This window comes from Cervus elaphus, chromosome 1 (assembly GCF_910594005.1).
Source record: "Cervus elaphus chromosome 1, mCerEla1.1, whole genome shotgun sequence".
Taxonomy (NCBI): Eukaryota; Metazoa; Chordata; class Mammalia; order Artiodactyla; family Cervidae; genus Cervus; species Cervus elaphus.
Window position 1 is genome coordinate 48,510,362 of NC_057815.1, and position 127,255 is coordinate 48,637,616.

Consider the following 127,255-nt stretch of genomic DNA (forward strand, 5'->3'; position numbering starts at 1 on the left):
TGAGGCACCAAGGATAGAGCTTAGGGGGACATTATCTTTCCATCTCTCTCGGCTGCCTTCCATTGCCTTCACTGGATACAGTGAGGCCTAGGGTCAGTCATGTAGACTCCCTGAGCCTCAGTTTCCTCACCAGAAAAATGGGAGAGATTATAGCCTGTGTTTAGCAGGAGTATTGGGAGATGCCCTTTGTGAAAGAGTGGGATAGGCTATGAGGCACCTGTGAACATCCAGCCCCTGGAAGGACTTTAGAAAACAATCGAACTGTCCCCCTAGATACTGTTTTTCAATGCTTTTCCTATTCACATGGGGTGGGATTTGTCCCACTCTGCCTCCAGCAGGACCCTCAGATCTGACTTCACCCACCAGCACCAGGCCAGGTGAGCCCACATTTCAGACCCAGGGCAGTGAGACTCCTATTGCACTCACTCCGGACACACGAGGCCCCTCCTCTCTTCTGCACCCCTCAGCCTCCCACCCAGAATCAAGCGGGCCCACCCAGCCAGCCTGCCTTCTCCCATGCCCCCGCGTGCGCGCGCAGCGGGGCACCCACCAGGCGGCCCCCCGCACAGCACCTCGCTTGGGCGCCGCAGCTGAAACTCCCGGTCCCAGCGCGGCCGGGCGGGTCTGGCTCCCCGCCGCCCCCCGGGGCCCCGCAGGTAGCGGAGCAGGGAGGTGGGGGGTGGGGGCGCGGGAGCGCCGGCGGGGCGGGGCCCGCGGGGTGGGGGCGGGGGCCTGGCGGCCAGGCCGGGCCGCGGAGCTACAGGGGACAGAGCGCGCGAGGCGCGTGGAGCCAGCTGCAGCCGCAGCCCGAGCCGGAGCCCGCGCCGGCGCCGCCATGCCCCTGGCCTTCTGCGGCAGCGAGAACCACTCGGCCGCCTACCGGGTGGACCAGGGCGTCCTCAACAACGGTTGCTTCGTGGACGCGCTCAACGTGGTGCCGCACGTCTTCCTGCTCTTCATCACCTTCCCCATCCTCTTCATCGGTGAGCGCTCGGGGCGAGCGGCGGAGGAGGGGAGGGCGAGGCCGGGAGGGAGGAGGAGGCGCTGCGTCCTGCCGCTCTTGGTGTCCCCTTGCGGGCGGGCGATCGCCGCTCGCCTCCCTCCGGGGTTCCCCTGCTCTGTGTGATGCCCCTCGGTCCCTCCGCTCGCACCTCCGCGCAGCCCTCACCACTGGGATGTCCCTGAAACCTCACCAACCACAACGGAAGCTCCTGACCCAGAGGACCCCCAAGTTTTGCCACCGCAGGGCTAGAGCCGGAATGGAGACAGGGGAAGGCAGGGGGTCTCTGTCCGCGCTGGAAAGGTCGGGAGGGGGTCGGGCTGTACTCTCAGAGGCGCTAGGTAGGGAGCCGGGTCACCCCTCCCCCAGGGCACCCTCCTCGTCAGCCGCCACTGGGGCCCGGAGGAGAGCAGCCTGCGCCTCGGAAGCTGGGATGGAGGCCCTGCGAGCCCTCGGCTGAGCCGGACAGTGGTGGTCAGCAGCCTCCGGAGATCCTGGGATCCCACTCGCCCTGAGCGAGAAGAGGCTCCGCTTCCCCAGCCAACCCCATCCGGGCGCGCGTGTGCCTAGAGTGCAACTTCTCAGGCTCCATCAGTGCAGAGCCCATCCGACTTAGCAGCGACCCCGGAGGCCCCCAGAGTCCTGTTTGAAAACCCTCTGCAGAGCTGGGCGGAACCGCCCGGGAGGTTTTCAGTGCCTCTTTCCTGGGGTCCCCTGTATGTCTCTCCAAGACCTCGAATTTCACAAGCTGGCTAGTTCTGTCAACTCACAGGGTGTCCCCTGCTTCCCCCAAAACCTGTTAATTCCCTCTAATTAAGAAAAAAAAGCAAATCTTAACATTCATACACAGCTTTTGGGAAGAAAGGAAAAATTCTCATCTCACAGAATTAAAAAGAGGAGGATGCTGCAGAAGCAAAAAGTTGCTAGTTACTGACAAAGACAATTAGAAATAGGAAGGAAGCTATGCTCACAGATACATCAAAAATTGTACCAGCATTTACACTGTTGCTGTCAACCAGATGGTTTATTTACGCTGTAGTTTGTCACATGAAAAGCCAGATATAAAATGGGTACCTACATATGTGGGCCTCTGTGGGTCTGGGCTTCATGCAAAGACATTTAGTTCAAGTGGACAGACTGGGGCACTGTCCTGGGTACACTCCTCATCCCCACCATGGGCCCAGTGTCTAAGCACCTTCCTGGGGTTCAGGAAACCTCCTCCAGGTGAGCCAGGCTCCCCGCCTCTTCCTGTGTCTCCTTGCAGGATGGGGCAGTCAGAGCTCCAAGGTGCACATTCACCACAGCACATGGCTCCACTTCCCGGGGCACAACCTGCGCTGGATCCTGACCTTCATGTTGCTCTTCGTCCTGGTGTGTGAGATCGCGGAGGGCATCCTGTCTGATGGGTGAGTAGCTCTCAGAGGGCCGAAGAGAGTGGGTCTCTTCCAGGGTGCCTCCTGAAAGGCCCAAGGAGACCCCAGCTCACCTTTACTCCATGAGCCGATATGGTTTCACTTGCTAATAAATTCAGCAACTGTTTACCTAACATCTGTATGCTAGGCTCTCTGTGCCAGGCACTGGACACTGAGAATCATACCCTACCCAGATCTGCACATCAAGACCCAGTGAAATAATCCTAGAATTTATTAGAGTACCGTAGCTTCTGTGGATATACTCAGCCTCCCTCACAGGCTGTTGGAGTTACCTTCTCAGGGTAAAAAATCAGTCTTGCTTGAGACCTTTCCTTGGCTCCCAGTTGTTTTCAAGGTCCCAAGTACTTAGCCTGGCATCCAGGTTCCTCACAGTTGGCCTTCCCTGTCTCGAGCCTCATTCCCAAAGGCCTTCTCCCCATGCCCACCTTTCCCAGGGCCTCACAGCATACTCTCCACACCTCTGCCACTGCACAGGTCATACTGTATGTTCTCATCTGTATCTATTTGCAAACTCTTTCCCCCTAAGCCAGAAAGGCCTCAGAACTGGAAGCTCCATTTTCTTTATCTTTGTATTTACCGTGCAAGGCACATGAGAAAGTTCCGTAGACCCTTAGTGACTCCTTAAGAGGATAAATGAAATAATCTTGCAAGTAAGTATTCTGGGAGGATAAAGGAAGGCAGATTGGGCAAGCTTCATGGTTGAGGGGGCTTCTGAGCCGAATCTGGAAGGATGACTAGGGTTCCGAGGAGCAGAGGAGTTCCGGAGAGGGTGGGAGCGGTGCGGCGGGGCTAGTGTGAAACACACCAGAGCTGTGAAGGCTGAGACTTGGACACTGAGGGCCTCTCCAGGAAGGTTTCCAACACCAGGCTGAGGGTTTGAGTTGAAATTTGCAGGCAGTTTAGAAGCGATGTAATCAGCACAGCACTTGGAGGTGAGAACTTGAGGGCAGGGTGGCAGCCGTGAGTAGCTGGAGGTAGAAACAGCACCTAGGAGGTGACCGCGGTAGTCTAGGTGAGAGATGACTGCAGCTGAAAGTTGTATGTCAGTAGCCGGGGGTGCAGACAGGGAGGAGGTGAGCAGCCATCGCGTTAAGGAAGAATGACTCCCTGGGTGAAGGGGTGGTGGAAGGTGGTGGGCATTTGGCTTAAATAGCTGAGGTCCAACCCCTGTAAGTGGGGATTAGACTATGCTCAGATTCCACTCCTGCCAACCCTGGCTCCTGGAGTTGGACAACCGGGGGAGGGGATCGGGGGTCCCCACCCCCATTGATACACATACTCCCTCACCCTCCATTCCCACTGCATCCTGGCTTCAGAAATAATCTCTGTGATAACTGCTTGCCTTGGGCTTCCTCCAAAGCCCAAGAGATGAGTAGGACAAGAATGCATACTGCCACATAACTAGCAGGTGAGAAGTCTGCCTCCCGCCTTCCATCCCAGCACCCTTTCCAAAGCAGCGCAAATGCCAGAGAGGGGAGGGCTGCCTTGTGAGCCCTGGGGCCAGAAGATACTCACTGGGCTATAAGGAACAAAGCAATGGAGAGGAAGACATCCTATCTGTAGAAAAGGTAGACCTCGGTCTTCACCAGCGTTTCTGCTATGCCGCGTATCAGCTGCAGGACTTTGGACAAGTCACCCAGCCTTCCTGGGCCTCACTTTCTCTACCTGTGAAATGAGCTTCATAATCCTTGCCTGGCCTGCTTCATAGGAGAGTCCAGGATGATTTTAGAGCATGGAGAGAATGCAGAGTGCAGAGTGGCAGAGCCCTGGGCAGATAATACACTCCCAGGATGTGGCAGACTAGAAAAAATCTGGCTGGGGACTCCTTCCTGCTGGCTGTTCAGCAGACCCCCCTGTGTGGGCAGCACCTGTATCCCAAACCTCTCTACGCTCAGTGCAAATCACTATCAGCTCCCCAGAGGGTGAGTCAGCTCCTCAGTTGGGCACTTGTCACCTAGTGTCTGCTGGTTTCCATCTGTAGCCTACACCCCTGGGCAGGCGAGCATGAAAGAGGGACATGGGCAGGGAATCAGACTGGAGGAGAAGCCGTAGGGGCCTTCAGAAGGCAGGGGCCTTCTGACACCCCCAATCCACCTACCCTGGGTTTACAGACTTGCTGAGAAGTCTACAGGGCAGATAAGAGAGGGGGTGTTAAAGCAGTGGTCTTCAAGTATAAGCCTCATTTGGGCTTCCCAGGTGGTGTTAGTGGTAAAGAACCTGCCTGCTAATGCAGGAGACACAGGAAACATGGGTTCGATCCCTGGGTAGGGAAGATCCCCTGGAGGAGGGCATGGCAACCTATTCCATTATTTTTGCCTGGAAAATCTCATGGACAGAGGAGCCTGGCAAACCACAGTCCATGGGGACACAAAGAGCCAGACACAGATGAAGTGACTTAGCACACATGCAAACTTCTTACAGTGATTAATTAAGGTATCTAACCTATAGGGCTTCTTATCTTCCTTTAAGAATTATTTCTCTGTGGTGCTCTGAATTTAGAACAACCAAATGTTTTTAGGTTATTTAGAAATTTTTTTTCTTAACATAGAATGTTTTCCCAGACCAGCATAAACTGGAAAAAGCCCTGTAGAAACTTTTACCTAATTTGTTATCTAAGTCAGTATGTATTATTCAATAAAGCAGCCAAATCTGTTTAAGTCGTGTCATAAAATTCTTATTTCAATTATGGTTATTCATTGTCATTTTATCTTATAGAATATTTATTATTTCTACCTTCTACTGCAAACAAAAGACTGTATTTAAACTTATGAAATAACATTTTAGATGTCACTTAAAATCTATGCAGGGGTACAGAGTTTCTCAAAATTCTTTCTTTTTAAAAAATGTTCTATGTATTTCTTTTAAAAATGTTTATTTATTATTTTTTTGTCTGTGCCAGTCTTAGTTGCAGCATGTGGGCTCTAGTTCCCTGATCAGGGATCGAGCCCACGCTCCCTGCCCTGAGAATGTGGTGTTTAGCCACTGAACTGCCAAGGAAGTCACTTCAAAGTTATTTCAAGGAACACAGAGGCGAGAGTTTTGAAGGACCCCTGGGCAGGGTGTTGGCTGTTCCCAGTGTCCCCACTAGTGACTGCCTTGTACCTCCTGTAACAGTGTGAAGGCCTTGTGCTGAGACTATCCACTAATCAAGGCTTGAAGAATATCAACATTTACAGTCTCATTTAACAAGAAATCTGGAGGCCACCGTTTTTAGTTGGTGTGGTGGCTTAGTGATGGCATCAGGACCCCAGCTTCTCTGCATTCTGGTTGCAGGCTAGAAGCTTTGCAGCTGTGACTGCCAAGGCCAGCTTCCCTCTGCCAGATCCTGTAAGTGTGAACCCAGGGAGAGAAGACCATGAATTTCAAAGCCTGAACACCAAACCCTCGTAGCATCTCCGTGTGGACGCCTGGGCCCCTTAGTTAACAGACGTGTTTGGGGTACTGCCAAGCAGAGCTGCCAACATATAGCCGCCACGCGTGTGTTGTGGAGGCCGCACTGCATGCTGCGCCCTAAACACAAGGCCTGGGCTACTCTGTTGGGGTATGGCACAGCTCACCCACATCTTCTCTCTCCTTCTCTCTTGCCCTCCTCTCAGGGTGACCGAGTCCCGCCATCTCCACCTGTACATGCCGGCCGGGATGGCGTTCATGGCCGCTGTCACCTCTGTGGTCTACTATCACAACATTGAGACCTCCAACTTCCCCAAGCTGCTGATCGGTAGGGAAGCGGGAGGGGTGAGAGGGGGAGGGAATAGGGACTTCGATTTGTTCCTGTGCCAGGCGCTGTTCTAGGCGCTGGAGGTTCAGAAGTGGAGAAAAATCCCTGCCATTGTGGAGCCTCCAGTCTGGTGGAGGAGACGTACAGACAAAGACAGTAGACAAACAAGTAGTGATGATGCTAAGAACACAGAGTAAGGAAAGTGGTAGAGAGGAAAAGCTGTGTTGCTGTCTGTATAGCATGCCCGGAGGAGGCCTCTGGTAAGAGTGAGCATGCAGACTTTGGGGGGTAGATGTTGCATGCAAATGGTAAAGCAAGTGCAAAGACCTTCTGATAGGCGCAAACTTGGCAAAGAAGCTGGTGTGGGCCAAGGCAAATGTGGGAAGAATGGTTGAAGGTTAGGTCAGGGGCCAGGAGAGGACCAGAAGACTCCTAGGCTTTGGGCCTGGGCACCTGCGTGAACAGTGTGTTAGTGACTGATGTGGCAAAGAGCAGGAGTTGGGGTGTTTAAGCCACACTGAGTTGAAACAGCCAGCTCAAGTATCAGGCAGGCAGATAAACAAGTTGGGCACTCAGGGGAGGTCCGGGGCAGTCATGGCTTTGTAGGTGGCATGTAAAACTTGAGCCCAGATGCGGTAACCTTTAGAAAAGAGAAGGGCCCCAGGACCAGAGCCTGCGGTTTGCCAACGCTTAGGAGTGCCCGCTCAGACCTTCTGACACCATGTGACTGGGGTCCCAGGCAGAGACAACGGTGATGACTGTTGACCTTTATTGAAACTGTACTGTGTGCCAGCCTCAATGCTAAGCTTCCTCCATGCATTATCTCACTTAACCCTGACACTCTCCCTCTGTACTGTTGCTATCCCCATTCTACAGACGTGAACACTGAACTCAGGTTACACATAATGACAGCAAACACTCATTTAGCACCTCCTATGTGTCAGGCACAATCCTAAGCATTTTACATGTATTAACTCCATGTAATCCTTACAACAACTCTATGAGGGAGGTACCATCATTACCCTTTTGCAGATCAGGAGACCAAGGCTCAGAAGTTAAGTGGTTTGCACTAGTCTTCCCAGCTAGTCAAGGGGTAAAATCTGGTTTAGAACCCAGGAGTCTGGGACCCAAGCAGGCTCTTAAAAAGAATGAAGCTGTGTGTCTAAAAGTCCTCAGACTGTGTTGGACCCGAGGTATAAATCCACAGACCTTCCTCTGTGTGGGGCTCGGTCTGTGTGCCTAAGGCCAGGCTGTACATCTGACTGTTAGCTGTGGTCAGACTGTGTGTCATTAAGTCAGACCATGATTTTTAGAAGTCACAGCATTAATTGACAACTGGAGTCTGGAACTCTCTGGGCTAAGCCAGAGATAGCCTGGTGTCATGAGTGGGAAGGGGGTGCTTCCCAAGCTAGTCTCAGGTCTACCTTCCTGGTAAGGTGGGAGCTGCACTCCTTCAGGATCGTCCAAGAGATGCCCTCTCCCCAGGAGCCCCATGTGAATATGGTTGGGGGACTGAGGGGCAGCAGGTGGAGAGATGTTAAATACAGGCTTCAGAGAGCCTCCCGCACCAGTGTCTGAAGCAGGTTCTCATGCATAGAGACCCTTCCTTATTTGCCAGGCTCGGCTGACCAGTGCCCCTGGAAACACCCTATCTGCACATCTGGCAAGTTCATTTTGTCATTCTCCAGAAAGCATACAATATTCTCTTCCTAAAGCACCAATTGGGCTTCCCCTAGCTCAGCAATAAAGAATCTGCCTGCCAATGCAGGAGACACACAGTTTTGATCCCTGGGTTGGGAAGATCCCCTGGAGAAGGGACTGGCAACCCACTCCAGTGTTCTTGCCTGGGAAATTCCATGGACAGAGGAGCCTGGCAGGCTACAGTCCAGGGGGTCGAAAGAGTTGAATACGACTTAGTGACTCAACAACAACAATGAAGCACAAATTACCACCCTTGGACAGACCAGTCTTTCTCCAAGGAACAAGGACTAACTCCCTCCATTCCCCTTAGGTAGAGTTTTACTCTCTGTGGAGCCAGAAGTTCTAGAACAGGGAAAAGTGAAAAGGATGCACCCCATGGGCTGCAGGGCAGTGAGTATTAGAGAAAGAACTGTCCTTCTGTGGAGGCTACTGCCTGGTCACAGGTCTGGAGTCGTACAGAAAGGTGAACCGTGATGCAGCTTACAGTGTCCTGAGAAGTAACCTTGTTCGTGGACCTGGGTGAGATCAGGAGGTATTCTATGAGAAGGTCATGTTTGAGTTGAAAACGGAAGGATAGGTAGGAACTAGTTGGGGAAAGGGACAGGGAAATGCTTCCGACAGAAGGAGCAGCATATGCAAAGGCCCAGAGGCAGAAGAAGGAAAGCACATTAGGAAATCGGGTGGGGGAGGGAGGTGGTGCTAGAGTGCAGCGGGCAGAAGGGAGCTGAGCTGTGAAGGCTGGAGTGGCAGGTGTGGCAGGACCTTGAAGGCCACACCACAGGCGTTGGTCTTTATCCCAAGGACAATGGGAAGCCACTGAGGGTATGTAACATAAAACTTATTTTAATCACTTTTAAATGTACACTTCAGTGGCATTCAATGCTTTCACCTTGTTGGATAAATATCACCACCATCCATCTCCAAAACTCTTTCATTTTCCCATTTAACAATAACTGTACACATTAAGCAATAACTACCCTCAACCTTTTAAAGCTGGCATTCTACTTTCTGTCTCTGTGAATTTGACTACTTTAGGCACCTCATTTATGTTAAATCGTGCACTATTTTGTCCACTTAAAGTTCATTTAACTTTGTTTTATAGTCTCAAGATTCACCCATTTGTAGCACGTGTCAGAAAGTTCTTCCTTTTTAAGGCTGAATGACTTTCCATTGTGTATGTCTCTGTGTGTATATATATATTCTATCGTGTATATACACATTCCATTGTATATATACATATATTTTATATGTATACCATATTTTGTTTATACATTCATCCATCAATAAGCAGTTGAGTTGCTTCCACCTTTTGGCTATTATAAATGATGCTGTTATGAACATGGGTGCATTGAGATCTTATTTCATTAAATGTATTGGTCTCTGGAGGGCGGGAGGGGAAGTAGGGAAACCATGAGAAATCTCTAACAGTAGTCCAGAGGAGACATGATGGTGGCAACCCAGGTGGCCACCCAGATGGACAGAAGTGGATGGATTCAAGATAATTAGGAAGTAAAATAGAATTTGGTAATAGGTAGGATGTGGGGGTGAGGGAGAGGAGAGCGAGGGAAGAAGCAGAGGTAATGAGAATTCAGAGGGTTTTTTTTTATCACTTTACTTTTTTAACTTTTTATTTTCTATTGGAGTATAGCTGACCAACAATGTTGTGGTAGGTTCAGGGGAATTCAGAGTTTAAAGCTCAGCAGCAGCCTCTGTGCTGTTCTTTCCCCTCTCCTGTTCTCTCAGACAAGCCCTAAGCTTTTACCGAGCACTGCTCTATCTGGCCACAGGCTGAGGGCGCAGCACTGTAGGGTAAGGTTGTGGAAATTACCCCTGGGCTTAGTCCTGGGTCCACCACTAACTCTCTGTGTGACCTTGGACAAGACGCTCAGGCTCTCTGAGCCTCAGTCTCCCCATCTGGACAGGAATAGTAAGGCCCTGGCTAAGTCATAGGGTTCTTATAAAGATCAAACCAGATCCTGTCTGTTAAGCATTAGAGGCAAGACCAATCTGAGACGTATTTACAAGTCTTGGTCCCAGTAGGAAATACTCACGAAGGCCTCCAGAGCTTCTGGTGGCTGGGATAGTGTCTACTGGGAGAATATAGGTGTGGAGGCAGGGGTATGGCCTCCAGCTAGGGGATTCCTTGTGACCCAGAGACCAGACTCAGCTGAGAGCATCCAGACTTGAGGGCTGGGGCCAAAAGCAGACACGCCTGCCTTCTATCCTGATGCTCTCACTCGAGGACCTGAGATAGTGGCATTCGCCCCTCCCCAATTCAGTGTCTCAACCTAGTTCCCAGCCCAGAGCCAGGCTGAGACAGACCGCAGCTCTTGTCCCCAAGAGATGCCCTGGCATTCATGTCCAGGCCCACCCGGGGAGGGAAGGCAGGGTGACGGTCTTCTTCCCTCTCTGTGATTCCTCTAGAGAAGAACTCTAGGCATTTGGGCTGACTTTATATCATATATAAGATCCCATATGTCATATATCGTAAACCATATGACTCTAGGGAGTAAGGGGGAAGGACCGCCTATGCTAAAGCTCTCCCTAAAGGGGGACTTAATTACTGCTCTCTTTTGTCATCACCAGTAAGCCAAAACCGGCTGGCTTATTGGTGGATTTGAATGGGGTAGATAGGAATTTACAGGATAGAATCCACCAATGGCCTCTGACATTTATGGTCCCAGGTCTGAAATCTGGAGATGATAAATATATTAACACCTGATATCCAAAGAGCACCCAGTGTGTGCCAGGGTCACTGTGCTAAATGCTTTCCATACATTGCTCACAACAACCTTTGAGGTAGTAATATTATTATTCCCATTTATGGATGAGGAAACTGAAACCTAGATGCGTTAGGTGACTTTCTCAGGATCATGTCGAATCTGAGCCCAGGCGTATCTGGCTGCAGGCCCAGCTCTAACCACAATACGCACTGCCTCACAGGAATGTGACTCGCTTTTTTGTATCCCCCACTCCCCAGGCTCCCTGAAGAGCATCATCGTGCCATAGTGGGCTCTGGGCCAGGTGGGCCAGGGACCTAGGCCCTCACCCTCCCTCTGGCATTAGCTTGCAGTGAGCTTGGGCAGGTCCCCTCCTCTCTCTGGGTCTCAGCTTCCTCATCTGTAAAATTAAAGGACTAGATTGAAGGACCTTTAAGATATTCCCAGACTGGGGATTCCACAAGGAAGCCATTATAAGGTGGAGCCTACATGTATTAGGCATTAGGCTAGCCCGGTTATGCCACTTAATGGCTGTGTGACCTTGTATCAGCTACTAAACCTTTCTGATTCCTTTATCTGTTTAATACAGGGTGATGGCAGGACTTTGCTCACAAAGCTTTTGTAAGAAATAAATGAGATAAATATGTTTAAAGTGCTTATTTGACACAGTGCCTATAACTTAGCTAAATTCAAGAAATAATTCCACCATTTTTCTTCTTATTTATTATAAAGGAAAATTTGGCTGACCACCTTGACTTAGGAGATTATTATTGTCTCCGAACATGCCTGTCATGAATGTTTTAATGTATGCACATTGCTTCTCTGGTAGCTCAGACAGTAAAGAATCTACCTGCAATGCAAGAGACCCGGGTTCAATCCCTGGGTGAGGATGATCCCCTGGAGAAGGGCATGGCAATCCGCTCCAGTATTCTTGCCTGGAGAATTCCATGGACAGAGGAGCCTGGTGGGCCACAGTCCATAGGGTTGCAAAGAGTCAGACGTGAATGAATGACTAACACCTTTACTTTCACTGTCTCAAAATCATATATTCTTATATTCACACACACAGACATCTCTCACTCTGAGTGTGCTTGCCCACAGGCACACCTCCTCCCTGACACACTTTTCTCTCCTCTTGCACACACTTGTGCACATGTGAGTGCACACACATACACATACGTGCGTGCACGTCCTCCCTGCTCTCTCGCCTCTCCCCGGCAGCCCTGCTAGTCTACTGGACCCTGGCCTTCATCACCAAGACCATCAAGTTTGTCAAGTTCTACGACCACGCCATCGGCTTCTCGCAGCTGCGCTTCTGCCTCACGGGGCTGCTGGTGATCCTCTATGGGATGCTTCTCCTCGTGGAGATCAACGTCATCAGGGTGAGGGTAAGCAGGCCCCCTGGGCTGCACCCACCTGCGGACACACCTGGGCCAGGGCAGGGCTGCTGACCAGGGTCCTGCCCCTGGATGTGGGCTGCCACTCTGCTTCTTAGCCAAGTCCTGGAAGGAGTCTGCTTCTTTCACCTGTCCTCAAAAGGAGAGTTGAGGCCAGTGAGGGATGTTTCAGGAGGAACGTTCCATCCAGCCCAGCAGCCCTCTACCCCAGGCTCCCAGGGGGAGAGGAGGTGACAGCTGAGGCCATAGGATCTGGGTTTGATAGGAAATAAAACTTCAGGTTCTGGCTTCTCTGAGTTTGATTTTTTTTTTCTCTTTGAGGTGGGGGGGCTTGTTTTATTTTAATGTATTCATATAATTACACATGAGTTAGTAAATGTGGTAAGTGTGGCTACATACATATCTTTTGAGTTTGGGTTTTTTTTTAATCATTTCTGCTTGCTCCCTTTTCCTCTCTGAGATTCATACCTTCCCCTCCCTCAACCAGTCCCTCCCCAGGTAACCCAGATTAACGTTCTAGTATGTATCCTTCCATTCTTTTTATTAATATATTGTGCTTACATACTTGCATCTGTTAAGGATATCTCCTTAACATAAATATGTATTGTTTCTTTCAGTGTTTGTTTTGTAAAAATGGGATCATATTACATATAGTTTTTTGCATCTTGTTTTTCTCATCCATCAGATATCTCTTAGGACTTCCTCCAAGTCTAGTATGGTTAATTTAGTTTTCTTAATGGCTGCATAATATTCCATTGTGTAACTGAGCCATTGCCCTATTGACAGGCATTCACTTTGTTGCCAATTTTTTTTTGTTGTTGTTGCCAATTTTTTGCCATCACAAATAATGGCGTGTTAAACATACTTGTATCTATGTAAAGCTGCTTCTATTTCTATGGGAGGGAATCCAAGGAGCAGAGTTGCTGGCTCAAAGGGCCTGTGTATTTGAAATGTTAATTGATGTTGCAGATTGCCTTTCAGAAATGCTGTAATCTACCAGCAATGAATTAGAAAGCCCTTTCCCTTCCTCCAGCCAGCAATGTGGGCTATAGCCTTCTCTAATTTGGGCCAGTCTGATGAGCGTGAAGTGCTACTTTAATTTGCATTTCTCTGACTCCTCTGCTTTTAGTTGGTGATGTGCAGCGTACAGAGGCTTTCATATTCTCTGCCTCCACTGACCCTTGCAGCATTGCTGTGATACAAGTTAAATCCCCTTTTTAGACGAGACGTTTTAAGATGAGGTTTGTCCAAAGATACCTTGCTAGTAAGTGGAGGGGGCAGAATTCGAACCCAGGTCTGCATGGGTCCACGTTCTGCAAACCCTATATGAACATGGTAGTTTCTTCAGATTTATAGGAGAGAGAAGATGGCATATGGGAGACTCCTGCTCTTGCCCAACCCAACCCAGCCCAGGGGATTCAAAGTAGGACCTCGATGAAGAGTTATGAGTCAGGAGGCCCTGGCACTGGTGGTCAAGAGGAGTTGGGAGGGTCTTTTTCCTGGGAAGAGGCAAATGATGGCCCGACCTGTTAGAAATCAAGGGTGGGGTGCCACAACCCCAGATCTCTGCTGAGACAAAGCAGAGGTGATGAGAAGTTGCACTTACCCTCCCCCGTGTCCCGTGCGCCCACAGAGGTACATCTTCTTCAAGACGCCAAGGGAGGTGAAGCCCCCAGAGGACCTGCAGGACCTGGGGGTGCGCTTCCTGCAGCCCTTTGTGAACCTGCTGTCCAAAGGCACCTACTGGTGGATGAACGCCTTCATCAAGACGGCCCACAAGAAGCCCATCGACCTCCGAGCCATTGGGAAGCTGCCCATTGCCATGCGGGCCCTCACCAACTACCAGCGGCTCTGCGAGGCCTTCGATGCCCAGGCGGTCAGTGGGGGCGTGATCACACTGTCCGTTCCTTGTGCTCTGGTTTAGCGTCACAGACGGGGAGCTCAGAAAGCATCAGGTCAAACCCCTGATGGGACAGTGGGGAAACTGAGTCCCATGAGGGAAAGAGGCTTGCCCTAAGTCACACAGTGAACCAGGGAGAAGTCCAAGACCAAAGACCCATAGGACAGTCACAGCTGGAATGGTCCTCATGGTTTAGGTCACCTAGCCTAACACTTTCATTGTCCATGTGGGGAAACTGAGGCTCTAAAGGGAGGTAACCCTACTGGATTTCCGGTGTCTTATGGTCTTTCTTTTGGAGCTCAGTGACTTTACAGGTGGGGATTGTCAGCCATTTGGAGAGCAAGGGCATTAGTGGCCTAATCCTTGCAATAACTCTATGAGTTAGGCCAGAAGGCATCTCCTCAAATCACTGATGAGGAAACTGAGGCCCTGAGAAAGGCCATGACCTCCCCAGAGCTAGCCTACCTCTGGCAGGTGGCAGAGCCAGTCACCTGACTCCCTATCCAGTGCTCATTCACTGCCCCTGCCCTAGCATTTCAGAGGAAAACACCAAGACAGACACAGTGGCATTGGACTGACATATGTCAGGTCCTTGTTACAGCACTATGCTCACCACACAGTCCCTGCCCAGCTGTGTGACCTTGATCCATCACCTGGCCTCGGTTTCCCTATCTGGACCACGTTAGGTCTCTATATGGACCCATACAACCATGCACTTGGTGGCTCTATAATTTCTTCCCTGACTCCACCTTTTTGCAGCAGACGTGGCCACTGGGTTTCTCTAGGCAGCAGGAGCCAGGGGTTCCCTGGGAGGCTGGGCCCTCAGCCACTCTGACTCTGTCTCTCTGGGCAGCGGAAGGACATGCCAAGCACACAAGGTGCCCGGGCCATCTGGCAGGCCCTCTGCTGTGCCTTCGGGAGGCGCCTGGTCCTCAGCAGCACGTTCCGCATCTTGGCCGACCTGCTGGGCTTCGCCGGGCCACTGTGCATCTTTGGAATCGTGGACCACCTTGGGAAGGAGAATGGCGTCTTCCAGCCCAAGGTAGGCCCCCAGGGGTAGAGCAGGGCACCCTCTGCAAGGTTTTCATTCACTTGTGAGAACAGGCAGGAGGTTGATGTGTGTGAGAGTGGATGCACAGGGCAGTTTCTCACCATGCAGAGCCCTTAGCAGTATCTGTCTCTAGGAGATGTCTGCATCTGGTCAGCAGAAATGCTAGAAGGCAAGCTTGTGCCCCTAGAGAATTTATGGTGCCCTACGCTTTTGACTTAGCAACTAAACAGCGGCATACCGTAATCACCATAATACCTCTCTCGGTTATATCATCATTCGGAAAGTTGCAGGAAGTGTCTAAAGCTTTTATTTATTAGTTTTTAATTCATGCTATCTTAACAGACTCTTGATAACTTTTATGGGATCTCTGTTCTTCAGTTTTGTATGCTCATAGCTCTTGAGGCTCTGCAGGGCCACTTTGGTGGCTGCTGTTGTGGGGAGGAGAGTGGGATACCTCCGTCTGGGAGGCTTTTTCTCTCTCCACTCCAAATTTTGTTAAAAGCTGCCCCAGTTTTATTAACATGTTAGAACTTCCCATTAAAATTTGTTTTAAAAAAAAGAGTTCTGTGTCTTAAAAGTATTTGAAACCCATTGGACTAGATGATACACAATGGCCTTTCCATCTTTAAAGATGCTACAAACTGAAATTTGTCAGACAACAGAGACAGAAAATCTTTCTGGGGTTCGTTTTCCTTCCTTGGGGCAATGGCATTCACTCTGGGGGTGAGGGTGGAGTACTTAATTCTTTGATCTGTTTCTGTGCTGCTGCTTAGGTTTCTTGTTGTTCAGTCGCTCAGTCACATCCGACTCTTTGTGACCCCCACAGACAGCAGCACGCTAGTACGTCCCTGTCCCTCACTATCTCCCAGAGTTTGCTCAAACTCATGTCCATTGAGTCGATGATGCCAGGTTTAGATGACCACAAAATGGAAAACTTTTCACCTCTAATAAGATTCAGAGTCTTATTTCCCCAGCAGGAACATCATTATAACCTTTTAACCACAAATAGACTGTCCAAAAAAGATGCAGGTAATCACTAATTAGGGATCTGATTACTAATTTACGACTTCTCCTTGTGTAGTATTATCCATCTCGTGGGTTCCATAACTGCAGATACCATTTAATTCCCAGGAGGTGCATATGAATTTTTTCCCAGAGACATAATTAATCAGCTGAGCACTTTTGGCCAGGAATATGAGACACTCTAAGTCTGTCTGATTTACTCAGCAAACAATTATTGAGCTGTATTATGTGCCAGACCTGGGTAAGACTGAGAGAGTATAGAGACAATGATTATAATGAGGAAGATTAATAATAACAACCACTGATTGACTGCTTAATACATGCCTGGCTATGTGCAGAAGTTATCCATGTGTTATCTCATTGAATCCCTAAAACAGCCTTTTAGGGTAAGTTTTTTTTTTTTTTGTAACAACCTTTTGAGATATAATTGACAAAACCATACAACTTATAAGGTAGGTATCTTTAATCCCCATTTTATAGATGAAGAATTTGGGGCTCAAAGAGATTAAGTAACTTTCCCTAGGGTCTCTCAGCTAGTTAGTGACAGAGTCAGGATTTGAAATCAAGTCTCTTTTACTCCATAGTCTGGGCACTTACAATCATGATGTTAAATTGATTATTACTATCAAGTCTTCATCTCTGGCCTCGAGGAATATGAAACCAAATGGAAGAGAGAGAAATCTAAATAAAATATTTTATGTGTGCTGAGTCACTTCAGTCATGTCCAACTCTTTGTGACCCTATGGACTGTAGACCGCCAAGCTCCTCTGTCCATGGGATTCTCCAGGCCAAGAATACTGGAGTGGGTTGCCATGCCCTCCTCCAGGGGATCTTCCCAACCCAGGATCTAACCTGTGCCTCTTCTGTCTCCTGCACTGGCAGGCAAGTTCTTTACCACTAGTGCCACTCATGTGTTAAATACTGCTACTTGGAAGTAGATACAAGGAACTATAGGAAAAGGAGTAATTAACTCAGCCAGTGATCATGATAGCTTCAAAAAGGAGAAGGTATTTGAATGGGGCTTTGACAGATGAGTAGGAGTTACCTAGGCTAAGATGGGTAGATTTCTTGTTCATTTAAAAATGTGAGAACTATTAACTTGGAAATAAATTTCATGAAAACTTTACAGTACTTCACAATTTTTTCACTTTTAAAAATGTTTATATAATGCATCGATTTCTTTAAAAAACTAACATGAGGAAGCCTTTTTAAAAAAAAAAGGAAAAGAAAAAATGATTAGGACTCTTTTTGCTTATTTAGACTTCAGTGGCTCTTGAGACCTCCTCTGGCATTTGAGCTGCTGAACTTTATTTGGCCCAAAAAGCGGGGAAGAGACTGTTTCTTTTGTAAAAGGGTCACTTCAGCTTCAGTCTAACCATAAATGAAAAACAAAAGGAAATGTTAGTTACTCATTCGTGTCTGACTCTTTGTAATCCCATGGATTGTAGCCCGCCAGGCTCCTCTGTCCGTGGTATTCTCCAGGCAAGAATACTGGAGTGGGCAGCCACGTCCTTCTCCAGGTGATCTTCCTGACCCAGGGATCAAACCCAGGTCTCCTGCACTGCAGGCAGACTCTTTATGTCTGAGCCACCAGGGAAGCCATAGGGGATTCCCAAATACTCCACACTGATAAGCCTGCAGCAGTATGGAGCCGACTGTTAACAGTGAAAAGTGTCACCAGCCAGAGCCCTTATCAGCTTGTCCACATCATCGTCTTCATCCTGTTTCCCTAAACTCTTACACTAGTCTCCTAAGAACTCTGGGGCCAGATGTATCAAAGAAATGGCAAGAACAACACTTAGAATACTAGTTCATTTGAATGTTAGCTTTGCCTTCTCTTTTCTCTTTGTTGGTACACAAACCCTGGGATTTGCTGCCCTCTCATTGGAATGCTCTTGTCTTAGTTACTTGTCAGCACATAAATCGCCGAGACAGATGGCCCTGCCTCAGTGGCAGCAGGCCTTATGAAATCTAATATTTGTTCCCAGCAGCCCAAATGCAATCAGCAAATTACAGACATAGAAACGAGAGTTGAAAGTAAATATCGTCTCCAATGTCAGCAGCAGAAAGTCCTCAGTCGTGTGGTTGCCTGGGATATGCCTTAATTCTCATGTAGTGGGGGAAAGTGAAGTGAAGTTGCTCAGTCGTGTCCAACTCTTTGCGATGCCATGGACTGTAGCCTATCATGTTCCTCCATCCATGGGATTTTCCAGGCAAGAATACTGGAGTGGGTTGCCATTTCCTTCTCCAGGAGGTCTTTCCAACCCAGGAATTGAACCTGGGTCTCCCGCATTGTAGGCAGACACTTTACCGTCTGAGCCACCAGGGAAGGTCTAGTGGGGGAAACGGGTCATTTATTGAAGTTATTTGGTTCACCCCCGCCCCACCCCACCTCCCAGTGGCTCCCACCCAGAGAGACAGGTGCTATCCTGGTCTTCATGAACAGGGAAGGAAGCTCTCTAGCTGTGTTTAACAACCCTCTCCGTGAGAGAGCCCTTCTTCCAGCTCAACCTGGATCCATCCTGCAGCAGTCGGCGCAGCGGGCACCCACTGTTTACTCTGTTATCAGTGGCTGCCCTGTCGTCCCTTCCCTTGCCAGGATACTCACAGTTGGCAAGAAATCACGCTGCCCTTGGCATCCTCAAGGACAGGCATTTCTTGTTTCTTCTTTTATTACTGGAAGTGTCATATGGCCTGCTGGATCCTCAACACTCCTGTCCCCGCTGTCACTCCCCAGGGAACACTGGGACCCAGGCCCTGCAAAACCCCTGATAGATCTCTTTCCAGCCCCCTCCCTCACCCAACCCCCACCCACAATCTGTCACCTGCCATGGATGCCTCTGATCTGGCTGGAGGGCAAGGGAATTGGATTTATAAAGAACTGCTGGCATCTGAAACCGGCCAGCACTGCCATAGGCTGTCAGCTGAGCAGAGGAAGAAAGAACAGTTTGGGTTTGATCTCAGGGCCAAACAAAGCTTCACACGGCCTCTAAACCTCCATGGGGATCGTGTGTAGGTTAGTGTGTGTTTCTGAATGAGTTCTCCTGGGTCCTGCTTATGAGTCTTTGTGTGTGTCTTTCTGTTGTCCCTGTGTCTCTTGGTATGTCTGTTTCTGTGTATATCTGTGTCCCCATCTGGACACCCATATTTGTGGCTGTCACTCTGGGTACTTTGAGAACTTATACACATTTCTGTGACTGTGATGTCAATGTGCAGGTTGGTCTCTTTATGACGGTGTCCATGTGGGTGCTCTGGTCTGGCATGCCTCACTAACTCCCTCTGAACTGCAAAGACGTGTTTTTGATGTCACGTCCTCCAGGAAGCCTTCCTCTGATTGAATTAGATGCTCCTCTTATGTGCTCTGTAATATCCTATGTTTGCACCATCAAAACACCCATTTTCTTGTTCTTCAACTTGACCCTGAGTCCCCTAAGACAGGATCTGCATTGGCTGTCCTCTGTGTGCCCAGCTCCATGCCTGACACCCCAAAAGCACAAGAGAACTGATTTTTCAATGAAAAATGCAGACATTACCATATACTGAGTGCTTATACTTACTACAAATCTTTATTTCTCCATACCATGTAACATGTGGGATCTTAGTTCCCCAACCAAGGATCAAGGCAATGCTCCCTGCGTCGGGAATGTGGAGTGTTAACACTGGACCACTGGGGAAGTCCTAAGAAAACTTTTTACTTACATTGTTACGCTAAATTGTCATAACAGCTCTCTGAAGTAGAAACCCTTAATAGCTTCATCTTCCATGTAAAGAAACTGAAGCTCAGAGATGTTGAGGAACTTACAAAAACACAGTCACTAACATAATGAATCAGAACTTGAACTCAGATATGGGCTAACCTCAAACTCTAAACCACCATGTCAAATGGCTGTGGATGGATGGGTGGGTTCCTTGGTCTATAAGCGGTCAAAGACAGTTATCAATGTTTTTACCATGGCCTTCCAGTGCTGGGACCTTACATTCTGCATGCCTTGATTGGCTCAACTGTAAAATAGGGAAATGGATAGCTTCTATAAAAAGTATATGGGAGATGAAGATCGTATGCATTGATTACTTTAAAAGATATTTATTGAGCGCTACTATGCAAACCCCTGGAAACAAACACAATTTCTTCCCTGAGAGTTTGTGAAAATGTGAGACAAGGGCATCTGATCTTCCAAAGCATTTTCCACCCACCAAATGTCAAGTTGTAAGTCCTTGGCCTTTCTCTCCAGCTGTCAAGGTGCTGGGCAATGCCAGTGCCCTGACAGCCATTTGAAGCTTCCCAAGGCTTGCCGTCCATGAGCAGTATCCCTGGCCTCTTTGGCTGGTCTAGTACCTACTTCTTAATCAAAAGGTAGCTACTCTGGCCCCTATCTCTTTTATGCTGTCTCTTTGAAGAGAGATAAAAAAAAATGACCCAATGACTTACACTGCAAGCAGAATTTCATTTTAACAGGTCACAAAACTCTTGACCCAAATAAATATTATTTCTGACCCTAGGGTGTGTGCGTTTTGGGGAAGGGGAGCAAGGCTTTTCCTTTAGACCAAAAATTCCAACAAATTCTAAAAAGAGAATTTGTTGCTTTGTGGAAAATGTACAGATATTGATGAGGGCATTTAACAAAGAACACACACGCACCCGTAACCTGAACAATGAGATCGGTTGATTTTTTTAGCCCTCATTCTGCAGCCTATGGGCTTTCTGATCATTGTGACATAGTGAATGTGAGCCATTCCATGCTACTTAAGAGCTTTCATGATGATTGATGTTCTTGGGTACATAGTGTTTCCCATGAGTATCATAATATACTTAACCATCCCTTGTGGTTACACATTTACATGGATTTTTGCCTGCTCTAACCCAGAGAAAGTACATCTTTGCACATACAGCTGTTTCATTATGTTAAATTATTTCCTTTGGGATAAATCCCCACCATGTCCTTTGTGGCTTTAAAATAATAGACTCCATTCTCCAGAGCTGAGTCTCTACAGAGGCTGGTAGAACAGAAGAATTCCAAGGCATGTTAAACATGACCAGGTTTTTCCCTAGACCAGATGCCTTCATTTTGGACCCAGAACTCGCCAACTGGGCAGGTTTCAGTCCCTGCAAGGTCACAAGCTTGCAGCTGACAGTAGGAGACTCAATGTTAAAAGGTTGGATGAGGCTCAGGTAGTGGATCTATGGTAGCGTTTTTGGCATCACATGGTTTCACGTTCACATCTTTTCCTTTATCAGCATGTGACCCTGGGCCAGCCACTTAACCACGATGAAACTCCATTTCCTCATGTATAAAATTGGTCTAATAATGGTATGCTTCTCATTGGGTATTGTGAGCATTGCACCTGGTAAACACTGGGCCCTGCCCCTTGCTTCCCTGTAAGATTGGGTCTCAAACTCAGCAGCCTAATTTTAAGGTCCATTTTGCTGCTTCCAGCAACCCCCACTCTCTTCCTTCTCCCTTCCCCCCTCTGCCTTTCCCCCTTGTACTTTAACAAGTGAGACAGAATCAGGGGCTTCAGGTTTCAGTAGGACCCTCTTTCTAAGAGACCTCAGTTTTCCCTGTGACTGTTTCCTGCTGTCCCCAAAAGGGAGCAACCCTGTCCTACAGAGGAAGGGCGATATAGCTGTAACCAGAACCAGCTCCATGGACCTGTGAGAGCTGGTTGAAGGCCTCTATTGAACCAAGAGGCAAAATCTTTCCTACCATCAGAAAGGTCTATATCCAGGATGTAGGAATTTCTGACTCTAGAAAAGGCCTCCACTTAGAATCCTGACCCTTTCAGCCTGATCCTCGTGTGGACACTCCCTCAGGCTCCTTCTCATCATTTTGTTCCCACCACTCTTTACCCTGCAGCAGCAGCTCCCACAACCTTCCAAACCACTTGCAGAGTTCAGGGCAGAGTCTCAGAAAGGGGTGAGCTGTGTCTTTATGGAAACATTGATGTGGAGCAATGGACTTAATCAAGATCAAAGTTTTCCTGGGAGCTGTTGATGCTGAATTTAGAAACAGACATGCTGTTGTTCCCTGGTATCTTTAGCAACAAAATCAAACCATTTGGTTTATTTCTCCCACTGCTTATCATCTAAGATCTTGCTGGAGGTTCAGAAAGCCTTCCATTTGAAAGGAGGTCCCAGGAGCCCACAAGACTGGGGTGCTTGGGTCTGAAATAGTCCATTACAGGCGATGCGGTCCCATCCCTCCCTGGGAGCAGTACTGCCTTGTTTTCTTCTGGTCTTTCTTCCCAGGAATTTCTACAGTGCAGGCTGTTGGTGAGTGTGAGACAAAACCTCAGCTGATTCCACTTTTGTAGCAGAGAATACATGTAGTATGATCTGTTTTAGTGGTTCTAGTTTTGACTGCTTTGTGATTTGCTCTATTTATTCTTGCCCCATTCAGAGTGAAATCCCCTGGCCTCATGTCCACAAAGCTGAGAATCATATTTATGGACATAAGGTTAGAACTGGGTCACGTTCTGTTTACCTAAGTGGGTTGATGGAGAGAGTATAGGCAACCCTCTCTATAGTTACAAGAATGTTTAGCCTGATTTTTCCACTCATAAACAGTTGCACAAGGCTTGCAAGTATGGAGAGACCTATAACAATGGCCTCTGTGGCCCATAACAGGTATTAATGGTGGTCATTTTACTGGCAATGACAGCTACCTCTGAATTTCTCTTTCCAACAGACACAGTTTCTCGGAGTTTACTTTGTCTCATCCCAAGAGTTCCTTGCTAATGCCTATGTCTTAGCCGTGCTTCTGTTTCTTGCCCTCCTACTGCAAAGGACATTTCTGCAAGCATCTTACTATGTCGCCATTGAAACTGGAATTAACTTGAGAGGAGCAATACAGGTACTTGAATGATTATCTTTTCACTTTGCAATAAGGACCACATTATGTGTCCTCATGAACACTCAAGAATGATTCCGCTGTGAATTTATTGTTTTGTTGCCCTTTGACAGTGTTTTGAAACTAACCATTGACAAGGCAGTTGACACGGTGGAAAATGCCTTGGGCTGGCCTTGGAACTGTAGTAGTTCCAGCCCTAATTCTGCCTTGGACTAGATCTGAGATGTCAGCTGCTTAGCCTAAAGTGGGACAGACATCACTAATCAATCACAGAACTTTTTCCTGCTGAATGCAAGTGCAGCCTCATAATCCTTCTACAAATACTGTTCCAGGGCTCTGCTACTGGACAGTCTTCTTTGGTTACAAAAAAGCATCTTTGACATACCAGGATTAGATAGACTGAGTAGCTCAGATGGTAAAGAATCTGCCTGCAATGCAGGAGACCCAGGTTCAATCCCTGGATTGGGAAGATCCCCTGGAGAAGGGAGTGACAATCCACTCCAGTATTCTTGCCTGGAGAATTCCATGGACATAAGAGTCTGGTGGACTACAGTCCATGGGATTGCAAAGAGTCAGACACGACTGAGCAATTTCAGACCAGACCAAGATCAGTTTGAGCTCTTAAGTCTCAGGCCATGATGAGAGGGATATATCTGGCCTGGTAGGTCCCTGGGTCTAGGTTCTTGCTACTGCCTGCTGTGACTTCCTCCTCAGAGTCTGTTGGAAGGCTGATCAAAGTCAGGAAGGATTCAGGGACCCTTTAGGCAAGGTAGTGATGAAGCCCTCTGTTTTCATTAGAATTTTGGTTCCACTGTTAGAACGGAGAGACCCAGTGTGATCGTGGCTTAAACAGGATGGAAGTTTGTCTTTCACGTTTGGTCACGGCTGATACAGTCATCAGAGATCTTGGCTCCTTCTGTACTGTTGCGCTGCCAGCCTTCTCACATGACTTTGTCTCATGGTTTAATGTGACTATGGATATCACCACTATTGTGTCTGCATTTAAACCAACAAGAATAAAGGTGGGACAGTAGGAGGGAAAGCTGCCTTCTTTTCAAATCATGATGCAGAAGTTGCAGAGATCCTCTTCCATCCCGTTGGAGAGCAATTGGCCACATGGATGCACCTAGAGAGGCTAGAAAGTGTGGCTTTATTCTTGACAGGCTTTTATGTCCTGCTACAAATTCTTCTTATGAAAAGAAGAGAATGGATAATGGGGGACAACAGCTAGCAGATTCTGCCGTACCCAGCAATGCCCATGAAGTCAGCAGAACACTAAGAGGTTGTGACTAAATCCCAAAGCTGCCTCATTCTTCAGAAATGTTCCTTAAAATCATTTACATTGACTGGTCCTCTAGGAGCCAGGATCAGAAGCACTGCAGAAAAGGGACTAAAGAGAAGGGTATAGCCTAGGCTGGAGACAGTGTCAAGGTCCAAACTCTGGTTATCTTGGTATAGTCCATGTGAATGGTGCCCCCTGGAGTTGTGTAGTACACAACTTGTGAAGCTGTGCATGACAACACTCCATCTCCAGTGCTTTTTTGTTGAAAAGCAGAGCCATTTCCTCACAAAGGTCATCATGTGATAATGATGGAAAGATCCCAGAAAAGGCTAAGACACTTAAGACTCATAGGGGTTCAGATCTAGGAGAACCAAGCTGTTGCAAGTTCAGAAAACCTTTCTAAAATCCCAACCTCTGTTCAGAGCCTTCCAGTGATAGGCAGGAATATACCACTACAAACAAAAGCCAGTTTTGTAGCCAAGCAGTTTTGTAATTAAATCTACTTTCTATTTCTGTCATAAATCACACTGTAACCTAATATTTTCCAATTATGTTAAAAGAGGCAAATATGGCTTTTTAATGTATTAGCATGTAATTGTTTTTATTAAACTGTCTGAATATTTTGCATGAATAAGAAAGATTAATTTATTATGCCCCCAAAAGAAAATGCTGGCATTAATTATGGGAACAAATTAGAAAAAAATTCTTCCTTTCAAAGATTTACGGAAATCTATAGATAAAGATTTATGTCTTCATGAGTTTGAGAACAACCACAGTTCTTTCACAAAAGGTTATGAAGCAAAATTCCTATATTGTATATAATTTTTGACATATACCAGATTTTAGTTGTGTAATTTTGTGAATGCTTGTCTTTACTTAATAATGCTTTCTTTGTTAGTTTACCTTTGTTCCTACTTCACTGAAACTAGATTTATTATTATTCTTTAAAAATCGATTGTATATAACTTAGGATAAGCCTAGATCTATCAAAAAAAACGTCACTGCCATTGTTTTAAACCTCAACTACGGTGTACATAAACTCAAAAAAGACAGAAGGTCATGCTTCAAGCAGACCTGCCCCACGAAAAAGCCTGGCCTTACACAAAAGATGGATTAAGGGCTGGGAATCCACCTTACAACATAACGCACAATAGAATTTCCTTCAAGAGCAGGCATCCCCAGGTCATTAAGACAGAAATGCATTTTTTCTTGTTTCAGGACACATAGCCTGAAAATTGCCATCTTTCTGGGAGGCACAATCGCTCTGCACATAGAGCTTTTAGGTTCAGAGCTCATGGAAAGCCATTACCATGGCTGTTCCTCATGTGCCCTGGAGAGACAGAACAAGGTCCTTGGGGGTGGCTGGACTCGGGATAGTACTAGAGCCGATCAACATACGCATTGTCTCACGTAAGACCTTCCCAGGCTGAACCCTTGTATTTATTTCAAGGCTCAATTAAGACAGGATTTAGCCCCAGAGCAAACCCCTTTCCCCATTAGAGAAGCCACATTAAAACAGATGGCTGCCACCTTTCATCATTTTTATGGCTCTCAAGTGTGTTCTCCACTGGCCTCCAGTAAATCAAGAATACAACTGGGCATGGCAATCTGCTTTTTTTTTTTTTTTTTCTTCTCTTTTTATTTATTTGAAAGTTGACTTTATATAAATTCTACAGTCCTGTAAAGACATATGATAGACTGTTCTTTGTCTAGCTTTATTTCTCTGAATAAATGATTATTTTTGGAGTCATTTAGCAATTTTTCCTGAAGTCAATACTGTCAATGCAGTCATCTAAATAGCAACACAAACAGTAATTACTGTGGTTACTTGTAAGATTTAAAAGCCAATTAAGTCCTGTCTCCAAGGGAAAGGTCCTGCTTGCTGGGGAAGTAGCTTGTCATGCTGGTGTAGATTCCTCGTGGGAGTGCTGCCTCTCTGACTTGCTTGGACTGTGGTCAAAGCCCTTTACCTCTCTGAGCCTTAGCTGCTCCATTTATAAAACTGGAACAGTCACACAGTGCCCTTTACAGGGCTGCTCTGGGGCTCCATGGGGGGGATTCCTGAAGAGCCCCCGGCACTTTAGAGACACACGGCATCTGGAGTGGTGATTAGGGGGTTGATGATGACAACCATGAAACACTCTACTCTCATTTCCAGACCAAGATTTACAATAAAATTATGCACCTGTCCACCTCCAACCTATCCATGGGGGAAATGACAGCCGGGCAGATCTGTAACCTGGTAGCCATCGACACCAACCAGCTCATGTGGTTTTTCTTCTTGTGCCCAAATCTCTGGGCCATGCCAGTACAGGTAAGAGATGTGTGCTTTGTCTGGAGTTGGGAGACACAAAATTGGAATCTGCTGGTGCAGGCACAGTGGCTAAGAGCCTGCCATCTTCCATTCCATGTTTACCTATACCTTTCACCTCCTCGGGATCTCCATGGGGTACATCCTGGGTGTCTACACTGCCTCACACTCTCCAAGGGGTCTAGGCATCTCTCTTGATGATCAAAGAAGGCAATGGTTACTAAGACTTTAAAAATGCAGCCAACCTTAAAAAAAAAAAGCAAAACAAAACTGAAAAATAATCATGTGTAGAACACTTTCACATAAAAGCTGTTACATTGAAAAGTGTACATGATGTGTTTTTAAGTGCGCTTTTAGTATTCAAAACATATATCTAAAAACATGATGCGTTTTAGTATTCACAGTGTGCTTCCTGCTAAATTGGAATACACATATGTATGCATTTGCACAGATCCACACAGGAAAAAAAGAACTAAAGGGCCTCATGGGGGCTTACAAGTGATTTTTTTAAAGAAATGAATTCTTTTTAAAACTTTATTTATTTTTGGCTGTGCTGAGTCTTCGTTGCTGAGCGGGCTTTTCTCTAGTTGCGGTGAGTGGGATACTGTTCATTGCAGTGCACCGGCTTCTCATCTGCTGGCTTCTCTTGTGGGCTACAGTAGTCGTGGCCTGAGGGTTTGGTGGTTGCAGCTCCCAGGGCTCTAGAGCACAGGCTCCATAGTTGTGGTGCGCAGGCTTAGTTGCTCCACGGCACGTGGGATCTTCCCAGATAGAGATGAACCCATGTCTCCTACATTGGCAGGTGTGTTCTTTATCACTGAGACACCAGGGAAGCCCTACAAATTTTTAATTTATCCGTTTCTAAATTCTCCAATAAGCCTGTTTTGATTTTGGAAATCTAAACATGGCATTTTCTAAAGCCAGACAACTTTTGAGATTGGCCCTGAAGGAGGCGTGTTCTCCTCCGACAATAGAATGCGAATCCTTGGCATGGTTTACTGACTCCTGGCCTCGTCTGCTCCTTCTCCCATCCTGAGCTGTTCCTCCACAGAGTCTGTGACCCCTGTCCTGTGCCTGAGGGTGAATCTTCAATCTGGTGCTCAGGTCAAAAGCCAAAACCCCAGATCCATTCCCAGAAAGTCTGCAGGCTCCCTGGGTTCAAGATACTTAACCTATCCTGAACCTTAGTTTTCCTCATCTGTGAAAAAGGGGAAGATTCCTACTCTCTGGAGTTGCTCTGCTGATTCAGTTAGATAATGTAAGCAAAGCACCAAGCAGGGAGCCTGACATAGAGTGTTGTTTAGTCGCTCACTCGTGTCCAACTCTTTTCCAACCCCATGGACTGTAGCCCGCCAGGCTCCTCTGTCCGTGGGATTTCCCAGGCAAGAATGCTGGCATGGGTTGCTATTTCCTTCTCCAGGGAATCTTCCTAACCCAGGGATCGAACCCACGTCTCCTGCTTAGCAGGCGGATTCTTTATCACTGAGCCACCTGGGAAACTCAAAGTTTGTATTTAAGAGACACTAAGGAAAATAGAAGAGGCTTGTATAGGGAGGCAGCCAGACAAGATTGGAAGAAGTGTGTTAGTCACTCGGTCATGTCTGACTCTTTGTGACCCCATGGACTCTATCCCACCAGGCTCCTCTGTCCATGGAAGTCTCCAGGCAAGAATACTGGAGTGGGTTGCCACTTCCTTCTAGACAAGATTGGATGTAGGGCAGAAAATCTGATGGTCCTTTTTATGGTAACAGCCATATATGCTATCCCCCGCTTACTCACTCCCAGACCCCTGTGCCCCCTCCGCTCTGCTAAGATCTACCATTTTATCTTTTATCATTTTACTTGTTTCCCTTGAACAACTCGTTTCAGGAGATTTTGTCCACCAAACCTGCTACAAACCTGGTTACTATTAATAATAGTTTTTATTGCATATGGACCATTTGCTAACAATACTAACTAACAGCTAATAACCACTGCCCTGTGCCTGGCCTGTCCAGCCTCTCTCACATGTGTAATTAACCCTCACAACGTAGTGGGAGGAAAGTTAGGTAGGAATTTTTACCTCCACTGATTACTTGCTGCCGCTGCTTAGTCGCGTTAGTCGTGTCCGATTCTGTGTGACCCTATGGACTGTAGCCCGGCAGTCTTCACTATCCATGGGAATTCTCCAGGCAAGAATACTGGAGTGGGTTTCCATGTCCTCCTCCAGGGGATCTTCCCAACCCAGGGATTGAACCCAAGTCTCCTGCATTGCAGGCAGATTCTTTATCGCTGAGCCACCAAGAAAGCCCCCACTGATTACTTATCTATACTTATTTATCATGAAGTATCATTTGACTTTCTAGGTTTTTAACATTTATTTTCTAATATTTATTTATTCATTTGGCTGCACTGGGTTTTAGTTGCGGCACACGGGATCTTCAACATTCATTGTGGTATGCAAACCCTTAGTTACAACCTGTGGGCTATAGTTCCCAAACCAGAGATAAAACCCAGGCCCCCTGCATTTATCTTAGCCACCAGACCCCCAAGGAAGACCTTGATTTTTTGTTTTCAATTCCTCAAAGACTGTACCTTTGCCCTTAGAGCTTTGACCAGCCCTCAAGACCCGGTTTTACCACCAGAGCTAATATAATCCTTTCAACCGGCTCAGGTTCCATATGCAGCCTGGTTATCCACAGGGCACATGAGGCTTTTGATGGTGTTGAAAAGAGCTCTGGAGCCCCATTCCTTCATCCCCAAAGGCTCTCCCTGATTGGAATCTTTTTTTGATAACAAAGGCCTTTTAAATAACACTTTCATTGAGCTATAATTCACCAATTTAAAGTGCACAGTTCAGTGGGTTTTAGCATGTTCACAGAATTATGCAACATCATCATAATTTTAGAACACTTTCATTACCCCAAAAAAGAAACCCATACCCACTGGATGAGTCACTCCTCATCCTTGCCCCCAGCTCTACACCGTCACTGATCTACATATACTTCTTTTATATAATTTTTATGGAGGATAGTTGATGTACAGTGTTGTGTTAGTTTCAGGTGTATATATATATATACACATATATCCACTCTTTTTTAGATGCTTTTCCCATATAGGTCATTACTTTCGAAAACATAATGAAACTTCTCCTCAGAAAAACAAACGTGCATTCACACATTTTGCCTACAATTTCAGGGGCTTTGTGGGCCCCCTGAAGCTTATGGACAACTATGTTAAGGAACTTGTCCATAGTGGGGGCCTCTGTACCACCTCATCCCATGAGCATTGGAAGCCCAGAAAGGGCAAGGGCCTGACCCTGGGCGACCCAGCAAGCTGGAAGCAACACCATACCCAGGTATATCCTTTCTATGGTTCCTTAGTGACGGAGTTCCCATGAGGCTTGTTTGTTTATTTTAATAAGGAGAATCAGCCACCTTGTCTCCTACTATGTGCCAGGCACTACATGTGTGCTTATCATATATGTTCATTTAATCTTCACAACTCTGGAGAAGGGCATGGTAACCCACTGCAGAATTCTTGTCTGGAGGATCCCATGGACAGAGCAGCCTGGAGGGCTTCAATCCATAAGGTTGCAAAGAGTCGGATGTGACTGAAGCAACTTAGCATGCTTGCATGCAGTCTTCACAACAGTTCTGCTAAGTGGGCAATTAAAGTCACCACCTTAAAAATGAAAAAGCTAAGACTCAAGACTCCACAGCCAGTAAATGCTGGGACTGCATTCAAACTCAGGGCTCCCGACTCTTGGACTGTGATTGCCCCACTACTACACGAGATTGCTCTCCTGGCCTGTGACTAAGAGATAAAACAGTCTTTTTATTCCCCACACTTGCTTTGCGCACTCTGAATCCCTGATTTCTGGTGTGTTCTTCCACATGGTCCATTCAGACCCCTGCAGAAGAGCAGAGCAGACAGAGGGTCTGGGAAGCATGACACGGGGTCGGCGAAGTGTGAGGATGAGCCTGGTGGCGGCAGTGGTCGCGTCCCCAGCTCCTGCCCCAGCAGCTGCCTGCCGTGGAGGTGGTGGTGGGTACAGATACCTACACCCAGCTGGGGCCCTGGGAGTGCTCTGGGAGTGCTCTGAGAGCTCTTGTGGTATCCATCGTTACCCAAGCTGCTGAACGACACCCTGATTGCCTCCAAATGAGGACAGCTAATGAAAAGTGTGGATGCCAAGGATAACTTTCCAGAATGATGATGGGAGTGGGTTCTGGCAAGAGTTGGAATGTTCCCTAATGTGCTCCTCTGCCCACCCGTGCCAGCATTTAACACCAGTTAAACACTGGGAGGCAGGTGGTGAAGGGGTCGTTTACCAGCCCCTAAGAACCCGCTAATGCAGGAGGCGTTCTGTAATTAATATATGTTACAGAGTCAGCCACCCACTCCTCTGTCCTTGAGATGCTGCAGGATCTTAGTGCCAATCTGACGAGGGCTCAGGCAGTGCAGGGCCAACCTAACCATTTTTTTTTTCAATTAAGGAAGACAGCACATCTGTTCTTCTAGAATAAGCCCTGAATTTAGAAGTGTCTGCCTTTGAAGGCAACCTGTGAAATTGTCATCTTGAGGCTTTGAGGGCTGGCAAGAGTAATTTACACTTCTCATCAATATTCAGAAGCTGGCTGTCACTTACATAAAGCTAGAAGCAGAATGAATTCTCTTTTTAGAGAATACCTACCAGATTCATTAAAAATTAAAGACACCAGGAACATTAGAATAAAAAGTAAACTCTCAGACCCTGGACTGGTTTTGTCGGGCCTGGATACAGTTCTTTTACCCCTTTTCTCAGATATCACTTTTTTTCCAATAGAGTGAAATATCAACCTTGATAAGCAGCAAATTGAACAAAAGGTACCATCACTCTTTGTGCAGCTTCGGCTCTGAGACTGACTTCCATCTGGAAAGTAGACCTGGAGAGAGTGAATGCCTCAGTCAGGCTTGCAGATAAATGTAGTTAGTTGCCAGTCCAGAAACTCTCTGCTTATGTGAGAACGCATCATATTAATCCCTCCTTCTGGAATCACACTGTCACACCTCCTCTTCTTTCTCCGAGGAAACTTTGGAAGGCTGGACACCAAGGCATGTCCCACTTTAGGGTAGTGGGGTTGAGGGGTGGGGTGCAGACTTCGCTAATACCCCCTGGCAGGGGCTTCCCTGGTGACTCAGTGATAAAGAATCTGCCTGTCAGTGTAGGAGATGCAGGTTCCATCACTGGGTTGGGAAGATTCTCTAGAGAAGGAAATGGCAACCCACTCCAGTATTCTTGCCTGGAAAATCCCATGGACAGGGGAGATTGGTGGGCTACAGTCCATGGGGTCGCAGAGAGTCGGACATGACTGAGCGACTGAACAACGTCAACACGACCTGGCAGGGCAGCCCCCAGGTCAAAGGGAACTCATCTCCATGACCCTCCCTCAGATCATCGTGGGTGTGATTCTCCTTTACTACATCCTCGGGATCAGTGCCTTAATTGGAGCGGCCGTCATCATTGTACTGGCCCCTGTCCAGTACTTCGTGGCCACCAAGCTCTCGCAGGCCCAGCGAAGCACACTGGTAAGTATCCACAGCGCGCATGTGCCCCCCTCCCCAGCCCTCTCTGGCTCGTCTCCCCTCGTGTTAGTGGGTCTGCTCACTCTTCGCCCGGGTGCCACCAACAGCCCCTCACACATCCACACCGTGACTGACCTTAAGTACGTCACGTCAACTGTCCGGGCTTCAGTTTCTTTGTGAAATAGGGTTAATGCAGGGACATTCCTGTGGGGACAAAAGCTGGGCATCATCTGTAAAATGGCGAGGGCATTGACTCAGCTCCTTCCTCTTGGGTGGGATGGGGGCAAAGGAGACCCTCCTCTGACTTGGGGACTTCTGGCAGGAGTACTCCAATGAGAGGCTGAAGCAGACCAACGAGATGCTCCGTGGCATCAAGCTGCTCAAGCTGTATGCCTGGGAGAACATCTTCCGCACACGGGTAGAGATGACCCGCAAGAAGGAGATGACCAGCCTCAGGGCCTTCGCCATCTGCACCTCCATCTCCAGTGAGTACCCCCCACCTCTGCCAACCAGCCAGCACTGTGTGCTGCTGCCTACATGCCAGGATAGGGTGCCAGGGCTGGAGGAGGAAGTAGGGGTGCAGAAGCAGGAGACTTTGGGACCATCCCATCCAGGGATGATTAAACTGTCTCTGATAACAGAGCTGCCAGAAAGCAGTGATCTCAGCCATTGATCCAGCAGCTGTATTGAGAGCCTGCCAGGTTCAGGGCACTGGGCTGGCCCTCAAGATACAGTGATGAGAAAGACAGATGTGGTCTTTGATGTCTTACTAAGCTGATATGTTATCGAGAGGCATCAATAAATGAATAAATGACGGCAGTTTTGAATTCTCCCAAAGGTGAGGACTTCTTTTCAATAAGTCAGGCTGAGCTGCCACTGCTCTAAGGGAGCTTTAAGGAAGCTTTTGTCTCCCTGAGGCCATAGCAGTGAGAAGTTTTCTCTTTAAAGAACAAAAGCTCACCCTTGAGGTACTTACAGGTATAGGGACTGAATTTACATTAGCCAAGTGGTTTGGGAAGCCCAAATCCAGAAAATAGAGAAAAAAAAAACCAAAACATATAGAACTCTTATGGTCCCAGAAGATACACATATTAAAACCATTTTCCAGAGAACATAGGACTCCAGTGGCAAACGTTCCTGTTAAATAATGAGCTAATAATAAAGAAATTAAAATCCACTAGAAAAGATGCACCATCAGAGAGTCAGCAAATGCAAAAATTAGAATTAGTTCTTCAATACCTAGAGATGATAGAATAGTTTGAAAGAGATAATAAAATATATGTGTTAAAATAACTAAGGAGCTAAAGGAGGGCACAAGCAAAACAGCAAAAAGAAAGCCAAAAGAACTTCTCAAAATTAGAAATTCAGTTCTTGAATTCAGATGGCTCCCTGGTCCAAGTGAGCATATAGAGGTCACGCCGTGGATGGAGTCCTGGCCTAAGTTTACCTCCATAGTTGGTCTAGTGGCCCCATGGACTCATCCCTTTGCAGTTACTGCCCAAGTACATAATCAGGATGTAGATATTTAGCAGCTAGAAGACCCCATACTGAGTCCCTGATCTGCCCAGTTTAAGAGCCATTTTGGTAGGAAGGGCTGAGGGGAAGCCCCCAGAGAGAAAAAATAAAAGGGCAAGAACCCAGTGTACCGGTTAAAGGAATTTACATAACTTGAAGAGGGGATTTGTGAATAAAAAGATGTATCTGTGGAAATTACACAGAATGTGGCAGGGAGAAGTAAATGGGAAATGTTTTTGCAAGTTAGGAGAACCATTTTACAGATGGGAAATTGAGGCCCAGAGTGAGTACCTCCCTGAGGTCACTTCAGAGGTGAATAGCATAGCTCAGACTAGATTCTCTAGAATCTCTGAGACTCTCAGAGCTGAGAACCTAAATGAGGTGAAGAAAACTTAGGACACAATGGAACACCGTTTTCAGGCTGTGGTCTCTGAATGGAAGAGAAGCAACCTAGAATGGGCTCTGATGGGAATGGGAAACAAAAAAGGAAATTAGGAGAGATAGACACTACCACCCCCTCCGCCAGCTGAAGCTGGTTCCTCTGGTGTGCCAGGAAGAGACATACGTGTGGGCGTGCCAGCAGTGGGCAGCAGTGGAGGGTGCACTGACTGTGTTTCCCAGACAGGCCCAGGGGGGATGAAAAGGGATTCGGGTCATCTGTGTGTTCCTGGCAGTCCACCGCCTAGACAGAGGGTCTGGCGGGGCAAAGTGGCCTGCATTCAACCCAAAGGTTCTCACAGGGCAGGGCTTGCACTGAGCACCTCCTTGTGTCCGGCCAGACAGCACAGGACAGATGGGATCCTGGTCCGTGCAGCAGCGACCAGGCCATCCACCATCATGGCACCAGTCATAGCACCTTTCTGCAGAAATTCCTGCTAAGAGCTGATTTTCACAGAATGGAGTGATGAGCATGGCAGGCTTCCTGGACTCCTCACCGAGACACTCCAGGTTCCTCTCCATGACCTTGTGGCCTCCTCCTGGACTGAGCACTTGATCAGTTCATTCACTCAGTCGTGTTCAACTCTGTGACCCCATGGACTGCAGCACGCCAGGCTTCCCTGTCCATCACCAACTCCCGGAGCTTACTCAAACTCATGTCCATCTAGTCAGTGATGCCATCCAACCATCTCATCTTCTGGCATCCCCTTCTCCTCCTGCCTTCAATCTTTCTCAGCATCAGGGTCTTTTCCAGTAAGTCAGTTCTTCTAATCAGGTGGCCAAAATATTGGAGTTTCAGCTTCAGCATCAGTCCTTCCAGTGAATATTCAGGACTGATTTCCTTTAGGATTGACTGGTTGGATCTCCTTGCAGTCCAAGGGACTCTTGTGAGCACTTGATAGAACAGGAGAAATAGAGAAGGAGCCTCTGGGGAGCTCAGGGAAACCAGTGTCCACAACCCCAGGCCTTCTTCAGCCTGTCTGTCAGTCTGCCTACCCCTGGGCCTGATCGTGGTAACAGTAACCCCACACTGTGTTCAGCTCCGTGAGTTACAGACACTTGGCTTCCAGACACCCCATCGGGAGGAACAGCTGTTGAGGTAGGGGAGGGCTTCTCCCTCCCAACAAGAATGTGGCAAGGTGGAGTGGGCCAGGCTCACCGTTGCTACAATGGGAGAGAGAGAAGGGAAGCAGTAAGGAAACTGGGGGCACCGAGTCCCCAAGATTCCTGGCAGCAAGGTAGAGGCAGCCTCGGACCATATAGACAGGGGCATGTGGGAGCTCCTTTGCATCTAGGAAATGTATGCTCATTTCCTGCGATCTGAACTGCAACCCGCTGGGACATGGCTTCCTATGTAAACAGCATTATAAGATGCCTAGGTTTCCGGGCTAGCCCAATGAAGCCTGTCTAATAAATTCTCTTTGTCCTATGGGCCCCTAGGCAACAAGCCATGGCTTTGTGAAGGCTTTGGGGCAGGAGGACCTAGGGCAAGGAGGCTGCATGTTGTCCAGAGCTGAGATGACTCTGGAAGGATCAGGGGCTCTGGAGCTATGCAGGGGTCTGCCCGGGGCCCCTACCCTGTCCAATACTTGGTGACCTAGAAAGACAACCAGAGCAGCCCAGGCTGGTCCGTGGGAGACGGCAGAGCGGGAACAGGAAAAGCCCTTGGAGAGAGAGAGCTTGGAGAGCCAAGTGCTGCTCGCTGGGTGTTCGCCCTTCCTGGGATGGGTTTCTCGCTGTTGGTTGGTGGTGGGATGGGGAGAGACAGGTTAGCGGCGCTGCCAGGCTGCAGTTACTGGCTTTGAGTGTTTTCATTTACGTCCTCCTGGGCTTCCTGCCTTCTGCTCTCTGTCACCTGGAATTAGGACCCAGGTGATTAGGCTTGAGGTAATGGGGCATCTTTCATTCTGGCCTCTGGCACCAACCATGGGGTCCTGGCACTGCAACGGAGCCCTGAAGTCACGTTTCCTGATGGGGCCTGTCGGTGGTGCTGCCTGCTGGGTGTTCAGTCTGGTCATCATACACCAGGCAGTCAGACTGTCAGGCAGACAAGGTTACCTCTGACACTCTATCTGATGGTCTCAATGTCAGCATCACTGCGATCTCCTGTGTGTGGAGCCCTGGGTTGGTGCACGGCAGGTCAGCACAAGGGGGTGAAAAGTAAATCAGTGCAGTTTCCCTGCTATCAAAATCCAGAATGGGTATTTCTTCTTGAAGAAGAACAGATGTGAGTTACTCAGATGGCACTGAGTGAGCCCTGCCCTGTGCTAAGCACTCAAGAGGCCGAAAGATGAGCTCCTGTTCTCACGGAGTTTATACTCTGCTGAGAGGTCAGAGCTCACATACATGAGACAGTGTGGCCGGGAGTTCTCACCCACAGGACCTGCTCTGCACTGGCTGCTCGGCGAGCCTGACTGCACTGACCCTCACAGCTCTGTTGTCCCATTTTACAGCAGGAAAGACTGAGGCTCAGGGCAGTGAAAGGACTCTCTGAGGTCCTCAGCCAATAAATGGAAGAGAATAGAGAAGAAGGAAGCCCATGTGGGCGGGGAGTGCCCACAAAGCTTCATGCAGGAGGAGGTTTGGCTGCGCCTGGCACAGGCCAGGTTTTAGTAAGTAGAAGACCAAGTGAGGAAAAGCGGGCGTGAGCACCATGCTCACTCCCCTTAGAAGTCAGTCCCACCCTTGTTTCCTTGCAGTACCCACATAGCTCTAGGTGTCCAGTCCAGCCATGAATTGGAGGACAAGCTCTGCAGAGGTGACAGGAGGGTCCCAGGCCCTAACCGTCACCCAGCCGACATGCTGCCTATTCCTTCTGTCCTTTGTGCAGCACTCATTCCAGAGCCTTCTCTCTTTGCCAGACTCTACTGAGGCTCTGGGCATTAGAGAGGAGGCTGCATGGCCTTTGCCCTCCGTGTCTTGTGGGAGACCATGACGTGAACAGGGGCCATGCCTGTGGTCAGTTCTAAATCCCCGGGTTCGCGTTCATGGTGCACACCTGGCCCTGGCCTCTTTTATTTCATTCCCATCTCTAATAGATATTTACTGAGCACCTACTATGTGTCAGGGCCTGCAGGACACCAGGTGGTGAGCAGAAGTACCAGTCCCTGCCGCAGGCTACTCACAGGGTAGAAGGGAAGCCAGATGTACAGCTGTGCCATGAGTGACAGGAGCAGAAAGGGGAATCCATCGGAATGGCACCCAACCTAGTCTTAGGGGTGGTGGGTGCCAAGGAAGGCTTGTGCTAGGTGAAACCCACTGCTGGTGCCCAAAGAATCATATGTCAGCCGAGTAAGGGAAGATGTTCCAGGCCCAAAGGCTGAGAAGTGAAAGGGATGAGAGCGTGTTCAAGACTCAGATACACTGCTGTGAGCAGAGATCACAGGGCCAGATAGTGCTGCATCTTGTGCGTTGGCTTTCCTCCTGAGGCAGGGAGGCATTGAAGGAGCTCAAAGGAAGGATGGGTTTGCCGTCTTTTCCAGTGTTCTGTGGTCAGGGGCCTTCGCTCTTCCCAGTCGGGTCGGAACCACACTCAGGTGGTTCACATTGGATAAATGTGACTGGCCTCATGCTGTGTCCTGAAAAACAAAAAACAAGCCCCCCTGCCAAACCCAGCTCTGCCATTCACGGAGCACCCAGCACCTGCCCCTCCTGGAAACCCAGGGCCTGGCTATTCTTGGCAAGTCTTAAGCTCCCTCTTTCCCCCTGGGTGGAGGCCCTGACTGAGGACAGCCCGTGTCTGGGGACAAGCTGACCTCCAGACTTCTCCAGCTCCTTGGGACTCCTTTAGCATCTGGTCTTCCTCCTGCCAGCTGGTGCAGCCGCAGTGGACTGCTGATGCGTATCCTGGCCTGCCTGGGGAGTGGCGGGGGCGCTGGGTGGCCAGGGAGTTGGGGGTGGGGGCGGACCGGAGGCAGGACTCAGCTGGCTGTGAGCCCCCCGCCTCACTTCCACCATCTCCAGCGCTAGACACGCCGTGAACCTGCTTTCCTTCCCTCTCTTGACTTCAGACTGACTATCAGACTGAATAGTGCTCTTGCAGGTGCGGCCTGCCTCACTGTGAGCCGGCTTCTCCCCTGGGCCTGGCGGGGAGGGGGTGAACTTAACCAGAGGCACAAATGGCTCACTGTGACTCCCTGATGCGTGGCTTCTGAAATATTTATCAATGCTTTGGAGATGAAAAGCTCCTGTTATTACCGTGTGGGGGCTGGCACCCACGGGCCGGGCAGCATTCCTCGACCAAAGCCAGCGGGGAGCGGGTTGTCTGAGCCCTGCTTTGTTTTCAGTGGATGTACTATTTTGTTTTGTTTGAGGGGCGACACAGTTGTTCACTACTATACCCCTCAGTAGTGAGGGGTTGTGTTGGTTGCCTGAAACACAATGCCTGGAACAGAGGAGACCCTCAATTGCTGAATGAATATTTCGTAAAGGAGGAGGGGGTTATTAAAACAATATCTATCCTTAACTCTACGTTGTTACAGAAGGGCTTTCCCTTTTGAAGGTGGCCTTTCAGGCCTGCCTACACGCAACTAAACTTTTCCATAACAGCGTCACACTCACACCTCATTTCGTAATCTTCTGCTTTCACATCGTGTTATTTAACGGTATTTGCTACTCCCCAACATTCAAGGTTTGAGCACTGTCATGGTTTTCTTTTTTAAATTTTTTCCTAGATCACATCAAAGTGAGTCAGCCTACCCCATGCCAAAGTTGGAGAGAAATCTATTCTTGGTCTTATTTCCCATTCCTCCTATAGGCCCATATGTGGTTCAGGGAAATAGAGGCAAGGCCTCAGGTCTTCAAGCCATGACAGCTTGAAGGGATGCCCAGCTCCCTTCCCACCCCACCCCACCATACCTTCATCCCAGGCACAGGGGGATCTGCTGAGTGCAGAGAGATGCCAGACCTTGTAGCATGCCTGTGGCTACCACCTCCCAGTCCCCGGCACAGACACCCCCACTTCCAGCTGTGTTCACCCCAGGTCCTAATGGCCTGATCTTCAGAGAGGCCTTTGAAATGCAAGCAGCTGGCGAGTCTATTCACCCAACCTCCACCCCTGAAAGTGACCTAGAGTTCCCTGTAAAAAGGCCATCCTTCCAAAAGAGAATGAGGACAATAGAAGATAACATTTTCATTTTTAGCGTCTCCATACAATAGCCAGAACTGGACAGAAGTTAATTATATATCACTCGTGTTATCCGTGTTGCTGCATCAGCTTTGGAATGCTCCTTTTCAGATTTATGTATAGCTGGTCTCATTCCTCAAAGGAGTTCAGGCAGCTACAAGAATGAGGACAATGAAACAGAAAAAAATATATAAATTAAAAAATCACGACCAAGGAAAACGCGGAGCGGAACACAATGTCAATGATCACACATTTCCTGACTGTAGAGTCTGCCTGGAGTTGCCATCCCCCATTTACTAAAACAGCCGCTCCCGTTAGATGTTTCCAGTTTACTTCATTTCAGTGCTTCTTTGCTGTGGTTGCAGTTTTCGTTTCGCTGTGACAGATAGTGCTGCGGCTCACACTGTCTTACTGAGAGCTTTGTGCTTCTCTTGAGTGATTATTCAGGATAAATTCCTAAGAGAGAGATTACAGGATCAGAAGGTCCGAATTTCTGTGCAGCTCTAGCTACAAAGCACCAGATTGCTTTCTGAGTGAGTTGTACCGGTTTGTAATCTAACTTCCTGGCCTGTTCTTTAGCTGGGTGTTGAGCCCCCGCATGTGTGGCAGCGGTCTTGGCCTGGGGCAGGGTGGGGTGCACAAGTTCTTGTTGACAGGATGGGCAGGAGAGGAACAGAAGGTGCCATCTGCCCTGAGGGAGCTCCGTGGAGGAACTGCCTGTAGGGGAGGGGCGAGGCTACCTGTCTTTCTAACTTTCTATGGTGATGGTCAAGGGCCCAGGCCTGATGGACATCCTCCTCTCCCTCCCTCTTCCCAGCCAGTGATGGCCATGCTGTGTTCTGTGTCCCAGATCTGGGTTCCCTGTGCTGTGGGAAAACCAATACTGCTTATATCCTGCCCCCTGCAGTGTAAGAGGGCCATGTGGGAGGGCTGTGGCATTGTGGTGGGCACCAGGAGACCATGGAGCCTTTGTCCAGGAAGACCAGTCAAAGCACCGTCATGTATGATACTAGTGTTGACAAAAAGCCTTGTGGTCAGAGGGATGGGCAGTGCCCCAAGGGCTCCAGCCATATCTTTTCCATGAGACAGGGAGCCCTCCAATGGCAGGGCCCATAGATCAGGAATTCCCCAAAGATGGGAACAGTGTCTTCCCTATTTGCTCGAGAGCCCCACATGAGCATGTTCCCTGTCTCCCAAGCTATAAGGTGCCTCCTGGGAGCATAGTTCCTTACCTCCTTCCTCAGTCTGGGAGCCCCATGAGGGCAGGGACCATGTTCTTCCTCTCTCTTGGGGTTCCACATCTCCAACACACACCATGGATTCTCTTGCTGGTGCTAGACTCTTGGAGTAAGTAGACAGTCAGCTTCTTGGAATGGTGTTGAACATCTGGAATTCTTCAGAGTGTCAGACACTTCACCATTCATTGAACAGGGGCCATGTGCAAGGCTGAGCCCTTGGCCTCTGGCTCCTGGCCCCTTCTGCTTTCATCTGGCTAATTGCAGAACCAGATGCAATTAGCATCTGGCTGGTCTGGAAGAGGCTCCAGGAAGGAAGGGGGAGGAGGTGGAAAGGTGGCAGCTAGAATGGGCATCTCTTACTCCAGGAGGGCTGCTCTCCGGAAGTTTGGGCCCGGGGTCAGGGCTGCCTCGGGCATCTCACAGATTGGGCCAGAGGAGCAGGGCTAAGCTAGCTGCCCGGGGGCTGTAATACTCAGGTAGCACTGAGGCTTCATGGAGCCCATTCCCTACATACCTGCTCTCACCTTGGAGAGCGCCTGAGTGTGGTAACAAGTAGGTCCAAGTTAACAAAACTCAGGGGATAGAAACTGAGGTCCAGGGAGGTAAACGATCAGCCCAGGATTACACAGGTTAGAAAAAATGAGGACTCCACCCTGCTCTGACTTTAAGTCCAGATCTCTTTGCTCTTTGGGGTCCCTGTGACGAGTCTGAGGACTGCACTGTAAACAGAACAAAGACGGGGCCTCTGTTGCAGGAAACCGACTGCCCCACCTAGGCATGGACTCTCAGCCTTAGAGCTAAGGCAGTCCCTGCTTCGAGCTGTCCTCAGTCACTGATACCTCAGTGTGAATGAGTTTGAAATCCTTCCTAAGAGCCTTGAGAGAGTGAAAGTGTTCATTGTCCGACACTTTGCGGCCCCGTGGACGGTACCCCATCAGGCTCCTCTATCCATGGGGATTCTCCAAGCAAGAATACTGGAGTGGGTTGCCATTTCCTCCTCCAGGGGATCTTCCTGACCCAGGGATTGTACTCAGGTCTCCCACACTGCAGGCAGATTCTTTACCATCTGAGCTGCCAGGGAAGTTCTAAGAGCCACTGGGAATCCTCTAAGCCTCAGTCTGGGCAGATTCAGCGACCAGAGACAGAGGAAGGAGAAGCAACCTGGTGCCCTCAGAAACATGCTGCTGACCTCACGTTTGACCACAGGCCGCCAACTCTCCAATCCTTCCTCCTGCCACTTTCTCGCAGGGCCTTCTTCACACGGTCCACATGGAGCAGAGTAAGAGCATCTCAGCCTTTCTTTAGAGGCTTAGATGGCTCCAGGACAGGGGATAAGCGTCTTGAGGGCACATGGTAAGGAGCTGGAGGTGCCGTAGGGCTAAGATTTCTGCCCCTCCCAGGCCCCAGCTCCACCCTGCAGTCTGGGTAAGGACCCCAGAGGCTGCCCTGCCTCCAGTCCAACCTGGGAAGCTTCACCTCCTGCTGTCTTCTTCATCCTGCTAAACTCCCTCTGTGCTTCCTCCACAGTTTTCATGAACACGGCCATCCCCATTGCGGCTGTCCTCATCGTAAGTGGACCCTTTCTCCATCTCCCATTGTGGGGGGGCGGGCAGTGGGGATGTCTGGAGTGGGAGATTCCCAGGGTTTGGCCTTTCTGCAGAGGGGCTTCAGAAGCTAGGTTCAGCAGGGGCACTGAGAATGGGGTCATGGATGGCAAGTCTGTCTGTATATGGAGCTGGTCCCTTCTCCACACCCCACTCCAGGCAAACCAGACCTCTGCCTCCCAGCCTGGAAGACCTGATGCTTACTCTTGAGAGCAATTAAACTTTCTTTAAAAAATTGCCATCAAACTTCTTCATTATAAAAGTGAGACACATTTTTGTAGAAATGTTGGGAAATTCAGAAGGGAAAAGGCAAAGAGAACTTAAATCACCCATAATCCCACTGGCAACAACTTCAGTGTGTTTCTTTCCAGTCTTTTCTTGAGTCACAGAATACAGCATTTTTACAAAAATAGGATTGTGCCTCACACGCAGTTTTGCAACCTTTTTAAAAGTTAAGAATATGACACGAACAATTCTCCATGTCATTAAATATCACAGTGGTGGTTTTCTAAAGCAATTTTGGCCAGAGCTGTGTGGGAGCTGAGCAGTGGGGGCCAGCAGCACGCCCCTCCAGAAAGGCCACACGCCCACAGCCCCTTCCCTCAGGACTCCCATCCTTGGCTTCTGTGACCGCTGCAGTTCTTTAAAAAGATGCATTTCTTTCCCCCGGGGCCGGAGTCCCTGAACTGTGTCAAGTTCACAGCCTGTCAGTCACGCTTGGGAATTCACTTTCAACATGATTTATTGGGCTGGTTCCCGGCCTGGCTCCTGGGGAACTCTGGGTAACAGAGGTACTGAGCCAAGCCAGGTAGCCAGAGGCTGGGGGGGGGGAGGGGGGCACAGCTGAGAAGATGGTTTTGTAATTAGCATGTTTGCATTTTCTGGCTGAGGACTGTTGTCTGAGAGTGGGCAGAGCTGACCTAACCTGAGGACTCCTGGTGTTCCTAGAATGAAGGAGGCAGGGCCAGGAGGGGTGGTTCCATGGATGACTCTGAGGATGACAGCATCTCCAACCAGAAGCTCCCCTGGGTCCCTTGCTCCCCCTTCTGGTTTCCTTCCCCGGGGACTGAGGGCTGCCCACGTGGGAGGGGCCGGTGCCCTGAGTCACGCTCTCTCCCATCTCATTTGTGCCTCTGTCCACAGACCTTCGTGGGCCACGTCAGCTTCTTCAGAGAGGCCGACTTCTCCCCCTCGGTGGCCTTCGCCTCCCTCTCGCTCTTCCACATCCTGGTCACGCCACTGTTCTTGCTGTCCAGTGTGGTCCGGTCCACAGTCAAGGCTCTGGTCAGGTGAGAGGAGGGATCCAGCCAGGGCGACAGTCAGGCTGCTCATGTGTCAGGCCCGGGCTTCCTCCAGTGACCACGGTAACCACAGCTGCTTGGTCCTGGGACACGCCTGCCTGTTGATGTGGGCATCGCTGAAGCTGGTTGTGGTTGGTCAGAGGGACATAGTCCATGTGTAGCTCCCCTCTACTCCATCCCCGAGAAGGACTAGCCAAATTTCTTATGTCCTCCAAGGAGAGGGAACTCAATGTCACCTTCAAGACAACTCCATTAAAAAAAAAAAATCGACCTTGAGCTGAACTTGGTATATCCTCATAAATTCTAACCACTGCTACAAGTTCTGCCTTCCAGAGCCACTCAGAATGAACGTCATCCCTCTCCCACATGATGACAGCCCTGCAGATGTTAGCAGACATCCCTGAAATCTTTGTCTTCCCCAAGCTGAACACCCACAGTCTCTCCACGGGACTCAGCGCCTTCACAGTCCCGGTCGGGGAAGAGGCTTTCCCCAAGGGCCTGCACCCCCTGTCTCCAACTGGCCTGCACACTGGGAGGCCCCACTTCAGGGCTCAAGTCAAGTGGTGACTCTGCCACTCTCCCAGAGGCATCGCCTTCTTGGGAGTGAAAGCCTGGAGGTAGATGGCTGAGGCTCTGGCTGGGGAATGCCACAGCTGGAGTGTGAAAATCTCCCGAGGCCTCTGAACTAGCTTTGTGAAAACAAGGGCCAGGTGTGCCTCTGGGCAGAGCTGGCTATGTCCTTCCTTATCACCAGTGGGACCAGACAGGAACAAACGTCCTCTGCACTCAAACCCCTCCAGCCTTGAGGGAAGTGACATCCCTCTCCTGGATCCTGGCAGGTCCAAGGCAGCTGGCAGGAGGGGTGGCTGTTGGAATGAAGTAGCTGATGGAAAGCGGTCGAGGATGGAGGGGCATAACACAGCAGAGCTGTGGTCATGGGAGAATCTCACTAGGAAGTAGCTGGCTGGAAAGGGATTAGCTCCCATTTCCAGGGTCAACTGTGTTGACTCACTTTTAGTGACGTTGTGAAACTACTAATGATTAACCCTCCTCCCCCACCCCTACCCCAGCCGATGATTCTGTGTAGAACCCAGATATTCAAAGGTGTTACAACCATGGGAAATCTCTTGCCTGACCCAGAAGCATTTCTATATAAATACTCCTCATCTCACTTCAGGATAGCTACAGCCTTTTTAAAGGAGACCAGACTCTGGGCTGAAAGTGGGAACAGGACACAGCCTGAAGCTTTACCCTAAGTCGGCTCCATCTCCCACTTCTTGCCCCCACACCACCCCACCAAGCTGTGTTGGAATGGGGACAGAGGGAGAAGCAGGCAGAGGCTGGCAGTCTGCTCCTTGGATGGGGAGCAAGTGTTGTGCTCAGAACAGAAATAGAGGTAGGGCTGGCCCCCAGGCTATTGGAAATTTAAGCAAAAGGTGGGATTGTATGAACAATTCTCAAGATTCCCTAGACACCTTGCCCACCCCTAGGGATAAGAGAGAATGAATCAAGTGAAGCTTCTGGAACCTCCTCTGAGTTCATAAGGAAATCCTTGGGGTGAAGAATAGCCTTTTCCTCCATGAGTTGGAAATAAAGCTCTTCCATACCTCCCCCAGCAAGATCAAATTATTTAATGGGGATTCAATTATGTGCTTATGAAGTATTTAACAGTGTCCGCTGTGTAGTTAGTAGCTTAGTCATGTCTGACTCTTTGTGACCCCATGGACTGTAGCCTGCCAGGCTCCTCTGTCCATGGAATTCTCTAGGAAAGAGTACTGGAGTGGTTATCCATTCCCTTCTGCAGGGGATATTCCTGATCCCAGGACTGAACATGGGTCTCTTGCATTGCAAGCAGATTCTTTACTATTTGAGCCACCAGGGACGCCCCAACTCAATGGTTAATAACCAATCCTAATCCTAACTAACCTATCAGAACTCTAATAGTAACGCCCAACACCAACCATCCTTCAGTCTAATAACCAGACTAACCAACTAACTTTAAACTAACCCTAAAACTAGTCAGTCCCTCCTAATCCATGCCCTAACCTACTCCAGCTGACTAGTCAACCCTAACAAGCCCTAGTAACTCCTGTTGCCCCCACAGAATGGCCCTGGTCTGTCCCCTCCCGTGTGGGCTTTGTGGGGGCCACAGATGGAGCCTGAAGTCTTCTCGGAGCTGCTCTCTCAGGCCTCGCCCTCCTTCCTCTCCCCTCCCCTCTGCCCCCCGGCAGGGTGAGGGGTGTCTGCGCTTCCTCTGCAGCGTGCAAAAGCTGAGCGAGTTCCTGTCCAGTGCAGAGATCCGCGAGGAGCAGTGTGCTCCGCGAGAACCCGCGCCCCAGGGCCAAGCCAGCAAGTACCAGGCGGTGGTGAGTGCCCCCCTGCCCCTCACCCCCCATCCCGGTGTATTTCTCTAACGCCTGCAGCTCCAGCCCTGCTGTTGTCCTGCCTCAGCTTCCTTGCACTGCTCCCAGCCCTTGGGCCCTCACCTCCTCTAATCAACTCCAGCCCCTCAAGGTTGTGAACCGCAAGCGTCCAGCCCGGGAGGATTGTCGGGGCCTCACGAACCCACTGCAGAGCCTGGCCCCTGGCACAGACGGGGATGCTGACAACTGCTGTGTCCAGGTGAGTCCTAGACCCTGCACCTCCATGCCCTGCCACTCAGCATCATCTCCACAAGGAAGCACAACATCTGAAGGACCAGACACCTGTGTCCTGAGGCCTCTGCCCTGAATGGAGGTCACCCTGCCTGCCTGTAGTGTCCATAGGAGTCCTGAGACCAGGGCCAGTGCTTCAACCTCCACCAAGTGGGGGGACCTGTGGCCATCCTCTGGGGAGGGTGCCTCAGCTAGAGGTCTGCGTGAGAAGGCCATGCCCCCACTCCCCCTGCACACTGGGAGGTGGACTGGAATCGGTGTGTTTTCTGGGGCTTGGTTTTTTGTTTTTGCTTTCATGGGGGAGGGGAGGCAACCAACCTCAGCTGCCTTTCTGTTCTCTTCTGGTCGGTGGGTGCCCCTAATGAAGATCATTGGAGGCTTCTTCACATGGACCCCCGATGGAATCCCCACACTGTCCAACATCACCATCCGCATCCCCCGAGGTATGGCCGGCTCACCCCTCCATCGTGGTCTAGGGGTGTCAGGACCGACTGAGCAGCTGCTGCATGTGTACTCTTGGTGGGCGCTCTGGGCTACGAAGGCTAGAGAGGGGCTGGGCTCCTTCCTTGGGGAGTCCAGGTGCTTGGTGGGAGAGCCGCAGCAAGGACAGGGCAAGACAGCGGGGCCTTGATGTCAGACCATCTGTTGCAGACAGAGTGGGTGCTTCACAAAAGGAAAGGTGACCCCCAGGAGCCAGGGAAGGTGTCATGGCAGAGCTGGGGACTCCGAGAATGAGCAGGGGCCTTCAGGCTATGAGCAGGGTGGACAGAAGCAGCAGCATGAGCAGAGCTCGGGAGGAGAAGGATAGGGTGGCCTCTGTGGGGACCAGGAGGCCCTGAGCTCACACTGGAGAGCATTGGAGAGAAAAGTAGGCCGTCAGGAAAGGGCAGGGAATTGGCAGTAGAAGGATGTGGTGAGCCAGAGATAGGGTGTGGGTTTCCAGAAGGAAAGGCTCGAAGGAGGAGAGGACTCCCTGGGGATTCTAGGTAGGAGAAGAGCAAGTGGGGGCCCCAGAGTCGGGTATATCTGTCTGCCTGTCTGTCTGTCTTTCTGGGTGGTAGTTGTTCAGACTCCTTCTGGCCTCAGTTCCACCTGCCGCCCTCCCTCCCTCCCTGCAGGCCAGCTGACCATGATCGTGGGGCAGGTGGGCTGCGGCAAGTCCTCGCTCCTCCTCGCCACCCTGGGGGAGATGCAGAAGCTCTCGGGGGCCGTCTTCTGGAACAGGTACTGTGTGCATCTTCCGGGCTCAGTTAGTGGGAAGACGGCGGGCAGGCGGGCAGCCCTCCTTGCAACCATTCTTCTCAGTGCAGGGTGTGTCACGCATGTATTGAGTGTGTTCTGTGAGCACTCAATGAAACCAGCTACTTGCTATTCTTGTTACCATCATTAGTACTAGCCCTCACTGTGTGCCAAGGACTTCCCTGGTGGCTCAGATGGTAAAGAATCTGCCTGCAATGCAGGCACTTGGGTTCTATCCCTGGGTTGGGAAGATCCCCTGGAGAAAGAAATGGAAACCCACTCCAGTATTCTTGCTGGGAAATACCATGGACAGAGGAGCTTGGTGGGCTACAGTCCCTGGGTCACAAGGAGTCAGACACAACTGAGTGACTAACACTTTCACTATGTGCCAGGTACTTTGCTAAGTCCTCTGCACACACTATTTCATTTAATCCTTATGAAAACCAGCAAGGTGAGTACTATTAACAGATCTCATTTTGTACAGAAGGGCCAAACTATTTGCCCTAATTCACCTACCCAATAAGTGGCAGAGCTGGAATTCAAACTCAGTTCTGTTTGACTCCAAACTCTATGTTCCCTCAGGCGCACTGCCTCCCGGTGCGGGGAACTATAACACGAACGTTGGTTTCTTGCTTGGTCATCAGCAAAGCTGATACAGACCAGTCAGTGCGTATTTCAAGGCACCAGAGATAAATCAGGCAAATGTGGGATTCTGGGCAAAGATCGCTATCTTATTAAAGAGCCGAACCCCAGCCTGAGTCAATCGTGAATCTCTATTATTTATAGCTACCTATTTCCAAAAAGCAGTTTAAACTAGCTGATTAAAGTTACATATACGATAAAGCTTTTTTAAAAGTAAGAAAAGAAGAGACAAGAAATGAAGAGGGTGGGAAAGCTGTTCAGAAACCTGGGCAGAACACGGCTACTGCAGTCAACATGTAACCTGGCTTAGAGTCCACCCACCCTCTTGCCCCCCAACTCCTCCCTGCCCCCAAGTATCCAAGAGAAAGAGGGATCTGATCAAGGTTTCAGGAATAAAAGTCGAGGCCAATTCAACAGAGGACAAACTTTCCCTAGCGATCATTTCTAGGGGCAAACTAGCTTCCAAGATGTCAGGTTTTTTCACCAACTTGAGAGCAGACAGCAGAGAGAAAGGCCTTGGAACAGGCACCCCCATTTCCTGCTTTCCCAAAATGCCCCTGAACAGTGCACCCAACAAATGGCAAGTTTCCTTCCTCAACGGGGCTATGGGCTGGCAATGAGCTCCTTGGATTTCCTATAACTTCAGTCTCAGAAACCTTAATTACACTGGGAATGTGGTGTGTCTGGGGCACAGGGTCTCTGCCTCCACTCCCCATCTTATTCAGGTGTTTCTCCACACAGCCTGACTGGAAAGGTCCAGGCATTGGATTGCCAGACCCTGGTGCCAACTGCCTCTCAGGGCTTTGGAGGGAGGAGCCCTGCCCCGGGCTGCCTGTGTATATTTGTGACAGGAAGACAGGAAACCCCAGTGAACTTGAGCTGAACAAAACAACTGATAGTTACTGGGCACCTGCTACGGGCAGGCCCTTTGCTAAGTGTACTGCACACACAGCTCATTGAATCCTCTGGCTGGGTGTTATTACCCCATTTCACAGAAGTAAGAACTGAGGACAGGGAGGTGGGGTGACATGCTCAGCGTGTGGACCGGAGTCCCAAGCCCGGACTCTTTCCCTCAAGCCTGCCTGCTGCCTTGGGCTGGGGTCCCTTGGGTCTTAGCTCCAGAGATTATTCTCCAATTTCCATGTAGAGGGCAAGCGGGATCCAGGCCCTCTCTCAGGGCAGGGTGGGATTTCCTGGATGGGATTACACTGCTCAGAGACTGGGGTCACTCCTAGATTCCCGTTTCTGCATCCAGCTCAGCCCTCTCTGAGCCTGTCCCCTGTGTCCCACTTCCTTCATCTCCTCCCCAGCCCGCTCACCCTCGGGTGCCCTTTTACACCAGCATCAGACCTCTCTGTCCTCTGCAGAGGCCTCAGCCTCAGCTCCCACCTCCTCTCCAAGCTCTCAGGGTCTGACTGCTCCTCTTCTCTCTTCGGAAGCCCCTGTCCCAGCCCCAGGGGGTCTCTCCAGAGAGTTGGAGCAACTCTTTGGGGCAAGATTACTGTGTAAGGCACTTTATTTGCTTCATTGTCTTGGTCAGTCTTCACCAAATGCTATGAGGCAGCCGTTCTCATTATCCCCATTTAACAGATGAGAAAATCTGCCCCAGCCCCAGGGGATTCAGGGTCCTCTCCAGGGAGTTGGAGTGGCTCTTGTGTACAAGATTACTGTGTAAGGCACTTTATTTACTTCACTGTCTTGGTCAGTCTTCACCAAACTCTATGAGGCAGGCATTCTCATTATCCCCTTTTAACAGATGAGAAAACTGAGGTGAAGCAAGTTGCCCTGGGTCACCCAGCTCTTAAATGGCAGAAGTGGAATGTACACTTAAGTAGTGCTCAAGTGCATGGGCTTTCCACTGTGTGCTGAGAGAGAAGGGGCTGGAGAGCAACATGAAGAAACAGCCCGCCTGACGTTCTGAAGGCCAACAGCCGCTATGGCTATGATACCCTGACCCCCGACCCCAGCAGAACCACCACATCGCTGCTCACAGCTCTGTCTGCATGGACACTCACTCTCCTCAACAGGCAGCTTGGGCCCCACATCCTGGTTCTGTTTGAGGCTCAGGGAGGATCTCATGTCTCCAGAAGCTATTTTGTCCTCTTCCATGGCTCAGTTTCCTTCCCAAGCATAGCAAGCATGTCAGGGTAGCCTGCAGCCCACCCTGAGAAGCTGTGAGAATTCATTCATGACTCAGCTTGTGCTCTGGTTTCTCTGCGTTGATCTATTAACTCGCCCCATGTTCATCAAACACCTGCTGTACGCCAGACCCCAGTCACAGCAATAGGAATGCAAAGATCATGAAGACGTGGCCTTGCTTCCAAAAGAGGGGAACAGATATCCAGTACCATGGTGCCACCTCCTGCCACCATCAAGCACAGAGGATCAGTGAACAATGTGTTCAAGGAGAGAAGACTCATGTGGACATGGTGTCTTGAGTTTTGAAGGACCCCTGTGGCTTCATCAGATGCAAGAGGCAGGGGTGGGAGGGGAAGGTGTTCCAGGCAGGGGTATCAGGGTGGGCAAAGGCATGCTGATGTGAGAGGATGTGGTTCTGGTGCCCGGAGCAGCGGGGGTGGGGGGAACTGAAAATGTGGGCTGAGCTGAGGTCAGACACCCTGTGTACCAGGCCCAGGAAATAAGATTTAGTCTGAAGGCTGTAGAAGAAAAGTACTGATGATACAGGATGAGGGATGGGGGAGAGAGAGGCCACAGGAAGGGAGACCAGCCCTGAGCTCATTACAGTAACTGAAGGAAGGAGTAGGCTGGCCAGACATGGCTCATTGGCTTCATCTGCTCTCAGAATCCTGGCTCATACACAACTCTGCCTGGCCCACCTACCCTGGGCAGTGAGTTAAGTGTAGGGGCTGTATGTTGAGGGCCCTTCTCCGTTACTTGCAGGAGCTCCATGCCTCAGACCTTGGGCCCGGGTCTGCAGGGAGATGATGCACTTGCAAAATGAACCAAGAGCAAAATAGTGTTTGACCCAGCAGCCCCTCCCAAGGGCCTGCCTGTTTGCAGCCAGAGGCGAGGGTGATGCCAGGTTGCTCCCGTATTTTTTTTAATCCATACCAGGGCTGAGACCTGGTAACCAGGCAGCCAGAAAGAGTCCCCGGAGGCACAAGGCAGGGATTTGGGGGAGTAGGAGGCACACAACAGAGAATGGTCTGGGAGACGGGTTTGTGTGTGCACCATTCATTTATTCCTTCCTTGAAAAAGATTAGCAGTGCTGCTAAGCGCACAGGATCAAAAGTTCAGGAGGCAGGCTGCCCGAGTTCAAATCTGGACTCCATCCTTTGGGAAATTCTGTGACCCTTCTGCACCAGTTTCCCCTTATTACCCACGGAGTTAATGTGAGGCTTAACCTGGCACATACCAAGTGACCTATAAATATTAGTGTAAATATTATTCTTTGACAATGTACTTCTATGCCAGGAAAAAAATTCTCCTATTGCTCTTTAATTATACCCCAGCCTGTCTCCCAGGAGAAACTGCAGTGAGCTCCCTGGGGACAAAGATCATATCTTATTTGTCTCTCTGTATCTACACTGCCTTTGCTAAATGAATTCATTTGCTAAATGAATGAACTGGGAACAGTTTATGACCTTTAGGAGACTGCCATTAAATATGTCTTTATGTCTCTCTCCTTCCCACACACCTTGGCCCAGGCTGTTTCCCTCACCCATAATCCTACCAACCAACTTTTCCACCAGCATTTAGAATGTACAAATCCTCTTTGTGCATGCCTCATATCGCATGCTTGTGTGTCTGTCTCCCCCAGGACACAGCTCCTTGGAGATGGGGCTGGAGGGTTATTCCAAAGCGGTGCCCACACAGGATGTGTATTTTGTGAGCCGCTTTGTGTAAGGTACAAACGAGAAGACCTGGCCCCACCCTCAGGGGCTCACCAGTCTTAGGTGGACAGAAGCCTGTGGGGGCCCCAGAGTCCAGGGGTAATGCCCTGAATTCCAGGCTGAAGAATTACTATGGCCGCCCTGAGCAGATCCCACACATCAGCTGCTGGGCTCCAGGTCTCTGGGAAAACTGTGCAGCTTTCAAAATTCTCTCTAATGATACTTGCCTGCCCCGGCCCAGCTCTCTGCTCTGATGCACCATTAGCCTGGAATTTGCAAACTCTCTCCTTGATCATTAAGAGAAAAACATTCTGATAAGTGGTCAAAATTAGCAGATAGACTCCAGTGAAGTTCTTTCCCTGGAAATAAAGAAGAGGGCCATTAGTGTCCACAGTAGATTGATTTTAGATGTCCCCGGGGAGCCAGCAGGAAGCAGGGATCCAAGAAAAACTTAGGGGTGGGAGGAAGATCCCAGCTCCCCACCAGGAACTGCGAACTGGCCTCACTGGCGCTCCCTGCGGCTCCTGCCACCTGCTAGGGTGTGGGGCCCAGGCCCTGCTTGCTCTCAGACACCCTCAGAACATTGCTGCCTTGTGGTGGTTGGCTGTGAAGGCTGCTTCCTGAGACGCCTGATTCCCCAGGGGTGAAAAACAACTCCTCTTAGATTTCCCTGGTGGTCCAATGGTTAAGCCTTTGTCTTCCAATACAGCGGGTGTGGGTTCAATCCCTGGTCAGGGAACTTAAGATCCCACATGCTGCAGGGTGTGACCAAAATGCAAAAAAAAAAAAACAAAAACAAAGATAGGCTCCTCTCAGCATAGCCTTGTGATCCATCTGTTCATACAGTCCCTGCAGCCTTTGGGAAGTTGGGTCAGGAGCTCAAGGTCACCCCAAGTTTCCTGGAGAAGGCAGGTGTGGAGAGACGGTGGGCAGACAGAAGGGGCGCTGTGTGAACGTGACAAGCCTGCCTTGAGAACGGGATGCTCTCTGGTTGTAGTTCTCACTCTGCCACTGGATAACTGTGACACTGAGCAGGTTATTTCACCGGTCTGAGCCTTAGTTTCCTCATCTGAACAATAGCAGAGATTTGGCATTAGGACCCAATAACCTCAGTTGGACAGGGCACTGAGGGTGAAAGGATTTCAGAGCAGCATTAAGTTTCTCTGAGGCGGGATGTGTGGACCATGGAGAACTGTAAGTCCTAACTTACCCTTTCAACCTCAATCTCCGCAACTTTCCTCTTCGTTTATTGTTGAGGGTCTTAAATGAGTGTTGGGGCCTTTGGATTCCTCCTCTGCCTGAACCTTTGAAACTAAGCACTGAGCTGAAAGGATGGTCTCCCCACGCCCCTACTCCATCACTCATTCTCAAACCCCATCCTCATCTTTCCCCCCAACCAACTATGAACTGTGTTGTTAATACATTCTCTCAGTGTCACGGTGAGGTTCCTACCATGACTTCAATTTTATAGATAAGGAAACAAGGCTACCTAAGTAAAGGAACGTGCCTAAGATTTCACAACCAGTGAGTAGAGAAGCCCCTCAGATACACACTTTACAGCCTGTGTTCCTTCCACTTCTCTCACTGCCCGCACTCATGCTAGCTCCTCCTCCAGCCTGGAATTCCCTCCCTCCACTCCCAGTCTCAATCCTTCTTTCTTTGAGGTTCTGTTCACCTGTTAACTTCTATGAGCCCTTCCTCACTTTCTCAGATTTCTTCCTCCTCCAAACTACTTGTAAAAATTACATTTGGACTTGCCTGGTGATCCAGTGGTTAACATTTTGCCTTCCAAAGGTCCTTGGTCCTTTGATCCTTGGTCAGAATGCTAAGATCTAGCATGCCTCACAGCCAAAAAACCAAAACATAAAACAGAAGCAATATTGTAACAAATTCAAAAAAAGACTTTAAAATGGTCCATGTCAAAAAAAATCTTTTAAGAATATATTTTTGTCTGATTCTGAAAGAATGTACATTGAATGAGAAAAGAAGCAAGTGTAAAGAGGGCAAAAACCACCTAATATGAGCACATACACTATCCCACCACCCAGAAGTTTCCAGTCTTTTTCTGCATATTTGCATATGTGTCTATACTTTTCTCCCAAAGTTCTATAGTACTTTCTTGCTCCTACTTTTCTTTTGGCCTCTATAGCTTTCTGACTTCTGTACGTGTCAGATTCACTCTGCCAGTCCATGAGCCGTTTGAGGGCAGATTCTGTGCCATGATTCAGGTTGGCGTGCACACAGGGACCCAGCTCACAGCTGGCTGCAGAGAAGGAGGCGGATCAGAGAACTGGAGAGATTGTCTTCTTAGCTCAGTGTTTGGTCCCAAAAGTGCAGGCAGAGGAGGAACACTCCTTTAAGAGCCCAGCAATCAATGGAAGGAAGTGCATGCCATGTGTACCCTTCTTTACTTTTCAGATTAAGACATACACATACAATGGGGAGGCTCATTCTAGGAAGGCTGGAACTATGCTGAAAAGAGGAGACAATGAACCTGGATTCACACCCCAGCTTCCCCTCTTCCTAGCTCTGACCTTTGGGTACATCAGGCAAACTCTAAGCCTTGGTTTTTCTGTAAGATGGAAAACCTCTTTATAGAGTTGTTGTGAGGATGAAACCATGGATACAAACAACTGCACACAATGCCTCAGGTTGAGTGCCAGCCCCCCTCCCTTCCTTCCTCCCAAATAATTAAAGATGTCTGTTATCAACCTCCATTTATAACAGATCTCCCATATGCTAAGTCCTATGAGGGCCAAAAAAGATGCTCTTCCTGCCTTAAAATTCCACTGGGGATAAAGGACTTACAAAGGAACTTATTAGAGGGGAAAGTAGTCCATTATAAGGGCTAATTGAGCAGCCCAGATAATGATGCAAACTGAGTTAGAGCCGAAGGAGCTCCCTGTGTCCCAGGGTCCTTGGGGAGGCCACAGATGTGCTTCCCTCCAGATAAATAACAGCCTTTGCAACTCTGGATGCAGTCAAGGCAGAAGATTGCAGAGATAAGCTTGTCTGGACTGTGGACGCAGAGTTGGAATTTGGAAGCTTGAGTTTTTTATCTGTTTCACGTTACCAGCTTGTCCATAAATTACAGCAATTTGATGATTAAGCAATATGAGTTAGGTTGAGTTGAGAGAATGAAATGAAACTAATAAAGATAGAAGAATAAGATCATAGACAGTTGATGATTATATATCCATCAAGGTCTCCATTAAGTTCTGCCCCTCAGCAGAGAACAGAAGAAAATTTCATCTGTCTTCTTCCTATCTCTGTTTCTATCCATCCTGATTTTCCTTGCAAGAAATTTATCAGAGCTATGGCCTGGGTAGTCATAGTGAGGCAGTATAACATAGTCATTAAGAGCATGGAGCTTTGGAATCGGACAAATCTATTTCCTCTGCTATTTGCTGGATGTGTGACTTTGGACAAATTACTTAGACTCTCAAAAGTCTCACATTCCTTGTCTATAAAGAGATCTCTTCCATATGGTTTTTTTGAACTTTAAAATAAATAATAGCATTGCGGTGCTAAACTCCAGTAGACAGTGAAGGCCAGGGAAGCCTGGTGTCCTGCCGTCCATGGGGTCACAAAGAGTCGGACATGACTGAGCAACTGAACTGAACTGATTGCAGTGCTTATCACTGTGCTTGTCAAGGTTATAATAAATGTTAGCTGGTTTTATTAAAGTAAGATCTGCATGAAAACAGAATAGATTGATTTTCCCCAAATGTGCATGTCAGAAGTACACACTTCATTGGCAGAAGGTTGCTTCTGGAAGGTTGAGAGGTGGCCTGGGGCAAGAGAAAGAGCACTAGCAAAGCTGGCACCAAAATTCAGGTCACTTCACGCAGCGTTTTTCAAAAAAAAACTTCTTTACTATAATTCACAGTATGAAATGCATTTTATATCACAGTCTGTTACATTTATGCATTGATAGGCAAGAAAAAATTTTGCAGAAAGAATACACATCTTGACCACATGTGGTGCAAACTGGTTTCGGGGTGGGGGAGTTGCATGTTTGTTTGTTTTAGTGCAGGTGCCATTTACTTATTTCAGACCCTATATGGGTCCCATTCCACAGTTTGAAAACACTGTATGAAATGGTTAGGACCTTGGGAAAGTCACTTTCCCTCTCTGAGCCTTAGTTTTCCCAAGTAAAAGCCCATCCTGACACCAAGCCAGCCTCGCTGCTGCTGGGAGTGGTGCCAGGAGCACTGATGAAGCCCTTGCTGCTTGGAGGAAGCCCATCCAGGGGCTGTGGGAGGGACAGAAATTGAGAAGCCACTTGGGGACATTGGGGATGGGTGGGAGGGGCGGGGATTGTGGAGATTGCTTATCCCCAAAGACACAATGTGATGTAAATAAAGGCAATGGGCGGGGGAGAAGTAACTGGTGTTGTTTTTTCCCATTTGTGCCCCAGCAGCCTTCCTGACAGCGAGACTGGAGAAGACCCCAGGTACAGCCTTGGGACTGGGTTGGGAGGGGGTCCCCAATAAAGGGAAGGGCCTTGGGGGAATTCCCTGGTGGTTCGGTGGTTAAGACTCCACACTTCCGCTGCAAGCGACACAGGTTCAACTACTGGTCAGGGAACAAAGATCCCAAATGCCACGCCATGTGACCAATTTTAAAAAAGGAAGAAGAGGGAATACAGGGGAGGGAAATAGTTTTTAAAAAAAGGTCGGGGAGGGGGGAGGGCTAGGCAGGGTGTGTGGGGCAGGGAGGGGTGCTGAGTATAGATTCGGGGCTGTATAGTCCACATACACTTAGAGACATGAAGCCCTAAAATACGTGAGGCATGCATTCTCAAAGAGGGAAAAATCTGGTACTGGAGAGGAAAAACTTAGATATTCCAATGTTTTGTGGCTCTCCAAAGGGCCACAGTATATAAGCAGACGTACAGTGGACCTGTGGTTTTAAAATTTCATAATGGATAGCGTCAGAAAGTGGATTAGTGGGAAGGGAGGAAGGCAATGACTGCTAATGGGTATGGGGCTTCTTTTACGGGTGATGAAGATGTGGATTTAGACAGCAGTGGTGGTTGCACAAACTTATGAATATAATTTTTTTTTAAAAACCCACTGAACTGGAAGATAAATGTGGCAGGGAAAGGACAATTAGGAAAAAATATGTCTAAAATGGCCCTAGGGGTGATCAAGAAAAAAAAGTTGAGAAACAAAGCTATAAGGAGAGAAGGTGGGTATTCCCCAGGCCAGACAGAAAATTCAGTCTTGTTGCTTTATATTCTATGTGCTTTATGTTCTGGTTGTTTAAAACATCCAAGTGAAATAGATTAATGTGGCTGTAAGACCTTCAAAAGCCTCCCTAAGCACACTTCTTTCAGGAGAATCAAGACACCCTGGAGGTGGTGGGAAGTCAGGACTGGGAAGGTCGACTTGACCTTGTAACTCAGCGTAAGGGTCTGGCCTTCACTCTCCAGCTCCACAGAGGTTTCACGTCCCTGTATTTTCTCCGCTGTTTCTCCCACCTTGTCACCAAGTGCCAGGGCCTGATGACAGCCCAGCCTCTCTAGCCATAGTGACCGTAACTCTTGAGCCCAAAAGCAAACCTCACGGTATGTGACAAGTGTGAACATGTGGACGAGAGCAACAGGACAGAATATTTGACACCGGAGCAGTTGGGGTCTGTCCAGGCCACATGGCCACCACAGCTGACCCTGTCCCTCTGGGTGGATCTCTCAGGCTCCACGGTTGTCTTCTGGGAATCACACCTGGAGCCCTTCTCAGCCCTCCAGGTGCCACCCTGAGTTGCATCAGCTGTGGGTTCCCACCCCCGGACTTGCAGGCACCCATGGTGGCCTGTCCCCCCCGGGCTGGCTGCCCAGGGGCAGAGCGCACTCCCTGCCCCAACTGTCTGTGCAGCCGTGTCAGCCCATGAGCTCGGCCAGTGCATCCGAGCCCTGACTCTGAGGCTGGGTCTGCAGGAGCCCCGAGCTGGGCCTCAGACTCCTCTGACATAGGAAGGCCCCCACCACCACCGTGAGCCTACATCCTTCCACTCTCCCTTGCAATTTCACACACCCCGATTGTATCCAGGCAGTGGAGGCTCCCCAGGAGGACCTGTGGCATTTGTGGCTGCAGACTCGTCTCAGGGGCTATCCAGGCAGTCCTGCTGGGTCTGAAGGGGCTGAGAATGTCTACGGAATGCTCAGTCCACGCGGGTGAACCCTGAATATGTGTCTTTCCCTCCCTGCTGCAGCCCCGAGCGGGAGACGGCAGCCGATGCGGACGTCAGGTACTGTGACCCCGAGCACCGCCCCCTGGGGCAGACCTCCTCAGAGGGGGTCTCTGGCCTGAGGAGCCACAGAGCTCAAGAAGGCAGCCCCCCAGGTCCAACCCGGCCACAGAGGAGGCCAGGGAGAGCGCTGTGCTTCTAGCGTGCCTGGGAGACTGCTGCTGCTTCCATGCATCAAGCCCTTCACACCAGATCGTTTTTATCCCTGTGGTCATCTTTTCCTTTTCTTTCTTTGTCTTCAGAAACCATACCACGCTGAACATGATTTCCTTAACACCGCTCTTTTTAAAATTTCCATTTGGAGAGTTAGCTGCTAACATCAAAGTTGAGTGGTTTGAGGGCTACACAAGGAAGGAGGAGATCAGGGTTCAAGTGTTCGCTTATTTGGCTTCTCCCAGGCTCTGGGTAGACCTGGGGAGGGGAACAGACAGCAGGGGTGGGACAGGGAGGGGTGGAGAGCAGGGAGGGGTCGAGGTCCCATATGCCCCAGTCAGCTAAGACCCAGCACCCAAGCCTGCCTCAGGCCTTGGGGGATGGAGAGGCCACCAGGAGCCACACACAGAGCAGATTTCAGCCAACTGCACTTCCTTATCTTCGCGCTGCCCCCACCCCCTAGCCCCAGTTTTATCCGTCAGCTTGGTAACCACCTCTGACAGTGACCCCCTGAGAATGCCTCCCCTACTCCTGCCCTGCTCTTTTCCAGGAAGAGAGGCCCAGTGGCCTATGCTTCTCAGAAGCCGTGGCTGCTAAATGCCACCGTGGAGGAGAACATCACCTTTGAGAGTCCCTTCAACAAGCAACGGTAAACGCCTCCCAGAGGGAGGCAGGCTGGAGGAGGGGAGAAATTGGTCTTATTTCAGTCTCCCTCCCCTGCCCCTAAGCCCAGCCAGCTGCCTGCTCCTCCATCCATCTCCCTCACCCCGCCATCCTGCTCTCCAGTCCACTGATCTGGATTCCAGCCTGTTCCATATGGTCCATCTGGAAATGATCCAGATGTGCTGGACATTGGGGCAGTCCAGCTCCCATGGTTGAGAGGGTAGGAGGGGAGGGAGGTGTGGGCGCACTAGTGCCTCCTCTTGAGGTTGGTGAAAAGGCTCCCCCAGAGCTCTGCCCTTTTCATTCTCATGATTCCCCACCCCCAGCTCTGCAGCTCACACACAAATCCCTCCAGGGCTAATGACTGCTGATATCCATGGAGCTCTTTCCAGAGGCTCTTGGTATTTGTGATTTCTTCTAAGGCTCACACCAATCCCAGTAGGCAGGTACTATTATTATCCCCATTTTATAGATGAGGAAACCAAGACTCAGGAAGGTTAGGTAACTTGCCCAAGACCACCCAGCCAGGAAGTGACAGAAATGGGTTTCAAATCCATCTTCCTAACACCCAAGTACCTGTCACCAAGACGCTCTGATGCCTCCATGCACACTGGCTGGCACCCACCCAGGCTGAGAGCTGGCCAGGGAAGTGTGAGGGGAGCAGGCTGGGTAAATATTTGAGCAGCCATCATCATTTACTGCCTCAACAAATCAGCAGTGATTTTTCCCTGGCAGTGCCCCAAGCGTGGGCTCTGCTCTAGCTTTTCCCACCACACAGGGGCCACAGGCCCTCTCTTGTCACTTACATGGCTATTTGCTCCCATCCAATTTCATCCTTCAAATATTTAACTTGCTCCAAGATGGTGTCAGGTGCTGCCCTCAGCTCTTTTCAAGCTCACGTGGTGTTTACTCACACGCATCAGGAGGCCCATTAAAGCCATCGCTCATCCTGGCACAGCTGCCCGGAGGGTAATGACCCTCTGCAGAAGCTCAGGCCCACCTCTGGCCAGGCTGCTCAGCTGTGTCCCCACCCCGCCTCACTGCAGGTACAAGATGGTCATTGAAGCCTGCTCCCTACAGCCAGACATCGACATCTTGCCCCATGGAGACCAGACCCAGATTGGGGAACGGGTTAGTAGCAACCTCCAGGGGAGTTACTCAAAGCTGGGGTCCTCGGCCTCCCCTGCTCCCCACCCATCACCATCACCACGCCCTGAGATCGTTCTCAGGGAGAGTAGGGAATGTGAAATGAAAGAGGGGGAAGGTTGGAGAGTGCCTGCCATGGAATCAAAATGATATCCTTGAGCCTTGGGCTGGTGTCTGTCCTGGACAAGTTTCCAGTCTTGCTGGGTGCAGAGGTCAGCTTAGCACTTTCCCAGACTGGGTAGGGATTGACGTCTCCACTGACACCCCGAGTATGTACTGAGAGCCGCCCAGCAGTGTGCCAGGCTCAGGGTTGTTCTTCCTGTTCCATCCTCAGGTGGGGTCCCTCCTCCATAAACTTAGATCAATAGGATTCTCCCATGGCTGTCCTCCTGGCGTGTGATTTAAATCCCCTCTTCCTAGGGTTTCCCTGATAGCTCAGTTGGTAAGGAGTCCACCTGCAATGCAGGAAACCCTGGTTCCATTCTGGGTCAGGAAGATCCACTGGAGAAGGGATAGGCTACCCACTCCAGTATTCTTGGGCTTCCCTTGTGGCTCAGCTAGTAAAGAATCCACCTGCAATGCAGGAGACCTGGGTTTGATCTATGAGTTGGGAAGATCGCTACCCACTCCAGTATTCTGGCCTGGAGAATTCCATGGGGTAGCAAAGAGTCGGACGTGACTGAGAGACTTTCACTTTCCTCTGTCCTGGTTTTCATGGGTCAGATGGTCCCTAGCACCTACATGATGAATTGTCAAAGGCTTGGGGATCATTCTCCCCACTTCTGAATGAATTCACTGAACGTGTACAAGTTCCTCCTCTGTACCAGATTAGGAGGGGCAAAGAGGCGAATGAAGCCAAAGAGCTCACATCAAGTAGGGGCCTGGACAGTCTCTGCCGCAGGGCTGTGCGGGCCTGACCTTTCCTCCCCTTTGGCGGCAGGGCATCAACCTGTCTGGTGGTCAGCGCCAGCGAATCAGCGTGGCCCGAGCCCTCTACCAGCACACCAATGTCGTCTTCTTGGTGAGTGCACCAGCCAGCAACTTCCTTGAGGTCCTTGTGTCTGGCTGCCCCCTTGGTTCAGACAGACAGACAGACACACACACACACCATCACCAAACAACATCCCTCTCCAGGAGCAAACTTCTGCCAGAGATATTACCTACTGATCTTTTTTTTTAAATTAATTTATTTTAATTGAAGGCTAATTACTTTACAATACTGTAGTGGTTTTTGCCACACATTGACATGAATCAGCCATGGGTGTACATGTGTTCCCCTTCCTGAACCCCCCTCCCAACTCTCTCCCTACCTACTGATCTTACTGATGGAAAAACTGAGACAAGATTAGTCCAGCTGATCAATGTGGACGTCACACAGCTCTGCAGTAGCCACGAGGGGAGGCGAGCAGTAATTATAGACCCCTTCTTTGTAGAACATCCCCAACCTATTAATACTTATTTAGCCCAAATATAAGAATCACAAATACATGGAAAGTGAGTTGCCACTTCCTGTTTCACGCCCAGAGCAGACGTTGCTAATTGACCTGTTTTCTTTCCCATGAAAACTTAACTTGGCCTCAGAATCCTTCTTAACACAGCACTCCAGGTAACCTCTGATAATCAAACATGAGATAAAACTTGGCTGTACCTGCCCTCCTTCATGCCAAGTTCTGTGTGGTGTGCCTTAGTTGATACTGAAGAATTCCAAGACATAGCCCTTGGCTTCAGAGGCTTAGAATCTAATTAGAGAAACAGAGCTCGCCCATACTCAAGAGCCACAGCCCACTTGAAAGCCAAACTGTGTGACAGACTATGAAGGGCCTTGTCCAGGGAGACAATTGTGAGGACAAGAGTAATCAGGGAGGGCTTCATAGAAGAGAGTATTAAAGAGTGAGTCAGTTAAACAGAAGGAAAGAGGGAGCCATTTGGACGGACCGTTGGAAGAAGGACTCTCAGGTCTCTGATCCTAGTTTTATCCTCCACCCCGCCACCTGCCCACTAAACTCACTGCATAATGGAAAGGTTCACAGTGTTTGTTACCATCTGACACAGGCATAGCATTTTACAAAGTGCTAGCTTATTCATGATCCCTGGTGAGCTTTAAACAACCTTGTTAGAGAGAAGTAAAGTGGATATTTTAATTTATTTCAGCTAACTTTTAAGCTCCTACTCTATACTAGGCACGGGCACAGGGGATACCAGTTCTTGCGGGTCCCACGGTCTGGGGTAGACAAATAGCGATCCGATCTGACTTCCTGCAGGGTATCCCTGGAACAGAGGGAGGGAAGACTAAGCTCAGGTATCAGAAAAAGGACACGGGAAGAGCTGGTGCTTAGGGGAAGTGCTGAAGGATGAATAATAGTTCACCGGACAGACAAAAGGCAGATCAGCACTCCAGGCAGAGGGGAAAGCTTGGGCAAAGGCCTGGAATGGCAGATTCCCTGGAAATCAGAGCACAGGGAGCCTTTACAAGACAGATGGGAAGTGAAGCTGGAACGGAAGACTGAGCAGGTGGGAAAGGATCTGGATTAGGGTGCTAAGGAATTCGGACGTAATAGACTATGGGGAGTCACTGGAGGTTCAGGAGTCAGGAAGTGCTTATGATTAGATCTGTTTGAGAGTGATGACTGATAGCCCATTTTAAGATGAGGCAACTGAGGTCCAGAGAGGTTAGGTACACTATCCAAGGCCACACAGCCCAAGTGGTGTCAGTCCCTAAACCAGAGCATGTACATCCACTGTTTTTACATCCACTGTTACCCACCCCCTTGCTTGCTCCTGTTTTCTCCCATCTACCCAGGATGACCCCTTCTCAGCTCTCGATGTCCATCTGAGTGACCATCTGATGCAGGCCGGGATCCTTGAGCTGCTTCGAGATGATAAGAGGACAGTGGTCCTAGTGACCCACAAGCTACAGTATCTACCACATGCAGACTGGGTGAGGGGCCAGCAGTGGGTCAAACTGTGGCGGGCTATGGTGGGAGAGGCAGTTGGGTGTCTTCAAAGGACTCAATCAGATGTCTCATCAGCAATTGCTGAGGGTCACAGAGCAGAAGAGAGCAGCACTGGATGGCTTCACTCAGGCTGGGCCATCAGGGAGACCTGGCATAGTCCAGGTGTTTGGTGTCACCTAGAGTTGCAGACATCTGCATCCTGACCGGGGGCCCCGGGGATACACACAAGGTCAGCACCAAGAAGTCTCAGAAAGAAGCAGACACTCAGTTCCTACTTCTGTTTCCTACCCGGTTTGATGACTCATTCCCCTGTCCTTGGGGAGTGCCCATGCGGACAGGAGAGGCATCTTCCTGCCCACTAGTGCGTCAGATTCAAGTTGGGATTAAATGGGAAATATGGAAACAAACAATGGCAGTAGTAATAGAAACATCAGTGTCATCAGTAGAATGAAATATCATATCAGTTAAATTTCCATATTCCTCAACATGAAGACAGTAGTTATTTTTCAAAAAATTGGAAAGCATTTAATTTTTAAGATGAAAATTATGTGACTTTTGAAATTGGGGCCTTGCCTGAATCCTGCATAAATTTGTCTGGGAAAATGAGGCCCTTCCTAAGCTTCAGGTCTGTGTTAAATGCCCCTGATAATTCCCCTCAAATAAGTCTTCCTTCTACATGTAGTAAGATCTTCCCTCTACTAGGAATAAAAAGGAAAAAAAAAAATCCAGATTTCTCAAAAAAGCTATTAAAGCAGGAAAAAAGCAGGAGGGGGGGCAGGGGAGGCAGAATCCAGATTTTTAAAATAGCTTTTAAAGGAGATACAAGTTTGTGTCTGAGTTTCTGTGGTGACCCTGATGAGACAATTCAGGAGAATCCTTGGTCCAAAGAAGGCAAACACCGGGGTGCCTGGTTCCTTAAGTGAACAGGACTTCGGGGCATCGATCCTTGAACCCCAGCATGGGGTGAATGGGAGTGAGAAGAGCAGGGTGGGTTTCTGGATTAATGATGAGTCTATGTGAGTATAAAACATTGAATGTTTCAAATAAAATATGTGTTATTGATCCCAAAGAGGCCTCACACATTTAGACCAACAGGTGCTTTGCCAAACACTGGTGGAACCTGTCAGGCCTGCTGTGAGGAGGAGCTAAGGGTAATGAGCTGTTAGCCCATTAAGTGCAGGCAAACAGCTGTCATTGCTGGAGTCTTTGGAGGATAACCAGACAACTTGACCAGGATGCACTAATTTGCTCCGCAAACCCTCCTATCAACCACGGGGCAACCACTGAGAACAACCCCCGAGATGTGCCAGATTCTAAATCCTGGAGTATCCTGCTGAGGGCAGTGGGTGAGCTGGAGCCATTTGTGGTGGGGAAGGGATGCGTGCGCTGTGCACATCTGTCTCAGACCCCTCGGTCAGGCAGGGGTATGACCTCCACTCCCCCGCCTCAGCCAGCCCCCACCGAGTTTGTTTCTGCCTTTTTAGATCATTGCGATGAAGGATGGCACCATCCAGAGAGAGGGCACACTCAAGGACTTCCAGAGGTCTGAATGCCAGCTCTTTGAGCACTGGAAGACCCTGATGAATCGGCAGGACCAAGAGCTGGAGAAGGTGGGTGTAGCCTGGGAGCCAGGCAGCCTGGCCCCTGAGGATAAGGTTCTGCTAGAACCTGAACTCAGAAAGGCCTTCCTGCCCTCATTGGCCCTAGGAAGCCCCCCACCAAACACACACAAAGGACAGATGTGAGAGCTGGGCATGAAATTGCTCCTACTAGACAGCCAGCACCTGTGCCAGCTACCCAAGGCAGAGTCAGGCCAATGCCTTCCCCATGTCCTGAGATAGTCAGATACCATTTAGTTACAAAGCTTCAGAAAACCAACTCAGACTGGCTAAACAAAGAGAAAAAGGGGGTGGGGAGTTAAGGATTTACTGGCTCAGGAAACTAGAATGTCCAGTGATGCTATAGCTTCAGGTAGAGCTGGATCCAGGTGATCAAGCAATATCATCAGGAATCTCATTCTCCCCATCCCTTGGCTCTGCTTCTCTCACACCGGCTTCATTCTCATGGAGGCAGTGAGGGCCATCGGCATCTCAGCCTTCCATTCTTCCAGGTCAGCAGCTCTGCCAGAAAGACAGCACCTGTTTTATGATAGTTTAGCAAAAGTCCCGGGGCTGACTCCTGTTGGTCTGGTTTGGTCATGGGCCCATCCTGAACAAATCATTGTGGTCAGGGATGTGGAATGTGAAGACTGACCAGTCCTGGGTCACATGCCCACTCTGGGAGCCAGAGAGAATGATTAGCCCACCTGAATCACAGAAACTAAGAATAAGGGAGAGGTGGTCTCCCACAGGGATACTGGGATGCTAGTCGCTGATGCAGGGGAAGGAGTAAATTCTGGCAGGCAAATATGTGTCCATCTGGACCATCCTTTAGGCAGGGGCAATTTGCTGCCAGTGGTCATCACCAGGGGTGGTTCCCTCCTACCCCCCTCCCTTTTCCCCTCTGCACACCCTGAGGACATCAGCCAGGCCCCATCTATCTTTCAGGAAACCGTCATGGAGAGAAAAGCTACAGAGCCACCCCAGGGCCTGCCCCGAGCCATGTCCTCCAGAGATGGGCTCCCGCAGGACGAGGAAGAGGAGGAAGGTACAGACAGTGGGACTGGAGTGGAATCATGGCCTGAGGTCTGCTCCACCACGAGGAGACTGAGGGCTGGGGTTCTGGGAGTGGGGAGATGGTGTGCCTCTGATGCATGCCCTCCCTGCCCCGTGCACCTCAGTCTCCCCAACTGTAAGTGGGGCTGATACAACCCCTGGTTCTCTTCAGAGGGGTGTGCAAGGTGAATCCATCAGGGGTTCTTACACCTGCAGAGGACGCGGCCGAGAGCGAGGAGGAGGACAACCTGTCATCGGTGCTGCACCAGCGTGCCAAGATCCCATGGCGGGCCTGTGCCAAGTACCTGTCCTCGGCCGGCATCCTGCTCCTCTCGCTGCTCGTCTTCTCCCAGCTGCTCAAGCACATGGTCTTGGTGGCCATTGACTACTGGCTGGCCAAGTGGACTGACAGTGCCCTGACCCTGAGCCCCATGGCCAGGAACTGCTCCCTCAGCCAGGTGGGTCCGGCAGCCCCAGGGCCAGGGCCAGGGGAGGGGGAGGACTGAGCTCTGGCCGCCCCCCACAGGATGCCAGCCTCATTCTCTGCCAGGCCCAGGAGTGTTCCCTCAACCAGACCGGCTACGCCATGGTGTTCACGGTGCTCTGCAGCCTGGGCATCGTGCTGTGCCTCGTCACATCCGTCACAGTGGAATGGACAGGGCTGAAGGTGGCCAAGAGGTTGCACCGCAGCCTGCTGAACCAGATCATCCTGGCTCCCATGAGGTAGCCCTCTGCCCTGGCTGTGCCTGGCTGTGGGCGAGTCATTGTTCTCTGGGCCTCAGCCCTCCCATCTGTAAAATGGGGATATATCCATACATTCAATCTCTATTGCAGGTCCTTAGATGTGACTCAAGGACATGAGGTGGGAAAAGCCCCCTCCTTGGTGCAGAAAACAGGGAAACTGTCATCTGCTCAGCTACACAGGGTGTTAGAAATGTCACACAGTTAGCTCATGTAATTGCCACAACAGTCCTTCAAAGGACCTGCAGGCTCGGCATGAATGTTTCCCCTTTCTGGGCAAGTGCCAACCCCAGTTCAGCTCTCCCCTTCGCTGCCTCTCCTTCCTTGCTCAGCCATTCTGCAGGTTCTGACCCCAGGGACACACAGGGTTGTTGTTCTAATCCCCTGTAATGGGATCAATCAAAACCCCAAAGGCTGCTTGGTGTGAAAGACGTTTAAAGCTGTCACAGCCCGACTGGCTGCCAACCCAGATTACAAACCCAGCAGGCAAACAAGCTATCTGACCCCTCCTCATCACCCGACCACAACTCTCCTCTCTTCAGCCTCATACTCACTCTGTGGCCCACAGACATGGCTTCCAAGTTTGCTTATCCTCTATTTGTCCCAGATCTGTGGTTCCGAAATTCTCTGAGATTGGGCTGATTCCGGGTCACAGCCAGAGCGCTGACAGCTGGAGTGGCCTCGCAGGGTCAGCCAGCTGACAGGCTGTCCCCAGGGCCCCATCCCCACCCCCAGGAGAGTCGTCTCTCTGGAGAGAACTCTATGTCCCCAGGAGGACAGCTGCTGAGTGAGGCAGGCCCAGTGAGAAGCAGAGAATGGTGGCAGGGTCAGAGAGGCTGGGAAGGGGCCAGCACCCCTTTGGGCAGCCGCGGGAATTCTCAGGGACACAGGCCAGATGTGTACAGACCTACCAAGGCAACTGCCCTGGGAAGGCAGACCTGGGGATGACTCCAGAGATGTGGAAACAAAAAAATAACTACCCTCCTTCAGTAAACAGGAAGGAAATCAATACAAGGATGAGTAACTGTCCTCTGATCGCCTCTTAGGTTTTTTGAGACCACTCCCCTTGGAAGCATCCTGAACAGATTTTCATCTGATTGTAACACCATCGACCAGGTACGTAAGATCGCGGTGACGTATGTCCCCAGTCCAAAGAGAAGCCAGGTCCCCAGGAGCTTCTGTCTGACGCTGGCTTCCCCAGATCAGCTGATCAGAGCCTTGGGCTAGGAATCTAGTGGGCTCCATCTGATTATAACGCTGCCTCCGGACCTGGGGCCTCCCCTGGGAGACTCTCTTAATGAGGCCGGAGGAAACCACATCCTTTTGGCTTCTGGCCAAGCCCACTCTGGCTCACAAGAAGGTTCCAGCATACTCTGCACCAAGGTGACTGAGTTTGTGGAAAACAAGCATTTTGAGTCTGCCTACATTCTTGTTCTTCATCATACTAAATGGTGAAAAAGCAAAGTCCTAATGCTTGGTCTCAGGGGGCCTACAGTGTGGCTGCAGGGACAAGACATGGACCAGTAGTAAAGAAAGAGCAAAGCCTGGCAGCAGGTAACATGCTGAAGATGACCCAATACCAAAATTCACCTCCCAGAACTTCCCTGCTGGTCCAGTGGAAGAATGCACCTTCCAGTGCAGAGGATGAGGGTTCCATTCCTGGAGGGGGAACTAAGATCCCACATGTCGTGGGGCAACTAAGCCCGCGTGCTGCAACAGCTAAGCCCAGAGGGCCTCAGCTAGAGAGCCTGCAAGCCACAAACTACAGAGCCCAAGAGCTCTGGAACCCGCAGGCTGCTCCCACATACCACAACCAAGATCCCACGTGCCACAACTAAGACTCAATGCAGCCATACATAAAATTTTTTTTTAAGCTTTGGAAAAAAAACTCACCTCCCTTTCTCACCCTCCCTTCCCGCAGCACATCCCGTCCACGCTGGAGTGTCTGAGCCGCTCCACCCTGCTCTGTGTCTCAGCCCTGGCCGTCATCTCCTATGTCACACCGGTGTTCCTCGTGGCCCTCCTGCCCCTGGCTGTCGTGTGCTACTTCATCCAGAAGTACTTCCGGGTGGCATCCAGGTGATGGCAGCACTTGCCAGTGGGGGTGAGGGATAGGAGCTGCTTTGCAACAGGCACTTCAGGTCTGTTATCAGAATCATCGCAGAACTGGTAGAGTCATCTCCCCTTCCCCAAAATGAAAATAGAAATATTCATATTCCACTATCCTAATGTAAGCATCTGGCAGCACACACACACTGCAGTTACTGTCTGAACTATTTCATGGGGTGATACGCTCAGGAATGGGGTTTGCTAGGTCAGGGCGTATACATGCGACTATGCCCTTCATTCATTTTGCCAAAATGCTGCCCAGAAGGATTGTATGATTCTAGTGTCCAGGCTGATTGCTGATGCATAAAATCAGAGGGCACCTGATGTGATGGGTCTGATGGCAACCAGACCTCCCAACTCACGTGGGTCCAGAGCAAGGCTAGAGAAATCCTTGACTTGAGGGGGCCTCTGACAGCCTTTCTCATTGATCACACTCACCTTCATGGGCCACGGAACCACGCATGGCTCTTTCCCACTCAAAATTTTCTAAGAACATTTTCTAAGAAGTTCTCTCTGGGAGTGATTCTATTAAGCTCACAGATCCAAAGATTTGTAGGACCAGTTTTTAAGAGCCTCTAGGCCGGTGTTTCTCAAACTGCCAACCACAACCTATCAGTGGGCCATGATATCAGTATCATAGATCACAACCAGTTTTTCAATGAAATAGAATATACATATAGAAAATATCAGACTGATTCGCCTATAGTAACAGTACGCTTTGCTTGATGAAACCTTTGTTTTGGCTGTGTATGGGTGTGTGTGTTGGGGGGGGGTGTGCATGTGTGTGTACTGATTTGTAATATAAAATGCGTTTGTTACTGGGGTTGTGGTCAGAAAGGTTAAGGATGTCTCCCAAGTACACAGATTTTGTTAGAAATGAGTCAAAATACTGATTGGGTATAATAATAATAATTAAATTTAGATACATTTTGGCTATAACTACCTTGCCCACAAGGATCAAGATCTGTATAAATGGCTTTTTGCCTGGTTGATCCGGAATCCCTTGGTACCCACGAAGAGCAAAGTGCATTGATATTCACAAAATTGCAGAGGCTTTTTAAACACTATACAAGCTGTTCTACAAAGTTCATTTCTTCTGCCAGAGAAACCACCCTATTCCCCGCATCCACTCTGGCCGTGGGTGTGGTTTGTCCAGGAAAGCTGCTTCCTGCATTCCATCCTGGCCTCCCGGGCACTAATACACTTGTCAAGGTGCAGCTGTGGGGAGCAGGAGCAAATTCTGTTGCCATGGAAACCACTGGCCTTTCCCTCTCAAGGAGCTCTTTAGATCCTGGCCTGTGACATGCCATCACCTGTGGTGGTTATTGGGGAGTTTGGTCCTCTTGTTCCTTTGACTGGCTGTTGAGGTTGTTCACCTCTGAAAGGGAACCAACACTGCCTGCAGAGCCTCACCAGAGTGAGGCGCTGCAGCAAAGCCAGTGGACAGATGCAGATGTGAGGTGGATGACGTGCGTGATAACGGTAACCTTTCAGCATGCTCTGCTTAAGCATCTGCATAAACAAGCCCATCCAGTCCTCACGACTGCTTGATGGGGTGGTACCCTCCGCTTCCATCTTCACAGGGGAAAACTGAGGCCCAGAGGGGTGAAGCCATTTGGCCCCACAATAGTAGGGGTGGAGCTAGGATTCAGACCCAGGCTGAGCCCCGACCTACCCTCTTAACCATTCGGCTCTGCTCCCCGCTTCCCCCACAGGGACCTGCAGCAGCTGGACGACACCACCCAGCTCCCGCTGCTCTCACACTTCGCTGAAACTGTGGAAGGGCTCACCACCATCCGGGCTTTCAGGTACCAGATTCACCCTGGAGGGTAGGGGGGTGGGGATGGAACCAGGGTCACAGGTCACGGGATTTGATTCTCAGGGCTCCGCTTAGGAAAGCCCAGAACACATGTCTCCCAGCCCCTCATCAGGCCCCGAGGCTGGTCTACCCGAGGGGTCAGGTCCACTGGGCTCCAGCTGCATGATCCAGAGGGGAGACTCTCAGACCTGGAGCCAAGCCCAGGGCCTCTGTGAACTAAGGTAAAACGTGAAAAGAGACAAGGCCGAGACAATTCCTCACAAATCTATGCTAGAAAGGGCTTCACGTGTGTGGGCCAACCCTGAGGCCATCTTTCGAGACACTACTGTGAGCCAAACACTAGCACTGCTGAATACTTTACATGCCAGTACTCATTCATTCTGCCCTGCAATCTGACATGGAAAACTTGATGATTCCCATTTCTCAGGTAAGGAAATTGAAGTTCTCTGTAAGTTTCCACAAAGTCCAGATTTGAAGCTGGCTTGTTCATTCAACAAACATTTACTGAGTGTTCACCCAGCCCCTCGCTGGGCAGTGAAAAGATAGAAATAATTCAGATGAGCCCATACCCTGGAGGCATTTACAGCCTATGCTTTGAGCACGCCAGGACAAACCCATGTGCCAAGTACTCCGAAAGAAAGGCTGTGGTAGCATTGAAGGGAGGCAGTCATGGAAGCCTTCACTGAAGAGGTGGCATTAGTGCTAGGACTCAAAGAGTAGATAAGAGTTCACCAGGTTATAGAAACTTTCCCCAAACGTCAGTGCCCTGCCATCCTCTTAACACTCTGAGTTATGATGTTCATCTTGACAGGGGCATCTCAGGCTGCCTTGGGAGTAGGGGTTGGGGCTGTTGCTCCCCACCTCAGTCTCTGTCTGAAATATTAGAGCATCTCTCCTCTGGATAGACACGTTAGAGACATCTGACCCAGATTCTGGGGCCCCGGTCTCTAAGCCTGAGAGAATGACTCTAGGTTATTTTTAGGATGACACAGCTGTACGGGGCATGACAATAACCATGCGACACTGGCCTTGTGTCCAGGACCCTAGGGCTCAAGGAGAGGGTCTGAGGAGGCTTGTATCTCCTCCCTCCAACCCCCAAAGTCCAGCTGCCCAGACTCCTGGTACCACACCGCAGCCCCAGTTCGCTCCTTGGGGACCTGAGGCCAGCGGGAAGTCCTCTTTGGGGTCTCATCTGAGGAAAGCAAAGCCGAGTTCTGCCCTGGCCTTGGCCCTGCTCCCTGAACCTCCCCTGCCGCTGTGTGAGCCTGCGCTGTCTTCCCCATGGAAACTCCCTGGAGCCTGGCATGACTCCAGGGTTTCCTCCCAGCTTCGTCCTCTTCTCCAGTCGGAACTCCCCAGTTCTTCCACCCTTTGGACCCCTCGGCACTCCCCAGCCAACCTCTACTCTAACTTTTGGTGATGCTCCTCTTAGAATTGGTATTCTGGAGGTCTTCAGGCTGGGCCTGGGGCAGAGAGAATGTGACTTTCCTTGAGTGGGCCAGACTCCCTTGACAGGATCTGCGTGGATGCCAGCATCCTGCAACTCGCCTCAACCAAGCCTGTGGTCAACTAGAGAAACTGCTCCCTGGGAGGCCTACTCCACCTTGCACTGACACAGTGGATGATTTTTAAATTTGAATGAAGGACTTTTTAAAATCATCCCTGAAGGTGTTGAATTCATTGGCTTTTGCCCAGCAGCCTGCCCTGCCAAGAGCAAACTAGTGTTTATTTATTGGTTGTACACTTCCTGTGTGCCAGGCATGTGTGTGGATTATAACGTTTAATCCTCACAAGAGCCTTGTGACATAGGTAGGAGAAGGCCCATTCTACAGATAAGGCTGAGTAACCAGCCCGAGGTCACACAGACAGTGAGAGCTGGTTCTGGGCTTGGGACCCAGGTCTGGCTGACCCTCTGGTTTTCCTGGAAGCTCTACTTTTTCTCCCCAAAAATGTTTCAAGGATGCCCAACACTGAGTGATTATTTCAGTTCACATAGGAAATATTACTAGCCCCATGAAAAAACTTAGTTTCAGTCCTGAAACATAGCCAGTAATAGTAATACTCAGACTCTAGCCTGGTTCTGCATGACCCCAAGTCTGGGGCTCTTTCCACATTCCTTACATCATCACACACCTATCACAGAAGCCCCATCTCACATGCACCTTCATGCACACCCACCCCTCAGGCCAGTCACACACGCTTCAGGCTCTCCAGTTACACAAGCACTCACACATACACATCTTCAACATGCACTTACTCACTCAAGCCCTCAGACATGTGGTTTCACACTCCCTGCCACACACACATCTACCCTGTGGTTGGGCAATCACACCCTCTCACACCCCAGAGATTCACTTTGCTCTCCTCAGACACATGGTTTAGACTCAGACCCTTCACCCAGAAATAATCACAGCAGAACAAACACCTTCTGGGAGAGAAAAGCAAATGCCCAAGAAGATCCATCTTGAGTCCCTCTGAGTCCCCTCCATTGTTTCCCTGAGACCATGTTGAGATGGTTTTCCTTTATTCACCATCAAACAAGCACAGCTGCCCCCTCCTGTAGGCCTGGCCCAAGGTCTGAAGAGGTGGCCAAGGAGAGTGACACCAAGAGCCCAGGCTGATCAGAGAGGAGGCAGATCCATACAGAGTAACGCAAGGGAGAACATGATGAGGGCGCGAGAAGAGGGAAGAAGCCTCCAGTGTTCCTTGTACAGAAAGGTCCCATCTATCTTAGAGGGATAGGAGAAGGTTCGTTCATTCAACAAATATTTATTGACAGTGCCAGGTGCTGGGGATAGGGTTTCCCAGGTGGCATTTGTGGTAAAGAACCTGCCTGCCAATGCAGGAGACATAAGAGACGTGAGTTTGATCCCTGAGTTGGGAAGATCCCCTGCAGGAGGAAAGGGCAACCCACTCCAGTATCTTTGCCTGGAGAATCCCACAGACAGAGGAGCCTTTCAGGCTACAGTTCTTAGGGTCATGAAGAATTAGACACAACTCAGCCACTGAGCACACACAAGTGCTGGGGATACATTAGTGACCAAAACAGACAAGGTCTCCATCCTCATGGAGTTTGCAGTCTAATGAGGGAGATCGATGATAAACAGCTAGAGAAATTAATATATGAGCAGAGATTATGAAACAAACAGGCTGCAGAGATGGAGAACAGTAGGCCAGGAAAGGCTACTCCGAAGAGATGTCATTTAAGGTAAAGCCTGAAGGTTGAGAGAAATCAGCCTTGGGTAGAGCAGAGGAGAAAGCATTCCAGGCAAAGGGAACAGCATGATAAAAGGCCTTGGGTGGGGAGGAACTTGACATTGTCACAAAACTGAAAAAAGGCAAGCAATGTAATAAATTACTTTGCTGTCACTTCTGTGGCTGCAACGCAGTGAGCAAGGGGATTTGTGGCATGGAAGAAGGCTGGTGAAGTTGGCAGGGGCTGGTTCCCACAGGCAAGAAGGTGGTTCTTTATCCTAAAAAGCCTTTCATATTCCTAGCATTGGAGAGATAGGATGCAATTCATGCCTTGGGAAGCTTATGCTGGCTGCTGTGTGGAGAGTGGACTGTAGAGAGATGGCAGGTAGACCGGTTAGGAAGCTGATGCTATGGTCCAGGTAAGTTTGTGGAGGGCAAGAAGCAGGCGAGAGGCAGGCAGAGAGGCAAGGGCAGTGCTGGAGGAAGACAGAAGAGGACTGAGGGATTGGATGTGAATCAGATGACTGGATGTGAATCAGGTTTCTGGCCTGAGCAACGGGGTGGGTGGAGGAGCCCTTTAGTGTAAAAGGGAAGCCCTACAGAGGAGAACTGGTCTTGGAGTGAAAACGAGAGTCTGAAGGAGGTGGCACTCTTGACAGGTATGAATAAGAAGAAGGGAGCTGGGAAGGCATTCCAGAGAGGAGTGGCATACATCAGGTGGCAGAGGTGGCATGTTTCAGGGCTGCAGGTGAGGAGGGTCCCAGGGACTGCATGGACCAAGATTATTCCCCCTCACCCTCATCATCCTCCATCCAGGTACGAGGCCCGGTTCCAGCAGAAGCTCCTTGAATACACAGACTCCAATAACATCGCCTCCCTCTTCCTCACGGCCGCCAACAGGTGGCTAGAAGTCCGCATGGCAAGTGCCTCCCCCCACCCACCACCAGCCCTGGGACAGGGGGCTCTGATAGCGCTGTGCTGCCAGAGCAAGGGCCAAACAGGGGCTGGAGGGCGGGAAGGAAGGATGGATGCCGACTCAGGTGCACACACAGGGGTGGGTGTCAAGCCCTCCTGCTTCTCCCAACCCTGGGGGTCCTCCCTCTCTCACTGCCTGGAGGCTCGTGTGTCTGAGGTGTGGGCCCAGAGGGAGAAGAGTTGCGCGTTGAGCTGTGACAAGTGTGTGTGTCTGAAGTGGGTCATGTGGCACATGGGGCCAGCTGGTGAGGTATGCGTGTTGGGCATGGGGTGGGGGAGCACTGCTGTGTGCACATGGTGTCTGCTGGGCTCCAACCTTCATGCCCTCCTGTGTGTCTGAGGATGTGTGTGTGCAGTGCGGGGCTGGGATTCAGTCTCAGCTGAGCTGCTCTCTGTCCTAAGAGAGTGAGGTGGGTTGGGGCAGAGGGGCATGCTGTGGCTAAAGCACCCACCGAGGGCCCAGGCCAGCCTCGCTCCCTCCGCAGGAGTACATTGGTGCATGTGTGGTCCTCATCGCGGCTGTGACCTCCATCTCCAACTCCCTGCACAAGGAGCTCTCTGCTGGCCTGGTGGGCCTGGGCCTCACCTATGCCCTAATGGTGAGTGGTGACAGGTGGGGCAGGAGAGGGGGTAGACACCAGCAGACAACAGAGGGCACTCCCCTCCCCCGACTGAGACACTCCTGGGCCTTCCCCCCAGCTACACCGAGCCTGATGTCAGAGGGACCATGTGGGCAGGAAGGCTCCCTGCAGGTCCCCACCCCTTCCCCCAGGCCTGGGCCCCAGATGGGTGCTGGGTGAGGATCCACATTCACTGTAGCCCCCAGGGAGGGCCCCCTGGACTGCCAGCAGCGGGCAGCAGAAGGCACCCTGGGCTGTAAGAAGAGCCATCCCAGGACCCAGGGACGGGACCAGGTGACCGGCTCGCTCCCCACAGGTGTCCAACTACCTCAACTGGATGGTCAGGAACCTGGCGGACATGGAGCTCCAGCTGGGGGCCGTGAAACGCATCCATGGGCTGCTGAAAACCGAAGCGGAGAGCTATGAGGGGCTGCTGGGTGAGGGGTGTGGGAGGACTCCCAGGGAAAGGGCCCAGCGTGGATGTGTGTTTGGGTTGATGAGGCACGAGGAACCTGGGGTGGGGGGGGCACTCCTGGATACTGGCTGTGGCCCATGCCTGGCAGCTGACCCCCCCCATTGGTCCCCAGCACCATCGCTGATCCCCAAGAACTGGCCGGACCAGGGCAAGATCCAGATCCAGAACCTGAGTGTGCGCTACGACAGCTCCCTGAAGCCAGTGCTGAAGCACGTCAATGCCCTCATCTCCCCCGGACAGAAGGTAGGGGCAGGGAGAGCTGGACAGCACCCCCAGGGCCACCTTCTGACCCTCCAGGCCTTGCACCCATCCAGACGCCCAGTCTCCCAGCCCTGGGCCTCTCCCCTTCTCCTCCTGCTGCCCCCACTCACCCACCACGGAGACAGACACTGACTCAGAGGCGCTTTGTCAGGGCCCCCTGCAAATGGCCAGGGGCTCTCCCAGGACACTGGTCCCCGAACTTCAGAGCAGAGTCCTGGGGCAGAGAGCGAGGGCCTGTCCTGAGGAGGGAGCCCCCCGTCTGGCACTCTGATCTGACTTTGATTGACCCCCTCTGCCTTTCCTCCTGTCTCTCTCACTTCATCATTGTCTGTGGCTGCCCGTCTTACTCTCCCTGACCTTTCGATACACTCTGTCCCTGACTCTCTGGTCCTTCTGTATGGCCATCTCTGTCTCTGGGTTGGTCCCTGATGGTCATTTCTGTAGGGATCCATGGGCAGGAAGCTATGGAATAAGGGGTGACTCCAGTTTAAGGGGGGCACGCCTTGCACACCGCACTCAGCCACCCCTGTGCCCTCCTGCCACACCCCACTGAGAGTGCCCCCAGGGCCCCCAACTCCCCTGAGGCCCTGTACCAGCCACACCCACATGCAGCCAGGCAAGCTGGAGCCCCCCTCTGGAGCCACTGCAGGAAACAAGCCCGAACCCGGGACCAGCCCTGGCTGAAGAGACACTCTCGCGCCCGCACAGCCCAGAGCCAGCCCTCACGGCTCCCAGCCGCCCCAGTGCCCACAGCGTGGCTGCTCCTCTCCTTCCAGATTGGCATCTGCGGCCGCACAGGCAGTGGGAAGTCCTCCTTCTCTCTCGCCTTCTTCCGCATGGTGGACATGTTCGAAGGTGAGTTGTATGACAGGCATCCCACAGCCACCAGACGGGATCTCAGTCCTGGGTTTGCTCAGAAGTTGCAGAAGGCCCAGCCATTGCTGCCTTCCCCTGCATCCTCGCTGGGACCCGGGTCCCAGGCAGACCCTGTCCCCAGCACCATCATCTCCCCGCTCCCTGGTGCCCCGCCTGTGACCCTGTCTGCACTCAGGGCGTATCATCATCGATGGCATCGACATCTCCAAACTGCCGCTGCACACTCTGCGCTCGCGCCTGTCCATCATCCTGCAGGACCCCGTCCTCTTTAGCGGCACCATCCGGTGAGCCGCCCACCCCACTGCCAGGCCCACCCCAGCCCCAGGCCCAGCTCCACTCCTCCAGAGCTGGGCAGAGAGAGGAGAGAATGGCAAGGCCAGGGGCAGCCCTGCTCCAGCTCGGGCATGAAGGCTTGGCACTGGCTCTTTAGAGCTGCCCTCTCATGCCTTTCTCTTTCCTGCTGTGCCCAGGTAGGGGTCCCCCACCCCTCAGGCCTGGGATGCTTTCCTCCCCTACCCGACAGCCAGCAGCTTGCTGCCCCCTCCCAGCCGGGCCCCAAGTCAATCAGGTCCCTCACTGCTCCCTTTTCCAGCCTTGCCCACTGCACATACCCTGGGAATGGAGCCAGGACCCTGCTCCCCTCCCCAAGGGCTTTGTATGTCACCCTCCAGATTCAACCTGGACCCAGAGCGGAAGTGCTCCGACAGCACGCTGTGGGAGGCCCTGGAGATAGCCCAGCTGAAGCTGGTGGTGAAGGCGCTGCCGGGAGGCCTTGGTAACTACTCCTGGCTGAGCAGTGGCCGGGCAATCAGGGACACCTGTAAGGGCTAGGGACGGACGACTCACACCCACATCTTAACTTCACCCACAGTTTAGAGCCTAGGGTCTGGCAGGACCCCAGAAACCATTAAGTTCTACCTCTTACCATACAGAAGTTCAGATAAGTCATATGACTTTTCCCAGGTCACACAACTGGTCAGTTCAGGATCTGGCCCCTCCTGCAGGGCACAGGGGGGACAGTAAGGGTCACTGTGACACAGAACTTGCAAGCCCCTGATACCATGCCCTGTCCTCCTCATCCACCTGCTTGTCCTGTTCCACCCTGAGGAAGGAGAGGACCGACTCAGGGATCACAGGCACAGCTTACTCATTGAAGCTACTGAGAAGAGTCTGTCCCCAACCCGGGGGGTGGGGGGTCAGCAGAGCCTTGGTGTACCTGCTGCAACCCCTGGGGCAGTGGGGGCCAGTCAAGCCCTGGCTTCAGAAAATTACCCCACCATGGCCCACACACATGCCTGACATACACACTCTGCGCTCACACCTCCTCCCAGTACTGCCCAGGGCCACAGCCGCGCCTAACTCCAGGGGACGTGCTTCTCTTTGTCACTCCTGTAATTCCTGTGTTGTGTTAGGTGCAGCCACCCTGCACACACCTCTACCCACGACACACACCTACACGTTAGCCCCTGCACACACATTCCCACACAAGCCACTCCATCCACTCAACTCACAACGCAGGGTTAACTCAGCCCTCCCCGGGGGTGTTTTCAGATGCCATCATCACAGAAGGCGGGGAGAACTTCAGCCAGGGCCAGAGGCAGCTGTTCTGCCTGGCCCGGGCCTTCGTGAGGAAGACCAGTATCTTCATCATGGACGAAGCCACAGCTTCCATCGACATGGCCACGGTCGGTGCTGGGCACACCCATGGGGCAGGGGTCTTGGAGAGGGTTTTCAGGGGGTGTTAGGGAGAAGTTCAGAAAGTAGTCCTGAAGTTCAGGTTGCCCTTAACATCAAGGTTCATTTGGGGCAGAAAAGGCAAAGAATGAGGGACCCTGATTTCAGCAGTCTTAGGGCATGTTTATAACACACATATACACAAGCTGCACAGGGACCCACAGACTTCACACCCATCCCCACCAGACAGCACACCCAGACACACTCACAGCCTGCATGCATGCACACATGCACACACACAGCTGAGCTCCCAACAGGCAGAGCCCAGCCCCTGAATGCTGGGAACCTGGTCGGTCCTGTGGGGACTAGAGCCCCAGGTAAGGGGCAGGGCTGGGTTTGGGGTCACATGGCGACTGGGCCAGAAGCCAGGCCAGACCCCACCCACTGGTCAGGTGAGCCAACATCTGCTGCTCCACCTGGCAGGAAAACATCCTCCAGAAAGTGGTGATGACGGCCTTCGCAGACCGCACCGTGGTCACCATCGCGGTAAGGCGCCCACTGATGGGGTGCGGGGGCGGACACCCAGAGAGAGGGCTGACCTCCTGAGGGCAGCCTCTGGGCTCACCTGCGCCTGGTAGTCGAGAGAGAGCCCCGGGCAGTGCAGAGCAAGCAGTCTGGCAGGCTTGCAAGGAGCCTGGATTGCAGGATTTGAGGTATAGGAAGGTTTGCACCCACACTTCCCTCAGACCTTCCCTCTTTTTCCAGGTCCCAGGGTCCACCCCTGTCCCAAGACCCTGCAAGCTAGGCTAGGGTTACTTCTCCAGAGCAAATGGGAGATGTGGGTGCTGGGGATCTCTGAGCAGATCTGAGACCTGGTGAGGGAGAAGGTGGCATTAGCGGATGGAGGGTTTGGAGTCCCACCCCGGGAAAGGGCAGTCACCACAGACAGAGGACATTCTAGCCACATGCCTCCTCCTCCAAGATGCAGGAGGGATGCCTCAGTGGCCCCAGCCCTGCCTGCACCACACTGACAGCCCCTCCTGCCCCACCCAGCACCGCGTGCACACCATCCTGAGTGCAGACCTGGTGATTGTCCTGAAGCGCGGTGCCATCCTTGAGTTCGACAAGCCAGAGAAGCTGCTCAGCCGGAAAGACAGTGTCTTCGCCTCTTTTGTCCGTGCTGACAAATGACCTACCACAGCCCAAGTGCCATCCCTGCCCCACCCTCCTGCCTGGGTTTTCTAACTGTAAATCCCTTGTAAATAAAGAGATTGGTTATTTCCTACTGAAGGCCAGAGGTCGTGGGTCTGGTGGGCAGGGACTGGGGTGGGCCGTGGGTCCCAGGGATGCAGTCTGACTTTAGCATCAAGTAGACCTAAGGAAGCTGTGTGAGTGTGGCCGAAAGCACTTTCCCTCATCTGTGAAATGAAGGCTGTCTTCATCAGCTAGGTTGTGTTCTGCCGTAGCAAAACACCATAGCCCGGGTGGCTTAAACAGCAGAAATTTACTTTTGACAGTGCTGGAGAGTGGAAGTCCAAGATCAGAGTGTCACTGGCTTGGCTTTTCCTGAGGCCTCTCTCCTTCTAGCTGCATCTGTGCATGGCCTTTCCTCTGTGTGCACCCCTGGTCTCTCGCTCTCCTTATTAGGAATCTAGACATATTGGATGAGGCTGCACTCCTGTGACTCATTTAACCTAATTACCTCTTCACTGGCCCTATCACACTGGAGGCTCCAAGATACGAATTTGGGGCTTATAGTATTTTTGTGATTATCTCATCAGATAAGGTGGCAGATCTTCATACAGTCCCTTTTCCTTCTTACTTTAATTCTTGGGTTAAAATTGTGGGTCCCCAAGTACCCTGGACCAGTGCATTTAAATTACAAATGACAAGAACCCAACTCAAAGTGGCTTTAAAAAAAACAACTGGAATTTCTTATCCTATGTGACTGAGAAGGTTAGGAGGTGTACTACTTCAAGCATGGCTGGATCCAGGTGTTTGCCATCAGGGCTGATGGATTCCGTCTTCCTGTCCCTCACCCATGACAGATGGCTACTAGCACCTGCAGTGTACACCCTACCCCTCTGAAAAAGAGGGGGGCCTGAATCATATGTCCCCCACTCCATCCCACACATAGGGACATTCAGAAGTTGAGAAAGGGTGGCCCATCAGAGGGAAAGCACAGTACCTATACCACAAGTCAGCCAGGTCACTATTGGGAGATGCTGGGCCCAGACATGGGGGAGACTACAACAGTTGTCCTCAGACTCCACAGGCATCATGAGATGGGAGTGCACACCTATCCTGGCAAGAAAGGAAGATGCTCATTTCCATATCAATTTATTATCATTTATATGTTCTGTACTGAGTCCTGGGGTGCAGATGCAGGCGTCTTGGCCTGCAGCCTTGTCCTTTGCAAGGGGGTCAGAGTCAGACAATGTAAGGGAAACCCACCAGTCATTGGAGAGGGGCCCAGCACAGACCTTTCTAGATGTTCTAGGAGCCAGAGGAGCTCAGAAGGAAGAGCTCTGTGAGACCTGGCAGGGTGCCTGGGAGAGGCAGGATTGAAGCTGATCATGGGAAGGGTAGGAATTTTATCTAAGTAGAGGGTTAAAGAAAAAGGCCCAAGATGGTGAGGGAGAACAAAATCAGAGAGCCTTGAACGCCACGACCAACCAAAGGTCTGGGACAAGCCTATGCACAATAGGAAAGTGAAGAAGGTCTCTAGTGAGAAAGAGACCTGACAAATGCAGTGTTGGGGGGAGATAAGTATGAGGAGGTGCAGGATGGAGCACAGCAGGAGGCTGAGCCCTCTGGGTGGGGAGCAAGCCTTCCTGCAAAGGGAAGAGCAAGGAATAGCTGAGGCCTCAGGGCCACCCTGTGAGGCAAGTCCTAGCCTTTCCAGCTCTGAGATGCCTCAGAGATGTCTCTGGGGGCCCAGCAACTCCCTCCGCTGGGAAGGAGCAGAGCAGAGCCTAAGAAGGGAAAAAAGGATTCCCAATCCTCATGTCTATGACCACCACCACCCCCCCCCCCCCCGCCAAGGGATTAAAGGAAAGTAGCATAGGCACAGGGGCACATCACAGCTCACATTGAAGTTTTGCAGAGATGCCCAAGGTCATCTTAACCTAAATCTCTCTATAGCACCCTTGATGGTCCACCAACCATGACATGGACACCCCATTGATGAGGGTCATCTCTGGTTATTAGAACTGACTTTTCCATACATGTATGATGATTCCCTGGTGGCTGAGACAGTAAAGAACCCACCTGCCTCTAGGGGTCGGGAAGATCCCCTAGAGAAGGGAATGGCAACCCACTCCAGTATTCTTGCCTGGCAAATCTCATGGACAGAGAAGCCTTGTGGCCTACAGTCTATGGGGCAGCAAAAGAGGTGGACACGACTGCGTGACTAACACTTTCTTTCACTTTCTTTTCCATACATGAAATCAAAGCCTGCCTCTGTTCCACTCACTGTCTATACCAATTCTATATTTTGAGCCACACAAAATAACTAGTCCATCCCCCTTGGACACCAAGGGTTTTGGCAATAGTACCCAAACTCCCTGGGAAGGCTCTCCAAGGCTCCTTTTCTGATGGCTGAACAGCTGTAGTTGCCCCCGAGGTTTCCTGTGTAACTCTGTCTCCTTGAGCTCCCCTCTCTCCTCATCCTGTTTTCCCCTCCCCATCCTAAGCATTGCATCTCTGGTCAGTTCAGTCACTCAGTCATATCTGACTCTTTGCAACCCCATAGACTGCAGCATTCCAGGCTTCCCTGTCTATCACTAACTCCCAGATCTTGCTCAAACTCATGTCCATCAAGTTAGTGATGCCATCCGACCATCTTATCCTCTGTCATCCCCTTCTCCTCCTGCCTTCATCTGCATCTCTGGTAACACAGCCCCAAATCATGCTTACCATGAGTAGTAGAGGGAGCCCAAGGCACAGAACAACCCAAGGTAGATGCCTGCAGTAGAAACACCATTCCTCTTCAGGCCAAAAACTTGAGCCCTCCCTGCGCCCCCCACACACAGTGCCCAAAACAGCCCTTTGACACATCTCCTCAGACCCAGGTGCCTCCAATAACCTAAGGCAGACAAAATCATGTACCCTAGGAGGTGTAAAGCAAGCACCAGTAGCTTAAGTGCGTGCGGACTCAGCCGTGTCTTTACAACCCCATAACTGTGGCCCGCCAGGTTCCTCTGTCCATGAGATTTTCCAGATAAGGATACTGGAGTGGGTTGCCATTTCCTTCTCCAGGGGGTCTTCCAGACCCAGGGATCGAACCTGTGTCTTCTGCATCTCCTGCATTGGCAGGCTGATTCTTTACTGCTGAGCCATCCTGGAAGGCGCCGGTAGCTCAAACCCTCTTTAAACTGCAGGGGTGGTTTTAAAAGGATGGGTCATGACTGAATAAGATGCAACCACCCAGGCTTCTGGGCTTAAGCATCCAGCATTCCCTGTAGTGGGTGTTAAACTGTGTTTTTACACCTACTAAGGTACTTTTTTCCGGGGAGGAAGTCCGTAGCTTTTATCAGATTCCCAAAGAATCCGTGACTCAGAAAATACTAAAAAGCCTCGCCAAGGAGAAGCCGTCTGTTGAGAAGTCCTCCATCCACCTAATCTGCGCCCCTCCCCCCTCCCCGCCGCCCCCTAATCTGCCCCCCGCCCCAGTCGCCAGGTTGGTGACACAGTTCCTCTATCTCATTTCGCGGGGAACCCACAAAGCCCAGGCGGATACTGGCACAACCGAGGATGGGAAATTTGGAGTAGGAGAGCCAGGACCACAGGGAATCTGCCCCTAGAAAGGGAGATCGGGTCGCGACTCCCTTCACGCCCCTCACCCCGCCCTAATTTCCTAGTGTGAAGGCTGGGAGGAACCTCTTCGGTCCATCTGATTGGGCAAAGTCCCCAAGCCAGACAGCGAGCTCGGGAGAAGGCAGGCGCGGGTGGTGAATGGCGAGGGGCGGGGCCTGCGCCGGGGCCCGCCCGCCCTCCGGCCCAGGAATAGGTCGGGCTCCCCCTGGCGGCCCCCGGCCCCCACTCCACGCCCCGGGCGCCCGGTGTCCTCAATCCTCTACCCCACCTAGCACAGGTCGGTCTCCGCGGGCCGACTGACGGACGGACGGGCCGCAGAACGACCCGCCGCGGGCGCCCGGGCGGCAGGAGGGGGCGGGGAGGCGAGGACTGCAGCTTGAGGAGCAGGAGCAGGTGCTGTGGCGACGGGCGGGCGGGGCAGGGACGGAGCGGCGGGCGGGGGAGCGGCGCCGGCGTGCGTGCGGCGGGCGCGGGGCCGGGAGGCCGCCACTCCGAGTTGAGCCCCGCCGGGTCGCGCCGGGGCGAGGGGATCTGGAGTGGGGCCGGGTGGACGGGCGACTCTGGAGGGCGCAGGATCCCAAGGAGACAGAGAGGACGAGAGCTGGAGGGCGCATCGCAAATCGGCGAGAGCGCTTCGCGGGGTGGGGTAGGAAAAGAGGGAGCGTACCTGGAGGGGAGACCGTGTGAAACTGGAGCTTGGAGGGGAGCCCAGGGCAGAAATGGGCCAGACAGGAGACACGGTGGACGTTGTGTGAGGTCTGGTCAGTCGGTAAGATCCGGAGGTGTGACGTTCCCAGGTGGGAGAGGTGGGTTGAGAAGGAAGGCTCGGTGGGGAGAAGGGGTCCTAGGAAGACGCCTAGGGGTCGCCAGCGGCTGGAGGAGAGTTGACCTGGGATCCAGCGCCAGGTGTCGAACAGGCAGAGTGGAGGTGATTCAGTAGGCAGTGGGCAGGTGGGCTGAGGTGTGAGGCTGGTATAAGGAAGTGAAGCAGGGGCCAGGTGGAGGTGAGGATGAGTCGAGTCTAGCTGGAGAGGCATCTCAGAAGTAAGACCAGTGCAGACTGAGGGTGGTCCCAGGGCGGGAACCCCACAGTAGGGAGAAGGCTCAGTCAGGGGTTGTCCCCCTCCTCCATGGGGGAGGCCTCTACCTGGTGGTCCCTGGAGCCATGCTGTCCCGCAAAGGCATCATCCCCGAGGAGTATGTGCTCACGCGACTAGCCGAGGACCCCGCAGAGCCCCGGTACCGTGCCCGTGAGCGGAAAGCCCGCTTCGTATCCAAGAACGGCAACTGCAACGTGGCCCACAAGAACATCCGGGAGCAAGGCCGCTTCCTACAGGACGTGTTCACCACACTGGTGGATCTCAAGTGGCCATACACGCTGCTCATCTTCACCATGTCCTTCCTGTGCAGCTGGCTACTCTTTGCCATGGTCTGGTGGCTCATCGCCTTTGCCCACGGTGACCTGGCCCCTGGCGAGGGTGCCGCTGTGCCCTGCGTCACCAGCATCCACTCCTTTTCATCTGCCTTCCTTTTCTCCATTGAGGTCCAGGTGACCATTGGTTTTGGCGGCCGCATGGTGACTGAGGAGTGCCCTCTGGCCATCCTGATCCTCATTGTGCAGAACATCGTGGGGCTCATGATCAACGCCATCATGCTGGGCTGCATCTTCATGAAGACGGCCCAGGCCCACCGGCGGGCCGAGACCCTCATCTTCAGCAAGCATGCAGTCATCGCCCTGCGCCACGGCCGCCTCTGCTTCATGCTGCGTGTGGGTGACCTCCGCAAGAGCATGATCATCAGTGCCACCATCCACATGCAGGTGGTACGCAAGACCACCAGCCCTGAGGGTGAGGTGGTCCCCCTCCACCAGGTGGACATCCCCATGGAGAATGGTGTGGGTGGCAATAGCATCTTCCTGGTGGCTCCGCTCATCATCTACCACGTCATTGACGCCAACAGCCCGCTCTATGACCTGGCGCCCTGCGACCTGCACCACCATCAGGACCTTGAGATCATCGTCATCCTGGAAGGTGTGGTGGAAACCACGGGCATCACCACCCAGGCCCGCACCTCCTACCTGGCCGACGAGATCCTGTGGGGCCAACGCTTTGTACCCATTGTGACCGAGGAGGATGGCCGCTACTCCGTGGACTACTCCAAGTTTGGCAACACCATCAAAGTGCCCACGCCAGTCTGCACGGCCCGCCAGCTTGAGGAGGACCCCACCCTGCTGGATGTCCTGACCCTCGCTCGTGGGCCCTTACGCAAGCGCAGTGTGGCCGTGGCCAAGGCCAAGCCCAAGTTCAGCATCTCTCCAGACTCCCTGTCCTGAACTCTGCTCCTTTGGGGCCCCTCCTTATGTGTGCGCACGCCAGTGTGGCATGGTATGTAGAGCGGACGTGGTGTGGGCCCCTTGGCCAGGCCAGGACCTGGTATGAGGCTGGGCCCTCCAGCTCAGCCTCCCTGCCTGCTGCTCGCCCAGGGTGTTACAAGGCACTTGTCGCTACTCTATTTCTGGCCTCAGCAGGAGCCTGCACTGGGTTATTTTTGTCCCTGCTCCTCCCAGCCCTAACTCAGGACTGGCTCATCCCCCTCCCCTGCCCTAGACTGACAGAGCTGTGGAAAGGGTCAGGCCCTAAAGTTGGGTCTCCATCTAGTCCTGGGCCCCCACGACTGACTGGCCGCAAGCTGGGCAGGTGGCTGGGGAAGAACAGGCTCCAAATTGAAGGCCTGCTGCCCCGTTTCTGTGGCCCCAAGAGATGCCTGCAGTGAGGCCCCAGCCCCTACTTGGTCCCTGAAAAAGTGATGGACGAAAGGGTGGGCCTGGCCTGCTAGGGAGGGCAGGTGATGAGGGAGCACAGTCGAGCTGGAGGGCTGGAGATGGGGAGCCCCTGCCCCCGGGGCAGGCTCAGCAGATAGGAAACGTCACTGAGGGGCTTAGCTTTCTGAGCCCTGCTCGGGCACGAGGAGGAGAGATGGGCTGCTTGCCGCTGACCTCAAAGCTCTTTTAATGGGGGCTCCATGGCCCAGAGCTGCCGCACCTGCCTGCTCCCATTCTGTCCCCCACCCTGGGAGGCTGTGGACTGAAACAGGCTGAGAGAGACTGGGGTCCTGGGTCCACCACAGGCCTGGCCTGTGCTCTGCCCTGGCCCCCCACCAGGGGCTGCCACTCACTTTGTCAAGAGGGTGTCCTAAGAGAGCCTTTGGATTGCTAGAAGAGGAAATGGTGGAAAGCACAGGATGGTGGGGGTGGGTGAGGTCCCTGAGGCTAAAAGGCCATTGATTGTGACCGGCTTGACCCCAAGCCAGACTCTTGGAGCAGTGCTATGTGTACTTGCCCAGAATTCTGCCTTCTTTGCCGTCAATAAAGCCTACCCCTTTGTGACCTAAACTCTGGGCTATTCTTGCTGGTGGGCAGGGAGGGCAGGGGCTGGTTGCTGCCAGCCCACATTTCAGAGGCTCCAGGGACCCTAGCTGGGAGGCCAGGAAAGGGACCTGGGGTTGGTCCTCTTCCGCCCTTCAGGGACACTTCCCTTCTCTGCCTCTGGGAGCCCAGCCCTTCCAGCCTGTCTAACCGTCTCGATTGGGCACTGATAAAGCTTGCAGCCCTGAGCCCTGCCTCCCCTCCCAGGGATCTGCCAGGAGGCTAAGGTGCTCAAGGAAAGAGGCGGGGACGTCACGGGCCTTACTGTGGCGACTGGAGCATTAGCTCTCAAAACAAGTGCTTTCGTTCACACCCTGGCTCGAGTTCTCAGGCTTCACCTAATGTAACCTGTCTGTGCTTCAGTTGCCTCATCTATAAAGTGGGGCTACTGATAGTACCTACCTTATAGAATTGTTTTGGGAGTAAATGAAGAACATATGTCAAATGCTTGAGTGCCTCGTCCATGGTAAGTGCTCAATAAATGTTAACTGTTGAGACTGCTGTTGAATCAGCTACGTGATGAGACAACTGAGCAAGTGAATGCTAAGAGAGAAAGTGCTATTATATGTCCCCTAGTGAGGAGTTTCTGTGCTTAAATGTACCTTCTACACTATGTCCCCATCCAGCTCAGACCCTGACGACAGGGCCTGTGCCAGCACCTATTACCTGTGCTTCTTTCTCTATCTCAACCCTCTGGACTCCATCTGCCATGTGGTGACCAGAGTGGTCTTATTAAAAGACTTCATTCTCTCCAACATCAAGTGCCTCCAGTGGTTCCCCATTACCTTCTGGTCAAGGCTAGACCCATAACCAGTCATTTCAGGCTGTGCCTGACTTCTAGTCGTTACAGCCTACTGTTCTCTGGCCAGGACCCTATGTAACCACCCACCACCCTGGCAGCCTCAATATCCCCTCCCTGCATACAGCATTGATCTTCCTACCTCTGAGCTTTAGATGATGTTATTCCCTTTGCCTGGACTGTCCAGGCCTCATCTCTCCCTGTGGAAATCTATAAAAGTCCAAGTCACCATGATGCCTCCTTGAAGCCTCCCTTAATTCCTCTAGAAAGTGATGGTCCTGTCCCTTCCTCTGTGCTTGTGGGCATTCCACATTTGCCAGTGTTTGTGGGTCTGTCTCCCCATTCCCAAGTCCATGGCTCCTTGAGGTCAGGGACTGTGGCTGATTGAGCACTGTGACTGTCACTGAGCAAGTGCTGAATGAGTGAATGATGAATAATGTACAGGACGAGTCAAGGTCAATGGTGCAGTGTGAGGCCTGCAGGGGGCTTTGGCTGGATCAGTGAGAGTTTGTCCCAGGCTACTCCAGAGGCAGGGCTGAAGGACAAAGGAACTGCTGGTTCAAGCTCTAAGATGCCCCATCCCTGTACCCACAGACACACACACCACACCCCCCCATCCATCCCTGTACCCACAGAGACTCCCCCCCCTCCACACACACACACACACACACACACAGATTTCTTGCTGTGCTGACTTGTTTCTGGTTTAGAGGAAGGAGATGAGAAAGCTGTTCAAAGTTGGTCCAGAGTTCTGGGGACAGTGCCTGGTTTTTAGTCTAAAGACTCAGCTTAGCTGTCCTTAAGACCAGAGGAGGGGGCCAGACTCACTAATGAGAAGCGTCTGGGCAGCACCTTCCCTGGGGACCATTCAGAGTACCCTTCCTCCACTCCTTCATACACCTTAAACAGCGGGGGATAGTGAAATGGCAGGACTGAGGGCTTAGCACCACCTGCTGGCCACAGACAAGACCTACTTGATCCCAGAAAATCAGAAATCACTAGTCCTAGGCTTTTCACCCTGTGAGACCCCTAGCCTTTAGGCTTAACTCAGGGAAAAGCTGAAAAGCTCCAGGCATGGAGGGAGCACCTGGACCAGACCTTCCTTGACCACCCCACAAATGTTCTTGTCCACTAACAGTGCTCCCATCTCTAAGGCGGGCATCCATCTCTTTAAGGCACTTGTCTAACTATAGAGAGAAGAGTTCCCGTAAGCTCCCCTCAGCCTAGCAGGAAATTCTGTGAGAATTGTTTCTGATATTCTGCCTCCAGGGCGTCATGTGAGAACAGATGGAGCAGTCTAAGCTCGTCCACATCCTGTGTGCAGATCCCCCAGAAAGGATGTCTCATGTCACTGTGGTCCAGTGCTGAGGGAGGCGCTCTTCTCCCAATTTGCAGATGAGGAAATGGGATTGGACTTGGGGGTCACTTGCTAAGATCATACAGCTAGTAAGTGACAGGCCCACGATTTGGACCTGAGTCTGTCTCACACCAAAGCTCTCTCCTTTCCCATCGCTGCACGATCCCAATGACCTGAGCATCACCTTTTACTAGAGGTGTCACCTTGCTCTCGGTTGTCAAAAACCACCACCGGCAGACAGATGTCTCTAGACCAAGAACAAGAGGGAAAGTGTAACTCAGAAAGGTCCTAGATTTGAGACTGATGCAGACTCATCTATAAGTGACAGCCCGGATCATGTCCAAACACCAAAGGAGCCAGAGGGACTGCTACTGAGTCCAAGCTCATATTGCTTGCCACATGAGAGGCCAATAAATCAAGAGACAAGTTGTTGGAGCAAGAAACAGCAACTTTATTTAGAAAGTCAGTAGCCCAGGAAGATGGTGGACTCATGCCCCTCAGAACCATCTTGTCTGAGTTAGAATTCAGGCAATGGGAGGAAGTAAAAATCAAACGACTTTACTGGTTCTGGTCATCCTCCAGAGATGTGTTCATTTCTTCCTTTCTGCAGTCATTCGTAGGTCATCAGGATGTTTCCTTTGAGCTCAACAAAGGTATTTTAGCTCAATACTCATTACCTGAAAGGCAGGCTTCCCAGGGATGGGCCATTATGTATAATTCAACCTTATAGGCAACAGCCTGTTATTGGTTAACAGGAGAATACAAAGCTCCTTCCCTATTACAGGGCCTCACTGACACCTTTTCCCACTGATGTCTATGAAGAACCCTCCATCCTCTGCCTTCTTCATGTGGACTGAGGTCCGTGCCTTGTAGGCTCCTCCCGCTCCAGCCAGCTGGGTGGCAGTGCAGACTGACGCTGCACATCTGCCATCCGTGTCTCCAACTCACACATGTTGTGACATGTGTCCTGGGTCTCAGTCCTGAGCTCAGCAGAGAAAGGAAGCCAAGCCACCCTCTTCCAGTAGTGAAACTGAACTGCTGGGCTGGAGAAACTAGCCTACTTCAGTTCAGTGCAGTTCAGTCGCTCAGTCGTGTCCGACTCTTTGCAACCCCATGAATCGCAGCACGCCAGGCCTCCCTGTCCATCACCAACTCCAGGAGTTTACTCAAACTCATGCCCATCGAGTCGGTGATGCCATCCAGCCATCTCATCCTCTGTCGTCCCCTTCTCCTCCTGCCCCCAATCCTTCCCAGCATCAGGGTCTTTTCCAATGAGTCAACTCTTCGCATGAGGTGGCCAAAGTATTGGAGTTTCAGCTTAAGCATCAGTCCTTCCAATAAACATCCAGGACTGGATCTCCTTCAGGATGGACTGGTTGGATCTCCTTGCAGTCCAAGGGACTCTCAAGTCTTCTCCAACTCCACAGTTCAAAAGCATCAATTCTTCGGCACTCAGCTTTCTTTATAGTCCAACTCTCACATCCATACATGACCACTGGAAAAACCATAGCCTTGACCAGACAGACCTTTGTTGGCAAAGTAATGTCTCTGCTTTTTAATATGCTATCTAGGTTGGTCATAACTTTCCTTCCAAGAAGCAAGCATCTTTCAATTTCATGGCTGCAGTCACCATCTGCAGTGATTCTGGAGCCCAAATAAATAAAGTCTGACACTGTTTCCACTGTCTCCCCATCTATTTCCCATGAGGTGATGGGACCAGATGCCATGATCTTAGTTTTCTGAATGTTGAGCTTTAAGCCAACTTTTTCACTCTCCTCTTTCACTTTCATCAAGAGGCTTTTTAGTTCCTCTTCACTTTCTGCCATAAGGATGGTGTCATCTGCATATCTGAGGTTATTGATATTTCTCCCAGCAATCTTGACTCTAGCTTGTGCTTCCTCCAGCCCAGTGTTTCTCATGATGTACTCTGTATGTAAGTTAAATAAGCAGGGTGACAATATACAGCCTTGATGTACTCCTTTTCCTATTTGGAACCAGTCTGTTGTTCCATGTCCAGTTCTAACTGTTGCTTCCTGACCAGCATACAGGTTTCTCAAGAGGCAGGTCAGGTGGTCTGGTATTCCCATCTCCTTCAGAATTTTCCACAGTTTACTGTGATCCACACAAAGGCTTTGGCGTAGTCAATAAAGCAGAAATAGACGTTTTTCTGGTATTCTCTTGCTTTTTTGATGATCCAGCGGATATTGGCAATTTGATCTCTGGTTCCTCTGCCTTTTCTAAAACCAGCTTGAACATCTGGAAGTTCACGGTTCACGTAGTACTGAAGCCTGGCTTGGAGAATTTTGAGCATTACTTTACTAGCGTGTGAGATAAGTGCAATTGTGTGGTAGTTTGAGCATTCTTTGGGATTGCCTTTCTTAGGGATGGAATGAAAATGGACCTTTTCTAGTCCTGTGGCCACTGCTGAGTTTTCCAAATTTGCTGACATATTGAGTGCAGCACTTTCACAGCATCATCTTTCAGGATTTGAAATAGCTTTCAGGAATTCCATCACATCCACTAGCTTTGTTCATAGTGATGCTTTCTAAGGCCCACTTGACTTCACATTCCAGGATGTCTGGCTCTAGGTGACTGATCACACCATTGTGATTATCTGGGTCGTGAAGATCTTTTTTGTACAGTTCTTCTGTGTATTCTTGCCACCTCTTTTTAGTTCTTCTGCTTGTTAGGTCCATACGATTTCTGTCCTTTATTGAGCCCATTTTTGCATGAAATGTTCCCTTGGTATCTCTGATTTTCTTGAAGAGATCTCTAGTCTTTCCCATTCTGTTGTTTTCCTCTATTTCTTTGCATTGATTGCTGAGGAAGGCTTTCTTATCTCTCCTGGCTATTCTTTGGAACTCTGCATTCAAATGGGAATATCTTTTCTCCTTTGCTTTTTACTTCTTTTCGCAGCTATTTGTAAGGCCTCCTCAGACAACCATTTTGCCTTTTTGCATTTCTTTTCCATGGGGATGGTCTTGATCCCTGCCTCTTGTAGTGTCATGAACCTCCGTCCATAGTTCATCAGGCTCTCTGTCTACCAGATCTAGTCCCTTAAATCTATTTCTCACTTCCACTGTATATTCATAAGGGATTTGACTTAGGTCATACCTGAATGGTCTAGTGGTTATCCCTACTCTCTTCAGTTTAAGTCTGAATTTGGCAATAAGGAGTTCATGATCTACTTAGACATTCTGAAAAACTGCTCAGGCCTAATGCCTCTGGGTTTGGCATCTCCAGCCAGTCACCACACAGCCCACATGTGGCCCACCTAGGTGGCCCTCTGGTCTTTCTGCTAGGGTGGACTCAGCCAGCTTCTACGAACCCACTCTCCTCATGTATCATCCTCTCAGCTCTGTCCTGCTCTCGAGTTCCTCTCCAACATCTTTTCTTAGGGAGAACTTTCCTAGAGTGCTTGCTGCAAAGAGTAGCTCTGGCTCCCCATATGTATCTGGGTTCACCTCTGAAGTCTCCCCAGGGCTAGTGTCAGACACCTTATTGTGCTAAGACATGCAGAAGACCTGGAGGAAGAAGACATGAATGCTGCTGACCCCCAGATTAGGGTAGGCTTGAATTAACAACAGATCTGTTCCAACTTGAAAGGAGTTGGGGAAAGGCCAAACAATGGGATTAGAGTCAAAACTGGGTTCCAGAGAGTGGGTTTCTTGCATTAGAACCTAGAGTATTGGTGTCTTGCTGTATCCTGCTGACTATACCAGCTGTCTTGCTGTATCTCATTATATGCACTGTTCGCTGAACCCAGGGTAGGTGAGGTGTGAACTAAGAGGCTGGAAGAAGACGCAAGGAGCTATAGGAACTGCAGACACATTTATTCTCTCCTGACTGGCACAGCACCCATAGCAGCAGCCATAACATAACTTTAACATAGCCATAATGTAGCCTTAATGCAGCCTCCAGGGCTTTTCAGGCGGAGCTTATATATACTTACAGAACAAAAGCAGCCTGTGGCCAAGAAGTACCTCATGACATGCATGCACAGTGCTGTAAGTGATCTCAGCTCTTACATAATCATTATTTACCAAACATGGGGCAAGAGCGAGAGGCTGTAGAACAAGAGAGAGCCTGACTACTGCCACCACCGACTGCTCTTTCCCTACAATTGGCATCCTCTCTGCCAGGTCCACCTGGCTTGGGGCATTGCATATCTTCATCTACCTACACCCTACTCTATTTCCACTCTGGAGTGATATGAAAGGCAGGTCACCTAAACTGGCCAACTTGGGTACAGGAGTGTAAACTTGTCTTTCCCCTGTCCTTAGGTCCTTCCAGGCATTGATGCCAATAATTGAAGCAGTGATACAAAGTGCATATGCAACTACACAATTCATTACATAACCCTGCTTCTATGTACTCTTACTTCCCTTGATCAATTCCAGTTTTTCTCACTATGCCATTGTTATTGGAGAATAGAAATACATACAGGGTAAATCAGAGGGAAGTAAGTACAGTTCTGACTGAAACTTTGACACAGGTCTGCTATCTGTGAAGGGAGGAAGAAGGGATAAGTGAGGGATAGCATGACATTAGCTTTCAAGTAAGCCTGAAAACTACAGCAGATACCTGAGATGCCATAGCTGGAACATGGTGGCTAAGTAGGCTCTTCGTAGCAAGCTCTCTTGGAGGGGGTCTCAGCAGCACATCTCCATGGCAATCACACTTTTGGGTCAAAATCCAGCTTCCAGAAGAGCTGTATCAGTCAGCTTTCACTGTGTGACAAGCCACTCTACTGCTTTATTTTTCAAGTGGCTTTGAAAAATAAGTCTCATGCACTCAAGAGTCAGTTCTGTTGGTACTGATGATCTTAGCCAGAATTTTTTTTTTTGCTTTTTTTTCCCCCTATTATTTTTATTAGTTGGAGGCTAATTACTTTACAATATTGTAGTGGTTTTTGCCATACATTGACATGAATCAGCCATGGGTTTACCTGTGTTCCCCATCCTGAACCCCCCTCCCACCTCCCTCCCCATCCCATCCCTCTGGGTCTTAGCTAGATTTGTTGATACATTGAGGAAGCGGTCATCTGATCCAGTTCCAGCTTCGAGAGTCTCATCCTCCAGAAGTCTCTGATTACAGTGTCTCTCATCCTCCAGCTTCCCCAATGGCTCAAGCAGTAAAGAATCTGCCTGGAATGCAGGAGACTTGGGTTCGATCTCTGGGCTGGGAAGAGCCCCTGGAGAAGGAAACGGCAACCCATTCCAGTGTTCTTGCTTGGAAAATTTCATGGACAGAAGGGCCTGGTGGACTACAGGCCGTAGTGTCATGGAGAGTTGGACAACACTGAGCGCAGACCCTCTCTCCTCATCCTCCAGCAGGCAGCATTTCCAGCATTTTGCTGACCTAGGTTAAATCAGGAGAGTAAGTCCTATGAATCAGTTGGCCAACTTTAGACAAACAGACTTTTTTCTTGATGAATGGACTGGTCTGCTTTTCCAAAAGCATTTATAATGAGATATACTAGCTATTGCACAGATTCTGCATTGGCAGGCCTGTAAATAATTGCGGGCAATTTTATTACCCAGAAGCATTTAACTGCATTTTAACTGGCCTCGACAACAGTTTGAGTTGTTTTATTTGCTATTTGGGCCATAGGGAATAACATGTTTGGAAACATGTTTTAGATTGGAAACACCCTCACTAGGGTTGGAAATTCTTGGTTAAACCAGTATAATCTGGGTGGTAAGTTATCCCATTGAGTTACTAACAAAATATGCGCAAATATGTGGGGAAGGAAATCCCCTCTCTGAGCCATGGACTCTATATGTGACAGTAACACTGCAGCTCATATATCATTCACAGGCCTGGGGTGAACAATGAGGTCTTGATTCACAGTGAGCCAGTTAATCAGGAGGAGGCAGAGGGGCTTTACAGCACATCTTCCCAGAGTCCCAGGCTGCTACATGGAGACCAGATGAGACAGTTCCTCCCCAACATATCAAAAAAAGTCATACATCATAAATACACTTAGAACACTCCAGCATCAATCCTGAGAGCTCTCCAACACCATGCACTGGCAATAAATTCTGAACTCCCAGAGCCTACTCCAAAACACAAGGCTAAACTTTGCTTTGGAGCCCCTTACCTTTCCTTAAGAAAAAGATATATCAGTCCAATAATGATCAGTCCAATAATGATCAGTCCAATTAATATGCTCATTCCAATATAGAACCAGTAAGTTTTCTTCTCAGATTCTGTGGAAAGAAGAAAACGTTAAGAGGAAGCATACTGGCAGGGGGCAAAGAGACCACATGACTGCTTCTAGGATTTGTGTGGTTGTATGTCATCTTCTGTCAGAGATAGTACCACCAACCTTCTGCCACATGTCTTTGCCCTCTTCCATCCTATCACTTACACCTCCAGACGCCAAACAGCCTGTTTAGCAAGTATCAGAAATACAGCAATATCAAACACTACATACAATATGCACGTGCTGGGCACATGTTTAAAGCTTCCATACCACTATACCATCCTATATCACCTGTAAACGGCTGAAGTCTGAATGTCACTCTCCCCTCAAAATGTGAATGCTGAAATCTTAATGCCCAGCATGATAGCATTAGGAGACAGGGCTTTGGGGAGGTGATTAGGTCATGAGGATGGGGCACTCAGGAGTGAGATCAGTGCCCTATAAAGGAGGACCTTGAGAGATCCCTCACCCCTTCCACCTTGTGAGGACAGCATGAGAAGTCTGAAACCTGCAAAAGGGCTCTCACTCAACCATGCTGGCCACTAATCTTGGGATTCCAGCCTCTGTAACTGTGAGAAATGAAGTTCTGTTGCTTATACACCACCCGCATGCGTGCATGTGCATGCTCAGTCACTCAGGCGTGGCTGACTCTTTGCGATCCCACGCACTGTAGCCTATCAGGCTCTTCTGGTCCATGGGATGTCCTAGGTAAAAATACTGAAGTGGGTTGCCATTTCCTTCTCCAGGGGATCTTCCCAACTCAGGGATTGAACCCGCATCTCCTTCATTGGCAGGCGGTTCTTTACCACAGCACCACCTGAGGAGGCACTTACAAGCCACCTGGTCTGTGGCAATTTGTTACAGCAGTCCATATGGACTAAGAGGGCTTACCTGGTGACTGGTGATGGTAAAGAATCTGCCTGCCAACCTATTTCTGTATTCTTACCTAGGAAATCGCATGGACAGAAGAGCCTGGCGAGTTACAGTGCATGGGGTCACAAAAGAGTTGGATACAACTTAGCGACTAAACAACAACAATTGGCTAAGATGTATACATATCACCCAGCCCAGACAAATCCCTAATACTAAACACACAAAGCATATTTCAATTTCATATTCCCCATGTTCCAGAGACACCCTAAACACATCTGTGCACATACTACCCACACAATCCCTAGTCTTTATTTCCAAGAACAATGTCTCTCTCCCTTCAGGATCATCTCAAGCCCCATCTGGCACACCCAGACCACATTCCTCAGGGCCACCAGTCAGTCTCTGCCTTCATTACCTCTCTCAGCTCTATGCAGATGCATTGGACAAACAGGGTCATCCCCACCTAGGACCAGAGCCATGACCATAGAAGCCAGGTCACCTATTAGACCATCTGTCTACCTATTAGACCATCTGTCCTGGCTTAGGGACCTAATCTGGACTGCTGACTCTGAGGCTGAGCTAAATCAGACCAGTCTTTCTCCCCTTCCCTATATAACCAAAGTTTATATGATCCTCCCCTCAAGATGAAGAGTAAGGGAAATGTCCAAGAAGATGCTTACCTGGATGTAGAATCAAGTGGAAGTCGAAACTCTGGATTGTGGGCAAGGATACATGCCATACCACACACTGATAGATGGTCCCATTGTCTTCCAGAGATGGCGTCAGCCTCAGGTGGCTAGTGATATTAAATGTACCATCCTCATTCTCGACTATGCGGTCAGTGGTGATGTTCTTAGAAAACTCCCGGAACTGGGGATCCTTCTGGGTCCACTTTTTCCACGTGATGTTAATATGCTTTGGGTAGAACCCACTTGATGTACAGAAAATATGTTTGTCCTCGTTATCTTTCATCATGACTTGTTCAGACAAGTTGCTGACTGGTGGAGCTGCCAGGGGAGAGAAGTCATTCTTTGAGGGTAGGTAGAGATTTGCTTATTATCAGCTCAATGTCAGACCCATGGCAAGCCTTCAGAAAAGTGAAATAAACTGAATGGTATTCTGCTTAGACTAAATGTTCTGGGTACGTTGGTCCCAGTGCCAGTGGGGTACTGATATGCTGTGACCCCAAATCTCAGGCAGTTTTATAAAGCAGAGTTTCTTAAGTCCCTTTGTGTCATAGATACCTTTGGGAATCTGAGGAAACCCTTGGAATAAACACTGATGTGGGCAGAGACTACTAATTGCTGCCAGTCTCCATTCTTCCATGACACCTCCAAGTTAAAGCTACTTCTCCCACCCTCCTCTGCAGCTGGGTGTAGTCATGTGAACTAAGGGTCTGAAAGTTTTATTGTAATCAGAAGTGATGAGAGCAACTTCTAAGAAGTATCCTGAAATAACAAGGGTATCTTAAAGAAAAGAACAGTATCTCTCCCCCTCCACTTCCTTCTTTCTACAGAATGGCTGGAATAGTATATCATGGCTGGGGACAGAGAAGCCATTTCTAAACAAAAGGAGGAAATGCAGCTTGAAGACGGCAAAGTGACAAGATAAAAGGATCCTGGGTCCCAGATGATCAGAGCACTGCCATATCTGCCCTGGGTTGGCTACATTTTTGTGAAAGGAAAATAAGCCGCCTTCTTAAAATCACTGCTGACCTCTGGCTTCCCCTCTCACATGTAAAGATCTTGAAAGTCATCATTTCTATCCTTGGAACAGGAAAGAAAGCTAAGCTGAACAAACTGAAAATCCACAGCTTTCCTTAGTTCATCAGAGAACTGAGGTGACAGGGCAAACCACCTCCATATAAACAAGGGAGACAGGCAGATTGAGAGAATCATGGCCAAGATCATAAAACCTTGAGCAGAAGGTACTAGAGTAATAAACTGGTTGACACACATAAGCACTAACTCTGATAAATTGCTAGAGGATGAGTGTGGACTAGATTGAGAGGAAAGAACTCCTAGCGGCCCAGCCTTCGAGCGGGCCACACACTTTCATGAGTTGTACCTCCAAGAATCCCACCAGGCTCTCACTGTGAAGATTCAAGAAAATCCCCTCCTCTTTTGAGCAGGGAAGAGAAGAAAAGTAACTATTTCAAAACATACCCAGGACTCCCTTGTGGTCCAGGGGTTAAGAATGCGCCTGCCAATGTAGGGGACGTGGGCTTGATCCCTGGTCTGGGAAGATTCCACATGCTGCAGAGCAACTAAGCCCATGCACTATGACTACTGAAGCCTGTGCACCCCAGAGCCTGTGCTCTGCAACAAGAGAAGCCACCGCAATGAGAAGCCCACACACCACAGCCTGAGAGTAGCGCCTACTTGCTGCAACTAGGGAAAGCCCGGGCACAGCAACAAAGGCCCAGAGCAGTCAAAACTAAGTAATTAAATAAATAAAAGTTAAGTATTTATATATATACAGCCAGTGCATTCTCCACAATGAAGGATGCTCTTAAGGAAAAAGAATTTGCCAAAGTCTTATCTGACCTGGGACAGTGATGTTTAGCCAACTCCAGCCCCCTCTCGCCTTCCTGTCTCACCTAGAAACACTTGTGAAGGTGAGACAGTCTAGGGGCTCAGGCAACTCAAAGAATGAGATTTAATCAGAAAATTATAAACAGCTTCCCCTCTACACCTAACCACTACATCAACAGAGCCCCAGAATGCTCTATTTCAGAAGGAGCTCATGAGGAAACTCAAAGGAAACAAGGCGGGGGGGGGAAGACACCAGAAGGAACTGAAGTCTCTGGCACCTATAGGTACAGCATTAACATTAAACACAGTCCAACTCCTAGCCAAAGAAACACAGATTCTCATACCAAAAGCCTATTCACCTCGGTTCCTATTACCTGATATGTAACATCTGGTTTTCAACAAAAAATTACAAGGCATGCCAAAAAGTATGAAAAGACAAAGCAAGCATCAGACCCAAACTCTGGTATGACACAGATTTTGGAATTATCAGATAGAGACTTTTAAATAATAATTAAGCACATGTGCCCTAGAGCCCATGCTCCACAATGAGAAGCCACTGCAATGAGAAGCACCCCCTATTTGCCACAACTAGAGAAAAGCCCATGGAGCGATGAAGACCCAGTACAGCCAAAAACAAATAAATAAATAAAACTATTTTTGAAAAAATAGCCTTCAGAGCAAAAAAAAAAAAAATTATCAGGAGAAAAAAACTAAGGAAATCTGAATAAACTATGTAAGTAAGTTAAGCATTAGTTGCTCAGTCATGCCCTATTCTTTGTGACCCCATGGACTGCAGCCCACCAGGTTCCTGTGTCCATGAGATTTTCCAGGGAAGTATACTGGAGTGGGTTGTCATTTCCTTCTTCAGGGGATCTTCCTGACTCAGGTATCAAACCCGGGTCTCCCACACTGCAGGCAGATTCTTTACTGACTGAGCTACAAGTGAATAAACTATGGACTTTAATAAACAAAAATGTATCAATATTGGTTCATTAATTATAAAAATATAGCATAAATGCAAGATGTTAATAGGGCAAGTAAGGTGTGGAGGCAAGAGTAATATGGGAACTCTGTACTATCTTTGCAATTTCTCCATAAATCTAAACCTCTTCTTAAAAAAAAGTCTCTTTATTTAATTTTTGGAAAAAAAAAAAAAACTTTTATTTTAGGCTATCGATTGCAGAGGAATTCTAATATACATCCCCACCTCCAAAACTGAAATGTACAAAACATTCCAAGTCTTCAGTGCAATTGTGAGGAGCTCACAGATACTGCCCCCCAGTTATACTGAATTTAACCTGTCCCAAATTCATATGTTGAAGTCCTAAACCTAGTCCCTCAGACTGTGACTATATTTAGAGATAGGGTTTTTTTTTTTAATTAATTAATTTATTTTAATTGGAGGCTAATTACTTTACAATATTGTAGTGGTTTTTGCCATACATTGACATGAATCAGCCATGGATTTACATGTGTTCCCCATCCTGAACCCCCCTCCCACACCCCTCCCCATCCTGTCCCTCAGGGTCATTCCAGTATACCAGCCCTGAGCACCCTGTCTCATGCATCGAACCTGGACTGGTGATCTATTTCACATATGGTAATATACATGTTTCAATGTTATTCTCTCAAATCATCCCACCCTCGCCTCCTCCCACCGAGTCCAAAAGTCTGTTCTTTACATCTGTGTCTCTTTTTCTGTCTCACATACAGGGTTATCGTTACCATCTTTCTAAATTCCATATATATGTGTTAATATACTGTATTGGTGCTTTTCTTTCTGGCTTACTTCACTCTGTATAATGGGCTCCAGTTTCATCCACCTCATTAGAACTGATTCAAATGTATTCTTTTTAATGGCTGAATAATATTCCATTGTGTATATGTACCACAACTTTCTTATCCATTCGTCTGCCGATGGACATCTAGGTTGCTTCCATGTCCTGGCTATTGTAAACAGGGCTATGATGAACACTGGGGTACACATGTCTCTTTCAATTCCAGTTTCCTCAGTGTGCATGCCCAGCAGTGAGATAGCTGAATCATATAAGCACACACGCCGTGAGCTGGAGCAAACCCAGTGTGGTCCATACACTGCGAGCACTCCCCACACACACCAGCGATATTTGTTCGCAGTGTTCCTCCCTCCCCACAGCACAATTGAACAAGTGAGCCTAAATAAGTAACCACCATCGCCCCCTTGTGTCAGGGTGGAAATTAGACACTGAAGAGACTTGCAAACAGAGGAAGCCAAAATAAACAAAGAGGGAACTGCTTTGGAAGTGACAGGTGCAACAGATTAAAACCCTGTAGTTAGCATTGACTAAGCATTGGAAGGGGCCTATGGACCTTGAGAAGAAATACAAGCTGGAACAAGGAACTATCTGAAACTGAACTGACCCCACACTGCCCTCAACAGCTCCAGAGAAATTCCTAGATATATTTTACTATTATCATTTTTTAATGTTTTTAAGTTCTTTATTACTCCCTTAATTTTCATTTTTAAAACCTACTACTACCTTGCAAAATAAAGATGCTATTTTAAAGCAAATTTCATATATATATTTTTAATAATTTTTGTGATTTTGTTTTGTATTTTTAATATTGTATTTTTGAGAGTCTGACCTCTACTCTAGATTTTTAATCTTTGCTTTTTAGTATTTGTTATCAATTCTGTACCTTTAAGAATCCAATCTTCAGTTTGAATTTTTACTTAGGAGTGTGATTACTGGCTTGATTGCTCTCTTCCCTTTTGACTCTACTTTTTCTCCCCCAGGTCTCTATCTCCTTCCTCCCCTTCTCTTCTCTACTTAACTCTGTGACTCTCTTTGGGTGTTCTGGGCTGTAGAGAACACTTAGGGAACTGATTACTGCTAGATTGCTCTTCTCTCCTTTTGACTCCCCCTTTTCTCCTCCTGGTCACCTCTATCTCCTTCCTCCCTCTTCTCTATGGAACTCAATGAACCTCTCTGGGTGATCCAGACTGTGCAGAGCACATAGCAAATTGATTACTGGCTAGATTGCTCTCTCTCCTTTAGACTACCCCTCTTTTCCTCCTGGTCACCTCTATCTCCTTCCTCCCTCTTCTCTTCTCCATGTAACTCTGTGAACCTCTCTGGGTGTCCCTCTCTGTGGAGAATCTTTTCACCATTAACCTAGATGTTTCATCATCAGTGCTGTATGGATGGAGAAGTCTTGAGGCTGCTGTAAGAATAAGACTGAAAGCCAGAGGCAGGAGGCTTAAGTCCAAAACTTGAGAATACCAGAAAACTCCTGACTCCAGGGAACATTAATCGACAAGAGCTCATCCAAAAGCCTCCATACCTATACTGAAACCAAGCTCCACCCAACAGCCAACAAGTTTCAGAGCAAGACACACCAGGCAAATTCTCCAACAAAGCAGGAAAATAACCCTGAGCACAAAAAAGTCACACCAAACCCACAGACACCTCAAAACTCACTTACTGGACACTTCATTGTACTCCAGAGAGAAGAGATCCAGCTCCATCCACAAGAACACCGACGCAAGCTTCCCTAACCAGGAAACCTTGACAAGGCACTCGTCCAACCCCACCCTCAGGGAGGACCCTCCACAAGAAAGAGGAACCACAGACTCCCAGCATACAGAAAGGCAACCCCAAACACAGCAATCTACAACAAAATGAAAAGGCAGAGAAATACTCAGCCGGTAAAGGAACATGATAAATGCCCAGCAAACCAAACAAAAGAGGAGGAGATAGGGGGTCTACCTGAAAAACAATTCAGAATAATGATAGTAAAGATGATCCAAAATCTCGAAAACAAAATGGAGTTACAGATAAATAGACTGGAGACAAGGATTGAGAAAATGCAAGAAATAAGTTTAACAAAGACCTAGAAGAAATAAAAAAGATTCAATCAATAATGAATAATGCAATAACTGAGATCAAAAGCACTCTGGAGGGAACCAACAGTAGAATAACTGAGCAGAAGATAGGATAAGTGAGGTGGAAGATAGAATAGTGGAAATAAATGAAGCAGAGAGGAAAAATGAATTAAAAGAAATGAGGACAACCTCAGAGACCTCTGGGACAATGTTAAACACCCCAACATTCGAATCATAGGAGTCCCAGAAGAAGACAAAAAGAAAGGCCATGAGAAAATACTTGAGGAGATAATGGTGAAAACTTCCCAAAAATGGGGAAGGAAATAGCCACCCAAGTCCAAGAAACCCAGAGAGTCCCTGTCAGGAAGCATTTAACAGGAGACTTCTTGTGTGCTGTTCTGGATCTGTCATGAATCCCCTGTTCCTTATTAACAGGAATTAAGAAGAGAGGCAAGCCTCCCCCAGGGCTGAGGAATCCAGGTATGTCCTTCCTTAGTTATTCAATACGGTGATAAGTACCCCCTTCCTTCTTATGAACCATGCGGTAAAAGTGATTGTTTACAACCCTCTCTCTTTAATATGGATCACCTTATGTTTTGTAAGTCTGGAATTTTAATCTTTATCTTTGCTGAGAATAACTACCTTGTAAGACAGTATATATGCCCACACCATGTTGATTAAAACACCTTTGCTCCATCAGAGCTTGGGTCCCCATGTCTTTCTCTCTCTCTCTATTTCTGACTGATTCCCTGGACTGCAAAGACCGGCTGTGTAACCCAGGGAATATTAGCCTCTTTCCTTCTTTCACTTTCTCATCGTCGACTCCAGACCACCAGGTTCCGGTCCATTAAAAGTCCCAAACAGGATAAACCCAAGGTGAAACACCCCAAGACACATATTAATCAAATTAATGAAGATCAAACACAAAGAGTAAATATTAAAAGCTGCAAGGGAAAACCAACAAATAACATACAATGGGATTCCCATAAGGATAACAGCTGATCTTTCAATAGAAACTCTTCAAGCCAGAAGGTAATGGCAGGACATACTTAAAGTGACAAAAGAGAAAAACCTACAACCCAGATTACTATACCCAGCAAGGATCTCATTCAAATATGTAGGAGAAATCAAAAGCTTTACAGACAAGCAAAAGCTGAGTCATAGGGTTTTTAGTGAGGTTGCTGCTAAGTTAAAAGAGATCATTAGGTTGAGCCCTAATCTGACACATGTCTTTATAGAAGGAGATTAGGATACACAAACACAGGGAAAAGACAGCCACCTACAAGCCAAAGAAACAGGTCTCAGAAGAAACCAACCCTGCTGTCACCTTGATCTCAGACTTCTGGACTCCAGAATTGTGCAAAAATTAATTTCTGTTGTATAAGCCACCCAGTCAGTAGTGTTTTGTTATGGCAGCCCCAAGCCCATCCACAGAGAATCCAACATACTTATAATAGCAGAAACAGGAGCTCAAAAAGGTGTTTAGGGAAGAATGTTGCTGTTGTAAGTCATGACTGAGCACCTGCCTTACAACAGCACTGGTCGAGCATTTTCGTACATGAGCTTATCTAATCCTCAGAACACTATGAGGCAGGTTACACTTGTCACCTCATTTTGAGTGGGAAAATTCACAGGCAAAGATATTAAATGACTGACCAATCACTCAGTTTGGAAGCAGCCAAGTCAGACAGAATAGGATTCAGATCCATGGAACCAGAGTGAAATTGCTCTCCTTCCCTAGCTACCTTTCAGAGGTATCCCTTCAGTGAAGGCTAACTATAGACATATCAGTTCAGTTCAGTTTATTTGCTCAGTCATGTCCCACTCTTTGCGACCCCGTGAACCACAGCACGCCAGGCCTCCCTGTCCATCACCAACTCCTGGAGTCCACCCAAACTCATGTCCATTGAGTCGGTAATGCCATCCAACCATCTGATCCTCTGTCGACCCCTTCTCCTCCTGCCTTCAGTCTTTCCTAGCATCAGGGTCTTTTCAAATGAGTCAGCTCTTCGCATCAGGTGGTCAAAGTATTGGAGTTTCAGCTTCAACATCAATGAACACCCAGGAATGATCTCCTTTAGGATGGACTGGTTGGACCTCCTTGCAATCCAAGGGACTCTCAAGAGTCTTCTCCAACACCACAGTTCAAAAGCATCAATTCTTTGGCACTCAGCTTTCTTTATAGTCCAACTCTCACATCCATACATGACTACTGGAAAAACCACAGCTTTGACTAGATGGATCTTTGCTGGCAAAGTAATGTCTCTGCTTTTTAATATGCTTTCTAGGTTGGTCATAAATTTCCTTCCAAGGAGCAAGCGTCTTTTAATTTCATGGTTGCAATCACCATCTGCAGTGATTTTGGAGCCCCCCAAAAAAATAAGTCACCCATTGTTTCCACTGTCTCCCCATCTATTTCCCATGAAGTGATGGGACCAGATGCCATGATCTTAGTTTTCTGAATGTTGAACTTTAAGCCAACTTTTTCACTCTCCTCTTTCGCCTTCATCAAGAGGCTCTTTAGTTCTTCTTCACTTTGTGCCATAAGGGTGATGTCATCTGCATATCTGAGGTTATTGATATTTCTCCTGGCAATCTTGATTCCAGCTTGTGCTTCTTCCAGCCCAGCATTTCTCATGATGTACTCTGCATATACGTTAAATAAGCAGGGTGACAGTATACAGCCTTAACGGACTCCTTTTCCTATTTGGAACCAGTCTGTTGGTCCATGTCCAGTTCTAACTGGTGCTCCCTGATGTGCATACAGGTTTCTCAAGAGGCAGGTCAGGTTGTCTGGTATTCCCATCTCTTTCAGAATTTTCCACAGTTTATTGTGATCCACACAGTCAAAGGCTTTGGCACAGTCAACTAAGCAGAAACAGATGTTTTTCTGGAACTCTCTTGCTTTTTTGATGATCCAGCAGATATTGGCAATTTGATCTCTGGTTCCTCTGCCTTTTCTAAAACAAGCTTGAACATCTGGAAGTTCACAGTTCACGTACTGCTGAAGCCTGGCTTGGAGAATTCTGAGCATTACTTTACTCGCATGTGAGATGAGTGCAATTGTACAGTAGTTTGAGCATTCTTCGGCATTTCCTTTCTTTGGGATTGGAATGAAAACTGACCTTTTCCAGTCCTGTGGCCACTGCTGAGTTTTCCAAATTTGCTGACATATTGAGTGCAGCACTTTCACAGCATCACCTCTTAGGATTTGAAATAGCTCAACTGGAATTCCATCATCTCCACTAGCTTTGTTCATAGTGATGCTTCCTAAGGCCCGCTTGACTTCCCATTCCAGGATGTCTGGCTCGAGGTGAGTGATCACACCAACGTGATTATCAGGGTCATGAAGATCTTTTTGTACAGTTCTTCTGTGTATTCTTGCCACCTCTTCTTAATATCTTTTACTTCTGTTAGGTCCATACCATTTCTGTCCTTTATTGAGCCCATCTTTGAAAGCAATTAAAATGCTTAGCATAGAGTGTGGTCCATTTTAAGTGTCAGTAAAAGATAGCCACAGTAATTAGATAATATCCCTGGTATGTCTAGCACCACGCAGCCGCCGTTCACTGCTAGACATACCAGGGAAATTATCTAATTACTGTGGCTATCTTTTACTGACACTTAAAATGGACCACGCTCTAGTCTAAGCATTTTACCTGCATTTAAAAAAAATTTTTAATTGGAGTATAATTGCTTTACAATGTTGTGTTAATTTCTGCTGTATAACAGCGTGAATCAGCTCTATGTATGCATATATTCCCTCCCTCTTGAGCCCCTTGACCCCACCCCCCATTCCACCCTTCTAGGGCATCCCAGAACACCCAGTTGAGCTCCCTGTGCTGTACAACAGCTTCCTACTAGCTATCTTACCTGCATTTTTCATAGCCACTTCCCTACAATCAATTCTCTGAGAAAAAATACTATTACATGTGTTTAGAGTTTCAGCGTGATTAAAAACTTGCCCAAAGTTGTTAAGAAGTCCATGGAATCCTGGACTCAAACCTATGTCTATTTGACTCCCAGGCCCAGGCTCTAAACTTCTGCTCCACTCAGCCCATCCACATCTCCACCACAAGCCCCATCACCATGGAAACCACAGGGCACTGCCCTCAGGCACTCACCTACAACCTCCAGCGTGACAGTCCCCTGTGCCTTCTGAGGAGTAACCACCAGCTCACAGCGGTACTCTCCTGCATCTTCCAGCCGGACACCAGGCAGCTGCAATGAGGCATCTCCCCTCTGCAGACTCCGTAGAGACACACTGGCTCCACGTTGGGATGCCTCTCTGTGGTTTCCAAAATACTCAAACAGTTTGGTGTCAGTTTCAGAAGTTCCAGTCTTTTGAAACCAGGTGATACCTATACTGTTGATGTCCAGGTGTGGGGAATCAGGGATCTTGCAAGAGATAGTCACATTTTCATTCAAGAAAACCATCTGAGTCCTCCCCGCCATCTCCACTTGCAGTAAACCTGTGGCCAACAAGAGAAGGTTATGGAAGACCCTTGAAAGAAACATAGTCCTGGTACTCTAAAACACAATCACGTGACTGGGAACATCTTCCCCTTTTTGGGGGTGGGGGGCAGGTCGCAGGGGGGCATCCTCAGATACAAAAGCCCTTAGTTCATGGCCCCTCATTAATCCACATAAAATCCTTGAACTTTGTTTTTCCCTTCCCCCCACCAACCCCACCCCCACTCCATCCACCCAGCCAATCTGCCAATATCCAAAATAAAGCAGTTTCCTTTCCACCAACCTGGCCTCGTCACTAGCTTTTGAGGGACCAACAGGCGTACCCCACTTTCGGTTATACCCATGCACTCTCAGTAAAGACTTCAGTGAAGTCACTGATATGCGGTGGAGTCTATTTCTTTTTCTTTTTAAAGGGGATTTAAGGGACTCTCAGCCAGTATGATCCATGGCCCAATTCCTTCTCCCCTGTTGAAGAGGTTTCTGTTGAGTGTTTTTTGTTTTTGGCCACCACGGGTGTCATGAAGGATTTTAGTTTACTACCAACAGAAATTGAATCCCTGCCTCCTGCAGTGGAAGCGTGGAATCTCAACCACTGGACAAGCAGGGAAGTCCCAGAGTAATCTCATTTCACATCCTTTATTTTTTCCCTCAGTTACAGCAACTAGGATGATGCAAGGAAGAAAGAATTTTACAGAACACCAGGGCACAAACTTGAGGAAACACTTGTTCTCGGGCTCCTACACGAGGCGACTCTGCACAAAGCAGGGATTCAGTATACAATTATTCAATCAGTGGACGAATCAGTATTTCCTGAAAGCCGAAGTCCTAACCGCCGGGTTATTCTCCGCTCTTAACCCAGCCGACCGCGATCTCACGGCCTAGCGACGGCTACCCGTCTTCCCTCCCTCCTTCTCTCCCTCGCGTCCTACCCGCTATTAGCTGAAAGTGCTCCAGCTCCAACACCGACATCAGAACGCAGAGCAGCCACACGGAGCCCCACCGCACGCGGCCAGCCGCCCTCTTCGCCATTGCCGGTGCCTAGCGGAACCGAGGCCTCGAACTTCCTCTTTCTTCCTTTTTCCTCTTAAGAGAGAGCAGCACCTAAGAAGTGGGTGGAAAGTGTATTCTCTCGCGTCCAGACCGAACTGTAGGCGTATTTAACTAAGGGCGCACGTTCACCTACTTAGGTCTCTGGACCCCTTCTGCAGAACTCTGCGAATTCGTCTTGGTAACTCCGTTCCCAAAGAAGGAAAAGTTTCGGCGAGCGCCTGCTCAGTCGCACCTACGGCAGAAAATGAGGCGGGGTCGGGAGACACGCAATCCCCGCCTCCGCAGCGCGGGGCGGACTGGCGAATGTGTTGATCGACGGAGGGCGAAGGAACGGAGGAACGCGCGCACGGGCGGAGGGGCGGACGCGCGGATACGCGGACGCGCGGATACGCGGAGGGATGCGCGCACGGGTGGAGGGGCGGCCGCGCGGAGGGGCGGCCGCGCGGAGGGGCGGCCGCGCGGAGGGGCGGCCGCGCGGAGGGGCGGCCGCGCGGAGGGGCGGCCGCGCGGAGGGGCGGCCGCGCGGAGGGGCGGCCGCGCGGAGGGGCGGCCGCGCGGAGGGGCGGGCGGACCTTGGACAGATGGGCGGACCGGCGGACTGTCTCTAGTATCGCTTTGTAAACTGGGCAGGATCCGGTTAACCCGGGCGCTGCTCTAAAGAAGATCCGCTTAAAGATCTAAATGTAAGACCACAAACTATAAAACTCCTAGAGGAGAACATAGGCAAAACACTCTCCGACATGAATCACAGCAGGATCCTCTATGACCCACCTCCCAGAATATTGGAAATAAAAGAAAAAATAAACAAATGGGACCTAATTAAACTTAAAAGCTTTTGCACAACAAAGGAAACTATAAGTAAGGTGAAAAGACAGCCCTCAGATTGGGAGAAAATAATAGCAAATGAAGCAACAAAGGATTAATCTCAAAACTATACAAGCAACTCCTGCAGCTCAATTCCAGAAAAATAAATGACCCAGTCAAAAAATGGGCCAAGGAACTAAACAGACATTTCTCCAAAGAAGACATACAGATGGCTAACAAACACATGAAAAGATGCTCCATATCACTCATTATCAGAGAAATACAAATCAAAACCACAATGAGGTACCATTACATGCCAGTCAGGATGGCTGCTATCCAAAAGTCTACAAGCAATAAATGCTGGAGAGGGTGTGGAGAAAAGGGAACCCTCTTACACTGTTGGTGGGAATGCAAACTAGTACAGCCACTATGGAAAACAGTGTGGAGATTTCTTAAAAAACTGGAAATAGAACTGCCATATGACCCAGCAATACCACTCTTGGGCATACACACTGAGAAAACCAGATCTGAAAGAGACATGTGCACCCCAATGTTCATCACAGCACTATTTATAATAGCCAGGACATGGAAGCAACCTAGATGCCCATCAGCAGACGAATGGATAAGGAAGCTGTGGTACATGTACACCATGGAATATTACTCAGCCATTAAAAAGAATTCATTTGAATCAGTTCTAATGAGATGGATGAAACTGGAGCCCATTATACAGAGTGAAGTAAGCCAGAAAGATAAAGATCATTACAGCATACTAACACATATATATGGAATTTAGAAAGATGGTAATGATAACCCTATATGCAAAACAGAAAAAGAGACACAGAGGTACAGAACAGACTTTTGGACTCTGTGGGAGAAGGCGAGGGTGGGATGTTTCGAGAGAACAGCATGTATATTATCTATGGTGAAACAGACCACCGGCCCAGGTGGGATGCATCAGACAGGTGCTCGGGCCAGGTGCACTGGGAGGACCCAGGGGAATCGGGTGGGGGGAGAGGTGGGAGGGGGGATCGGGATGGGGAATACATGTAACTCCATGGCTGATTCATGTCAATGTATGACAAAACCCACTGCAATGTTGCGAAGTAATTAGCCTCCAACTAATAAAAATAATTGGAAAAAAAAAAAAAGGAAAAAATAAATAAATAAAGAAGATCCACTTAGCGTGGCATGATGAACGTCCCAATAAAGAGTAGCCTTACTGGCATAGTGAATTTAGAGTTAATGTACTAAATTAGGCTTACTAATACTATCAGTAACTAAACAGATATTTATATTCTCACTTACCTGCGGAATAAGCAGCACGCACGGTTTTTGGAAAAAGCAAAGAACTTGAGGAGGAACAGGGTGCCCACACTGACATCACTAGCTGAAGGGCCTTCAGAATGTTAGCTTCTGGGCCACAGTTGTAACAAGTAGATTGCAAAGTTAGGTCCAGCTATGGAATTCTAACATCCTAAATTACACCTTTTCTCAACTGCTACGCCTTCCAAGGAGTCGTCCCTGAAGAGAAATCCTCTTCTGGTATTGTTGTTCGGGGCCTAAGTTTGTCTGACTTGCTGCGGCCCTATGGACTGCCCCACACCAGGTTCCCCTGTCTTTCACTATCTCATGGAGTTAGCTCAAATTCATGTCCACTGAGTCGATGATGCTATCTAACCATCTTATCCTCTCCCCCTCCTTCTCTTTTTACCTTCAGTCTTTTTCAGCATCAGGGTCTTTTCCAATCAGTGGACTCTTCACATCAGGTGACCAAAATATTGGCGCTTCAGCATCAGTCCTTCCAATAAATATTCAGGGTTGATTTCCTTTAAGACTAACTGGTTTACAGTGCAAGGGGCTCTCAAGAGTCTACTCCAGCACAACTCAAAAGCATCAATTCTTTGGCACTTAGCCTTCTTTATGGTCCAGCTCTCACATCTGTATGTGACTACTGGAAAAACCATAGCTTTGACTATATGGACCTCTACCAGCAAAGTGATTTCTCTGCTTTTGAAAACCCGCCTAGGTTTGTCATAGCTTTCCTTTCAAGGAGGAAGCATCTTTCATTTCATGGCTGCAGTCACCATCCACAGTGATTTTGGAGCCCAAGAAAATAAAATCTGTCACTGCTTCCACTTTTCCACTTCAGCTTGCCACTAAGTGATGGTGCTGGATGCCATGATCTTAGTTTTATGACTGTTGAGTTTTGGGTGGGGGGGGGGTTAATTTTTTTCTTTTTTTAAATTTTAATTGGACTAATTACTTTACAATATTGTGGTGGTTTTTGCCATACATTCACATTATCAGCCATGGGTGTACATGTGTTCCCCATCATGACCCTCCCTCTCACCTCCCTCCCCATCCCATCCCTCAGGGTCATCCCAGTGCACCACCCCTGAGCACCCTGTCTCATGCATTGAACCTGGACTGTCAATCTATTTCATGTATGATATATACATGTTTTACTGCTATTCTCTCAAGTCATCCAACCGTCACCTTCTCCCACAGAGTCCAACAGTCTGTTTTTACATCTGTGTCTCTTTTGCTGTCTTGCATATAGGGTCATCGTTACCATCTTTCTAAATTCCATATATATGCATTAATATATTGTATTTGTGTTTTTCTTTCTGACTTAATTTGATCTGTATGATAGGCTCCAGTTTCATCCAGCTCATTAGAACTGATTCAAATGCATTCTTTTTAAAGGCTGAGTAATATTCCATTGTGTATATGTACCACAGCTTTCTTATCCCTTTGTCTGCTATTGGACATCTAGGTTACTTCATGACCTGGCTATTGTAAACAGTGCTGCTATGAACATTGGGGTACACGTGTCTCTTTCAATTCTGGTTTCCTCAGTGTGTATGCCCAGCAGTGGGATTGCTGGGTTGTATGGCAGTTCTATTTCCAGTTTTTTAAGGAACCTCCACACTGTTCGCCATAGTGCTGTACTAGTTTGCATTCCCACCAACAGTGTAAGAAGATTCCCTTTTCTCCACACCCTCTCCAGCATGTATTGTTTTCAGACTTTTGGATAGCAGCTGTTCTGACTGGCATGAGATGGTACCTCATTGTGGTTTTGATTTGCATTTCTCTGAAAATGACTGATGTTGAGCATCTTTTCATGTGTCTGTTAGCCATCTATATGTCTTCTTTGGAGAAATGTCTGTTTAGATCTTTGGCCCATTTTTTGATTGGGTGGCTTATTTTTCTCGAATTGAGCTGCAGGAGTTGCTTGTATATTTTTGAGATTAATCCTTTGTTGCTTCATTTGCTATTATTTTCTCCCATTCTGAAGGCTGTCTTTTCACCTTGCTTAGAGTTTCCTTTGTTGTGCAAAAGCTTTTAAGTCTAATTAGGTCCCATTTGTTTATTTTTGCTTTTATTTCCATTACTCTGGGAGGTGGGTCATAGAGGATCCTGCTATGATTTACATCAGACAGTGTTTTGCCTATGTTTTCCTCTAGGAGTTTTATAGTTTCTGGTCTTACATTTAGATCTTTAATCCATTTTGAGTTTATTTTTGTGCATGGTGTTAGAACGTGGTCTAGTTTCATTCTTCTACAACTGGTTGACCAGTTTTCCCAGCACCACTTGCTAAAAAGACTGTCTTTTCTCCATTGTATATTCTTGCCTCCTTTGTCAAAGATAAGGTGTCCATAGATGCGTGGATATATCTCTGGGCTTTCTATTTTGTTCCATTGATCTATGTTTCTGTCTTTGTGCCAGTACCATAGTGTCTTGATGACTGTGGCTTTGTAGTATAGCCTTAAGTCAGGCACATTGATTCCTCCAGTTCCATTCTTCTTTCTCAAAATTACTTTGGCTCTTCGAGGTTTTTTGTATTTCCATACAAATTGTGAAATTATTTGTTTTAATTCTCTGAAAAATACCATTGGTAGCTTGATAGGGATTGCACTGAATCTATAGATTGCTTTGGGTAGTATACTCATTTTCACTATATTGATTCTTCTGATCCATGAACATGGTATATTTCTCCATCTATTTGTGTCATCTTTGATTTCTTTCATCAGTGTTTTATAGTTTTATATATATATATTATATATATATATATATATATATATAAGAGACATATATATATATGTCTCTTGTTTCTTTAGGTAGATTTATTCCTAAGTATTTTATTCTTTTTGTTGCAATGGTGAATGGAATTGTTTCCTTAATTTCTCTTTCTGTTTTCTCATTGTTGGTGTATAGGAATGCAAGGGATTTCTGTGTGTCAATTTTATATCCTGCAACTTTACTATATTCATTGATTAAGCTCTAGTAATTTTCTGGTGGAGTCTTTAGGGTTTTCTCTGTAGAGGATCATGTCATCTGCAAACAGTGAGAGTTTTACTTCTTCTTTTCCAATCTGTATTCCTTTTATTTCTTCTTCTGCTTTGATTGCTGTGGCCAAAACTTCCAAAACTATGTTGAATAGTAGTGGTGAGAGTGGGCATCCTTGTCTTGTTCCTGACTTTAGGGTAAATGCTTTCAATTTTTCACCGTTGAGGATAACATTTGCTGTGGGTTTGTCATATATAGCTTTTATTATGTAGAGGTATGTTCCGTCTATTTCTGCTTTCTGGAGGGTTTTTATCATAAATGGAAGTTGAATTTTGTCAAAGGCTTTCTCTGCATCTATTGAGATAATCATACAGGTTTTATCTTTTAATTTGTTAATGGGGTGTATTACATTGATTGATTTGCAGATATTGAAGAATCCTTGCATCCCTGGTATAAAGCCTACTTGGTCATGATGTATGATCTTTTTAATATGTTGTTGGATTCTGTTTGCTAGAATTTTGTTATGGTTTTTTGCATCTCTGTTTATCAGTGATATTGGTCAGTGATTTCTTTTTTTGTGGCATCTTTGTGTGGTTTTGGTACTAGGGTGATGGTGGCCTCATAGAATGAGGTTGGAAGTTTACCTTCCTCTGCAATTTTCTGGAAGAGTTTGAGTAGGATAGGTGTTAGCTTTTCTCTTAAATTTTGGTAGAATTCATCTGTGACACTGTCTGGTCCTGGGCTTTTGTTTGCTAGAAGATTTCTGATTATAGTTTCAATTTCCATGCTTGTGATGGGTCTGTTAAGATTTTCTATTTCTTCCTGGTTCAGTTTTGGAAACTTATACTTTTCTAAGAATTTGTCCATTTCCTCCAAGTTGTCCATTTCATTGGCATATAGTTGCTGATAGTAGTCTCTTATGATCCTTTGTCTTTCTGTGTTGCCTGTTGTGATTTCTCCATTTTCATTTCTAATTATGTTGATTTCATGTTTCTCCCTTTGTTTCTTGATGAGTCTGGCTAATGGTTTGTCTATTTTATTTATCCTCTTGAAGACCCAGCTTTTAGCTTTGTTGATTTTTGCTATGGTCTCTTTTGTTCCTTTTGCATTTATTTTTGCCCTAATTTTTAAGATTTCTTTCCTTCTACTAACCCTGGGATTCTTCATTTCTTCCTTTTCTAGTTGCTTTAGGTGTAGAGTTAGGTTATTTATTTGACTTTTTTCTTGTTTCTTGAGGTAAGCCTGTATTGCTATGAACCTTCCTCTTAGCACTGCTTTTACTGTGTCCCATAGGTTTTGGGTTGTTGTGTTTTCATTTTCATTCGTTTCTATGCACATTTTGATTTCTTTTTTTTATTTCTTCTGTGATTTATTAATTATTCAGAAGCATGTTGTTCAGCCTCCATATGTTGGAATTTTTAATAATTTTTCCTCTGTAATTGACATCTAATCTTACTGCATTGTGGTCAGAAAAGACGCTTGGGATGATTTCAATTTTTTTGAACTTACCAAGGCTAGATTTATGGCCCAGGATGTGATCTATCCTGGAGAAAGTTCCATGTGCACTTGAGAAAATGGTAAAATTCATTGTTTTGTGGTGAAATGTTCTATAGATTTCAATTAGGTCTAACTGGTCCATTGTATCATTTAAAGTTTGTGATCCCTTGCTAATTTTCTGTTTAGTTGATCTATCCATAGGTGTGAGGGGGTACTAAAGTCTCCCACTATTATTGTGTTATTGTTAATATCCCCTTTCATACTTGTTAGCATTTGCCTTACATATTGCAGTGCTCCTATATTGGGTGCATATAATTTATAATTGTTATATCTTCTTGGATTGATCCTTTGATCATTATGTAGTGTCCTTCTTTGTTCCTTTTAACAGCCTTTATTTTAAAGTTTATTTTATCTGATATGAGTATTGTGACTCCTCCTTTCTTTTGGTCTCTATTTGCATGAAATATCTTTTTCCAGCCCTTCACTTTCAGTCTGTATGTGTCCCTTGTTTTGAGGTGGGTCTCTTGTAGACAACATATATAGAGGTCTTATTTTTGTATCCATTCAGCCAGTCTTTGTCTTTTGGTTGGGGCATTCAACCCATTTACATTTAAAGTAATTATTGATAGGTATGACCCCGTTGCCATTTACTTTGTTGTTTTGGGTTTGAGTTTATAAACCTTTTCTGTGTTTCCTGTCTAGAGAAGATTCTTTAGCATTTGTTGAAGAGCTGATTTGGTGGTGCTGAATTCTCTCAGCTTTTGCTTGTCTGTAAAGCTTTTGATTTCTCCTTCATATTTGAATGAGATCCTTGCTGGGTACAGTAATCTGGGTTGTAGGTTTTTCTCTTTCATCACTTTAAGTATGTCCTGCCATTGCCTTCTGGCCTGAAGAGTTTCTATTGAAAGATCAGCTGTTATCCTTATGGGGATCCCCTTGTGGGTTATTTGTTGTTTTTCCCTTGCTGCTTTTAATATTTGCTCTTTGTGTTTGATCTTTGTTAATTTGATCAATATGTGTCATGTGGTGTTTTGCCTTGGGTTTATCCTGTTTGGGACTCTCTGGGTTTCTTGGACTTGGGTGGCTATTTCCTTCCCCATTTCAGGGAAGTTTTCAACTATTATCTCCTCAAGTATTTTCTCATGGCCTTTCTTTTTGTCTTCTTCTGGGACTCCTATGATTTGAATGTTGGGGCATTTAAGATTGTCCCAGAGGTCTCTGATTGTCCTCATTTCTTTTAATTCTTTTTTCTTTTTTCCTCTCTGCTTCATTTATTTCCACTACTCTATCTTCCACTTCATTTATCCTATCTTCTGCCTCAGTTATTCTACTGATTTCCTCCAGAGTGCTTTTGATCTCAGTTATTGCATTATTCATTATTGATTGACTTTTTTATTTCTTCTACGTCCTTGTTAAACTTTTCTTGCATCTTCTCAATCCTTGTCTCCAGACTATTAATAAATAATTCCATTTTGTTTTCAAAATTATAACTCCAAATGTAACTGCATTTTGTTTTCAAAATGTTGGATCATTTTTACTATCATTATTCTGAATTCTTTCTCAGTTAGGCTCCTTATCGCCTCTTCTTTTGTTTGGTTTGGTGGCCTTTTATGATGTTCCTTTACCTGCTGAATATTTCTCTGCCTTTTCATCTTGTTTAGGTTGCTGTGTTTGGGGTGGCCTTTCTGTATGCTGGAAGTTTGTGGTTCCTCTTTATTGTGGAGGATCCTCCCTGAGGGTGGGGTTGGACGAGTGGCTTGTCAAGGTTTCCTGGTTAGGGAAGCTTGCGTCGGTGTTCTTGTGGGTGGAGCTGGATCTCTTCTCTCTGGAGTACAATGAAGTGTCCAGTAGTGAGTTTTGAGGTGTCTGTGGGTTTGGTGTGACTTTTGCCCGCCTGTTTTTTGTGCTCAGCGTTATTTTCCTGCTTTGTTGGAGAATTTGCTTGGTATGTCTTGCTCTGAAACTTGTTGGCTCTTGGGTGGAGCTTGGTTTCAGTATAGGTATGGAGGCTTTTGGATGAGCTCTTGTCGATTAATGTTCCCTGGAGTCAGGAGTTTTCTGGTATTCTTAAGTTTTGGACTTAAGCCTCCTGCCTCTGGCTTTCAGTCTTATTCTTACAGCAGCCTCAAGACTTCTCCATCCATATAGCACTGATGATAAAACATCTAGGTTAATAGTGAGAAGATTCTCCACAGAGAGGGACACCCTGAGAGGTTCACAGAGTTACATGAAGAAGAGAAGAGGGAGGGGGTGAGAACAGATAAAGGTGACCAGGAGGAGAAGAGGCGGATCAAGAGGAGAGAGACCAATCTAGCCTGTGATAAGTTCCCTAAGTGTTCTCCACAGCCCAGAATATCCAAGGAGATTCACAGAGTTAAGTAGAGAAGAGAAGGGGGAGGGAGGAGATAGAGGTGACCTGGGGGAAAAAAAGGAGAGTCAAAAGGGGAGAGAGCAATCAAGCCAGTAATCACACTCTTAAGTAAAAATTGGAACTGAAGATTGGATTCTTAAAGGTACAGAATTGATAACAAATACTAAAAAGCAAAGATTAAAAATCTAGAGTAAAGGTTAGACTCTCAAAAATACAATATCAAAAAAACAAAATAAAATTGCAAAAGTTTTATATATATATATATATATATATACATATATATATATATATATATATATATATATATATATGAAATTTGCTTTAAAAATAGGGTCTTTTTTCCATGGTAATAGTAGGTTTTAAAAATTAAAATCAATGGAGTAATAAAGAATTTAAAGATAAAAATTTTTTTAATTAAAAAATGTTAATAGTAAAATATATCTAGGAATTTCTCTGGAGTTGTTGAGGGCAGTGTGGGGTCAGTTCAGTTTCAGATAGTTCCTTGTTCCAGCTTATACTTCTCAAGGTCTATAGGTCCCTTCCAGTGTAGCCAATGCTAACTACAGGGTTTTAATCTGTTGCACCTGTCACTTCCAAAGCTGTTCCCTCTTCTTTGTTTATTTTGGTTTCCTCTGTTTGCAAGTCTCTCAGTATCTAACTTTGCCCTGACACAAGGGGGTGAAGGTGGTCATTTATTTAGGCTCACTTGTTCAATTGTGCTGCAGGGAAGAAGGAACACTGCATGTGTGGGGAGTCCTTGCAATGTTTGGCCACACTGGGTTTGCCCCTCCTCATGGCGTGTGTGCTTTCCTGGTCTACACTGCTCAGGCTCCAGGTTGCTCTGCCAGGGAACTGTCTAAGGTGGGCCCTGGGTTGTGTGCACTTCCCAGGTCTACACAGCTCAGGTTCAGGTTCTCATGTGCTCCACAAAGGCACAGACTCAGTTGGGCTTGCATTTTGTGCCCTTCCCTGATACGAGCAGCTCAGGCGACCAGATGCTTGGTGAGTGCACTCTCCCCAGGTGCGATGCATCTTATCACCTCCCCGGTCCCAGCCACTCGTTTCCTGGGTGCGCAGCGGGAACGCCAGCTTAGGTGTGCCGTGTGTCTCCTCTGGGGAGCTGATCTCTGGCTGCGACCCTCCTGGCAGATGTCAACCGTCCAGGATCCCAAGAAGACTTGGTTAGCAACTGGGAGCCCGCTCACAGTTTGGTAGGGGATGCCATCTCTGGGGCCAAGTTTGCCCCTTGCCTTCCGGCTCTGGCTGTCGCCCACCTGCCTCTCTGCCTCCGGCGGGGGATAGACCAGTCCTCAGCCAGTTAACTCTCTTCTGGCATTCGCTCAGTCCTTTGTTCTGTGAGCAGGCCCAGCAGTACCTTAGGTTAGAGCTTTTCGCAGGAAAGTTCTCTCTCTCTCCCTTTCCTCTTTTTTTTTAAATTTCTCATGGGATACATGGTTTGGGTTGCTATCTCACATTAGCTCCCTCAGATTTCCCTCGCATTCAGGCCTGGTCCTTACCCTAAGCAATGCAGCCTGCACCTGCATGTTCAGCCCCCGCTTGCTGGTAGTGGACATGAGCATCTGTGCTACTTCTCCGCTGGAAGTTGCAGTTAGGCATGTAATCTATGGGTTTTTTTTTTTTTTCCTCCCGGTTATGATGCCCTCTGAGATTCCAAAACTCCCCTCAGACCCACCAGTGAGGGGGTGTCCTGGTATTTGGAAACTTCTCCTCTTTTACGACTCCCTCCCCAGGATGGGTCTCCATCCCTAACTCTTTTGTCTCTCTTTTTATCTTTTATATTTTGTCCTACCTCCTTTCGAAGACAATGGGCTGCCTTTCTGGGTGCCTGGTGTCCTCCACCAGCGTTCAGAAGTTGTTTTGTGGTATTTGCTCAGCGATCAAATGATCTTTTGATGAATTTGTGGGGGAGAATGTGGTCTCCCCATCCTATTCCTCTGCCATCTTAGGACCGCCCCCTGCAATGTTGAGTTTTAAGTCAGCTTTTTCACTCTCCTCTTTCACCCTCATCAAGAGGCTCTTAAGTTCCTCTTTACTTCTTGCCATTAGAGTGGTACATCTGCAAATCTGAGGTTGCTATTTCTCCCAGCAATCTTGATTCTGGTATTGCTGACATCATTAAATAACATCCTCTATGGAAATGTATGATAAATCCCTATACCTGCCCAAAATAATGCACACAGTTGTGACATATACAAAGCACCCTGTACAAAACTGGAGAAATTGCCTCAAAAAGTAAGCAGAGTAAAATTGGCAGCTTTCACCATTTTTATTAGCATTTAAATGTTAATCAAATTTACATTAAATAAGTCTACTTATGTTATCATCTTTTCCAGTTTCACATACTTTGAATTCCTGAAAACACACAAGAAAACATATCTTCTAATGTGTTTGCCAGTCTTTCATTCAACCCCAAAGCACACAGCAGAAGCTTCACAAATGTTTCTAAAACAAATGAGTTTAACATCGTAAAGAAATTATATTCCATTAAAAATAAAAGAATAAGGCATGTTATACTATGCAAGGATCCATTGATTATGAAAAGAAAAAGGAGAATGACTTTGTTCAGAGCCCTTTGACAGAACAGAGGCTGTCCATCTCCAACTCCTCTTGACAGCTAGGATTTGCCTCACTCAGCCTTCCTGAAGGGTTTTCTGATGACTGACTCACATAGCCTGGCCCCATTTTCTCCCACTTTCTCTTTCTGAAACCAGGTTCCCACTGGAAGAACTTACTCTCTCTGCTGCTCCAAGCAGGACCATTTTTGCAAAGATTTGTCTCTTATGTGGTAGTCCAGCACAGCTTGTAGTGGGATGTATAAGACTGTATATAATTCTGGAGTTTATTGTAAGAAATCTCAGTTTCTCATAAATCTAGCCTTTACTAGTAATAAAGTTATTGCTTTATCATAAATAAATAAAGTAGTTTTATCATGAATAAATAAAAGAAATGAGCTTACATTCATAGATGTCTCATGTTGAGACATGGTCCTCAAATGCTGGTTAATATTGAGGCCATTTATATAAGACACAACTTGTCCAATGTGTTTTTGGAAGTCACATACAACATGGAACCATATTTAAATTCATGAAAATGTCCAATGAGAAATAAAAACACTGAAGAAAAGACATGCACACAAGGACAAAATGGCAGAGACTGCTATTTGTCAGTCAATAACTATTTTCTCCTTCTTCATTAGAAAAGTCACCAATTTTTTTCCTGAGTACAGGGATCACCAAAATAAAAGACTACATTTCCAAGCTTCTCTTGGAGCACACTGTGGCCATATGACGAAGTTCTGACCCAAGTAATATAAGTGGAAGTTCAGTTCAGTTCAGTTCAGTCCGGTTGCTCAGTCATGTCCAACTCTTTGCAACCCCATGGACTGCAGCATGCCAGGCTTCCCTGTCCATCGCCAACTCCCAGAGCTTGCTCAGACTCATGCCCATTGAGTCGGTGATGCCATCCAACTATCTTATTCTCTGTCATCCCCTTCTCCTCCTGCCTTCAGTCTTTCCCAGCATCAGGGTCTTTTCCAAAGAGTCAGTTCTTCACATCAGGTAGCCAAAATATTGGAGTTTCAGCTTCAGCATCAGTCCTTCCAAGAATATTCAGGACTGACTTCCTTTAGGATTGACTGGTTTGGTCTCGTTGCAGTCCAAGGGACTCTCAAGAGTCTTCTCCAACACCACAGTTCAAAAGCACCAATTCTTCAGCACTCAGCTTTCTTTATAGTCCAACTCTCACATCCATACATGACTACTAGAACAGCTATATCTTTGACTACACGAACCTTTGTTGGCAAAGTAATGTCTCTGCTTTTCAATATACTGTCTAGGTTGGTCATAGCTTTTCTTCCAAGGAGTAAGCATCTTTTAATTTCATGGCTGCAATCACCATCTGCAGTGATTTTGGAGCTCCAATCTATAAAGTCTGTCACTGTTTCCATTGTTTCCCCATCTATTTGCCATGAAGTGATGGGACCAGATGCCATGATCTTAGTTTTCTGAATGTTGAACTTTAAGCCAACTTTTTCACTCTCTTCTTTAACTTTCATCAAGAGGCTCTTTAGTTCTTCTTCACTTTCTGCCATAAGGGTGGTGTCATCTGCATATCTGAGGTTATTGATATTTCTCCCGGCAATCTTGATTCCAGCTTGTGCTTCTTCCAGCCCAGTGTTTCTCATGATGTACTCTGTATGTAAGTTAAATAAGCAGGGTGACAGTATACAGCCTTGACGGACTCCTTTTCCTATTTGGAACCAGTCTGTTGTTTCATGTCCAGTTCTAACTGTTGCTTCCTGATCTGCATACAGGTTTCTCAAGAGGCAGGTCAGGTTGTCTGGTATTCCCATCTCTTTCAGAATTTTCCACAGTTTATTGTGAGCCACACAGCCAAAGGTTCTGGAATAGTCAATAAAGCAAAAATAGATGTTTTTCTGGGACTCTCTTGCGTTTTCGATGATCCAGCGGATATTGGCAATTTGATCTCTGGTTCCTCTGCCTTTTCTAAAACCAGCTTGAACATCTGGAAGTTCATGGTACACATATTGCTGAAGCCTGGCTTGGAGAATTTTTAGCATTATTTTACTAGCGTCTGAGATGAGTGCAATAAATGGAAGTGTTTTGTGTTATTTCTGGGAAATGTCCTTAAAGGGAGGGATATGCTCTTTACCCTTTCATCCGTCTGCTGGAAGGAATGCAGATGTAATAGCTAGAGCACAAGCAGACATCTTAGACCACAGCATAGAAGTCACGCACTGGGGACAATGTGACAGCAAAATAGAGGGGTGCTGGGTCCCTGATGATTTGTGAAACTTCCCTACCAGACCTAGAATGACACCCCGGAACTTGCGGAACATAAGAAACAAAGTCAGTAAGTCATTCTTATTTGAGGTGTTCTTATTTTCAGCAGAATTTAATCCTAATCACTACAAATGGTAAAATAAATGGAGTTACTTTTGCTTGAAGCAGACTTTAAGACGTGTCTCAGGTTTTTAAATCTTCAAAAAGCTAACACCTGAGGATATGCATAGACATGTTATATGATGTTTTTGCAGGCAGAAGTAAAGTCCCTATGTAGAATTTATGGAGAGACAGATTTGAACTCAGCATAAGAAAAGCTCCTCCAATAAAGGAATGGTCATTTTAAGTCACCCCACGGGCAACCATTCACTGAACTCTGACAGATATGGTCTGAATGTGATGGATTCAGGTGACTAAAGCACAGTCCTAAGCCTCAAAAGGTTATTCTAGACCACTGTTTGTCAAAATAACTGAGACAAAAGACCTTTGTAAAAACAAATTCAACCTAAAATATTGTATAACATCCCTTATATGCAGAATCTTTAAAAAAAATGATACAAATGAACTTATTTACAAAACAGAAATAGACTCACAGACTTAGAGAATGAACTTAATGGTTGCAGGGGTGAAGGATGGGGGGAAGAAGGGATAGTTAGGGAATTTGGGATCAAGAAGTACACACTGCTATATTTTAAATGTATAACCAACAAGGACCTACGGTATAGCACAGGGAACTCTGCTCAGTGTTATGTGATAGGCTGAATGGGAAGGGAGTATGCGGAAAAAATAGATACATGTATATGTATAACTGAGTCCCTTTGATGACACATGAAACTATCACAACATTGTTAATTGGCTATACTCCAACATAAAAGAAAAAGTTTAAAAAAAAAAAAAAAAGGAAGAGAATATCCAACCTATTGAGGACTGATATTTTGTAAAATACAATAAAAATGAATTCTTAGAAAAATGAAATCAAAAGACATAAAAATTAAGCCTCCAATTTTTACTATAAAACAAACATAAAATTATTTTCAAAGGCACAACGAATTTCAGTTTCTGTGTTGACCCCTCATTGTTGGGTGACATTGGTGTATAGACAACATCAGTCACAGAACATTCTTTGAGAAATAATGGCCTAGACAAATGCAAGTTGAGGGCCATTCTATAAAATAACTGGCCTGTACTTTTCAAAAGTGTCAATGTCATGAAAGACAAAGAAAGGTTAAAGAGCTATTTTAGATAGAGGGAAATGAAAGAGATGTGACAAGTAAATGCAAAGCTTGATTCTGGATTAAATCCTAGATTACAAATAAATAAATAATAACCATGAAGAACAGTATTGAGACAATTGGTGAAATCTGAGTATGGACCAGATGTTAGATCAATACTTTGTAATGTCAACTGAAAAAAACACATAATCAAAAAATTGAGAATTGTGTTTTATTCAGTGGTCTTGCTGCTGCTGCTGCTGCTGCTAAGTTGCTTCAGTCTGTCCAACTCTATGAGACCCCATAGACGGCAGCCCACCAGACTCCCCCGTCCCTGGGATTCTCCAGGCAAGAACACTGGAGTGGGTTGTCATTTCCTTCTCCAATGTGTGAAAAGTGAAAGTGAAGTCATCCAGTCGTGTCCAACTCTTAGCGACCCCATGGACTGCAGCCTACCAGGCTCCTCCGTCCATGGGATTTTCCAGGCAAGAGTACTGGAGTGGGTTGCCGTTGCCTTCTCCATCAGTGGTCTTACTGAGGACTAAAGCCCAAGAGACAGCCTCTTGGAATATCAAAAGATTCCCATTAAGTAAAGAAAACCATACATCTCAAGTAATGAATTCAGTGCCTTTCTGTGTATGGAAAGATTCAAGAGCCTCGGCTCATTGAAATCAAGCCTTTGATAAGCACCTCAACTCACTAAGGCTGGTATACTGTTTATCTCCTTCCTGAGTTCCCCTCGGGGTGCACAGCTGCACAGAGGGCAGCCATGGAGGCCGATGATGGTGGTAATGCAACATTCTTTATTTACTGAAGGGGCAGACCACATTCTTTGTCCACAGGAAATTTCCTGAATTTGAATAAGATGATAATTTGACCACTTTTAAAAGATGGTTATTATAAAAGAATGTCCTTGTTCTTAGGAGATGCTAACTCACAGATTTAGGGTAAAGGATCACAGTGAAACTTCTGAAATGCTTCAGTAAAAAATCAGAATTGGAGAGAGAGAGAGCTGGATGGCAAACGTGGCAAGCTGCTAACAACTGATATATCTAGGGGAAGGGCATTCTAGAATTAGCTGACCTACTGTTGCAACTTTTTTGGATAGGCTTTTTTTTCTTCCAGAGTTAACAAACCACCCATATATACAACTAACTGCAATGTGTGATCCTGAATTGGCTCTTTAACCTAGCAAAAGTGTATTAGCGGGATAATTGACAAAATTTGAAGATTAGTTAATAAAATTATATTAATGTTGACTTCCTGATGTTACTAACTCTGCTTAAGGTGTTAACATTTGAGGAAGCTAGGTGAAAGGCATATACTATTTTTACAAGTTTTTTGCAAAGCTGAAATGATTTCAAATGGAAAAGCTGAGAAATCTTAGTAAAATTAGTAAAAATCTCACAGTCTAAACTTTAGAGTTTTTTCTCCAGGCTCTAGGAGGGGGGGAAAAAAATCATATAGTTGGAGAAAGACATAGCCAAAGTCCTAACACCCAGACCCCAGAACTTTCCTCTACCCTATAAATCAGAGATTCTTTGTCACTGTTCTTGAATTTAGGTGGAAATGTTTCCTGCATGTTACAAACACTGGTGTGTGCATGCAGGTAACTGAAAGTGAACACTGCTCTGTCAAGTCCAACTCTTTGTGACCCCATGGACTATACAGTCCATGGAATTCTCCAGGCCAGAATACTAGCATGGGTAGCTGTTCCCTTCTCCAGGGGATCTTCCCAACCCAGGGATCAAACCCAGATCTCCCACATTGCAGGCAGATTCTTTACCAGCTGAACCACCGGGGAAGAAGGTAACTGAAGTAACATTTAAATGCTTATAGAACCTTTATAACATCAGTCAGCTTTCCTACCCAGCGTAGATTCTCTAATATTGGTTGATTTCCACATAATTTACCAGCAGTTCCCAAACTGGTCTGCACATTAGAATCACCTGAAGATCTTTCAAAAATTCCAAAGCCTAGATCACATTCCAGAAGAATGAAATCACAATCTCTGGAGACGAGACCCAGGAATCATTCTTTTCTGAAGCTCTTGGGTGATTTCAATATTGAAGACAAGAGCCTGGAAACTACTGTGATTTTCACTTCAGTCCTGTCCCTGGAAGCATATGTGTGAGTGCTAAGTCATTTCAGTCATGTTCGACTCTTTGCAATCCTGTGGACTATAGCCTGCCAGGCTCCTCTGTCCATGGGATGCTCCAGACAAGAATATTGGAGTGGGTTAACATGCCTTCATCCAGAGGGATCTCCCAGACCCAGGAATCAAACCCACATCTCTTATGTCCCCTGCATTGGCAGGTAGGTTCTTTACCACTAGTGCCCAGATGATATCCATTTCAATCCTATCACTGGATAAAAGTCTACTAAGAAATACAGGAGAAGAGGTCCCTTCCAGGGAAACAATTTCTAAGACCCTGAGGTTCCATGACTCTGCAGCTTTAATGTTTTGCAAATAATTCATTCTTTCAATATTGTCAAATTCCCAGAAAATTACAACAAATACTACATATTTTTCTGATTTTACATTTAATATAATTAAATATATGAAAGTGCTCAGTCGTGTCTGACTCTTTGCGACCCCATGGACTGTAGCCTACCAGGCTCCTCCCTCCATGGGATTCTCCAGGCAAGAATACTGGAGTGGGTTGCCATTTCCTTCTCCAGGGGATCTTCCCGACTCAGGGATTGAATCTGGGTCTCCTGCATTGCAGGCAGACGCTTTAACTTCTGAGCCACCAGGGAAGCCCTATAATTAAATATAAACCTATACAAATGATGACCAGAATAATATTTTCCAACAAATATTTCTCTGGAAGAATTCTTACAACATATAACCAAAAAACAAATTCAAATATAGCAAAGTTTTATAAAGTCTCTGTGTCTTCCTAATTATCAAATTAAAATCCAAATATTTATTTGTAGTCTTAAAAATAGCCCCAAATATGTAAATAAGCCAAGAAGAATTACATCTGAGGACACTTCAAACTAATAAAATTTCTTCCCAAAGTTTAAGATCAACAGAACAATTGATGTATGAAGTATGGCCACATACTTATAAAAGGTTATTTTTTAACATTTAATTTTTGAAAACTTCAAAAAAATCCCCCCAAATTAATTATAACAAATAAAAGGTCTTTATAATCTTGACCTCAAATAGGATATATAAACCACCATTATTAAATGGTTTTTAGAATATAATAAATATTGATAAAATATGGGTTGTGCAATATTGGTCTCCTTCATGAAAAGAAAAGGCAACAATGAAAAAAAAGTTTTTTTATGTTTTAATTCCAGAAGACAATTTTTTTCAAAAGACACAAGATAACTAATGGTCTTCCCTCCGGACCTGTTTTAGGCACAAGCTTACACATAAACACATATTCCTTCCAAAACTATGAACTTTCAGTTAGAGGCTATATAAATTGGTACACATAAAGATACTTTGAAAATTGCAAGGGCTTGGAACTTGCATGTGCTAATAAGATCCTGGATTAACCACCTCAGAGAAAGAAATACCTTCAGTGGGAAGGGGACTCCTTCCTCCCCCTTGGCTCTTTCAGCCTCTAGGGCCCGTCCATTCTTAGGCCCTGAAACTGGATTGACAGGGGCAAACTGAACTACCTGTAAGTCACCAAAGCCATCGAAAATGAATGAAGGTCACTCTGGTCATTCTGCTGCTGCTAAGTCACTTCAGTCGTGTCAAACTCTGTGCGACCCCATAGACAGCAGCCCACCAGGCTCTCCTGTCCCTGGGATTCTTCAGGCAAGAACACTGGAGTGGGTTGCCATTTCCTTCTCCAATGCATGAAAGTGAAAAGTGAAAGTGAAGTCACTCAGTCATGTCCAACTCTTCACGACGCCATGGACTGCAGCCTACCAGGCTCCTCCGTCCATGGGATTTTCCAGGCAAGAGTACTGGAGTGGGGTGCCATTGCCTTCTCCGACTCTGGTCATTAACTGCCTTCAAATTGTTGTCCTTAAAAAATTAGCCTCTATTTTATCTTTAATATAATTTTTTTGAAAATTAATCCTGTTTTAAAACTGGAGCCCATTATACAGAGTGAAGTAAGCCAGAAAGATAAACACCAATACAGTATACTAACGCATATATATGGGATTTAAAAGATGGTAATGATAATCCTATATGCAGGACAGAAAAAGAGACACAGATGTATAGAACAGACTTTTGGACTCTGTGGGAGGAGGCGAGGGTGGGATGATCTGAGAAAATAGCACTGAAACATGTATATTATCAGGTGCGAAACAGATCGCCAGCCCAGGTTGGATGCATGAGACAAGTGCTCAGGGCTGGTGCACTGGGAAGACCCAGAGGGATGGGATGGGGAGGGAGGTGGGAGAGGGGATCAGGATGCGGAACACACATGTAAATCCATGGCTGATTCATGTCAGTGTATGGCAAAAACCACTACAATATTGTGAAGTAATTAGCCTCTAACTAATAAAAATAAATGAAAGAAAAGAAAATTAATCCTGTTTTAATAAAATCACCTCCAAATTTTAATTAGTAATACAACAGACTTCCTTAGAGAAAAGATTAATAGTTTGAGATTACAAGGGAAGAGGAGAATTTATTTGAAATACTAGATAAGTGCCATGAAGATGGTGGCCATGAAACCTTAAGATGGCCAACAATGATACTACAACTTTCTGCATCCCTCTAAGCTTTCTCTGATGATTAAGGAGGTGCACCGGAAATACAGTAGTGGAAAAG

General features: G+C 48.3%; 3 protein-coding genes across 6 annotated transcripts; 2 read left to right on the plus strand and 1 right to left on the minus strand.

Annotated features, from left to right (window-relative positions):
* The first annotated feature begins 732 nt into the window (after positions 1-732).
* ABCC8 (ATP binding cassette subfamily C member 8) lies at positions 733-79,393 on the plus strand. Of its 4 annotated transcripts, none has more exons than XM_043901846.1 (39): positions 733-983; positions 2,265-2,406; positions 6,030-6,151; positions 11,794-11,960; positions 13,603-13,845; positions 14,723-14,911; positions 22,630-22,794; positions 26,232-26,387; positions 31,800-31,934; positions 32,254-32,416; positions 41,775-41,815; positions 42,995-43,140; positions 45,413-45,518; positions 45,658-45,774; positions 46,174-46,249; positions 46,925-47,030; positions 55,962-55,997; positions 57,758-57,793; positions 58,497-58,595; positions 59,656-59,740; positions 60,696-60,776; positions 62,556-62,693; positions 64,194-64,319; positions 65,256-65,355; positions 65,580-65,821; positions 65,890-66,086; positions 67,151-67,220; positions 68,026-68,183; positions 69,929-70,021; positions 74,044-74,146; positions 74,688-74,801; positions 75,139-75,259; positions 75,410-75,540; positions 76,335-76,413; positions 76,610-76,718; positions 77,106-77,209; positions 77,986-78,119; positions 78,592-78,654; positions 79,162-79,393. In XM_043901846.1, exons 1-39 carry the CDS (start codon positions 836-838, stop codon positions 79,297-79,299), a joined length of 4,779 nt encoding a protein of 1,592 aa, XP_043757781.1. In that variant the 5' UTR covers positions 733-835; the 3' UTR covers positions 79,300-79,393. The 4 variants fall into 4 exon arrangements, with proteins under 4 accessions (XP_043757781.1, XP_043757796.1, XP_043757787.1 ...); XM_043901861.1 differs by having other exon boundaries at positions 65,914-66,086; positions 79,162-79,387; XM_043901852.1 differs by having other exon boundaries at positions 55,965-55,997; positions 79,162-79,387.
* Positions 79,394-83,123: 3,730 nt separating this feature from the next.
* KCNJ11 (potassium inwardly rectifying channel subfamily J member 11) lies at positions 83,124-86,317 on the plus strand. Its single transcript, XM_043901883.1, has one exon. The coding sequence runs from the start codon at positions 84,092-84,094 to the stop codon at positions 85,256-85,258; it is 1,167 nt and encodes a 388-aa protein (XP_043757818.1). The 5' UTR covers positions 83,124-84,091; the 3' UTR covers positions 85,259-86,317.
* A 7,185-nt stretch (positions 86,318-93,502) lies between these two features.
* On the minus strand, positions 93,503-107,882 carry NCR3LG1 (natural killer cell cytotoxicity receptor 3 ligand 1). The gene is given in 6 exon segments (XM_043901918.1): positions 93,503-93,572; positions 93,574-93,867; positions 94,610-94,718; positions 96,268-96,594; positions 106,111-106,458; positions 107,389-107,882. Coding segments are annotated over 6 exon segments (1,233 nt in total). The 5' UTR covers positions 107,489-107,882; the 3' UTR covers positions 93,503-93,517.
* Positions 107,883-127,255: the final 19,373 nt, after the last annotated feature.

What these genes read in the sequence shown, in the direction of transcription:
- ABCC8 (XM_043901846.1), top strand. Translation starts at nt 836, where the DNA reads ATGCCCCTGGCCTTCTGCGGCAGCGAGAACCACTCGGCCGCCTACCGG. An exon ending in CATGGTGGACATGTTCGAAG is followed by an intron (nt 76,414 to 76,609) that starts GTGAGTTGTATG and finishes GTCTGCACTCAG; the next exon opens with GGCGTATCATCATCGATGGC. An exon ending in CTCTTTAGCGGCACCATCCG is followed by an intron (nt 76,719 to 77,105) that starts GTGAGCCGCCCA and finishes GTCACCCTCCAG; the next exon opens with ATTCAACCTGGACCCAGAGC.
- KCNJ11 (XM_043901883.1), top strand. Translation starts at nt 84,092, where the DNA reads ATGCTGTCCCGCAAAGGCATCATCCCCGAGGAGTATGTGCTCACGCGA.